Genomic DNA, 108,576 nt, shown 5'->3' on the forward strand with positions numbered 1-108,576 from the left:
CACACACACACCACACACACAGACATACTCACACACACATACACACACACCATACACATACACACTCACACACACACTCTCACACATGTACTCACTCACACACCACACATACACACACTCACACACAAACATTCTCACACATACCACACACATACACACTCACACACACACACCATACATACACACACACCACACAACACACACACACTCTCACACACACCACACACATACACACTCACACACACACCACACATACACACTCACACACACTCTCTCACACACACATACACTCTCATACACACCACACACATACACACTCACACACACATACCACACATACACACACTCACACACACTCTCACACACACCACACACATGCACACACTCACACACACAGACACACTCACACACACATACACTCTCACACACACCACACACATACACACTCACACACCACACATACACACACACTCTCACACATACCACACACATACACACACACACAGACACACTCTCACACACAGGCACACTCTCACATACACACACTCACACATACCACACACATACACACTCACACACCACACATACACACACACTCTCACACATACCACACACATACACACTCACATACACAGACACACTCTCACACACAGGCACACTCTCACATACACACACTCACACACACCACACACATACACACTCACACACCACACATACACACACACTCTCACACATACCACACACATACACACTCACACACCACACATACACACACACTCTCACACATACCACACACATACACACACACACAGACACACTCTCACACACAGGCACACTCTCACATACACACACTCACACACACCACACACATACACACTCACACACCACACATACACACACACTCTCACACATACCACACACATACACACTCACATACACAGACACACTCTCACACACAGGCACACTCTCACATACACACACTCACACACACCACACACATACACACTCACACACCACACATACACACACACTCTCACACATACCACACACATACACACTCACATACACAGACACACTCTCACACACAGGCACACTCTCACATACACACACTCACACACACCACACACATACACACTCACACACCACACATACACACACACTCTCACACATACCACACACATACACACTCACACACCACACATACACACACACTCTCACACATACCACACACATACACACACACACAGACACACTCTCACACACAGGCACACTCTCACATACACACACTCACACACACCACACACATACACACTCACACACCACACATACACACACACTCTCACACATACCACACACATACACACTCACATACACAGACACACTCTCACACACAGGCACACTCTCACATACACACACTCACACACACCACACACATACACACTCACACACCACACATACACACACACTCTCACACATACCACACACATACACACTCACATACACAGACACACTCTCACACACAGGCACACTCTCACATACACACACTCACACACACCACACACATACACACTCACACACCACACATACACACACACTCTCACACATACCACACACATACACACTTACACACACACAGACACACTCACACACACATACACTCTCACATACACCACACACATACACACTCACACAGACACACACACTACACATACATACACTTACACACACACACTCACATACACATACACACCTGTGCACCCCCACACACAAACTCACAAAGATAAATATATACTTTTTAAAATAAACAAAAAATAGCAAATTCCAATACGCATTTAAAGTAATGCCAATTTTTTGACAGGTGGAGTGTGATGTAGTTTGTTTAGTATTAGTTCCAAATAGTCAATCAATAAACACCTTGTTCCTCTGTCGGTAAATGAAATTCTGTAGGTAGAAAAATACCACTGACCCCAGCTCCCGTAGGTGCTGTCCCGTAATGGAATCCCTTTGCTCAGTTTTCTCCTGTCCAATCAGGTGGAATGTTTCGCAGGCACATGGTTTATACAGCTCAAAATAACTTGGGACCTGTGAGCTGACAAATGCTCTGGCCGTGGTGGTGACCGCGGTGGTGACAGTGGCCCAGCTTCTAACAGCCATCCTCACCAAACTACGGTTAACTCCTCGCTCTCTATGGACGGCCACTCTCTCTTTCCAAGGGCGTGAAGAATTTCCCCTTTCTCCAGTGTTTTCTTCAAAAACTTCTCTGTGGATAACTGTCATCGCAGAAGCTTGCCTGGGTTGGACATCCTCATCTGGGTCACCAAAGAAAAGAAAGGTAATATTCGGATTTAAGCCAAAAAGTGTGTTCTGATAGTGGGTTACTGAGAATGGAGGAGGAGGGTATTTCAGGCAGCTGATTACTGTTCCTTACAGTGAAACCTAGGATAACTTTCTAACCATGTATTATGAGACATACGACTAAACAGGAAATAAGGCTTTCTATTCCACAGCGTTTGCAATAGGGATGAGACACACAGAGGCTGTATCCTATTGGAGTTCTAAGGGTAAATGCTTGAACAGCGGATTTCTCTGACAAACGTTTCCGACATTTTCTACAAACTTGTCGATTAGACTAAAGTCGTTTATACTGAGAATATGAGTGCAAGGCCTATTTCCTTCTTAAAGGAAATCAAATCTAAAATAATGATACTCCATGGCTTTCATTTAAAACTTTTTCTTTTCTTTTTTTTTTTTTTTTTTTATCCTGTAAAAGGATCTGCTTGCTATATTTAGTGTTGGGAGATCTGCTCCCTGGATTATTAATGTGCACAACAGCTGCAGAAAGCCTGCTCAAGAGACAGTTTGCTCTCCAGTTTTCTCCCCCACCCCTTCTCTCTCCCCTCTCCCCTCTCCCCTCTCCCCCCTCCCCTCTCCCCTCCTCCCCTCTCCCTTTTCTCCTTTCTTTCCTTCTCTTTCCTCTTCCCCTCCCCTCCCTCCTCCTCCCATCCCTTCCTCTCTCCAGCTCCATTAGAGATACTTGACAGTCACTGGCAACAGTCCGGGCTGGTACGCTGTGCTCTTAGCCCTTAGCTAACTAGATGCATATCTTGAATATTTTTAAAATTATACAAGCTAAGAGGAAAGGTCGATCACTTGCGTCTCCAGTCATGAGGGAATGGTGGGGAGAAGTGGTATCACCTCACCCACGAATTCTCGTTACAGACATATTATAGATACTCCCATCCCTCAGTTTGAGAAAGGTGAAATAGCTATCTAGATTTTTTTTCTCTCTCAAATCATTAAGGTAATTTGAGCATTTTCATGTTAGTAATGATTTAGTGATAAGACAATGAATTTTATAGGCTACGAATTAAAATCTTGTTGTAACTCCACAGTTCCTTCTTAATATTGCTCTCAGATTCATTTAAAATTACAGTATTTTTCTAGGAAGTCAAGAATATACTTCCAGATCTCTCTCTCTCTCTCTCTTTTTCTATTCTATTTGACAACAAGTAAAATAATTAAATCAAGGCCAGTACACAAAATCTGAAATGTATAAAGACAACACTTCCAGAGGCTGAGAGAATAAGCAGACTATCAAACAGAGTTGTAAAACTATCCAAATTCTGGAAGGTTCTCTGTCCCCACTCACACACTATGTGGATGATGACGACCACAATTCTGTGACCACCAACTCTTTCATACATTTATAATTTACAGATGGGCTCCACACAGGTTTCGGTTCCAATGAGCAGCAACAACATGCACTTAGTAGGCCAGCAAGACCGTGCCAAGGGTAAAAGCACATACTGCTAAGTGTCTGACCTGAGGTCCATTCTCATGGCCCATATTGTGTTAAGGAGAGAACAGACTCCCACAGGTTTTCCTCTGACCTCCACACCATGCATAGTATAATACAACAACAGTAATAAATGTTTTAAAAGGTATCCACTTAGGACTACAACTTATGAACATGACAAATTTAGGGACGTTTAAATAGAATATGTATATGTATAAATAAATTATTTTGCAAGCTGGTTTTGGACTTCACTGAGATAGCTTTAACAAATGAGGTTTTGAGAAAAAATGGCCCAGGAAGGGTTGTTGTTGTTGTTGTGGGGGTTTTTTTTTGTTTTTTTGTTTGTTTGTTTTGTTTTGTTTTTTGTTTTTGTATCAGCCTTTCCCTTTGCTAGGGGATGAGAAGTAAAGACGTACTCCACACATGTTTTCATGAGTTCCTACGATTGTCTACAGAGTGTGTATAACATTTTCTAAAGTGTCCCATATTTGCTTCAAGGGAGCAGCCTGCCTGTGTGTATGTGGGCCACATGCATGCCTGGGCCCTCAGAGGTCAGAAGAGAGTACTGGAGCCCCTGGAAGTTGAGCGCCAGGAGTTGAGCTTGGGTCCGCTGCGAGAGCAAGTGTTCTTAACCACTGGGCCAGCTTTCCAGTCCAAGAGCGTATTTTGAATAGACAGATATTTTTGGTGGCAATAAATGTTAGCGTGACTGTACCTGTGGACACTACAGAGTTCCCAGGGCTCACACAGAGTAAGTCACCTTGACACGCTCAGCACAGGCTGCCTGGCTCATAGCCCTCCACTGGTACCTGCACCCCAACCTCAGCAGAGCCTCCTTCACGGCACTTACCCCCCAACCTTGCACACTGTACCAGTTTAATTAGAGAACTTAACCTTTTTTTCAAGGTCTTAATTACCTACCATACAAAGAACGGATATAAATAGAGGTTGAAGAGTGTGAGTGGGCCCTTTTCTCCTTACTTATTTAAAAAAAGAAAAAGAAATATTGTGTTTAGGAGGATTGACAGAAGTTTTACGTTTCTGATGCCCTGTGTCAGTGGTTCCCAACCTGTGGGTTGTGACCCCTCCACAGGGGTCACATAGCAGATATCCTGAGTGTCAGATGTTTTCATTATGATTCATAACAGTAGCAAAATTACAGTTATGAAGTAGCAACAAAATAATTTTATATTTGGCCAGGTCACTACAACATGAGGAACTATATTAAAGGGTTGCTGTGTTAGGAAGATTGAGAACTGCTAATCTATATAATTCAGTGCTTCATACAGTTTTCATCCCTGTCACTGGGACTCCATCAACCTCTCCATACTCTCCTCCCTCCCTCCCCCCTCCCTCTCTCCCTCCTTTCCACTTTCTCTCTGTTACTCTCTGTATGTCTTTCTGTTTCTCTCTGTGTGTCTCTCTCTGTATGTCTTTGTCTCTCTGTCTCTGTCTCTGTCTCTCTCTCTCTCTGTCTCTCTCTCTCTGGCTCTCTGGCTCTCTGTCTCTCTCTCTCTCTCTCTCTCATGCTGGAGTACAAACTCAGGGCTTTGTATGCACTTAATGGTATATCTGCCAATGCCCTTCTAATCCCAGATTCCTTCCATTGGCCTTTCGATGGGCCCTGGGAATTTGTTTGAAATACAACTTTTCTGTATTTCGGACTCAGCGGTAACTGGGCCCAGCATCAGAACTGCTAACGCTAATCTCTTACAGCATCTCTCTCATGTCTTGCTCCTCTGTGTACAAAAACACACGCACTGCATTGTACAGCCAATCGCCCTTCCTTCCACCTGCCTCGACCCTATTTCTTTCAAAATCCTTTCACAGTGTCAGTCTCTGCCCTTCAGGGAGGGGTCCGTTAAGAGGCCCTTACCAATGCTCCTGTGCATGGCCTCATCTTTGCCTCTCTATCAACACCCTCTTTTTTTTTTTTTTAACTTTAAACAAACAAACAAAAACAACTCTTTAAAACCAGGATCTTGCTGTGTAAGTCAGGCTTGTCTCAAATTCACCTTCCCTCCACCCCCCAGCTTTTTTTTTTTATTGGATTTTTTTTAAATTTACATTTCAAATGTTATTCCCTTTCCCAGTTTCCCATCCATAAGCCTCCTATCCATCCCCCCTTCCTTCTTCTATGAGAGTGTGCCCCCTCCCCAACCACCTCCCCCTTCCCACCCTGACATTCCCCTACAGTGGGGGGGGGTGGTCCAGCCTTGGCAGGACAAAGGGCTTCTGCCATTGGTGCCCAACAAGGCCATCCTCTGCTACATATGCAGCTGGCACCACGGCTCTGTGCTCTTTGGGTCCACCTTAGCCTTCTAAATGCTGGGATCATACACAGGCGCCCTGGGCTGGGCCTCAGCCTCAGCGTATACTTTCACCAAGTCAGTTGTCTGGACTTATCTTTACTGCTTTCCTTCCTTCAGGCTGGAAACTCTTTAAGAGAGTGGGCCATATTAGTTCTGGACTTTTGGCACTTCCGTATCTCACCCCCAGGTCTATGTGGATGAATATGAATGCCCAATGCCTTTTGCATTGCAAATAGACTACAAGTGACACAGAAGTGAGGGTGATCGGTGCACTGTGAGGCTCAGGCACTGCAATAGAGGGGGTGGGGGATGGGGCGTGGGGGTAGGGGGGTAGGGGAGTACCGGGTCAGTAAGGTAAAGGTGTCTACTGCCAAACCTAATGATCTGAGTTCAATTCCTGGGACCTACATGGTAGGATAGCACCAACTCCCACAGGTTGCCCTCTGACCTTCACATGTATTAAATGGTACACTTATGCATGCACACATGCTCTCTCTCTCTCACCATACACACACACACACACACACACATGGTATAAATGAACATAGTTTTTTAAAACAACAGCACTCAGGAGGTAGAAGCAAGAGGATCAGGCCTCCAAAGTTATTCTCAGCTACAAGTTGAGTCTGAGAGCAGCATGGGCTACAAGGGAACCTGTCACAAAAATGTAAACAAAGCCCCAAAGAGAACACAGCCTTCTTATTACCCTAATGAAAATTCTAGGCCTAGTAATTACATATCAGTAGAAAATAATTATCTCACATGTGCACAGCGCTCTATTTTTAAGATGCTCTCACAAACTAGGGGGTGAGTGGCTTGTTTTGTGTGTGTGCATTTGAAGGTAAGTGGCTTAAACATGACTAATTCTCCTATGCCCGCATTCTTCATAAAGAACTATTAAGTATGAGGCTGGTTTTTTTTTTTTTTGGTTTTTTTGTTTGTTTGTTTGTTTGTTTTGTGTGCGTGTCAACCTAGAAGCTAAGTTTGGATTTTGTGTGTGTTTTGTTTTATGAACATACTTCCCACACTGTGCTGATTACATAGCAGTGCGGTAAGAGTTGTATGTATAAAATATTGCTGTCTTACAGCCTTACTAAGGCTAATTGACAAGCGTGTTTGTTGATGGAAACAACCGTGTTTTGATCTATGTATGCATTGTACAGTTGATTAAGCCAAGGTACTTAATATACCTCACATACTTAGGTTTTGGCATACATTGCTCCATTAGCTACCATGCTGTACAGAGCATTTCCAGAATGTAGTTCTTTCTAATTGAGATTCTGGACCCTGGCCACCCAACCCAGGACCTCCTGCACAGGAGGCAGTTCCCAAAGTTCCGGTTTAAATAGCCACTTTATTAGCAAAAGATGAATTTATAGTACATGAACTTTCTTAGAGTCTGAGGAAGGATTGTACTGAGTTATAATGAGTCAAGAACTATATATGCCCAATGGGCTGAGGATATAGTTTAATAATGGCACCTACCTAGCATACCTGAGGCCCTGGGTTTAACCCCAAGAACCAGAGAAGGGGCAAAAAAGACCAGAAGAGTGGTGCATGCTTTTACTTGGGAGGCTGAGGCGGATGGGTCTCTATGAATTTGAGTCCATCCTGGTCTAATGTAGTGAATTCCAGGACAGCTACACAGTGAGACACTGAGTCAAAGGAGGGAGAGAGAAAGGAGAGGGGGAGGGGAGAAGGGGGGCAGAGGGAAAGGCTTTAACAAGTTTTGTTTTTACGAAACAAAAAGTTCTCAGGGCAGATTCTCCTCAGGAAAAGTCATAGAGAAAAGAAACCACAACGAAATTTATCCAAATCAGTAAGTTTCTTGTGTGTCTTCAGACTGGGGCCAAGTCTCTCAGGCGACTGATAGGACCGCCTCATTTCCAGCTTGGTCCAGTTCACAAACACCGTACAGTGTCCTCCAGAGCAACTGTTCATCTTCTTTTGAAAGTGGCATAAAGCCTGCAATTCAATTTACAAGGGACAGAAAACGAGACTAGAGTCAAATGTCACAGGACACCCCAGATGAAATGTCCAAGAGACCTCATGGTTTCCACTGCCCAAGTCTGATTCCGCCGCCACCCGGCTGCTCAGGCTGTAAATACTCCGGCCTTTCTCTTATCTCTCATTCTTATCCTACGATCAAATCATTGGCCTCTGAGTTCATAGGCAATTCAGCCATTCCTCACCTTCTCCTGCTGCTCTCATTCACTGGCCCACACCAGCATGTCCTGCCCACCTCCTGTGAGAATCCTTTCTATTTAAAATGTAGGAAAACTCAAAGTCCTTCCCATGGTCTGCAGGTCTAATATGATCTGGTCTTCTTCCTTTCCTTCTTTCTTCCTTTCCTTCTTTTTCTGTTGTTGTTGTTGTTGTTGTTTTGAGACTACTCTATAGTTCAGTTCATCCTAGGACTCACTGTGTAATCCAGACTGTCCTGGAACCCATGACACTGTACCTGCTTTGGCCTTCCAAGTACCAGGATTAAGGACATAAGCCACCATGCTCAGTCTACCATCTTGTACAGTTCTTACCTCCTATGTCACCTCCTATCTCCCATCCTTTTATCCACTCACTGGGTACACAGGGGGCTTTGACTCAACACACCAAACACTCATCCTTTCTTCTTCTTCTTCTTCTTCTTCTTCTTCTTCTTCTTCTTCTTCTTCTTCTTCTTCTTCTTCTTCTTCTTCTTCTTCTTTTTCTTTTTTCTTTTTTTTGGAGCTGGTGACTGAACCCAGGGCCTTGCGCTTGCTAGGCAAGCGCTCTACCACTGAGCTAAATCCCCAACCCTCACTCATCCTTTCTGATTGGACATTGTTTCCTTAGTATAGATTATTCTCCCCAGCTAGGCCAGTTGCTGACCTCTCCGTAAGACATTTGGCCCTTCCCACCTAAGGTGACACACCTCTCTTGAGCTTCACACCCTGCCTGCTTTACACTTGACCACCATGCCATATGCCATACTTTATTCTTAACATTGATATCATTCCCATTAGGAAGTTAGCTCCATAAAGAAACTATGTCTTTTATTGGCCACTCGATTCCTAGAATAGCACCTAGCATATAGAAGATGCTCAATTAAATTTATTAGATGAGATGGCAGGGTAGAACACTTGCCCAACATGAGCAGAGCTATTTCTTTCTTTCTTTCTTTCTTTCTTTATTTATTTATTTATTTTTGCAGTATCACATAATTTTTCTTTTGTTATTTGACCTTCTTTACTTAACCCTGCAGTTAAAAAAAAAAAAGTAATAGAGCTACTGGGAAGTTCTGGTGAATTAAAACCCAGCAGGTGTTAGTTGACTACCTTCTGCTCTCTGACTGTGGAAAGAACACAAAAACAATGCAGGAGAGACAAAAAACAAAAACAAAAAAACAAAACAAAAAACAAAAAAAAAAAACCCAAAAAAACAAAAACTGAAAACAGACAAATTCAGTATACTGTGTTTGGTGATAACATGACTTTTTGGAGCGTATTGGAGAGAGAAGAAGAGACTGCAGAGCAGTTGTGTGTTGGCTACGAGGAGCTGCAAGCTATGCAGAATTTAGTGCTGTAAGAGGATAAGGAGAGGAGGCACAGTGAGCAGGCCAACCGAAGAGAATATATTCAGGGTTTTACAGCGAGGACAGGCCATTTGTGAACCTGGATCTCACATAAGACTGACATACTGGTGAGTAGAAGCCTAGAGGTCAGTGTCTTTTCAATCTTGACTGGGACACAAACCATTTCTCCACAGATAATGGAGCCAGGTGTGGCTGTAGTTGTCACGTGACCACCATTTCTCCTCACACAATGGGGCAGCCGTAGCTGTCCTGTGACGACAGTAACTACCCTTGAATGTTTACTAAATGGCCTTTTAGTCATCACTTCAGCCTAGAGATGGCTACTGTTGCTTCCCCTATTTTCCAGGTGGAAGCTTACAGAAGTTAGACTTTCCCAAGTTAGTACAGCCAGGAAACATCAGAAGCAGGTCTTGAACTCCAAGCGCATGGGTATCTTGGGACATAAAAGTTTAAAGTACTACAGAAACTTCAGTTTTGAATGCTTGGAAATTTTATTATCACCGTGGTTTTAATGACCATAAACATAAAAACAATCACACACAACAATTGGCTTTTTTAGGAACCATAACAAAAAACTGGATTCAGTAAAGCGGTGACGGTTCTTGATTTCCACTTCCAACATAAATATAAACTTTCTGAAATTTCTTCAACATTAGCATCAGTGTCATGGTTTCTTTAAAAAACAAATTAGTGATCGTGTCAGTGGCCTACCCTAGCCACAGGCTTTGCCTTCTTACAGTTGTTAATCTTGACTGACAGGAGAAAGGGACTACACACAATTAAAGAGAAGAAAATCGAAGCTCAGGGAGGTTGTAGAACTGTCTCAGTCACTCACCTGCTATCTCCGTGCTGGCTTCGATCTAAGCCAACACAACACAGCTATAAGATGAAGTCACATGACCACATAGTAAAACACCATCATCCCTCAAACGGAGAGGCCTCCTGGTTCACAAGGCAGAACCACTTCTCACCCTGAAATGCGGAGTATCCAAAGGCCCAAGGTAAAGAAGTACATGAATGGGTAGTTATCATAACTCGTCTGTGCATTGCCGATGATAATCAGTATATTAAATATGTTTTCAAATAGCATTTTGAGCCTTATTCCATACATCTGTTCTCCCATGGAGTTCATGCACACGTGAAAATTCTCAACTGGGACATTAGTTTTGCTTTCATGTGCTATTGTGCATATTACCATTCTACAAAACTGAAAATCATTCTAGGTAACAAGCCTGTCATAATTTGTTTGACTGATTCTTATTGAACGTAGTTCCGATTTTCATACTCCCCTCCATACCATAATGACCACCTATCTAGATTAAGGTGATAGCTTCATCCAACACCTTTGAATTCTAAATTCATCCCTTTCGAAGGCACAGTGAACTTCACTGAATTAACTCCAGTCAGAGCCATCTCAGGCTCTGGCAAGCACGTAGAGAAAACATTCCCTGTGAGTGACCCACGCAGCCATCTCTAACTGCCCTCTCAAGGTGACTGCCTACTTTGCCAGTTGTGAGGTTAGTTTGGGTAGCGCCGTGGAAGTCTGGGAGCCAGAGAAGTTCCTAGGAAGCCTTCAGTGTAATATAAGTGAGCGGCTACCGTGTCAGGCGAAAGAGATAGACCAACTGAAATAGGCTTGAATCTTAGAGAGGGGAGAGATTTAGGGTATTATTTTCTTCCCCATTTTATTGACAAGGCCAATACCTAATAGCAAAAAATGGCACATAGTTGGTCTTCATTCTGTTACCATCCGGGAGGGTGGGTGGAGTTAAGGGTGGGGTGTTCTCAGTCAATGGGAAGATTAAGGCCATCTCTGAGTGTCTGGTATAGAAGAGAATTTAGTTCCCTGGGGGAAGGGGGGGTCAAAGGTAAGCTATCCCTCTAGTAAGGACTGAGGGAATATGTGGATGATATCACCAGCACCAAGCACAGTCTTCTGTTTTCTTCATGTTGTAAAACTGTTTTTTAAAAGTGATATATTCATATATTTGCTATTTAAAAACTAAGACTGTGACACCTGCTAAGTGCTGTGTTCTGTAACCTCTCATCTCTTCTTTTAACCAAAGTTAATTTGAGATACTTTTAGAAACCTAGGCTTAGGGGCAGAAGAGATGGCTCAGCCATTAAGAGAACACACTGCTCTTGCAGAGGATCCGATTGTATTCTTAGTGCACCTCTGGCCTCATTGAGCACTGACACTTACGCGTGTATACCACACACACACAGACCTACAAATAACTATGTGTTTAAATTTAAATTATAAAGAAAAAAGAAGCCCAACAGTTTAGACTCAACATGAAGGGCAGATGAGCCTAGCTTTTGAGAGCAGACTGAGCCCAGCACAACACTGAATTTAAGCAGCATGTCTCCTATCAAACAGCATAAACATGGTCATCTTTCACGAGCTCTATCGAGGCTACATAAGTGAGAATGTGTTGTCAATTTCCTGTTTTTGTTTTTCTAGAATTCTATTATCATTGAGTTAACAAAACCCACAGGATATATAACAAACCTGTTTCTCATATGGAAGCTCATCATAACAAAAAAGACTGTTGCAACCGTTACCAAAATTAGGCTTAGAAGGGCTAGTGAGGTGGTTCGGTGAGTCCAGGGGCTTGCAGCTAAGTCCAGGTATGATCCTTAGACCAACATGGTGGAAGAAATAAGCTTCATGGCACTTAAAAGACACACACACACATACACACAATACATACATACATACATACATACATACATACATACATATTTTAAATATTAGGCTTAGACTTTTTTTTCACATTTTAGGCAAATGTTCTTTCTGCCACTGAGTTCCCTTTCCAGCCCTGATACTGTGTAAAATAACTGGTTATTTCTTAACTTGCACAATTGAATTTAATGCAAAGGTTTTTTTTTTTAACTGAAATAGTAATCCCAAGGTGTCACTTGTTTATTTGTTTGTTTTGGATTTTTGAGACAGGGTCTCTGTACATAGCCCTGGTTATACTGGAACTCACTATGTAGACCAGGCTAGCCCAGAACTCACAGAAATTCATCTGGTCTCTGTCTCCCAAGTGCTCCGATTAAGTAAGCCATAGACCACCATCCTCGGCAAAATTTTTATTTTTAATTTCAGGGAAACTTTACTGAGTTTCGTTCTCCTTTAGAGTTAGGAGTCGTGGTTAAGTCTTTCACTTTTGAGAAAATGTCAACATTAGGTGATGTGAGCTTTTCTTTTTTTCTTTTTTTTCTTTTTTTTTTTTTTTACGTAATTTAAGTCTCTGTGCTGAAGTACGTGCAGGCATGTTTTTCCGTGGCAGTGGTCTGAATCTTTCTGCTATTCTCATCACTTTGTTACAGCATGCAAGACGACAGCATAGAGGCATCTACTTCCATCTCTCAGCTCCTGAGAGAAAGCTATCTGGCTGAAACCAGACATCGCGGGGACAATGAGCGGAGTCGAGCAGAGCCCTCCTCCAACCCTTTCCATTTCAGCAGTCCTGGGGCTGCAGAAGGAGGAGGCCCGGAGGACCTTCCGGATCTTTCTGCCTTCCTGAGCCAAGAGGAGTTAGATGAAAGTGTCAACCTGGCAAGGCTAGCCATCAACCACGACCCCTTGGAGAGGGTGGATGAATCTCAGACGAGGAAGCGTCTGTCTTCTGACCAGAAGCCAAGCTTCGAACCCGCCTTCCTCCAGGACAGCTCCCGAGGTCTTGCCAGCTCCAAAGACAGCCCCCCGGAGACCAAGAGGCCACAGTACAGTTCTGAAACCCAGTCCAAGAAAGTCTTCCTGAACAAGGCTGCCGACTTCATCGAAGAGCTCTCCTCCCTTTTCAAGGCTCACAGCTCCAAGAGGATCAGACCTCGGGCCTGCAAAAACCACAAGAGCAAAACGGAATCCCCAAACAAAGTTGTGCAAGAAAACAGCCCGACTTTCTCAGATCTGACGGAAAGGCGCGAGAGAACATCGGTCCCCATCCCCATCCCTGCAGATAGCAGGGATAACGAACTGAACCATGCCATTGAACAGCGGGAAGCCAAGAGGCGGGAAGCCGAGCTGGCAGCGGTGGAGGCTGCGGCTGGAGATAGCACCCCGGGTTCTTCACCTTCGTCCCTATACTACGAAGAGCCTCTGGGGCAGCCTCCCCGCTTCACACAAAAGTTACGGAGCAGAGAAGTACCGGAAGGAAGCCGAGTCCAGTTGGATTGTATAGTGGTAGGAATTCCACCGCCCCAAGTAAGGTAAAGACGGCCAGTGAGCGGTGTTTAGCAATGTTATCTGTCTGCCATGATCGTTGCTCCAGAAAAAAATTCCATACTTCCTTTGAGCAAAGGAACTAGAGGAAAGGCAGGAACATAGCACTAGCTACATGAGTAACTTAGTTTGTTCTAGGGTGAGGCCGTATCTTGGCACAAATGGTAGAGCGCTTGCCCAGTGTGCATGAGGGCCTGACGTTCAGCCCCTCACCCTGGCACTGCAACAAATAAAATGTCTAGATTCCCTCAGCACCACAGAAAACCAAATGTGGCGGCACAAGCCTGTACTCTCTAGCACTCTGGAGGGAGAGGCAAGAGGATCAGTAGTTCAAGGACGTCTTTGGCTACTTATAGAGTGAAAGGCAGTCTGGGCTACTTAAGACCATGTCTCCATTTTTTTTTTCTTTTCTTCTTTTAAGAGCCATATATTTCTAAGATTTAAAAAAAAATTATGTATGTGCTTATGTGTGTGGATGTTAGTAGAAGCCGGGTTGACCTTGTCTCAAACAATTAAAAACAAATGGGGGTTGGGCAAGTAATGAGATAATGGCTGATAGCTCTTTGTTTGTTTGTTTGTTTGTTTATTTATTTTTACACTCCAGATTTTATTCCCCTCCCCTACCTGACTGATAGCTTTTAGAATAGAATAGCATTGTAGATAAGGCCAATTTAAAAACATCATTCTACATATGTAAAAGTCTTTCCTAATATGTCTGATGAGTGGAGGGGATGTTCGGGGTGTGTGGTGTGTGTGTGCGCGTATACATGTGTGTGTGCGTGCATAGACATGTGTGTGTACGTGCATAGACATGCGTGTATGTGCATGTGCGCATGAGTGTGCATGTGTGTCCTTGCTTTTACCTGGGTTCTGGGGCACTCCAAATCTAGCTTCTCATGCTTTCAAGTCAAGGGCTTTACCTCCTGCACTGTCGCCCAGGCCCAGAGACACTCATCCAAGGCACACAGGCTTCAGGCTTCCCGACTCACACATGCTGTTCCTAACCTTACGTCCTAATTTTATTCTCTACTCTGAACTATTTCCTTCTATGTCTGTGGTCCCACAGAATCTAGGACCAACCTAAGGTAGTTCTTTGCTATCTCTTTCCCTACCACATGGTAACGTGAACCGTGCACATAAAATACACTGCATTCATGGAGAATTACTGGCATTTGGAGCCCTGTAAAGAGTTACTTGCTGGGGTTGGGGATTTAGCTCAGTGGTAGAGCGCTTGCCTAGGAAGCACAAGGCCCTGGGTTCGGTCCCTAGCTCTGAAAAAAAAAAAAAAAAGAGTTACTTACTATCTTTCTCTAATCACCTAATAACTGCTGGGGTATGACATCATCACTATGTGGACTTTATTTTCTGTAAGCCAACAGTATTACACCTTTTCCTCTCATAATGTTCCTACTATGGGGCAATCACAGTAATATGAACAATCGTATTTTATATATGCATACTAATTGAAGGTATTCTGGCCCAAAGGCACATTCATATATCAAATTTTGCTTTCAAGGTGGTAACTCAGGTTTTTAATTCCAGCGCTCAGGAGACAAAGGCAGACAGAGACGTGTGAGTTTGAGGCTAGCCTGGTCTACAGAGCCAGTTTCAGGACAGCTAGGGCTACATAAAGAGAAAGCCTGTCTTGAACCCTCCCACCCCTGGGCCACTGCCGCCACCCCCCGCCCCTTGAAAATTTTTGCTTTCAAGTACATGTAAGCATACCCAATATTATTTTCACAATGAAATTGGCAGCTTACTACTAGGTTTCCCAACTGACCTTTACAGCAGGGTTTTGATGGTTCCGAGTCTTGAGTGCCAAGTTCTGCTTTTGGCCCACAATAGTGAATCAAGGAATCAATAAGGATTGAGGGAAACTATTCACTCAAGGGGCATTCTCACAGTTAATTACTGGAGAAGTCCCTCGGGATTCGAGGACCATTGAGACCCATGAGAAGAAGCTGCAGAGCGAGCAAAGCTGGCTCCTGGTGTTGCTGGTCTGCACTGGTCATGGACAACTGATATTGTTCCAGTCATTTAGAGAGTGGGACAGGGTCATCAGCTAAAAACAAGCAAAACCATGAAAGCAAGAGATTCACCTTACATTTAAATCATGAGTTAGGCAGGTGGCCAAAGACACAGGAAAGAGTAGTAACAGTGATGTGTGACCTTCTCCTTTAAATATAACTGATGACACCGCTGGGAACTATGGTCCGCAAAGCTTGTGAGCAGTCATTCCAGCAGCGTGACACATGCCCCTCCGTGGCCTCAGGTCAGTCTGAGTAAGCTGGCGAGCCCTAGATAACAGCACACACACCTTAGAGAGGTCCAGCCAACTAACTCACTGGTTTCTGGATAGACTGCTTTGGTTTTTGGTTTTTTGTTTTCTTAAGCAAAAGACCAAATCACTCATTCTTTACATTCCTCAGCTACAAGAACTAGTTCAGTATACTACCAAAACAAAACAAAACAAAACAAAAAACAACCACAATTATCAACCCCTTCTCCAAATAGAAGTAATCCAATAGTTGCCCAAATGTGGTTAATCACTCAGGCAAAAATGTACAAATCTATACATTTTCAAACCAGAGGAATGGCTCGATGGGTTAAAGCACAAATATGAGGACCAGAGTTCAGACCTCCACAACCCACATAGATGCAAGACTCCCAGGTATACCGATTAGCTAGACCGGACGCAATGGTGAGCTTCAGGGTCAGAAGAGACCTTACCTCAGTAAATACTGTAGTGAGTAATCGAGGAAGACCTCTGATGTGACCTCTGATCGAATGCATGAGTATGAACTCACACATATACGAACTGCGTACACACATAACAGCCACACACAAAACATGTACACACACACACACACACACACACACACACACACACGTGCACACATTCATGTGGGCATGCATATCCACACACAATGAAAGTCATGCATATGACTTCCTTGCTGCAATACTAATTTTACCTAGGAAGAATTTCTCTGCTGACAGAGTTCATGTCCAGGAAATTCATAGGAATCCATTACATTCATTTCAGAATGAACTGGCACTGAGTTTTCTGACTACAACTGTATAAAGAACACTGTAATTTTCCTGGTCGGCTATCAGTTGGCGCTAGTTTTCTAAGCACAGGGTTTATACAAGTCTACTCAGAAAGCCGTCTTTGTTCAGTTTTTATTTTGCTCAGCAGCATTGTCAATGCAACTATACAAACACTATAAATGCATACTAATGCCTTCCAGGAAGGCGAGAAGGAGGTCACCCTAGTTTCTTCTTTCTTTCTTTCTTTCTTTCTTTCTTTCTTTCTTTCTTTCTTTCCTTCTTCTTCTCCTCCTCTTCCTCTTCTCCTCCTCCTCTCTTTCTCCTCCTCCTCTCTTTCTCCTCCTCCTCTCTTTCTCCTCCTCCTCTCTCTCTTTCTCTGTCTCTCTCCTCCCTCCCTTCTTCTTTCTCCCTCTATCTCTCCCTCTCTCCTCCCTCCCTTCCTTCCTTCTTCTTTCTCCCTCTCTCTATCTCCCCCTCTCTCTCTTCTTCCCTCTCCCTCTCTCTTTCTCTTCTTTTTCTCTACATAGACCAGGCTAACTTGAAACTCACAAAGATCTGCCTGCCTCTGCCTCCCAAGTGCTGGGATTAAAGGCACACATCCCTATGCTTGGCTTCTTAGTTTCTATAGCAATAGACCATATGCTTTCAGGCTGAGAGGTAGAAAGGTAGAGGAAGGCTGTGGAGCTCTCTGGGTATTCTAAGTTGAGCTCTGAAGACTAAACTGGAGCTAGTTAGAAAGGAACTCATTTGTTATTCAACAAACACACATCGAGTCACTAACGCTGCTCAAAGCAAGAGTTCAAAGCAGTGAGCTATTGGAGGCTGGCGACCTTGTTTTAAAAACCACATCTAAACCATTCTGAGAGGGCAACTCATAATCTAGTAGACAAAGCAGACATATAATCAGAATGCTACATCGTTGTGTAATAAGGGGTGTACAAGGGGCTGGAGACGCCTGAGTTTGGTCCCCAGCTGTACATAAAACCAACTGTGGTGACACACGCCTATAATCAGGACTTGAAAGGTGGAGGAGGAGGGTCAGAAGTTCAAAGTCATCCTTAGTTATAGTAGCAAGGTTGAGGCTAGACGAGGCTCCATGAGACCCACTGGGTCAGGGAGTCCTTGTTTACTGGAGAATAGGGCAGAGGGCAGAGGGCAGAGGGCACTGAGGAAGAGGTGAGTGGGAAGGATAACTCCTGTCCAGCCAAGGAGGCCTGCTTACAGAAGGCCATACATGTGGGCATTGCAATGTTTTTGGTGTGACAGGGAGGAAACTGACTGAACCAGAAAGGAGAGCCTGATGAGTTTCAAGAGCCTGGAAAAAAAGCCAGAACAAACTGGTCACATGAGCAAGGTGAAAGGAAGATGATTCTAGAAGGATGGGTTAGATCAGAAAAGGGTGGAGTACCTGAGGCTTCTGAGGAAGCTATGGAAGAGGTCCTGGGCATAGATACTCCAGTGGGGTGGGACAAGTGCCAGGAGAAGGGGAAGAATGGCATATTTAGATGAAGCTGAACTTGGTGTTGGTGACTGACTGGACAGGGCAAATGATTTAAGAAACGACTCCATGCTACAAGGATGGGCATCATCCTGTCGTGCTGGGGAGGTAGCAATTGGATCCTTGGGGTTTGCCTACTCCAGGATGGTGAAAGACCCTGACAGATACAAGGAAGCTTATGCTCCAGTAAATGGCCCTGTGCACATAAAGTCAGCACTAATTGGGTTCAGTGAGATGTGAATAGAGGAAGTGAAATTGGGAGGGGAATGTGGCGGAGAGGATGGTCTGGAAGGAGTTTGATGGGGGAATGGAGGGGTTAGTATGATCAAAACACATTGTATACATGTATGAAATTCTCAAAACATGTTGTACACATGTATGAAATTGGGGGAGAAAAAGAGATAAGACAGTAACTTATGAATGACACCTGATGTCCACCTCTGGTTGGCACAAACATGTGTGTGCAGTGCACACATACACATACACACACATACACACAAACACACAGGCACACACACACACACACACACACACACACACACACACACATGCACACTATTCCACAAGTTTGAAGCTGTGCACCTGGGGGCCAGGCAGTTCGGGGTGAGGGTAGAAAGGCTTCACAGGCCAGGGCTGGCTAAATGGAGGAATCAGTAGGTTTGTGGGAGATGCTGAAGAACTTTGAGTCTGAGGGTCTAAAAAGAGCAGACAGAGCCAGGAGGGTTCTGTACTCCAAAGGTGGAGTCAGGAGGATCAAGAATTCCAAGTTATTCTTAGCTACACACGTGTTGACGCCAGCCTGAGACCCTGTCACAGAGGAATTAGGACATCCAGAAAGTTAGCCTGGACACTGAGAGGAGTCTGCCTCGGTGCACCTGTGCCTTTTATAAAGCTGATTGATCTGGGGCTGGGGATTTAGCTCAGTGGTAGAGCGCTTACCTAGGAAGCGCAAGGCCCTGGGTTCGGTCCCCAGCTCCGGAAAAAAAGAACCAAAAAAAAAAAAAAAAAAAAAAAAAAAAGCTGATTGATCTAAAAGGACAGAGGGAGTGGCCGTGTTTCCCTACTGTTTACAAAGGTTCTCGTCACACAGGTGACAGTGAGGAGCAACTCCTGACTGTCCAGTGCCCCAGCAGGGGAAAAAAATCCCCAAAATATCACCCCCCCCCCCCACACACACACTCGATAAAATCAATATGGTTAGACCTAAAGGACCTAAGGCAGAGACAGCCTGAAGCCTGCTAGCTGCAGACTAAAGCCCTGCAACCTCTCAGAGGACCCAGAGACACAGATTTTGATCCCTTGGATTCTCCTAACAGTATGTCAAAGTTGAGCTGGAGAAGGATCTCAGCTGGTATGGTGCTTGCCCACCATATGAAAGGCTCCAAGTTCAATCCATAGCAAAGAGTAAATCGCGCACCACGGTGTGCACATCTGTGATCCTAGAACTCGGGAGGTGGAGGCAAGAAGGACCTCATCATCCTGGTCAAAACAATGAGTTTCAAGGCAACCTGAGACTTTGTCTCTTAATAATAGTAATAACAACAACAACAACAACAGCCACTTGTTACATAGGAGCATCAAGGTCAGGAAGAAAATGAAGTTTTCCATGACTTTAGTTCAGAAGATGTAAGTGTGCTGGGCGACTGTCTCAGGGCTCCTGTGTGTAATTGATACTTTACCTTTGTTCACCTAACTTCGGTTTAGCTGGACACACATTTGTGCGTATACCTCTTGGTTTCCAAGTTAATTATGTTGAGATCTCTCAGTAGGAGGGAGGTCCTTCCTCACTGAAGTCAGCATTTCCAAAAGCTCTTGGCCAGAGCTTTATTTTGAGTCTTAGAAAATGGCATCTACTGATGCGGTAGCCCCAGATAAAGGGTCCACAGGAATCCACAGCAAATGGCCCTGATCCCTTTCTGTGTCCTGGCTGACTCCAGATTCTCTGCCCAGGAATGTGTAACTGGGCCACTCTCTGTTTGCTTGTACACAAACTTCTAAGGCAACCCAAGTTTACCTTGTTATAGCTATCAGCACTTGTTGGGTTTCCTTATTGCTACTTCTGGATCATTGCTTGAAAGAAGCTTGCCGGGGAGATGAGATGTTTTAGAACAGAAGAAAGGATCTTGTGCACCCATGGTGGCCTATGCATGTAAGCTCATTGTTTGGGAGGTAGAGGCAGAAGGATCAGAAGCTTGAGGTCTTCCTGGGCTACTTAGCAAGTTGGAGGCCAGCCTGGGCTACATGAGACTCTGTCTAAAAATAACATGAAGAAAGGATATATTGAGCTGGGTGGCGGTGGTGCACACCTTTAATCCCAGCACCCAGGAGGCAGAGGCAGGTGATCTCTGAATTCTAGGCCAACTTGGTCTACACAGAGACTTCCAGGACAGTCAGTTCTACATAAAAACATCCTATCTGGGGGTAGGGGGTGGGGAGGAAAAAAGAAAGAAAAGATATCTTAAATAGTACAGAGGCAGTTTATAATCTGTCATTTCAGGGCTTTTTCTTATACCTTTTGAGAAACTCCACATTCTCTCATCCAACAAGAATTTAGCACATTTATGTGTTGTGTGTCTAAGGTTAGAGCATTAAGCAAGACTCAAAAATTCTCTGCCTCCAGAAAACTTAGAGCCACATATCTTGACCTTCCTACTGCTGCGGCTTTTTTTTTTTTTTTTTTTTTTGGTTCTTTTTTTCGGAGCTGGGGACCGAACCCAGGGCCTTGCGCTTCCTAGGCAAGCGCTCTACCACTGAGCTAAATCCCCAGCCCCCTGCTGCGGCTTTTTAATACAGCCCCCTGTGTCGTGGTGATCCCCAACCATAGAATTATTTTCATTGCTACTTCATAACTGTAATTTTGCTACTGTTACAAATCATTATGTAAATATCTGATACACAGCCCCTGTGAAAGGGCCCTTGGAAGTGCAAAGGGATGGGGACCCACAGGTTGAAAACCACTGGCTTAGTGACTAGTAAGGGGGGTCAGATAATTAGAAATTCTACAAATGCTATACAATTTTTAATAGCAGTGGACTTTATAAAGGAGGAAACACATAGTGTTCCAAACCTGATGATTGGCTGGGGAGTTTCCCCCTGAAACATGGTGTTAAAGCTAATGCCTGAGGGATGACTAAAAGTCAGGTGGAAGGTGGGAAGAGTGTGGCAGGGTGAGGGGACGGAAACTGCGAAGCCCTGGCCCACACAGCCAGGCAACTGCTGAGGATACAGAACTGAAGGAACAGATGTAGCCAGAACTGAGGAGCAAGGCAGACATGGAGACCTGATTCTGGAGTAACAGAGAGCAAAACAGCTTCAGATAGTTTCTGAAGTAGGCAAAATGACTTGCTGGGCTAGCAGCGGAGGGCTACCTGGGACCTAAACAGGCAGGCAGCTTCATAGGCTACTCCCAGGAACCCCAGAGTCAGGGTCTTAAGATGAGACCAGATGCTGTCTTTTAACAAGCTGCTGGTCACTTGCTGATAATCAATGGTGCTTAGCAATGTGTATGTCTCTATTTTGTCGATTATTTAAAAGTTAAAAAAAAAAAAGCAAGGGTCAGAGAGATGGCTCGGCAGGTGAAGATGCTTGCCACTGAGCTGACAACCTGAATTTGATCTGCAGAGCCCACATGGTGGAGAGAGAGAGAGCTGACTACAGCAGATTGTCCTCCAGCCGCAATGTACACACCGTGATGCGCACACCCCTGCCACATACGCAATGTTTAATTATTTAAAACATTAAGTGTATTAGTCTGTCATGTAAAAATGTGAGATGAGTGGATTAGAATGTCTGTACTCTTTTGTACGTGACTTGGCTTCCTTAATCCTATGTCTTTGTTCACTCATGTTCATGCTGTGGGATGACAAGGCATATATCAGCTTGTGGACAGACTGTTGCGTTCCCCGTGTACATCTGATCTGTTCAGTGCTTCGTTGGTAATAATATCAGTTCCAATATATCCTGTTGAATGTGCTTTTACTTGTTTTGTTAATGTGGTTAGGGATGGGATTGAAGGTAGCGCCTGTATGAGGCCAACCTCATAAGAGTAGCAAATTGTCTTCCCAAAGAATTGTTCTGACACTGAGATACTGGGAGGGCTCTGGTTACTCTGCATCTTTACCAATATGGGCACCACCACCAGGTTAACCAGTAGAATGGGTATGAAGCTCTGTCTATATCATTTAATTGTTCATATAAAAATATTTATTTATTATTTATTTAGTGTGTATACATGCCATGGTTGTGAATATGGAGCTTGGAGGACAGCTTTCAGGAGTCAGTTTTTTCTCTCTCCCTCCTCCATGGGAGTTCCTGGGATAGAACTAGGACCATCAGGCTTGGCAGCAAAGCACTTTTATCCCAGAGCCATCTTGCTGGCCCTGGATGTTCTTAGTTTTCTATAGACTTGTTTGTTCTTTTCTTTTCTTTTCTTTTCTTTTCTTTTCTTTTTGTAAGACTTTTAAAAATAAGTCTGGACATTAGCTGAGCTTGGTGGAGCAGGCCTGTAATACCAGCAACTTAAGAGGGTGGAGCAGAAGGGTCATGAGTTCAAGGCCTTCCTGAGCTACAGAGTTAGTTTAAGGTCAGTCTGGGGCTGTTTAATTAAACCCTGTTGCAGAAAAAAAGGGTTTGGGGTTATTATCTACAAACATGGTGGGTTTTTCCATCTCCTAAGGTATCCTGTAGCAAATTTTGTTTTGTTTGGGGTTGACTTTAGGTTTTATGAAACAGGGTTTTGTAGCCCCCACTGACGGAGAACTCCTGGGCTGGCCTTCCTCCTCTGACCTCCTGCTCAGTCTCTTGAGTACTAGGATTGCTTGTGCTACTGCGACTGGAAATCTAAGCCCTATGCAAGGTGGTCACTCCACCAACTGTTATTTACCTCAGTAAAGATTTAAAATCATTTCTCCAGATCTCACCAAATCTTTGGTAACCTTAATTCACAGTTATTTCATTTCACATGCAACTATAAATGGTATTTTTCTTCTTTTCTTTTATTAGATATTTTCTTTATTTACATTTCAAATGTTATCCCCTTTCTCGGTTTCCCCTCTGGAAACCCCTCCCCTCACCCCATCCACTCACCCGCTTCCTCCAATCACCTACCCATCTGCCCACTCCCTCCTACCTCCCCACCCTGGCATTCCCCTTACACTGGGGCATCAAGCCTTCACAGGACCAAGGACCTCTCCTCCCATTGATGCCCAACAACGCCCATCCTCTGCTACGTATGCGGCTGAAGCCATGCATGGGTCGCTCCACGTGTACTCTTTGGTTGATGGTTTAGCTCTTGGGAGCTCTGGGGGGGTCTGGTTGGTTGAGATAAATGGTATCTTTTTTAAAATGGCGGGGCGTGTGTAGCATATGTAGAAATATAGTTGACTTTCACAACCTTGCTGAATGCACAAGACATTCTCATTTGGGAGACTTTCCTCATTCAATAACCGCTGACTTGATGGACGTTTGACCTACAGATTTTGTTCTCATGTTCTTCCTTTCTTGCCTCTGCCTTGTATGTTCCTTTCTTACGGTTGATCACAAGTGGTGACCCTTTGTGACCTGGTCTTATTTCTGGCCTGAGCAAGATCGATTTCTACTCTTCAACATTATGTGGGATTTTGTTACAAGTCCTCTTCTTTAGGAAGTATAATATTTTAAAACTCCAGTCAGGTGTCATAGCACATGCCTAAGAGTTTCAGGCCAGCATGAGAGATGGTGTGTGTGTGTGTGTGTGTGTGTGTGTGTGTGTGTGTGTGTGTGTAGGGACATTCATCCAGGAATGCTCATGTAGGGGACAAAGTTGCTCCTTCAGCTGCCTCCACATTATTCTTTGAAACAAGATCTCTCAACAGAAGACCCGGAACTCATTGTTTTGCCCAGAGAGTCTCTGGGAATCTGTCTACCAACTGCCAGTTTCCTGCAGTGCTGGGGTTGCAGGTGGTTCCACTGACCGTGAATTTTATTCTTCTCTCAAGCACACACACACACACACACACACACACACACACACACACACACACACACTTGTGTGGTATGTCTCAGTGTGCACATGGACGTCAGAGGATACACTGCAGGAGTGTGTTCTCTCCTCCCACCATTGCTGGAGATCAAGACTCTGTCTCTCCTGCTTGCATGGAAAGCAATTTTTTTAACTTTAAAATTTAAAACTTTTTTTCTTTTGTGGAGATTATTGACTTCTCCCAGCATCACCCTGTTAATATAGTAAAGAATAGTGGCTTTATAATATTAAGAGAAACTCAGTTTTTGGGGGATAAACATAACTTGGTCATAACCTATTATCTTTTTGATGTTTCTGGACTCAGTTTATTGGCATTTGATTTTTGCAGTTTTTGTTCAAGTACAAAATCAACTTCAGTTTTCCCTCTCTTACTTCTGTCACAAAAGAATTGCCCCAAACCACAAGGGTAATGCTTTAAAAAAAAAAAAAAGATTTATTTCATGTATGTGAGTACACTGTCACTGTCTTCAGACACACCAGAAGAGGGCATCGGATCCCATTACAGATGGTTGTGAGCCACCACATGGTTGCTGGGAATTGAACTCAGGACCTCTGGAAGAGCTGCCAGTGCTCTTAACCACTGAGCCATCTCACCATCTAAGTTTTGCCATATGGCTGGTTACCTTTGCCCAAGTTCAATGTATCTATCCTCCTTCATGTTCTGGGGCCAATCTGGCTCTCTCCCAGAATCCTTTCTCCCTACCGGAGAAACTCCCTATGGGCCATAGGGGTTTTTTAATTGTCAAGTGATGCATTCATACAACACACAAGTTGTCCTCTCTACAGGGCATGCTGGGAAGATGCGTCCCAAATGGTAAGAGAAAAATAGGGACAAACAGAGAAGAGGAGTTGCCCTAAGAAGGAATAGGTCAAATAGGGCAGGGCACTCTGGAATCTAATGCAGGGGGATTTAGAGTTAGAAGCCAGCCTGGGGTACACAGACCCTGTCTTTGAAATTTGATAAGTAAAACTCTTTTGAAAAAGATGGAATATATTGTGGGCAAATTAGAGGCAAATAACATAAAAAGAAAAGTATCATGAGTTAAATATTAATTATTTATTTATATAATAAACTTATAATATTAATACTATACAATAATAGTAGTGTGACCTAGGAGACTTGAAAGGGTAATAGGCACAGCAGATACATTAGAGATATCTTAGGGTTTTACTGCTGTGAACAGACACCATGACTAAGTCAAGTCTTATAAGGACAACATTTCATTGGGGCTGGCTTGCGGGTTCAGAGGTTCAGTCCACTATCATCAAGGTGAGAGCATGGCAGCATCTAGACAGGCATGGTGCAGTAGGAGCTGAGAGTTCTACATCTTCATCTGAAGGCCACTAGAAGACTGGCTTCTAGGCAGCTAGGGTGAGGGTCTTAGAGTCCACATCCATAGTGACACACCTACTCCAACAAGGCCTCAACTCCTAATAGTGCTACTCCCTGGGCCAAGCATATTCAAACCACCACAAGAGGTGTGGCTGGGGTGGGGGGAACATCATACCAAAACGGAAGACTGAGGACATATGTCTGCATTCCCTCCCATCCCCACCCCCCAAAACCCTAATTTACAAACCATGGAGAACATCTGGGATCTGAGACAGGATCTCTTGTCTCAGGATCACCTCAAACTTACTCTGTAGCTAAGGATTAGTCTGTTTCTGCCACCTCCAACTCCAGACTTTTGGGTTACAACTGTGGACCTCCACGTTTGGTTTCTTTGGTGCTGGGGATCCAACCCAGAACCTCACGCATGCTAGACAAGACCTTTACCAATCAAGCTACATCACCAGCCTCAAATCTGAGGCTTCCAGACATTCCCTAAAAGGTAGAGATCCGACATGAACGGCAGATACCAGTTGTGTGAATCTCGATGCAGCTATAAACTAGAGACGTCCTCTTTAAAATAAATAGTCCAACCTCCTGAATATCCAGTAGTGTATACAGAATATACAATAAAGGCCTTGGAAGGGTCCTGTAAAATCTAAAGACTTGCTAACATCTTATAACAATATGAACCCCGATCGACAAGGAAAACCTAAATCCAAGCCACACCTCAGAGAAAATGGGATAGTTACTAGGAACTGTTCAGTGTAGGCTGCAGACTCAAGAGGGGAAAAACCCAATAGCTAGGAGAGGACCCAGGCAGTCATCGTGATTAACCTAGGAACTACATTTAAAGCAGCTGTATGGGTTAGGGTTTCCCACTTTCTTTGCTTGGGCTGAGCACCAAGCACAACCCTGAATACAGGAGCCAACGCAGCCAAGTGAGTTCTGGAGGAACCCGGGCAGTGACCCTGGGCAGTGGCCCAGATAGCTAACAATAGCCAGGAGGGTTAAAGCGATTCTGGTACACAGTGTTCGCCTAGCTGAAATCACAGCTATCTTTCCTCAGCAATCACCAGAAACTATTGTGTCCTGTAATCAGAGCCGAGAGCCCTGAACAGGCGAGGGTTTCAAACAGCTCAGGAAAATCAACACCAATCCAGCTCCCTGGGGAGCAGACAAAAGAGTTCATTCTAGAAAATGTAACTTAGCAGGGTCCAGGAATGGCTCGTTTGGTAAAACGCTTGTTGTGCAGGCCCGAGGGCCTGAGTTTGGCTCCTCTGCATGCATATACTACAATAACCGAGACACTGGAGCATGCTGTGGTGCCTTGAGTAGGGTGGAGCTCCGGTGCGGCTGGCCAGTCAGACCACCCAAATCAAGCCTGTGCCAGTGGGAAACCCTGTCCCATAAACAAATAAACAGGTAGGGAGGTAGAGAGTAACTGAGGAAGATACCCAGTGTTGGCCTCTGGCGTTCACCTCTGCAAGCACATAAGGGCACATACATTCTCAGCAACCTGGCAGACAGATGAAGAACTAGACTATACTTTTAAACAGGTAACACAGGTTTCAACATGTCAAACTGATGAGAGCAAAACCTGAAAATCTGTCTGTCTGCTCCTCCAATAACAATTAAAAGCCCTTGCTACATATAAGGAAATATTTCAGGGACACAGGAGTCCTTTAAGGAAAATGAAGTTCCCTAAAATCTACATTCTGAGGAGAATGGGTAATGAAGGATTAACCTTAATAAATAAGTGGATTGTGTTGTGTTTCAGACATACAGGCAATGGCTTGAAGAAGCAATAAAGTTTTGGGCAATCAGTTTTCACAACCAGTTAGGGAAAGAGAGGTTAACACATAAACCTGCTAATCAGCTCATCACCTGTAGGTTCTAGAAAGGAAAGGGAACATGGCCACCAGCATAACAGAAGGGGACTTTGGAAGGACTGGGGCAAGGCCAAGGGAGGACTCTGAGCGCTTAACGAGCACTGTTACTGGTGAGTCAGAACAACATATTCACATTATACTTAGAAGTTGTTAATGTGCTGAGATGACAAGTCACAATATTATCCAAGGCCCATTTTAGATGCATTGGTAACTAGCAGTAGAATGTAATGATAGAATCTGGGAAACGTATTTCTTGAGTGTCTTCCTTCCATGGCCAAATCAACAGGTTTGGCTGGTGACTCTGGCATGTAAAAAAGGTAGGTTTGGATCTGCCCTGTTTCCCCAACCTGGTGACTCAGTTCTTCTGAGCTGTGACTCACGCTGGGCATCTCCTGCCCTTCTGTGAGTGTCATGGGGATTGGCCTTCTGGAAACCTGGAGTAGGCGAGGCCATCTCTCTGAGAGCACATTCCCTAACATGGGTAGCGCTGTGCTCAGATATCTCTCTCTCTCTCTCTCTCTCTCTCTCTCTCTCTCTCTCTCTCTCTCTCTCTCTCTCCCACCCTCAGACGGCTTCAGGGTGCTGGATAGAGTTAGTAGCCTTTCAGAAGGCAGCCTGGGCATGCTGGCTTCTGATTGGACCTCAGTGTGAAAGCCAGAGATAAAAGGGCTGAGGAACAGCCCTGGCTGAAGCCACTCTGGTGGGCTGAGTAAGCGTTTACAATACTTCTGACTAAGGGCTCAAGCATGTGAACCTACACACACACACACACACACACACACACACACACACCCCACCCCACCTCATCCCACCCCACCCCGTTCCACCCCACCCCACCCACTCGATTAGCTCCTTCTGGGTATCCAATTTACCAAGATGATTGCACTTTCGTCTGGTAAACCTAAGGAACTGAGACAATTCTATAATGTTTACATAAGGAAGGCATTTATTTGTTTAAAAACAACTACTTATATTTGTTTTAGAAGAAAATAAATAAACCACCCTGATGTATTGCTTAAAAATTCAAATGCAGGCACTAGAGAGATAGCTAAGTGGTTTAGAGTGCTGTATACTGTTCTGCAGGACCTGGGCTAAATTCCAACGCCCACCTAGTGGCTCACAACCCTCTGTAACACTAGTTCCAGAGGATGCATCCCCCTCCGTGAGCACCAGGCACACACACAGGACACAGACGTCCCTGCAACCAAAACACCAACAGACACAATCTAAATTAAAAAACTGCTACTGGTCAGGGAGTGGTGACACAGACCTCGTTCCCAGCACCCCAGCGGCAGAGACATGTGGTTTCCTGAGAGTCTGAGGACAGCCCGGTTCTTATAAAGTAAGTTCCATGTTAACCAGGACACTATCTCAAAAAAAAAAACCCAACCAGATATTATAGAGCAGACAGACTACTTTCAATTCTCCTTACAATTTCCTGTTTATTTCCCTCTGGGTCTCTAACAGTGCACAGTGCTCAAAAAAAAATTTTTTTTTTGTTCTTAGTTCCCCTTTACAGTCTTAAAGATCACTGAGGCCCAAAAGAAGGCTTTTCGTTGTCTCCTCCCCCTCCTTTCTCTTCTTCCTCTGCCTCCCCTCCCTTCCTGTGCAGAAACAAGCAGTCCACCACGGAGCTTACTGTCTCTGGCCCAGAAATTTTGTTTACATGAGTTATAATTACATATCACATTAGAAATGAAAAGTACAGAATGTTCCAAATATTCATTTATTTTAAAATGTTGTTGTTGTTGTTGTTGATGTTGATGATGATGATGATGATGATGATGATGATGATGATAAACAGGTCAACTCTAAATAATTTGACGGAGAATATTTTTCCAAATCAAAAAACCTTAGCAAGTAGAGTGGCATTGCTTTATAATATGTATGATATGTATGTGTGTTATATGTTGTATGTATATGTGTGAATTCACTTCTGTGCTCGGTGTATTGTAATGTTCTGTTGGGACTGAAGTCACCTAGTACTGAGGTGTCAGTACTGATAGGGGATTGGATTAGAAACAGAAGTGTTTCTCAGTCTTTCGGCTAACCTTCCTAAAGGTTAGCCGCAGGGGGAAACCTGAACTCTACCAAAGAACTTTTGTCCCCCATGTGCTAAAACCCAGTGGGTCATTTTGAACGCCACATGGACAATATCTTCCATTTGTTGTCTGGGAAATGAAGAATGCAGATCTTCCAAAACATGGCATTGAAAATCATTTGTCAAATCATTGACTTCATTAAAAAAAAAATAACCAAAACTCTAAGATAGTAGAAAAACCTAAACTCACTGTGGGAGACACATAAGTTTTCTGGTTTCTCCTGGGAAAGACATTTTTTTAAATCTATCAGCAACAAATACCATCTGCTGTGCTTACTTGAGATGACAAATTTGCTCCCTTTGATTGGTAACCCAGGTCTGAGTGTCCATATCCAGTCTATCAGATTTCAAATTAAATTTCAAGTTAAAAGATCACGTCGCACATTAAACAGTTTAACCTTCAGTTCAAGCACAGCATCCCACTCCACCACCCAGAATATTAAAAATGTAGACTCAAGGTAAAGATTCAATAAAAAACTGCTGGGTGTGGTGGCACATCCCTTTCATTCCAGCACCTGGGAAGAAGAAGGTAACCTGGGCTACATAGTGAGTTCTAGGCCAGCCCAGGTTGCATAGTGAGACCCTGCCTCCAAAGAGGGTGGGGGGGCAGTTGATAAAAACTAATGATTTTTGCTGCTTTGTTGAGATCCGTTCTTTGTGGGTGTGGTGGGCCCACGACCAGTCGGCTCTGTGACATGCTTCCGTTAATGTGGCTGAAGCACTCCCAGCTCCCTTACTATGGCTTTTGCCGCATCAGGGCAAATTCGAATACAAAGGGCAAATAACCTCGCTTTTGTTCTCACAGAAAGTGAGAGACGTTAGTTCAGCGATATGCTTCTGAAGCCGTTACTGAATGCACGCTGGTGTAAGCTGTTTTCTGTTGATTTCCATCTGTTGGCCATAGCAGCATCCCTGCATTAAACCAGCACCCCCTGCTTTCCTTTTGTGCTGCTTCAATCTATTGTTATATCAAAAATATTGAGTGGTTAGTTGCTTGTTACTGGGAAAGTGTATGTCACTCTACAGCCTTCTGGGGTACGTCCCATTCTTCTTTCTTTACGTAGCACCTCACTGTTATCAGAGGACTGACTTCAAAATCCCCTGTCTACACCAAGGTCTATAATGCTTGAGTCCCCTACATGAAGATATGCATTTTATTTGTTATTTATTGTCCTGTATATTCTCTTTCAGGTCATGATGACTGGGGCTAAGCCCAAGGCCTCTTGTATGGGAGGCAGTTACCTGGTCACTTAGCTGTGACCCCAGACTGTCCCTTTAAACTGTGTCTTGTTAACGTGGGAGGATTGCATCTTTAGGGTTGGAGAGGAAAGAGAGGCTAACAGACGTGAGAGTAGGGTGGGAGAGACCTATGGTGGAAATGAGGGGTGGGGCGGTAGAGGAGGAACATGTCAGAACAAATGCATTGTCCCATGTGTGCAGAGAGGGACTCTGGTTGCTAATTTAAAAGTTCATTTTAAAGGCCCTGCACAGTGGCACGTGACTTTAATCCTAGCCCTTGGGAATCAGAGTCAGGCAGATCTCTGTGACTCTAAAGCCAGCGTTGTGTTGTCTACACTGTGAATTCCAGGCAAGCTAGGAATACACAATGAAACCCTGTGTCAAATAAACAAACAAATAAACAAACAAATTTTTATATATTTAATGTATCAAATATATTTTAATATTTAAATATATAATAGGTAGAATACATGTGTATAAATTATTATATATAATATATCAAGAGAGCTCAGCTACAGTAAGGTGATGATTAGAATTTATCCCTAGGAGCCAAGCAGTGATGGCCCCCACCTTTAATCCCAACCCTTGGAAGGCAGAGGCAGTTGAATCTTTTGAGTTCGAGTCCTCTGACCTCCACGCATGCTATAGGGCACACACACAAATTAATAAATATAAAAAAAGTTGAATACAAAAAGGAAAAGATACCTAAAGTAATAAATGCTATTCTAATAGTTGTTATTGGATATTGGAAAAATAATAACCCAAGAAATTTTATGCAACCCACCCCTGCAGATATGATACCCACCCCTGCTCCATGGAATCCTCGGCTGCATAAACATAACTACAGAAGGACAGATCGTTTCTTCTTTCTGACATAATTTATTATTGACTGGGTTCTTGGTGGTGGTTTCTTTTTGCAGGGGGACAGGCTTGGAGGCAGAGTTTCTCTGTGTATCCCTAGCTGAGTTGGAACTCACTCTGTAGACCAGGCCAGCCTTGAACTCAGAAATCTGCCTACCTTTGCCTCCCGAGTGCTGGGATTAAAGGCGTGAGCCATCAACGCTGGCTATTGGTGATGGCTTCTTTGTCCGTATTTGTTTGAACATGAAACAAATTGGAATCGATTCCACCATCAGTTGGTGAAACTTCAAAAGCAGCCTGGTCCGTGAGGTAAAGCCCTTCAGTTTCCCCCAGAGAAACCCCTCCTGAAGCCCTTCTTTCCCTTGCTCCCCTCTGGGACCTCTGCTTGCTCTGCCTGCAGTCAGCCCTCCTGGGACAATGGCTGGCTGCTCAGCTTGGGGAGAGTGACCTGGAGTGGAGGCTCATCTCCCAATCTTGTAACCTTTCCCCAATTTACGTTTTATGTCCTCTCCACTGCTGACAGCATCTCTCGGTCCATGACCCAGTTCTCTGGGATCTGGCTGCTCAGTGTGTCTTTCACTGACAGCCCCAAGGAAATACTGGATTTGCATCTCGCCTCTGTCCACCTTCCCATAGCGCCTGAAGGCTAATGTCTGCTCTCACTGAGTTCTTTTAGTTTCTGTGGCTTTATGCCTTTAAAAAGTTCTTTTATTCTGCAATCTCAGCATTCAGAATGTGGGGTCAGAAGGATGAGGAAATTCATGGTTGTCCTTGTCCACATTACCAAGTTTTAAAACTTGCCTTGGCTTGGAGAGACTCTGTTCCAACACTCTTGTGCAGGAACAGAAAGAAAGAAAGAAAGAGAGAGAGAGAGAGAGAGAGAGAGAGAGAGAGAGAGAGAGAGGGAAGGAAAGAAAGAAAGAAAGAAAGAAAGAAAGAAAGAAAGAGAGAAAGAGAGAAAGGCAGACATCTTTTTAGACTCATTTTCTGGGTATTTGAAATGGAAAGTAATGATGATAAATACGCTTAATACATGGTGTTTGATCAAAATTCCCGTGTTCCAGGTTAATTCACTCCTCACAGTCTGGGTTAGCTGTGTGCCCCAGCAGCTGTGTGAACCTGTCTTGGCAGTCACAGGTCCAGTGTCTGCTGCTGGGAGATAGGTGGGGAATCTGATGAGGCAAACAAACACCCACAAAACATCAACCATGAACGTTTTCCATCATTTTGTTTGCTCATTCGACAAGTCCATCCACTTTCTTGTTCCGAGCACATATCAGGGCACGACTGTAATGATGAGTTGTTATGGTAACTATGACAGATGAAGTCTTCCTGTGGGCTTCGAAACGTAGGGAAGGAGGTCAGACAGTGACCAAGTAAGTTTATATGATTTCAAATAGTAAGAGATACTGAGAGGATGATGGATGAACGTACCATGCTTTGGATGTAAATGTCCCCATGGGTTTATGTAGTGAATGGTTGGTCGTCTAGTTCCTGTTGCCATGTTGGATTAGGAACTTTAGGAAGTAGGCTCAGTTGGAGGATTGTTGGAAGTGGCTTAGGATGCTTTCCACCATATAGTGAAAGGCCTCTTCCAACTCCTGCTGCCATAATTTATGTTCTGCCCAAGTGCATGGGGTCAAGTAAACAAGAACTAAACCCCTTGAAATTGTAAGCCAAGGTAAATCTTTCCTCCTTTGTGTTGTTAGCCAAGGTGTTTTGGTCACTGCTACTGGAAAGTAACTAATGCCTGGATTAGCATGACAGAATGAATATAAAGAGGTCACCCAGGGAAAAGGATGTGAGAAGCTTCTCCCAGAAAGTGACATTTAAGCTGTGGTCTCATTTAGTGAGACTTAGGTAAAAACTAGTTATTATTCTATCTCGCCTGTATAAAAGACACAAGAACCTGGTATTTTATTTAGAAGCTGTAAGCCTAGATTGGGCAAGTTGTAAGCTATTGTAACTTACATTCCAGCCATAGGTCCCTTGTTACTTGCTGTTTGAGTCCCACCCGGGCCATTCCCAAGGTCCATTTCTCCTGGTCATGTGTTCATGACCCATCTGGGCCTCAAGGCAACCTTATCCCCATCCCTCCCCACTCCTTCCTCCTTCCTCTTCTGGTCTCTACTGAGACAGCTCACTCGATCTTCAAGTCCCGCCTTTCTCTACTGCCCAATCACTATTGCCCACTCTAGCTTTTTTTTTTTTTTTTTTTTTTTTTGGTTCTTTTTTTTCGGAGCTGGGGACCGAACCCAGGGCCTTGCGTTTCCTAGGTAAGCACTCTACCACTGAGCTAAATCCCCAGCCCCCCACTCTAGCATTTTATTAACCGATTAACTTTTAAATTGGGGAGCAAGGTTTACATAACCAAGTCTGGCGCATGTGATAATTCTCTCCTCTGGGGGCAACCAGGTCTTGGAATATAGAATATAACATTTGTATACACAGCACCAGACCAAGCCCCAACAAACATATCTTTGTGAAGATCTGGGGCAGGTGGTTTTAGGGATCACAAAAATTCCACAGTGAAGACAGATGTGGGAATACATACATGTTATAGTACTCAGAAGGTGGAGGCAGGACAAAAATCCAAGGTTGGCCTGTGTAACATGACAGTTTCAAAGCTGGTAAGATCCTATGCCAGGGTCTGGAGGAAGATGACTCAGAGGGTAAAGGCACCTATCACCAGGTCTGATGACCTGAGTTCAATTCCTGGGATCCACACGGTGGAAGGAGAGAACTGACTTCCACAAGCTGTCCTCTGACCTGCACACAAGTGCTGTAGCAGTCATGCTATCCCACGCGTTAGCCTTTTTACAAATGTAATAAGACCCCCTATTAATGAAAATACCGGGGCTGGAGAGATGGCTCAGAGGTTAAGAGCACAGACTGCTCTTCCAGAGGTCCTGAGTTCAAATCCCAGCAACCACATGGTGGCTCACAACCATCTGTAATGGGATCTGCTCTTCTGGTGTGTCTGAAGATAACTACAGTGTACTTACATATAATGAATAAATCTTTAAAAAAAAAAAAAAAGAAAATACCAAATACATAAATATTTGTGGAAGAGCTCAGTGTACTTACAGAATAGAAAGGTCAATGTGGCTGAGACAGGAGAGGGAGGGAGATGAGAGGGAGACTCAGGGCTGAGAAAGCAGATTTGGAGGTGGAGGTATACTTGACACTGAGGGGTAACAGAAGACACCAAAGGAGAAAGTAGACAGAGCCGTGCTGAGCTCTGCAGATGCTTCAGGAGTGCAGAAGGTACTGTCCTTGGAGAGGCAGACTATTCCCTATGAAGATAAAAATCAAAAGTTTACAATCCAGTGAAATTAGCGAGACAAACAGAACTTCAAAACAGCGACTCCAAGAAGATCATATACAACCAGAACTTTCAGGATGTAAGATAAATCTTATTTTTTAAAGGTGGAGTTAGAAAACATACTAATCATTGGTGTATATGTGTGAGTTTGTATGCAGGGTAACAAAACAGCGTCCATGAAGGACAGAAGAGCATCCGGCCCCGCAGAGCTGGGATCCCCAGTGGTTGGGAGCTCCATGCTTGGAACTGGATTCAGGTTTCTCTAACTCGCAGCAGCTCTTAAACTCTGAGCCAGTTCACCAGTATAATTATAATATAGATAAACCAGTAGGAGTCACTTTTCGATTCCTGGAGTAAAATATCATTGTGGTTTGAACTCTTCTTCATTGTGGTGTCAACTCTTCTTGCTGTTAAAATCAAATAATACCAAACCAACGGTTTACTTCACATTCTGACTCAAAGCTTGTCGGTCCTTCTCAGGAACTAGCTGGGCCATCTCTGCTACTGAGCCTTTGATGTTATTCAGTTTTATGTGTTTGTTTTGGTTTGGTGTTTGTTGTAGTTGTTTTGAGGCAGGGTCTCCTGTAGCTCAGGCTGACCTCCACCTTACTAGAGCCTAGGGTGACCTTGAACCTCTGACATTGCCACCTCTATCTCCTGAGTGTTGGGATGACAGGTAAATGCCACCAAGCCTGACGACTCTCTGGTGTCTGTTGTGTCTGACAACGGTATTCCCGTCCTTACAGGTGGTATTGTGAAGGCAAGGAACTTGAAAACTCCCCAGACATCCACATCGTACAGGCAGGAAACCTTCACTCACTCACCATCGCCGAAGCCTTCGAAGAGGACACAGGTCGATATTCATGCTTTGCTTCCAACATTTATGGGACAGATTCAACTTCCGCTGAGATTTACATAGAAGGTAAACCGTGACGTGTTCTAATTATCTGTAATTAAGTAAACATTTGGAGGGGGTGGGTCTGTTCTACCCATCTAGACACTGGAGATAATAGCTATGAACAGACGAAACTCTTCAGATGATGTGCCGATGAACTCACATTATAATGAAAGAAACTCCCAACGAGTGAGATAAACCAAGATAATACGCAGCCCTGCAGAAGAAAGAGGAAGAAGATGAATAGGAATTTTGTGTGAGTCTGCTGTAATTTTAGATTAGGAGACCGATAAAGACCTCACTAACCAGGTGACATTTGAGGGAAAACCTGGTGGCCACAGGAGAGTCAAGGGAAAATCACTTAGGCAGAGAAATCAGCAAGTATTGTAGCTCAGAGGTAAGAGGATGCCAGTCTTGAGGTAGAAATGAGCCAGTGTTGGGCCAACGAGATGCCTCCATGAATAAAAGCCCAGAACCTGAATTGAATACTTGTACCCAGAGAGGAGGCAAGAACCAACTCAGAAACACTGCCCTCTGACCTCTGTGCATGCCTACACAACACACACACATCACACACATGCACGCACACATCACACACACACAGAGACACATACACACACCATACATTCCACACACACCATATACACAGAGGCACACACACATGCCACACACACATGCACACACAACACAACACACACACACAGGCACACACTCAGACACACACACACACACAAACAGGCATACATATATACCACACACTTACACACACACACACACACACACACACACACACACACAAACAGGCACACACCATATGCACACAGGCATACATATATACCACACACACACACACACACACACACACACACACACACACGAACTCTAATAATAATAGTAATAATAACAAAAACAATTTAAACAAAATAGGAAGAGTTGCACTAATGTGGCCAGAGCAGAGCAAGCAAGGAGGAAAGTAATAGCAAATGAAGCCTAAAGTTCAAGGAGAAGTTGAGGTGCAGGGAGGCAGGTGAGCAAGGAAGGCAGGTAAGCACATCCTAAATCCTTATCAGTCACTCCAAGGGCTTTGCTTTTGAGTAACATGGGAAATTCTGGAAGGTTCTGAGGAGAGGCGTAGCATAACATGATGGGTTCCCTAGCTGCTGGCTGAGAATACACACTGTTGGGAGTCAGGCGTAGAAGTCTGGTAACCACTTGAGAGGTTGGGAAGGAAGGCAGTTTCAGCAGGAGTAACTTTAGAGGAGAATTCAACTTGTAGTCCTAGGATGTCTATTAAGCTTGTCTGGGTTTGATCTGGGGCACTATTCTCTAGTCCCCTTTCTTGCCTATTCAATACCTTAAGTATTGTATAAATGCCTTGCACTTATATATTATATGATAATGGAATAAACACTCATTTGCCACGAAGATTGCAAGGCTGAAGTGATCTCATTCCTCCTCATTTCCATCTCTTCACAATTTCCACAGAACTGAGCACATATTGAATATTTAACAGTCATTTAGTGAATAAATACACCGGCAGGAATGCATTCAGCATTTTTAGCCCCAAAGTTTTGGACCACAATAAATACCTCCAGGTTTAGCTCTGCTGTATATTTCCGGAGTTTGCTATCTTGAGAAGGCAATCTATGCTCAGGCATCTGTAGGGGAACTGAGATTGCATTGCTGTTTGTGTGTTTTTCCATTCTGGCACCTGGACCTGGAAGACTCCCGCCCCCAAGATGAAGGATGACTTGTTAATATTAGGACAGGACGGAAGGGCCCCCACCTACACCTACAATGTTTGAAATCCAGAGTAATCCCCTCTTTCACCCACTCTGTTAGGATTTGTGAACACAAGGGAGTGCCTGCAAAGACTGCCCTGTCAATGCCAAAACCTCAGCAGGTGTTGTGCACACTGGGATTCAGAACATGGCCCAGTTAATTTGAACTGTAACATTGTAACACTCACTAGGCACATGGTCTTGAAGGGCTCCTTTGGTTTTTTAGGGCGTACTTTCTTCCTTTGCCAGATTGAATGTTCATGTGAGGAACCACCAGGTCCCATCCTAAGTCCAAGTTTCTTTTTTAGGTCTTTGAATGCCTACGAGTTTGTTTAGTAAATGATCGACTTAAAAATCTCGTCTCTTGTTTTCCTTTCTCTAGGAGTCTCTTCCTCTGACTCAGAAGGGGACCCTAACAAAGAAGAGATGAATCGGTAATTCTAATATCCTAAACACTTGTACTGGGACTCCAAGAGAACCTATATTTAATGTTTTAGAACTTGAAGGAGATAGTTCCATGGTAGAGTCTGACATTTCAAGAAAACACACACACACACACACACACACACACACACACACACACACACAGAGAGAGAGAGAGAGAGAGAGAGAGAGAGAGAGAGAGAGAGAGAGAGAGAAGTACATGCAGACTCAATTTATTTTTGCTTACATCCTGCCCACCAGATTAATTCAAATCTTTCCTGGTTCAAATTCAAATTCATTAAAAAAAAAGTCCCTTATGAAGTATCATCATACTTTTATCTACAGGATTAAAAAGATATACACCTCCCCCAAATTTTTAAGTACATTTTAAAATAGTAATTATAAAGCTGGGTGTGGTGGAGCACACTTGTAATCTCAACATTCAGGAGGCTGAGGCAGGAGGATTGCCATGAGTTTCAGATGATATAAATGTCCTGGCAAGTCATAGCCTTTTTGCTAACAATTGACATTGAATAAAGCTTTATCCATCCAGTTACTGTTTTTTACAACTTCAATTGATCCTCTGCTATGATCCAGGTACTGAAATAGATTCAGTGGACACCTAGAAGAATCACAGGCTTCCTGCCTGTACAAGATTTAAGGTCTAGTAGAGTGACATGTACAGGAAGTAGGGTAAGAAATTCCAAGAATAATAAAGTACAGTGGAACAGGACCATTTGAAAGCTAAACAGGTCTGGGCTCAATAGACTTCTGGTCAAGGGAGGAGAGAGAGATCAAGAAAGGCTTCACAGAGCTAGGGCAAACATTCTGCTCTCCCCACAGAGGAGAAACTCTGGGAGGGAAGAAATCACATTTTATTACTCAAACTCTTTATGCATCTATCCTTGCGATAACTTGTTCATAGCTCTTGAATGCATGTGAACGTTAGTAATGGATTCCTCCTTGACCTTTTACCCCTTGTTACCAAGGTCTTAGTCCCCAGTTCTCTGTCTTGTGTGTGTATGTCATCACCTCTTTAAAGGTCTTCCTCTCTGATCCCACTCTTCTCTCCCTTTTATAGACTTTGAGGTTGTACCAGTTGCTCTCAGATAGATTGTTCTGGTCTTATCATCAATCTGTTAAAAAAAAAACAATTCCCCCCCCCAAATCAAATAGGAAACAAATAAACAAATAATATAATTTTTTTCATGTGGTCACCATACAAAGCCTAGTTCAGGAGAGTGTCAACTTTGATTGACAGCTAAGACAGGAGAGCCTGCCTTAGCCTTTCCTTGTGGCTGGCATCTCATCAAACAACATGGCATTCATTTTTAGCTTTTCCCTCAGACCGTGCCCCTTGTGGAATTTCCCATTAAATTTGCCTTAAATTTACTTGTTACAGCAAACATTTTAGTTTCAGCTGTATATAACAGAGAGCAAACTAACTGTGATTTAAATGACACAGATATTTATTTATTTCTATTTATGTACAAATCAGGATTTGTCTGGTAAATAGGATTCTCAAGTATACTTGGTACCAGCATGGGCCACCATAGGTCTCTGGTGGCCAGATACAGCGTTCTGTTTCACCTCATACTGACATGTGGCCCAGTCTCTTTAGCATGACTGGAAGGAGAGAGGGGTATACCAACCTTCCTCTTGAGTTTCCACCCCAACCCCACCTTGGATTTTTAAGACAAGGTTTCCTTGTGCAGCCTTGGATGTCTTGGAACTCACTCTGTAGACCAGGCTGGCCTGGAACTCAGAGACCTGCCTGCCTCTACCTCCTGAGTGCTGGAATTAAGGTGCACATGCCACTCCCCTCATGGGCCATGTCCAGAAAGTCATTGCTGGCTACAGCAAAGGTTAGGACACAGTCTCTCTACAGTAGCCATGAGGGAAAAAAGAGTTTCCTATTATAGAGCTGAACAAGCGCTGGGAAGATGTGCAGTTTGCTTCTTAGAATACATGCTCCCCGTCTAGGAGAAAAATTCACTGTGTCTGTATGTCCTCCCTGGTTGTATGGAGATCCCATAGGCATCTCTACTGAGTGTGGCAAAAGTGGGAGTTTCCTCCTGTAACCTTCCTAAGAGCCTTTACAAACCAAATGATTATTTACCCACTTTAAAGATGAAGAAGCTGAGAAGCAACATCCAACCAAAGAGAGAGTAGTCCACTGCCAGTGGTCAGTGGTTATCTGTCCTCCCGGGCCATAGGTGACAGCCCAGGTTCAAGATCGTGGGGGGCGGGGGAGACTTTAAGTTTTCCCAGGGTTCTTTTGGAAAACAAGAATCTTTCACCCACAGCCTTCCCCTCTGCCTTAGGCGCTTTCTCTTGTCAGGTCCTCTGGCCAGATCTCTATCTTCCTCACAAAACTAATTTTCTATCAGCATCCTTTTCAAGAGTACTTCCTGGTTCAAATTTCTTTAACTTGTATATATCTGAAGAGCTTGTTGACTTTAGGATATATTTATTTTTGCCAGGACAAATCTCAGAAATAAATATTTACAAAGCCTGGCTCCCCCCCAGCCCCCGTTCTTTTCTTGCTTGAGAAGGGAAGAGATGGAGTTGTTGATGGTTTGCTTGCCCAGTGTGCACAAAGCCCTGGATTTGATTCCCATCACCACATAAAACAGGCATGGGGGTTCATGCCTCTAATTTGAGCATTCAGAAGGTAAATGTAGAAGGATCAGAAGTTCAAGGCCCCCCTTAGCTGCATAGCCAGTTCAAAGTCAGCAGAGAGAGAGAGAGAGAGAGAGAGAGAGAGAGAGAGACAGAGAGAGAGAGACAGAGACAGACAGAGAGACAGAGACAGACAGAGACAGACACAGAGACACAGAGACAGACAGAGAGACAGAGAATGAGCGAGAACGCCCTAAATTTAGTGGTTTAGACCTTTAATCCCAGCACTTGAGAGGCAGAGACAAGTGGATTTCTGTAGCTTCAAGGCCAACCTGGCTTACACAGTGAAACCCCGTCTTTAAAAAAGAGGAAGAAAAAGGAAAATAAATAAATGGAGAGAGGGAGGGAGAAAGAGAAAAATAAGAAAAGAGTAAAAGTGAGAAAGAAATAGAGACGGGGACAGCAAAACAAATCTTTAGCAATTCTCTCTAGCCTGCACTGTCCCATCATGTGAGCCTCAGGTCACTGTTGATATATCTGACTTGCTGGCTGTGCCCCATGCAAGGAACCCAAGGCTAAGAAAGTTGTCTTCATGTGTGTATTGCCTGTAGAGTATATAGCAATGGAATGTGGGTGAGTACTTACTTGTAGAATATTGTCAAAGTCTTACTATGTCCAACTATAAGCAGTGCTGACATCACTGGTTTTGTAGACTTTTCATGAGCTTATAGTTCTGTTTTATAATCTATATTTTAATAATTTCTCAGAATCCAGAAGCCAAATGAGGTGTCCTCACCTCCTACCACCTCTGCAACCATTCCTCCAACAGTACAAGCCCAGCCCAGAGTGTCCACCATTCAGCAGGTAAAAGAATCTAAGTCAAACACAAGTGACCATGACCACCTTGCATGGTCCAGTCATGCTCCTCGTGTATAATCTATCATTAATCACTTTGTCTTCTGCCCATGAGCTCATGGCTTCTGATGGCTTTGGAAACCTAGTCTCTAACTCCTTGGGAAAACAAAGGAAAAGAGACATTTGACATGTTAATCCACAGCATCCCTGTTTTATAAAAAGTGCCAATCATATGTTGACCAATGGATGCACATCTTACCTTCCTTGCATGGAACTTGGCTTCTCCTTACTAGACAAGGAGGAAGTTGGTGGGTTTGTTGTTGTTGTTTTAGAAAACTCATAAAGACATCTTTCAAGTTGGTGATGATGTTTATTAGAAAACACCCACTGTATAGAAACATATTCAGTAAAAGTTTTAAGCAGAGCTGGAGAAATGGCTCAATGGTTAAGATTAAGTATTGCTCTTGCAGAGGACCTGATTTGGTCCCCAGCCTGTACTTTGAGTTCATAACCAACAGTGATTCCAGTTCCTGGGGAATCAGCTGCCTCTTTTGGCTTCCACAGATACTGGCAGGCACGTGCACAAGCAGAGATACAGACCTATACACATAACTAAAACTAAAATAAAATCTACAAGGTTTCCAGGCATCTTCTATCCATATATAAAAATATTTATCTATGCATATACTTTAAAACATGAAATTATACTTTCTAAGTGTGTCTACTGCACGCTTACGAGGATCTAAATAAATATATTTAACATATTGATTTACAACTTAAAAAAATATTCCCAATTACTTACCTAACCCCCTCAGTCATGCAGAAGTCAACTTTGAATCCAAATACATTGGTCTTTCTATCATGATTTACATAGCCCCGGGACTTGATAAGCTACTCACCTAGACCTTCAGGGGGATGGGGGAGTGTATTCTGGAGCTAGCCTGTCCTAGGAAGAAATGCAGTAGATTTGGTCTACAATCGCAAGTCCATGACTCCTGCATTTAGAAAACAAGGTCTTTTGACTTGAGGTTAGTGTTGGGACAAAGCCTGTAGGTTTGTTATCTTTAGGTCTCTCCATTCAGTAACCTGGGTGACAGTGACTGTACTGCTGATTCTCTCTAACAGTGTCAGAGTCCTACCAACTATTTGCAAGGCCTGAACGGGAAACCCATCATTGCAGCACCAGTGTTTACGAAGGTAATCGAAAAAGATTTCTTTCTGTCAGGGCTTTAAACACCACGGAACCCAGACAAAGGACCTTTGACCAGCAGAGTTTATCTCAGGATTTGTTTTTTGGGAGTACAGTGTAGGACTTAAGGTATTTTGTGTTTCAGAAGTCCCCATGGTATTACAGTTAGACCCAGGTTTATTGGTTTTATTTTACTTTTTTTGAGCTAGGATCGAATATATCCCAGACTGGCCTTGAACTTACTTGTAATTTAAGATGACCTTGAACTTCTGATTCTTTTTACCTTAATCTCTTGAACACTGAGGTTAAAGATGTATGTGGCTACACCCAATTTATCCATTGCTAGGAACTGAACTCAGGGCCTTGCATGTGCTAGGCAAAATTCCATCAGCTAAGCTGTATCCCTAGCCCATCTCCAAATCCCAGGTCTTCCCCCACCTCCTCCTCCTTCTCCTCCTTCCCTTCCTCCTCCTCTTCCTCCTTTTCCTCCTCTTCCTTCTTCCTCTTCCTCCTTTTCCTCCTCTTCCTTCTTCCTCTTCCTTTTTTTTTCTCCTCACTTCCTTTTGTTTTTACTAAAACAAGTGACAATTTTATTTTCACCTGTTACACTACAAGTGAAAACTGCACTTTTTAAAAAAAAATTTTTCACTTCTCCCTTCCAAAACTATTCTGTTAGGGGAAAGTTTTCCTTGTTATGCAGCTAGGAAAAAACAAAACAAAACAAAAAAACAAAACAGAAAAAAAAACCCAGAAAACAAAAGACACTCAGGCTCAGCACAGCAATCTCCTGGTGAAACAGAATAAGAAACAAAACCGATAGAGAACCTTCTGCTCTGATCTGTCTGGCTGAGTCATGGCAGGCAGAGTGGCCACCCTCATAGGACAGGCGGAGGAGGCCCGGGAATCCCAGGGATGTAGCCTCCCATGGATGACCGAGTTTCTAGGGCAGGTCCCATCCCAGGAGGAGGAGGGCCCCTCATTGGCATCATGGGAGGGCCTTTCATGTGGGGTGCAGGCATCATGCCAGGGTGTGGAGGACCCTGGAGACTGGGGAGAGGTGGGCTCATGGCCCCTGCAGGAGGAGGAGCAAAGAATGGAGCTGGGGGTACCTTTCCTTGTTGATCTGCCGCTGTCGTTTTGTCAGTCAGGCCTACTCTTCCATCTGTTCATTTCTGGTAATAGTCTTTCACATTGCCTTTGTTTTCCTATCACTGCAGCCTCACAGATGGAGAATCACTGGTAAGATACGTATCACAGAAGTGACCATAAACTTAAGCATGTTGCTCCTCAGGCTGTAGACTATGGAGTTCCACATCATCCCATGTCTCTGATTTCTAATGACACTTTCTGTAATGAGGGAAATGTACTCACTGCTAATCTCACTGACCTTTATGACCATTCTAAAGCCTGTTAAACAGTCACTCCTGGAGATCATGGGACAGGGAGATCACATGACAGGATTCTGGCCACTTGTTATTCTAGAGATGGATCCCGACTTTCAGGAGAATCTGATTCTCCAAAGGATTGCCTTTGGTGCTCAAGGAAACAGAGCTAAGTGATCTTGGGAGATTTAACATAAAGTCTGGCTTAGGACATAGAGCTTGCTCTTCTGTTCTGTGGTATTAGCAACTGTGGAATTATCCAATTCTAAATCACGCAGTCTTTGTATTTTGAACTTGAAAATTCAGTCAGAGGTTTTCGTTTACAAAGGGAAAAGCTAAGGGAGGGTTAGAGAGATTAAACTAAAACTCAGCTGGTGTCGCAGGACTGGTTAATGGTAGGATTAGGGGTCAGAACAAGTTTCCTACTTGTAATACTGAGATTCTTTGAACAACACATGCCATTGCCCAAGACAATGAATTCAAAGGTGAAAACTAAATCATGTCGGATATTTTATATTTTGAAAAGTAAATATGTCTCCATAATATTCTTCTTAGTATGAGTATGTAGGCCCAAGGAGATTTTTATTCTAAAAGGAATATGGTTGGAGCCATAGATATTAATTGTGGGTAATTTTGTTTTCCAAGGGTCATTAGTAATGTCTAGAAACACTTTCTGTTCTCACATGAGTGGGCCATGCTAGCGGCATGCAGAATATTGTTAAGCACCCTAGTACACAGGGTGCCAGCCCTTGTCCTCCAGCAAAGAATTATCTAGCCCCAGATCTCTAGAGTGCCCAAGATGAGGAAGCCCTGTTTTAAGAAAATTGGCACGTGTGGTCTTTCCTCGAGGTACTGATAACCCTTGCTAGATTCACAAATGTCCCAAAAGGGGAGCTCCGCATATTGGATGAGATCATCCAAGATGGCTTCCCAAAACTCATCATGGAGTCTAGCGTGATCCTTGTCTACCCATTTCCATCTCAATTAGACACATATTCTTATGCGAATAAGGTATCTATTTATTTTAAAGATTCATTTAATATTCTGCCTCTGGTGTTTGAGCCTCACTATTGTGAAAGATTGGATGTAGGAAAACACCATGTCATGATTAGTAAACACAAGACTCTGAAGAGGAATTGTGGAGTGGAGTGGAGTTGTGGATGGGCTATGTGTGTGTGTATGTGTGATGTATGTGTATGTATATGTGTATATGTACAGGTGTGTATATGTCTCTGTGTATATGTGTGTGCGTTTGTATATTCATATGAGTGTATATATCTATGTATGTGTGTCAGTTAACCTATTTCTGTCATCTCTTATTGACACTGCTAAGTCAGATAGTCTTACGATAGAGCATATAAGTGACACAGAAAGAAAGCAATGTATCATGCTCATTTGTTACAGGTTAGAGACCATGCTGACTCTTCAAAAGTAGCTAAACCACCAGATACACCACATCTGGTCCCAGCAAAGTCTTCCCATTCTCAGCACCTAAGCTCAGGTGTGCTAGGATTCACATGGCTCAGAACACATGCTGTTTATATTTCCCAGTCATCCTGAAAGCTATGTATGTATGCAGATAGGGACAATGATGCAACCCCTATAACCCTAACAGTCGGGAAGCTGAGGCAGAGAGGCTGCTCAAGGCCAGCCTGGGCACATAGAAAGATCCTTTCTCAAAAGCTAAGTTCCAAAAGCTAGTTTTCTTTCTTTCTCTCTTTCTTTCTTTCTTTCTTTCTTTCTTTCTTTCTTTCTTTCTTTCTTCCTCTCTCTCTCTCTCTCTCTCTCTCTCTCTCTCTCTCTCTCTCTCTTCTTCCCTCCCTCCCTCCCTCCCTTCCTTCCTTCCTTCTTTAAAAAAATCTGGGTTCAGGGTGTAGCTCAGTGGTTAGGTAGTTGCCTACCAAGCACAGAGCCCTGGGTTTATCCCCCAGGATTTGGGGGGAGGGTGGCGACAGCGGCACAGAGACAGAGAGAGACAGAGATACAGAGACAGAGGGAGTCAGATAGGGCCCTTTGTATTAATTCTATTTCATATTAATTTAATTTTCAAGGTCACTCATAGCATCCATTTTAACTGCATTTACTGAGGCGACTCTGGTTGCCTCTTTCTGATTAGATGTTCTGGGTGGCAGATACAAATGCCTTTGACATAAAAATGGGGAAATGAATCGATCATTAAATATGGTGAAGTCTAAAAACGTTAGCTTGCTGGTAGGAAATCAGCTCTCAGATTTGAGCTATGGGAAGGCCTTTTCTGCCAGCTGCATGTAGGCTTTTGCCTCTGTAAATGGGATCAGGATGGCCCGGGGACATGGGGCACCAGGATAGGCTGGGGTTCAAATTCCAGAGAGACTTATCAGCCCCAGTGTGCTTGCGTTAGTTTCCGTCAGTGAGGGCGGGATTGAGGTCACAGTCACTGCCAGTGTCATTAGCGAATATCTGAGTCACAGTTACCGAGGATGGTATTACGCCACTGAGCAGTGCTAGCAGGTGATTTGCATACATCGGCCCAGGTTACTCCGTCTCTGTTTACCTCTTTAGAGACGTCTGGCAGTGCAGTTCCTCTGACTCATTTTCCATACAGCCCAACAAAGCATTTCTTTGCCAATTATGGCAAGACAGCATTTTATTTTTAAAAGCCGTGATTGGAGAGTGGAGTTTTATTTAACTCCTTTCCCCCCTGATGACAGAGAATGCTTGCAGGCTTTCAGGACTAGGCTTCTCTGTGTAGCCCTGGCTGTCCTGGAACTTGCTCTGTAGACCAGGCTGGCCTCGAACTCCACCTGCCTCTGCTTCCCAAGAGCCAGGATTAAAGATGTGACCACCACCCTGTGTGTATATTCCTTTTATAGAAGGTTTAAGTGAAAAGGAGAATTGCCCTACCAAACAATGCCATTGTTAAGAGCACACCATAAGTCCCAGTATGCTTATTCATACAGAGTGCCTGGTGACAGTTGGTTGTCTTGTGACATAAACATGTGCTTATGAATGCTAGGCAAATGCTCTGCCACTGAGCTACAACCCCAGCCCTGCTTCTTGTTGTTGTTGTTGTTGTTGTTGTTGTTGTTGTCGTCGTCGTCGTCGTCGTCGTCCTCGTCGTCGTTGTTGTTGTTTTAGGCAAAGCCTCAGGCTGTCCTCAAACTCTCCGAGTAGCAGTGGATGACTTTGAACTCTGGGTCTTTCTGCTTTCACCTGCTGAGTGCCGTGCTACAATGTATCCGTGAGCACACCTGCTCTTAGCAGTGCTGGGAATCCAACCCAGGGGTTTGTGCCTGCTAGGCAGCCTCTCTTATCAATGGAGTTATATTCTCAGCCCACCTTGTATGCTTTGTTTCTTTTAATGTTTCACGTGTATTCACATATTTGGTGTGGGTGTGGGTACAGATACATGCATAAGATTAGAGACAACTTGCGGGAGTCAGGTCTGTTCCTCTACCCTGTATGTTTTCAGGGATGGGATTTAGGTTCTCAATCTTGACAAGTATCCTTCCCCTTTGAGCCATCTCACCGCGTTTCCTGTGTTTTGAAACACTCTGTGTTTGGAGCTAGACCACCCTTCCTCCTCCTCTTTGCAACATCAAAAACACTTCACTCTGCTTAGGAAGAGAACAGCACTCACACATCTTGAGTGTGGAGGGAGGGAGGTGACCAAATTAGAATCTTGCTCCTGTCACCTCCCACTCCATGGCAGCTGCCCTGGCCGGCTTTCAAGGCTGCAGCAGCCCTGGCTCTGGTAGCTTCAGCAGTAACTTGAAGATCATAAGGGGGCAGGGGAAGCGAGAATTTCAAGAGTGCTACATTATATAACCACAGAGGCAGGAAACCCTGAAATAACTGGGCCAGTGGCCAGATCCAGATTTCTCAAGGCTTCACCGTCCCTCCTCCCAACCCACCAATCCCAGAGACTTCTGCATCCTTAGCCTGGAGCACCTATGATAACCAAACTGACATGGCCCAAGTATGGTAGTCAGAGGACAACTTGTGGGAGTCTGTTTTCTCCTCTCACCATGTAGGTCCTGGAATCAAACTTATCCTCAGGTGGCAAGCACCTTTGCCTGCTGAGCTATCTCACCATCTCCCATTGGTCTATAATCTTTCTTGGCCAACTGTAAGGCACTATACACATTTACATGCTTCATGTCCAAAGAGGCTGAAACATTTGGATTTTTTTTTTCTTTTCTTTTTTTTCGGAGCTGGGGACCGAACCCAGGGCCTTGCACTTGCTAGGCAAGCACTCTACCACTGAGCTAAATCCCCAACTCCTGGATTTAAAAAGATAAATAACAAAATGAACCTTAGAGCTATGCTTAAAAAATATTTTATTTTATGCAGATGAGTGTTTTTAATTTGTCTGCATATATGTATGTGCACCCCATTCATACTTATATCCAAGGCCAGAGGAGTACATTAGACCCCCTTGAACTGCAGCTATAGACAATTGTGAGTCACCATGTGGATGCTGGTACTCAAGCTTTGGTCTTCTTCGAGAACAAGTGCTCCTAACTGATAATGCATTTTAACCAGTAAGGGAGATGCTGTTTCTGTTTTCATTTTGTTTTGTTTTGTTTGTTGGGTTTTTTTGTTTGTTTGTTTGTTTGTTTGTTTGTTTTGGTTTTGGGGGGTTTTTGGTGGTGGTGGTGGGTTTTCTTGTTTTCTAGACAGGGTCTCAATATGTAGCTCTGGTTGTCCTAGAATTTACTACATAGACCAGGCTGACCTCAAACAGAGATTCACCTGCCTCTGCCACCCAAGCACTGGAGCTAAAGGGTGCCACTATGTCTGGCTGAAATGCCGTTTGTGAAGGCATCCTTGTGTTGAGTCTGCCAGCCAAGATTGACTAAGCAGGAACCCCCATTTATGGCACTTGACTCTATAGGGCAGGGGCGAAGCAAGCATGTATTTAAATCTATTCTGTAGTAATACTTCCATCTCTGGAAGCTTCAGAATATCTTCAGGAAGAGAAGGGACAAAGGGCCCAGGGCTACCTGGTCATGAAGAATGTCCTGACTGTGTCGGATGTGTAACGAATGAACTCGAGCACAAACTCTGCAGTGACAAATGAGACAGTTTTGTACTTTGGCCATTGTTTTTACTTCAGGGGAATGTGGACTTTTGACTATAGAGACTTTATTTCAGATCCATAATTTCTAGTAAAGATTAACTCAGGCTTTCTCAGTTGAGGACTGTCTCATTTAGCCTGTTCACCTTGATTGAAATTAGGTAAACGTCATCAAGTTTGAACTCCTTATGTGTGTTTGTGTGGGTTTTGTTACTGTGATGAAATACAAGACCGGATCCTTTATACAGAAGAGAAGTTTATGTACCTTACAGGTTTGGAGTTTCAAGGGTCTAACAGTGGTGTTGCCTCAGCTCTGGTAACACAATGATGGGGAAGAGAAAGAATAGGAAGAGAATCACACAGAGAGACGGGGTTTTAAAGAAGAAAGGAGGGCCTAGAGAGATAGCTTGGAGGTTAAGAGTACTTGCTGCTCTTCCAGAGGTCCTGTATTCTATTTCCAGCTCCCACACGATGGCTCACAACCATCCATAACTCCAGTTCCAGAGGAGGATCCAGCCCCCTCCTCCCCTCTCCTCCCTGAGCACCAGGCATATAGACGTGGCCCCTAGACAGACATGCAGGTGAATGCCACACATAAAAGTTCTTTTGAAAAAAGAAATGAAGAGAAAAGGAGCCAGTAACAACCTCTCAATTCACCTCTTTTAACACTGTGATACTGGGGAATGAGCTTCTAAGGTGTGAATGTTTAGGGAGATGTATTGTGTGATCCCCATCAGCATCACAGCACTGGAGGATGCCTGAGGTCTACTGCTGTGACTACTACAGCGCCATCCACACTGTGTCCTAATGGCTTAACTAATCTGTATGTGTGAGTAGGTACACGGGCCATCTCCTGAAGAGACTTTGTACACAACCTTGGATTTTCCAAGTCTAGTAGTGCACACCTCTGGTTCCAGCACTCAGGAGACGGAGGCAGGAAAATCAAGAGTTCATCCTCAGCTACATAACAAGGCTACTTTAATCTAAAAAATGAAAACAAAACAGCTCCAGGAAGATGGCTCAGTTGTGGGGCTGAAGGAAAACCTTAGCAGTAGAGAGACTACTACTTTTCCAAGGACCAGAGTTCAGAGGACTACACCAGGCAGCTCATGATAGCTTGTAACTCCAGCTGGTGCATTCTTTTGGTCTCACTCCACCCACATACAAGTACATAAGCATACACATATACACATAATTAAAAATAAAAAAATTATGTGGATAAACTTTTAAGAAAAAGAAAAATAAACCTACGGTTTGCAACAATACCGGCTTTGACTTTCAGCAACTATTCCTGAGAGGCTTGTAAGATCACCCTTGGACCCTTCTCTTTTGGGTATTGACCCCTGCTAGCATGAACTTCTACCTCCTACCCTAGACATTAGCAGGCCTACTCTGTACACAGTAGCACTGTGGGTATCTTGGCTGACCTTTCAAATAGAACACAGGTCTCCACTTTCATTGTCAAATGAAAAATTACAACCACCAGACAGGGCTTCTGTCAGCTGTGACACAGCCTCTCAAGAGGTTCCTTCTGCAAAACAGCTTCGCAGACCCTCTGCTGAGAACCAACTTAGCAAACAAATTGAGCCACAAGCCACATTAGAACCTGTAGATTGGCTTCTTTCTGTATAGATCCATTTAATAAACCTGCCATATATCAATTACACAATCCATTCGGCCACTACTGTTTTCAACTGGGGACTGTTGATTTGATTTGTTTACCTCAGAAGTAATGAACATTCCATTGAGAATTAATTCCAGGGGTTGGGGATTTAACTCAGTGGTAGAGCGCTTGCCTAGCAAGCACAAGGCCCTGGGTTCGGTCCCCAGCTCGGGGGGGGGGGGGGGATTTTCTCGGAGGTCAGGGAAGAGCATAGCATGCATCAGATGCATGGATGTTGCCTGCTGTCTAGCGGACGTGCAGAATGACTAGATTTTTCAATCCAATAGCACTTTTATTAATTCGGAACCCACTCTGTTATTTGGGTCATGAATGATTTCAGGAAATAAATTTGGGACTACGGAAAGAACAAAGTACTGACATTGAACTACAGTGCCCCCTGGCTGTCATGATGCCAATTCACAGACACCTCCGAATTAAAAGTCAACAGCTATGTGCACTGAGGTCAGAGTTTTCAACCTTGGGACGATGGGACAAGACCTTGTCATCTACAAAACTCACGATTGAAAACTGTTCCACTAACCAAAACCACCCCACTTTGTAATACTTCTAAGTAGGTTTGTGATTTTTGTGTAAGGCATCACTCCGTAGCTGTTGTAGATGTCGTAGCCCACATCACTAGACAAGGGTTATAAATGTGTCAGAGCAATGCACAAATAGAATGTTTGTTTTTGTAGACAAGAACTGTAAAAAAAAATGACAAATTATAGGAGTGGATGACAAAAGAAATAAAAAACTAACAAATAATAACAGAAGTTAGGAAAAAACCCTCCTTCACTCAAAGTGTCTTACCTAATATTTAATAAACTTGATCAGCACTGAAGTGCAGGTAAAGTAGAACAATGAGGGGGCTGCACCGATGGCTCAGCGGTTAAGAGCCCTGGCTGTTCTTCCAGAGGTCCTGAGTTCAATTCCCAGCAACCACATGGTGATTCACAACCATCTGTAATGGGATCCGATGCCCTCTTCTGGTGTGTCTGAAGACAGCTACAGTGTACTCACTCACATACATTAAATAAATAAATAAATAAATCTGTAAAGGGGGAATAATGAGGAAAGAACCTTGGAAGGTTGGATGGTGCTATCTTTAGAGTAAAGCTGCCAGAGACATAGATGATGTGGGGGAAAAAAATCCAAGGGCGAGCCTCCCTAGGAGTAGGATATGGTCCCCAAATGCATTGGTCATAACAGTACTTCTGTCATCCCAGATGCTGCAGAACTTGTCAGCCTCTGAGGGGCAGCTGGTTGTCTTTGAGTGCAGAGTGAAAGGGGCCCCGTCTCCGAAAGTCGAGTGGTACAGAGAAGGAACCTTAATCGAAGACTCCCCAGACTTCAGGATCTTACAAAAGAGTAAGTTGACACTTTTCTGATAGTTTTGCTTTTTAAAATAAGGGTTCCATATAGGTTTTTAAAAATGTTTATACACATATATTTACATTATATATTAATATATATTAAATATATGTCTTTTAAAAAGCTAACACAAAGGGGTTGGAGAGATGGCTCAACAGTTAAGAGCACTGACTGCTCCTCCAGAGGACATGGTCTTAATTCTCAGCTCCCATTTGGAGACTCTCAGCTGTCTATAGCTCCAGTTCCAGGTCTGCTGCTCTCTTCTGGCCTCTGTGGGTACTGGAAGCATGGTGTACACAGACATAAATACAGACAAAAACACTCATGGGTAAAAGTTCTGTTCAGATGTCTTAAACTAATATAAAATCACTTATCAGAATGTCTTCTAAGGCTGGGCATGGTGGCCTTTGACCCCCAGCAGTCTGGAGGCAGAGGCAGGTGGATCTCAGAGTTCAAGGCCAGCCAGGGCTACACAGAGAAACCCTTTCTCAAAAACAAAACTAAAGAATGTCTCCAGGGCTGGAGAGATGGCTCAGTGGTTAAGAGCATTGACTGCAGCACAAGGCCCTGGGTTCGGTCCTCAGCTCCGGAAAAAAAAAAAAAAAGCATTGACTGCTCTTCCAGAGGTCCTGAGTTCAATTCCCAGCAACCACATGGTGGCTCACAACCATCTATAATTCCAATGCCCTCTTCTGGTGTGTCTGAAGACAGCAACAGTATACGCACATACATGAAATAAATAAACCTTTTTTAAAGAAAGAATGTCTCCTAAGATAAATTGTATTAATATATTGGTATACATTTTCCAAGATTTCTCCATACATACTTTAATTAAAAAAATCTGTCTTTTTTTTTTGTTGTTGTTTTAATTGATTTCACATTTTGAGACAGGGTCTTACTGTATAGCTCTTGCTGACCTGGAATTTATGTAGACCAGGATTGCCTTGAATTCAAGGAGATTCCCCTGCCTTTTCCTTTCAAGTGTTGATACTAAAAGCATGTTCCACCACGCCCAAACATAATTGATTTTTTACACCAGAATTTATAGACATCTTTTCATATTGCTATGTTGTTCTTAGTTTTACGTATTATTTTAAATTTTAGTTACAGGTATTTATTGTGTCTGTATGTGTGGCTACATGTATACAGCACACCTGTTGCGGTTGGAGGACAGCTTGTGGGTTCTCCACTTTCACTGTGTGGTTCCTGCTGATTCAAATCAGGTGATCCGCCTTGGCGACAAGTACCTTTACCCGTCGAGCCATTTTGCCAGCCATTATACTTTCGTTTGTTTCTTGCAGTGCTAGGGATTGAACCCAGGACCCTGTGCATGGCAGACAAGAGCTCTACCACTAAGCTACATCTAAGATTTGTTACCTTTAAAACGAGTATAAGTCATGGGCCAGCTAGATGGCTCGGTGGGCAAGGGCACCTGCCTATATCCCTAGATCCAAAGAGAGCAAAGAGAGCATTGACTCCTGAAGATCTTTCCTCTGGCCTCCACATGCATGGTGGCAGCAACAGCAGCAACCCTAAATACCATCTAACTGAGAAAGGAAAGACACGTTGGTAGTTCTGTGTATCGTGTAGAAGATGGATGGTATATGTACAGTCAATTATGGAATGCCTGCAATTGGATAAATGTGTGTGGAACTCCTCTATTTTGTGGTAGGCACTTTGAGGGAAACCAAACAATTCTAGGATAATGAACTTGCTGCCTTTGCATGGCCCAAGGCTCTTAAGTTTACAAACTTATAGGAGGAAGAAGCTACATTTTATTGGCACTTGGGAGCCTAAAGCTGAGAAATATTTCTCAAACATCACAAGCTTTCTTCTGGGGAAAGTGAGTCATGGGCCCATGAGATGACTCAGCAGGCAGAGGCTCTTGCCTTCGAGCCTTAAGACCCAACTTTCATTCTAGGATCCACATGATGGAAAGAAAGAGCCGAGTCTTGCAGACTGACCTCCACATGAGTGCTGTGGAGTGCACGCAACATATGATAGATACATAGATAGATGGATAGATAGATAGATAAATAGATAGATAGATAGATAGATAGATGATAGATAGATAGATAGATGATATATATGTATATATACACACATACATGGATGATTGGATGGATAGATGGGTGGGTGGATGGATGAATGGATGGATGGATGAATGGTGGTAAATTATAGATGATAGATAGATGGTATATGATAGATGATAGGTAGGGATAGGTAATAGATAGAGACCAGTCCTTCTGAATCTCATCTCTCTCTGGCACTCTTCCTTGCCTGGGGCCCTGAAGCTTATTTTCCACTGTGTCAACCCAGGTGTGCTGTAAGACAAAGCACCACGTAGCTGCTTTCCAACCCCCCTCTGCAGACTTCTTGAGGTCATTGGTAGCTGGGTCATTATATAACCTTGACAGATTGTCCTTATCACTTTGCCCCAAGTAAGCAAGACACTGGGGTTCTACTGAAAGCTTCTGATGGAAATAATAGCTTCCCAGCCAACAAGTGCTCACAACCGTTTGTTCTTTTCTTCCTTCAGAACCCCGATCCATGGCAGAACCAGGTAAAGATCATCTCCTTGAACTTATTCATATGTGATGAGTGGTTTGAGACACACATACATGGGAATGTCCCAATTACTCTAGTATCAAGACAAAGTGAAAATAAACATTTCTAGAAAGATCCAAATGAACTCTCGCTGTAATTGTAGAAGCGGGGAAGAGGGAGTATATCAATTGATCATCAGATATGAATCCAGTTAGGTTTGTTTTACCTTTTCTTGGGGTATTTTTCCTTCTACCCTAACTCTCACCCATTTCATACCCTCCTCAAAACCAGGCTTCAAATTTCTTTGATGCCAAGTCAAGTCCAAGCCCCGCAGTCTTTGTGTCTCAAACTTATTGGATGAGAGGCTGGGAAAATGGATTTTCCATGGATTTGACTGATACTACGGTACCCGTCAAAATAAATAAAGAAATAATTTATGGATGAGATTCAGGAATTTATAGAGTTGTTTTTCTAATTTTGGAGAGTACTGAAATAGAAATGGGAGCCAGGAAACATCTGCCTGTAGACAGTGTGAGTGCTTTACAAACCAGAGCCTTCAGGCTGTAGCCCCCATGAAGAGATTGTTCACAGTTTTACTGCAGCTCTCTTCTCACAACAAAGGCATCCCAGAAGTAAGCTCAAATGGTCATACTGTACACCTACATACACTAGACCACCGGGCACGTAATGAAGACAGTTCTTTCTATAAGAAGTAACCAATATTGTCTGTCATAGCCTCCTGGAAAATTCTAGAACAGTGGTTCTCGACCTTCTTAAAGCCGCAACCCCTTAATACAGTTCCTCATGTTGTAGTGACCCTCCAACCATAAAATTACTTTCCTAGCTATTTCATAACTGCAAGTGTGCTATTGTTATAAATAATAATGTAACTATCTCCTATGCAGGACATCTGATATTCGACCCCGACCCACAGGTTGAGAACGCTATGCTGGTGCGATCTAGTTGACTTAATTTAGTCATCACAAAGTACTGGGATGCCAAGCTTCCCCCAGTACATCTATTTTAACAATTTTGTTTTAATGACCCCGATCTCCTTTAGTTGTCAAAGAATATCTAACTGTATTAATTTTAGGCTCTCGTCATGTCTTAGAATTGCCTGTACTGTCACAAGACTTCATTTTGTGTATCAGGTTAGTCCATAGGAACAACTGGAATTACAAAGGGAGATGCACTCCATCCCCTTCTCACCTGGAGTCTCTGTTCTCTATCAGCTAACTGCTACTATTTAAACAGCATTCATTGACAGTTAATATCTGTCCGATTTTTCGTGCTTCTGGTGATCAAACCCAGACCCTCTCACATATTAGGCATGAATGTTCACGCTGAGATATAGCCCCAGTCCTTCTGCCCAATTTTAAACCATGGCCTCTATTTAAAATGATCTCACAGTGGAATTTCCCCTCAAAGATAATGAGGGATTGGGGTTTAGAAACCTATTACATTACTTTTTCTGTTTCACACACACCCTTCCTTTTTCTTCCTTTGACCCTTGGTTTGTTCTTGTGTCTTTTGACAAAGTTTATTGTTAGTTTATTTTTGTCATCTGGATGCATGACATAGAAACAGAACGTGCATCATGGGTAACCACTGATCTTGGTCCACCCTAGCTGGCAAAGGCTAGAGAGACTATGACAGGAGAGTGAGGAGTTTGAGGCAGGCAGGCCTAAGTTGCACCTTTTGGGATGTAGCTCGATCCTTAAGGGGCTCCCATAGTGTGATATGTAGCACAGCAACTCAAAACACTCTTGTCAATTCTCAGCCTATTGGCACAGGGCTGTTGGTTTTATATCTTTGGACTCCTTCAGCCTCCTAATCGGTCAATTTGACCAAAATAGTTATTTGGTGCTGTCGTTTTAGAAGAACTAATTAAGTCGGCTCCCTATATCAACCTTTGTGGACATGTCGTTTGCAATCAGTAAAGTCTCAGGATTCTGTCTCTGTGAGTAAGCCATTGACCTTTTCTGCCTTGCTGGCACACAGAGGAGATCTGCACATTAGTCATCGCTGAGGTGTTTGCAGAAGACTCAGGATGCTTCACGTGCACGGCAAGCAACAAGTACGGCACGGTGTCTAGCATCGCACAGCTGGCTGTGAGAGGTGAGTGCAGTTGGGCTGCGAATGTGAATTTCAGAGTCATCTTTCCTTCTCGATTTGCTTGTGAGCCATAAAGAATTAAATTAGGGGCTAGAGAAATGACTCCAGGGTTAAGAGCACTGGCCATTCTTCCAGAGGACCCAAGTTCAACATTTCACACTTAACAACCATCTGTAACTCCACTTCCAGGGGAATCTAACACCCTCTTCTGGTCTTCAAGGGCAGTGCCTACATATGATGTGCATACATACAGACAGGCAAAGCACACATAAAATAAAGATAAAATGTCTTTGAAAAATTAATTATTAAGAAAAATGTTCTTGGGGACTGCCGAGAAGATGGCTTAGCAGGGAAAAGTACCTTATACCAAGCCTGACTGACTGAATTTAGTCTCCGAGATCCACACGGTAAAAGAATAACACTGGTTCCAGCAAGTTGACCTCTGACCTCCACTCTCATCCCTTGGCCTGCCTGCATGAGTGTATATACACATGCACAAAATAATAATAATAATAATAATAATAATAATAATAATAATAATAATAATAATGGTTGGACTGGAGAGATAGTTCAATGGTTAAGAGCACTGACTGCTCTTCCAGAGGTCCTGAGTTCAAATCCCAGCAACCACATGGTGGATCACAACCATTTGTAATGGGATCTTATGCCCTCTTCTGGTGTGTCTGAAGACAGCTACAGTGTACTTATAGATAATAAATTAATCTTAAAAAACAGAAAAGAAAGTGGTATTGTAGTACAAATCATAATTGTTGGTAAAGCACTTGCCTAGCATGCATGAAGTCTTGGGTTCCTTCTCCAGCACTGCATAGACCAGGCCTATGTACACACACCCGTAATCCCAGTGCTGGGAACCTGAAGGCCAGGGGATAAGGAGTTCTAAGTCATGGTCACAGAGTGAGCTTAAGGTCAGCCTCTGATACAGGAGACCATATCTCCAAAATACAGTTTTCGAGTTCTTATTACACTGACCGCCACAATCTCCTCGGTGATCCTGTTGCCACTTCATGCATCCCGAAAAGCATCTCCTTGACCTTAAATTCCTCAAATTCTTCAGACAACTCCAAGGAGTTGGGAGATAGTCCAGTAGTGAAGTGCTTGCTTCACAAACTTAAGTTCCTGAGCTTGCATACAAAAGGCAGGCATGGTAGCCTATGGGTATAAGCTTGTGCTTATCCCTGTGTCTCAGCTAGGGTTTCCATTGCTATGAAGAGACACCATGACCAAGGCAACTCTCATAAATGCAAATATTTCATTAGGGCTGGCTTACAGTTTTAGAGGTTCAGTCTATTATCATCATGGTGGGAAGCACTGCAGCGTGCAGGCAGACATGGTGCTGGAGGAGCCAAGAGTTCTACATCTTGATCCTTAGGCAGCCAGGAAGAGACTGGTTTCTGCAGGCACCTTCCACACTGGAAGGAGCTTGAGCATAGGACCTCAAAGCCCACTCCCACAGTGGCACACTTCCCCCAACAAAGCCACACCTCTTCCAATGAGGCCACACCTACTCCAACAAGGCCACACCTCCTAATAGTGCCACTTCCTGTGGACCAAGCATATTCAAACCCCCACAAGATGGTTCTCTGGAATTCACTGGCCATGAATACCTAAAGTTGTGCTTTGGCCTCCACATGTACACACACAGAAGTACACACACATACATGTACACACACACACACACACACACACACACACACACACACACACAGAATGGTTAGATTTCAGAAGTAAGTGTTCAGCGAATCATGCCCACATCCTTGAATAAACTAAGCCTGCATTCCACATTGCTACATGCACAGCTGTGTGTCTGGATGTTCAAATATAGACCCTCCCCCACTCCCCCATTGCACCTCACCCCGCCCCAACATCCTCACCATTCTTCAACGCTCCAGATTTGGCCTGTTTTTAACAAGCATCTTTCCATGCGTACATCTACCTGGTCTGATATTTTCCCCTTGCATGCCTGCTGCCCCTTCCCTCTACTCCCCACTGGAGGTGACAGTCCCATGCTAGTCCCGTTGGTGGCTTGCAGCCCGGGTTCTCTACTTGTCCTTTCAGGAAATGAAGACATCAGTGATAATGAGACTCTTCACTCAGACAACTCAACCACCAACCCAGCTGCAACTGAGCAACAGCCCTCCCCACCCAACCCCCAGCCTCCTCCGGAGGAGCAGCCCCCCAAACCCAAACTTGAGGGGGTCCTGGTGAACCATAATGAGCCTCGGTCTAGCTCCAGGATTGGGCTACGGGTGCACTTCAATCTGCCTGAAGACGACAAAGATACTGAGGCATCCTCTGGGTGTGGCATGGCCAACACCAGCCAGACTAGGCCGGATTCCTTCCCTGAGAGGTTCAATGGGCAGGAAGCCAGAATCTCAGAGCCTTCCTCACCTGTCAAGGAGCCCCCTCCAGTCCTGGCCAAACCAAAACTGTAAGTAAGAACAGAATGTGTAGCTTCGAGGGGCTCTGAGCGTCCTGTGAGTCTGACCTTGACTATTACAGAAATGGGGCTAGTAGGATGACTCCGTTGGGTAAAGGGGCCACACAAGCCTGAAAAACAGGTTCAATCCCTGGGATCCACATGGTAGGAGAAAAGCAACTCTCACAAGCATCACCTGACCACATGCACACCACACACACTCATGCATGCACACGTTAAAAAGTAAATTTAGGGCTGGAGAGATGGCTCAGCGGTTAAAAGCACTGGCTGCTCTTCCACAAGTCCTGAGTTCAATTCCCAGCAACCACATGGTGGCTCATGACCATCTGTAATGGTATCGGATGCCTTCTTCTGATCTGTCTGAAGATAGCTACAGCGTACTCGTCACACACACACACACACACACACACACACACACACACACACACACACACACTAAAATCTGTTTTTAAAAGAAGTAAATTAAAAATTTTGGGGGTTGGGGATTTAGCTCAGTGGTAGAGCGCTTGCCTAGCAAGCGCAAGGCCCTGGGTTCGGTCCCCAGCTCCAAAAAAAAGAACCAAAAAAAATTTTTTTTTTATTAGTAGAGTCGTCAGGCTGGGAGTGTAGCTCAGCTGTGCTTGCCCAGGATGTATGAGGTCCAGGGGTTGATCACAGCCCTGCAGTAGGGGAGATAAGGTGCACCTATGATCCCAACACTTACCAGGTGGAGGCAAGAGGATCTGAAATTCCAGGTCAACTCCAGCTTCACATGGACTTTAAGGCCAGCCTGGGCTACATGACACCTTGCCTCAGACCAAACCAAACCGAACAAGACAAAGTTAAACCTAATTCCAAGTAAGAAAATGTACATCAAGGAGTGGTCATCTCTGCACCACCATGAACACACTCTACTGTCACTCTCAGTATTTACATTCTATCCACACACACCCCAGCGGACACAGCACCTATGTCATTAGAGAAACCTTTCAGTTTATTTAGATAGTTCCTTGCGCATGCGTGAGTACACAGTGTAAAACAGCCCGATTTCCATGTGTACAATGGGATGTAAGAAACATTGGTCTTCCGACTCAGCCCAGGATCTCGACTCCTTGCTCAGAGCCAGGCCCCGTGTTCAGTATTCCTGCAGCCAAGCAAGTACAGAGCATGACCTTAGCATGTTGTGTTACATCCACATCTGTTACAGCTAGCGATATTGTACATTGCAGATAATGATAGAATTCTATTTATAATTATATAAACCCTTAATGTCTGTATACTGTTGGTATGTGTCATTTTGACACAGCTAGAGTCATCAGAGAGGAAGGAGCCTCAGTTGCAAAAATGCCTCCATGAGATCCAGCTATAGGGCATTTTATCAATTAGTGATCAATGGGGGAGGGCCCAGCCCATTGTGGGTGGTGGCATCCCTGGGCTGGTGGTCCTGGGTTCTATAAGAGAGCAAGCTGAGCAAGCCAGGGGAAGCAAGCCAGTAAGTAACATCCCTCCATGGCCTCTGCATCAGCTCCTGCCTCCAGGTTCCTGCCGTGTGAGTTCTTGCCCTGACTTCCTTTGGTAATCAGTGGTAAGGAAGCATGAGCCAGATTAACCCTTTCCCAAACTTGCTTTTTGGTATGGCATTTTTCTGTTGCAGCAATAGAAACCCTAACTAGGATGGTTGGCAAGCAAGCATACAGTATCAGGTCCTGCACTGTGCCCATCGGTGGGGCTGGTGAGAGGCTCACCGGGTGCGGTTCCCATTATTTAGTTCAGTCATCAAGCCAGGCTCATTTGCTCACTGCACAGTGTGAGGCTCACTGAGGAGATACGTTTCCAGAAGAGAAAGAGTTTATTCAGGAGGCAGCCACAAGTGGAGATGGAGGACCAGTTCACAAAGACACATTCCTAGGGCATGGCTTGGGAAGCAGCATAGGCAGCGGGATGGAAAAGGTGAACAGATTAGGCTTCAACCCTTGTCTTTCTTTAGAGATGTCAGTGGTACACCAGAGACCAGCCAGGAGCAGGTGAAATCAGCAACGAAGTGGAGACAGGATGATGTTCCAGTTTTCCTCTTTGTGTGTGTGTGTGTGTGTGTGTGTGTGTGTGTGTGTGTACAGGTGCACATGAACTTGTGTGTGCATGTGGATGCCAGAGGTTGATGTCATCCATGTTTTTTTAAACAAACAAACATGTATTTTTTTCTTTTAAGAGGAGTAGCATGTGCCTGGCACCCATGTAGAGGTCTCACATGGAATTCCAGTTTTCTTTTTTTCTTTTCTTTTCTTTTTTTCTTTTTTTCGGAGCTGGGGACCGAACCCAGGGCCTTGCGCTTGCTAGGCAAGCGCTCTACCACTGAGCTAAATCCCCAACCCTGGAATTCCAGTTTTCAACTCTGTCTCTTGTTTTTTTGGTTAGGGGTGTGATTCTCAGAGAAGGGACTTGGGGGATTGGCGAAACCAAACAACTCCCTTAGGGTCTGCCTTTTCTGTAGGGTGTTTTCTCGTCCAGGGTCTGTGTCAGGGTAGGCTATTTAAGATGTGGAGCCTTGTGTTACCAAAAACCTGAAGTAACAGGTTAAATACACAAGAGTTCATTTATTTTTTTTTTATTCATTTATTATATGTAAGTATGCTGTAGCTGTCTTCAGATACACCAGAAGAGGGCATCGGATTTCTTTACAGATGGTTGTGAGCCACCATGTGGTTGCTGGGAATTGAACCCAGGACTCTGGAAGAGCCGTCAGTGCTCTTAACCGCCGAGCCATCTCTCCAGCCCGAGTTCATTTATTTTAAGAATGAGTCTCTTTCTGTCTACTCTGCCTTCCCTAGCATTTGTTCCCTGCAACCTCTCATGGGAAGGATGTCTGACAGTCTAGCCATTACCTTCTTAGAGATCTCAGCCAAATTCTTCAGACTTCATCTGTTTGACCAGAATTGAGTCAGTTGGTATTGTTGTAAAACCCCATAGTGGCCTTACCTCAGGAGTGTAACCCACAGAGCGCAGATTGACAAAGTGGCCGCTGCAATAGCATGAGGGTGTAAGGTTTTTAATCCACGTACATGGGGTTGCTCATCCATGCAGGGAGAAGCAACCCTGAACCCAAAAAGCGCACAACCTTTATTTGTTACAGAGGGCAGATTTCAGCAACAGGGTTAGCTGGCTGATTCTTATTGGTGGTGCACAGGACAAAGGATCTGGTCAGGTATTGGCTGGCCTGCTCAAGGGGCTGTTCTTGGCTCAGTTGGTCACTTTCCTCATCCAGCCCTGCACCTGGCCTTGGTGAATCACTGGGAAAGGGCTAAGTTGGGGGTGGGGGGTGAACTGGGTGGTCGGGCAGGGTCAGGATGACACCTCGAGGTTGTTCTTGGAATTTATCACAGGGAGGTCTTTCCGAGGACAGGTTTTTTTTTTTTTTTTTTTTTTTTTTTTTTTTTTTTTTTTAGTCATAATTAGCTTAGTCAGAATCTTGGTCACCAAAACGTTATCATATCACTGAGCATCATGACCTCAGATGTATCTCTCAGAAAGGTCACAAGTTTGTCATAGGCATCCTGACCACCAGATGTATTTCTCAAAACCTTGTTTTTATAACTTTGTTTCTCATATCTATGAAACTATGAAACTTTATTTCTTCAGTATGGCAGCTGCAAAGGAGTCTGGGAAGTGTAGTCTTTAGCTATACACACTGTAATCATGAAAAAAACAAATCAAAATCCCCCCAAAAATGTTTTAGGCAGGTACAAAAGCACACACCTGTGATCTTAGCACATGGGAAGTCGAAGCAGGAGGATTAGGGGTTCAAGGTAGTCCTCAAGAAGTGCAGAATAAGCAGTGATGAACAGTGATGTCCGTCATATAAGACTTACAATTAATAAAAATATTTTTTTCTGAAATGAGTGACACCCTCTAAAAGTCCAATCCTTGTCACTATATCTTTTTTAATATTCCTTGCCTCCTTTTTTGACCTTTTTAATCTCCCTTAATTGTATTTATGTGCTTATATTAACATATATATGTTAATAACATACACACACACACACACACACACACACACACATACCCTTTGTGAACTCACATGTCCACCACATTTACTACTAGCTTAAAAAAGGATTGTATTTATTTTAGGTGTATACATATTTCGCCTGCATGCACAAATGCCCACTATGTATGTGCAGTGCCCACAGAGGCCAGAAGCAGGTGTTGACTCCCCTGGAACTGGATGTACCGTTCCAGGAACTGGATGTGAGCCACTGCATGAGTGCTGGGGGTCAAGTTTCAGGAAGAGCAGCCAGCCCTCTTCACTGCTGAGCCAGCCCTCCAGCCCTGAGTGTTTCTTTTCTCTCTCTCTTTTAAATTTGTCACATAATAATCGTACAGTTGTGGGGTGCTGTGTGGCATTTCAGTAAAATACACTACCATAATCGGTCTGATCAGAAAGGCCAGTGCCCCAGTCAATTCTCATACCAGGTAAGCTCTGCTCAGCTTCTGCTGCACAAGCTTCGAGTTAAAAGGAAGGCTCACCCTCCCGTGCAGACGGTTTTGCTTGTTTTCTTACTCTTTCAGTTAGCCATTCATATAGAAAATGATGTTAATTTTTTAAAATGCTACAGATAGAAGGGCTGAGGTGCATTCTTTAACATTTAATTGCTTGTTTACATTTCAATTGCATTTATCCTTTCACTTCTAAAGCAGAGTTGAGGATGAGGGAGGAGGCCACCAAAAGTACTGAGTTATTCATGCCATTCTAGACCACAGCTTTCCACAGCTGGACAAAGGGCTGCTTAGTATGTATCATTGCACAGGAGACACAGAGGCAGGAAGCGACTTTTGCTTAGTAAATTGCTCATCTACATATAACGTATTAGAAATGTCAATGAAAGTGGGAGCCTTAAATTCCAAAAATTTGGAAAAATCAGTCAGACACAGCAGCACTCATCTGTGTTCCCAGCACTCAGGCAGCTGAAGAAGGAAGACTGACAGTCCCTGGCTAGCCTGGGCTACATAGCAAGATTCTGTTTCAAAAGAAAACTAACCAAAGATCTGGGGGTGTGGCTCAGTGTTATAGGACATACTTAACATTTGTGAAACCCTGGGTTTGACCCACAACACCCCAAAAAGATGTAGGATATGAAGAAACTTCCTGTTCAAAATGGCGAGTGTTGGCTTTCTTTTCAACATGTTTTTTTATATTTGTGTGAGTGAGTGTGTATGTGATGCACACATGTGTGCATGTGCCCATGAGTGCTGTAACACCAGTGGGAGTCAGAGGACAACTTGCGGGAATTTACCATGTGGGTTCCAGGGATTGAATTCTGGTCAGCAGGCTTCAGCAGCTAAGCCACCTCACTGCCCCTCCATTCCCTGATGACTCTAAAACATGAAATATTTCATGTTTAATAGATCTCATATTCACCAGCTTACCCTCAATGGCCCAGAAGCACATATTTACAGAGGGTCTGAGATCGATGGTCTTGAAATGTCACTATCTCTGGGTTGGGGATTTAGCTCAGTGGTAGAGCGCTTGCCTAGCAAGCGCAAGGCCTTGGGTTCGGTCCCCAGCTCCGGGACAAAAAAAAAAAAAACAAAAACGAAATGTCACTATCTCCTATGTGTCTCTCCTCCAGGTCGCTCTTTCTGGAGTAAACCCTCCTAAACACCCCGGTTTGTTAGTCTCAACGCCTTCATGCACACATGATCCTAAAACACTTTCCTTCTATCTTACATATTAATAATAATTTGCTTGTGAAGAGAAACAAGCTGTGAGAAGGCAAGTCCCGTGTGCCTCTGTGGCCTGACTCCTGCAGAGATCTCTCTCCAACTCCCCCATCTTCCTTCTCCTTTCTTTTCTCTCCCTTTTTTTTTTTTTTTTTTTTTTTTTTTTTGGGAGCTGGGGACTGAACCCAGGGCCTTGCGCTTGCTAGGCAAGCGCTCTACCACTGAACTAAATCCCCAACCCCTTCTCTTCCTTTTTAAATGCCTTTATTTTATGTATGTGTGTACCTGAGTATTATACACAACCCATGTGTACAAGTGCACTTGGAGGCCAAAGAGGGCATCGGATCCCATGGAACTGGAGTTACAGGCAGGCGTGAGCCTCTGTGTGGGCACTGGGAACTGAGCCTGGGTCTTCTGCAAGAGCAACCATACCTCCAAGCTTCTTTCTCTCTCATGCTGTGTGCACATATGGTGTGTGTTGTGTGGTATCTGCGTGTGTACTGTATGCACATGTAGGAGTGGGATTCCTATGTTTATTCCCTTGAGATACCGTCTCACTCAATTTGAATCTAGACAGGCAGCCAGAAAGTCCCACTGATCCTGCTGCCTGGGGGACAGTGCCAGATTATAGATATGGCTGCCAGGCCATCTTTCTCACAGTGGTGCTAAGAATTTGAACTCATGTCTTCAAACTTGCACTGCAAGTAATCTTACCCACTGAACCATCTGCCCAGTCTCCTTTCTCTTTTAAAGAACCAGGAAAGTCAAAGTCAAAGGTGACGTTTATAAGCAAGATAAGTGTGAAGTTTATCAGGATATATTATATAATATATATCCTGCTACACACACACACACACACACACACACACACACACATATCTATGTACATATATATTTTTTAAACAATGTCTTTTATGGCCTGGACTAACATAAAACTTGACACAGCAGAGGCTATCCTTGATCTCCTGAGGCTCTTTCCTTCAACACTAAAGCACAGGGATTGAGGCTTGCCCCACCATTACAGTAGGGACCCTTTGGAGAGCAAAAATTAACATCTGTAATAATTATAATGCTAAAGGTTTAAAGCAAAACTGCTTTGAATGGATAAAGACAAAAGGTCATCTTATCCCCAAACCTTGCCTAGAGAGAGCAGAGAACATTCGAACACACTGGGCTCCTTCCATAAGGTGGTTTTGGAGGCAGCCTGAGAGTTAGCATGCACCAAGCACTAAGCTCCATCCCCACCATAGCGTGGGAGATATTCTTTTGGAGAATTCAATGCTTACACTTGTGTGCAGTGAGATGCCTTCTGTCCAAGATCATCTAGTTAAGGCCATCAGAACAGTAAGTAGTATCACAAGAGTAACACTGCCTCCATTTCTTTTACTTCCCAAATTGTATAAACACCCACCATTGTACAACTGAAGTGTCATAGCACAAAGAATATTCTGATGGTGGTTTTCTTGGGAAGAGGGAAAGAAAAAATAATGGCTCACTAGCAATTGTTAAGTGACTTCTTGCCACTTTGGCCCTATCTCTATCTCTCTGTCTCTGTCTCTGTCTCTGTCTCTGTCTCTCTCTCTCTGTCTCTCTCTCTCTCTCTCTCTCTCTCTCTGTCATTCCTCTGTGCCCCTGCCCCCAGTATAAAATAGCCATCTGTAGCCCAGGCTGACCAGCTACTGTGTAGCAGAAGATGCCTTTAAACTTCTCATCCTATGCCTCCAACCCCTGCGTGCTAGGGTTTACAGGTGTGTGCCATGTTAATTCAGTGCTGGGGGACTGAACCCAGAGTTCCATGCATTCTAGGTAAGCACTCTCCCAACTGAGAGCTCCAGCACCAGGTTAGTCTGTAGGTTTTTCTGAAGGGTAAGGGTGATAGTAACATGTCTCTTGTCTCTCCCTGCTCTGTTTTTCTGCAGTGACTCCACTCAGTTACAACAGCTTCATAACCAAGTGTTGCTGGAACAGCTACAACTGCATAACACATCTCCTTCATCACCCAAGGAATCTCCTTTCAACACGAGTATCTTGAACTCCGCTCCCCCAACAGTAACCATTTCCAGCAAGCAAGTGAAGAGTCCTGCACCACAGACATTTAACTTAGCCCGGCCGAAGCATTTCTTCCCTGCCTCAAGCACTTCCACAGCAACTGTGTCCCCATCCAGCTCCCCAGTGTTCACGTTGAGCAATACTCCTCAAACAATTCAGAGGACAGTCAGCAAAGAAAGCCTCTTAATGACTCACCCCTCCACACAAGGCAGATCTCCAGGCGGGCTCTCCATCCAAAATGAGCCAGCTCCTCCAAGCCCAGCAGAGCCAGCAGTGCCAACAGTCTCCTATTCCATCACCAGTGGAAACCAGTTTCAGCCTCACTGTGTATCCCCAACTCCTGTCTCTCCTACCGGTCGGATTCAGAACCCAGTGGCTTTCCTTAGCTCTGTTCTGCCTTCTCTCCCTTCCATTCCACCCACCAATGCCATGGGGCTGCCTAAAAGTGCACCATCTGTGTAAGTGTCTTAAAAGTTCAGAGATGCCACTTAAGAGCGGCATACGCACAGAATAGCTTGGTCTGGCTATTAGAGACTCTTAGTGGGTTGATTCTGAGGTAATCTTATCAAATAGATACAAAGTGGACATTGAGTGGCTCACTTTGGGGTGGTGTTGCTGATTTGGTTCTTGAGACAGGGTTTCTCTGTATAGCCCTGGCTGTCCTGGAGACCAGGCTGGACTTGAATTCAGAGTTCTGTCTGCTTCTGGAATGCTGGGATTAAAGGCATGTGCTACCGTGCCTGGAAATTTGAACTCTGCAGTGGAGCAAATGCCTAGCATGAATGAAGCCCTAAGTTCTGTGTACAGCCTCTTATAAACTGGGTGTGGTTTGCACACCTGTAATTCTAACACTAAGAGCCAAAGACAGTTTAAAATCATCCTTGACTACATAGCTAGCTCAAGGCCAGCCTGGGCTACATGAAATTTTGCCTCAAGCTAATAAAAAGTAAGTTATAAAATAAAATGCCTTTATATACAGTGTTTCATCCCCTGATGGCTGAAGTCAGGTTGTCGTTTTACCCATGACGACCAGTAGACCCTCATAGGATGACTAATCATTTCATAAGTGTGGGGATTTATTTTGCAGACCACCCCAGGGTCTGATGAAGAAAACCACAAAGACCCCTCAAGCAGTGAGTGACGATTACATCCGAGAGACAAAGAACTCGGTGATTCTAGACTTGGGGAAGAAAGTGAATTTCAGTGATGTCAGATCACACCAGCAGGTAAGGCCATTGAAAGTCCGATGGTTGGATGGAATTTTGTTGTAAGGATACAATTCTGTTTAATACAGTCTTTGGGTACTGAGGTTGTCTGGCCTAATAAAGTCGGTCACAGCTTGAATTGTAAAACAAGCTAGGAATCTTGTTGACAGAAAATTGTGGCCCTGAAACATCTAATCAGGTAACTCAGGTTACTTGTTTATAGGTGTTTGCCTAGGGTGGTTCCCTGTTACCCATGAAGACAGGACCCAAGACTCTCGATACATGCCTAAGATGGCATCTCTACACAGATACATGTCTATATTAAAGCTTAATGTAGACAGAAAACATGATAAGGCTTGAGGCCGTAGCTGCAGACCCAGAGTTCAACTCCCAGCACAAGGAAGGAAGGAAGGAAGGAAGGAAGGGGAAGGGTGATGGGAAAGACAGGAAGGGGAAGGGAGTGTCCAATGGGACATAGATCACCTGCCTAACATGTATGAAAGTTTGTTTTGACTCCTTGGGATGTGGGTGACCAGCAGGATGGGATGTATGGGCGGTGCAGCAGGGCGAGATGATTTGTGGGGGCAGCAGGATGGGATTTGTGGGGGACCAACCGGTAAAAGCACTTGCTGTGCAAGCCCAGCAACCCGACTTTGACACTGGAAGCCCATGTAAAGATGAAAAGAAACAAATAGGGAATTCCACAAAGTCGATTTCTGACCTCAGTGCATGCTCCTACATACACCATACACTAAAAATAGTGTAAGTCTAAAAATATAAATGTAAGTTCAAGAAATATATGTAGTTATATATTAACAACTATAATGATAGAATTGTTACAATAATACACTCTTTACAAAAACTAAAATTCACATATTCTTTATTTCTGAAATGTCTCTGTTTAATGTCTTCAGACCTGTGATGGCCACTGGTAATGCAAAGTGCAGAGGGAGACATCAAGGTGTGTGTGCTGGCTGGTTTTATGTCGATTTGACATAGCTAAAGTCATCAGAGAGGAGGGAACCTCAATTGAGAAAATGACTCCACAAGATGGGACTGTAGGCAAGCCTGTCCGGCATTTTCTCAATTAGTGATCAATGCGGGAGGGCCCAGCCCATTGTGGGTGATGCTATCCCTGGGTTGGTGGTCTTGGGTTCTATAAGAAAGCGGGCTGAGCAAGCCATGGGGAGCAAGTCAGTAAGCAGCACCCCGCCATGGCCTCTGCATCAGTTCCTGCTTCCAAGTTCCTGTCCTGCTTGAGTTCCTGTCCTGACTTCCTTTGATGGTGACCAGTGATGTGGAGGAATAAGCTGAACAAACCCTTTCCTCCCTGGGTTGCTTTGGTCATGGTGTTTCACCACAGCACTAGTGACCCTGACTAAGGCACCAGAACAGCAAATATGTTAAAGAACAGAGAGTCTGTCCTCTGCAGCAGTCCTCAGCCAGCTCTAAGCTGGAACCATCTGATCTCTGAGACAGTTCCACCTCTCTGTCCTTAGTCACTTTTCAATTGCTGTGACAAAACACTATGGACCATGACAACTGATAAAAGAAAACATTTAATTTGAGGCTCACAGTTCCAGAGGGTTACTCCATGACTTTCATGTTGGGAAGCATGGCACTAGGCAGGCATGGAACTGCAGAAGGAGCTGAGAGCTTACATTTTGGTCCATAAACACATGACAAAGAGAAAGACAGATAGAGAGAGATAAAGATAGAGATAGAGAGAGAGAGAAACACAGAAAGAGACACAGACACAGAGAGACATACAGAAAGATACAGAGACAGAGAGAGACAGACAGAGACGGAGAGACATTGAGAATGACATGGGCTTTTGAAACCTCAAAGCCCACTCCCAGTGACATACCTCCTCCAACAAGGCTACACCTCCTAATCCTTCCCAAACAGTTCCACTGACTGGGAAACAAGCATTCACATATACAAGCCTATAAGGGCCATTCTTTTCAAAGCACCACAGGAACTCTTGGTTTCTAAACTCTACTAATATGATATCCTATAGCCTCAGGCCCCTGAAAGTCTGGCCACCCAGTTGCTCTCAATCTTTCTCCTCAGTGCTCCCATCCCTCTAACACACACACACACACACACACACACACACACACACACACACACACACACACTTCATTTTAGATAGGGTTGTGATTTGTAAGAGGGCTGGGATTATAAATAAGTTCCAATGCACTTAGCACTTCTCACCTCCCCTCTTCCCTGGCTTTTTGATGCAGAATCCTGCTATGTAACCCAGGCTAGCCTGATATGTATACGTGTGTATAAACTATGATAGCAAGAAACCTTCAGCAAACCTCTTCGGCTCACAGTGCTGGGATTTCAAGTGGGCACCGGCATGCCCAGCTTCTCGATCTTTATATTACATGAGGTTTGTGGCATGGCCACCAGACAACATCCTGCTCCTTACTCTGTATGGCTCCTTGCTCCCCATTAAGTGTTCATGCCAAAGGGGAAGAATCATATGTGAGCATGGTGCAAACTAACCGAAAGACAGGGCTGGAGACCCAATGGAGCCATCAGCAGGAGATGGAACCCAGGATTCTGTGGGTTCTACCTCCAGCAGCAAAATAAAGTGGGCAAGTGGGCATGGTGGTGCACACCTGTAATCCCAACACTTGTCAGGCACAGGCAGGAGGATCAGGAGTCCAAGGCCATCTTTTGTGACATAGCACGTCAAGGCTAGCCTGGACTGCATAGGAATACATGCAAAGCTCTCAGCTACTGCTCCGACACTATGCTTGTCTGCCTCCCAACTTGATCATGATTGAACCTCTAAAACTGTAAAGCAGGCCCCAGTTAAATGCTTTTCCTTTATGAGGCATGGTGTTTCTTCACGGCAATAGAACAGTGATTAAGTCAGGTGATAATTTGATAACCTGAAACACTGGATTTCCGGGATACCTTTGCAGAAAGTTTCTTCAGACAGGCAGAGTGGAGAGTGCCTTTTTCCTATTGAGGACTACGGTATTAGGACAGGTCCTAGTCAGACAGCCAGCATTACAGTTGGCACCTGATACTGCCTGAGCTCACTGCTGGGTTCCTCAGCTCTGGGTTCCCAATCCGCCTTCCGGGATTGATAATGAAACAGATCAAGCCTTAGAAAGTCTTGTCAAAGTGTTCCCAGTGGATTCTGGGTATGCAGTTCACTGAGATCCTAATTATTATGAGATAGTGTCTCACATATTCCAGGCTGCCCTCAAACTTACTAGGTAACTTATGACCTGGAGCGGGAAGGAATAGTAGGAAGAAAAGAAAGCTGACCACTATATAAAAGAACAACCAATATTGTACACGACTGTTTAAAGAGATAGAGCATCAAGGAAAACAGCATCTAAACTTTCTTTCTGGGGTACCTATGAAACAAATTCTGCAAAAACAGTTTGGCCAGTTCCCGTTTTTGAGAAATAAACTATGTTAGAATATTAAATGCAAACCTGCCTTTAAAAAAATCCTTTGATTATCAAAAGTGCAAACAACCATCTCAAATTAGCAAATGGTCTATATTACACACACACACACACACACACACACACACACACACACACACACACACACCAGAGAGTTGCCAAGGCACACAAACAAACAGCAGTAGCCAGTGGGAATGAACAATTTAGAGTAAACTCACTCCTATCTGCTAGACAAAGGCATGGAAGCACAATCCAAGAACAGCTCCATGTGTTTGAAGAAACGGAGGTCATGACTTGTTTTCTGGGAGTTTTCTCACAAGCACTCAAAATTCTCTCCACGAAACAATAATTCTAAACTCTGTGTGTGTGTGTGTGTGTGTGTGTGTGTGTGTGTGTGTGTGTGTGTGTGTGTATTCTCCTTTGATTACAGGTATCACTGAAGGCAGCTGATATAGGAACTTGCATTTTTATTCTGAAAGTAGATAAGGTAGAAGTGAGAAGTGGCTTAAACCCAGTTTGGGAAATCAGAAACAGGCACCTGTCCATTGATGGTGGACCAATCGAGACCTTTTCACTAGTAAACAGAGCAGAAAGGACCTATGGGTTTATTGTAGACACACTACCTGCATTTGCACAGTCCATTAGGAATTGTAATGTAGGTTGTAACTTTATGGTTGGATCTGTATGTGTGACAGATGTATCTGACCTTGAGATCAAGCACACTGCTGCTCAAACTGCCCATCAGCTTAGGGATTTAGTAACAGGCCATGTAGAATGCTCTGTCACCATATCCTTGTCCCTAAGGCTCCACCTGCCAAATATTTGATCTGTCACAGAAGCAGCGTCTTTAGCACTGGTCTTTAGTTAATACATCAGATTACATGGTTAGTGCATTGATCAAGGTATATCTGTTCATATTTTTTTTAATTTTATAAACGTTATCATCAAAAACGCTTGCAAATAAACTTAACTGTCACACACCAAAGTGAACCAGACCCAAACTATCCATGTCAATGAAGTTATCTATCGCTTGAACAGCCTTTTTCTGAAGCTGGACTTCACGTTTCACTGTGGGATATGTTTTTATGTACTTCTCCTCCGTAAGCCCGGCAGCTGGAGTTCATCCCCCAAACCCATAACAAGTTAGAAGCAGAGTTGTAGCTGGTTGGTTTTTCTCAGCTTGACACAGATCCAGACATATCGGGGAGGAGAGGGATTCTTAATTGAGTAAATGCCTCCATTGGATTGGCCTACAGGCAAGTCTGTGTGGTATCCTATTGGTTAGTGACTGATGTGATTGATGTGGGAGGGCCCAGCCAATTGTGGGTGGAGCCACCTCTGGGCATGCGTCCTGGTCTGTATAAGAGAGCAAACTGAACAGTCATGGGGAGCGAAGACAGAAAGCGGAGTTACTCCATCGCTTGTGCTTCAGTTCCTGCCTTAAGTTCCTGCCCTGACTTCTCTGGGTGATGTAACCTCCAAGACAAAATAAACCCTTTCCTCCCAGAGTTGCTTTTGGTCATGGTCTTCATCGCAGCTCAGTGGTTAAGAGAACTGTAAGTCCTTTCAGAAGACGACCAGGGTTCAATGCTAAGCACCTACATGATAGCTCATAGGCATGTGCATGCCATACAGACCTGTGCAGGCAAAACATCCAGACATGTAAAGTAAAGATAAATCTTTTTTTAAAAAAGGCTAAGACAAGATCTGACTCCAGAGAGCTATCTCTGACATTGGCACGGGTACGTACCCCCAGCTCCTTATACAATTATAATAACAATAATGATAAAGCTTATTTTACATAGACATGTCAACAGACCCTTCTTCTTTGACAGGAATATAAAATTTCCAGCTTTGAGCAGAGGCTGATGAACGAGATAGAGTTCCGCCTGGAGCGTACCCCTGTTGACGAATCTGATGACGAGATACAGCATGACGAAATCCCCACGGGCAAGTGCATCGCTCCCATCTTTGACAAAAGACTCAAGCACTTCCGGGTTACTGAAGGCTCTCCAGTGACCTTCACCTGCAAAATTGTTGGGATACCTGTTCCAAAGGTAAGGAAGATGACCTTCCAGTTGATCGTCAATAGCATGGAGCTATACTATATACAGTGTGTCAGAAAGTCTCACGGGGCTGGGCTATAGCTTGGTGTCCCAAGTGGACAGGCTCTAGCATGGAACAAAAAAAATCTCAGAGGGCTAGAGAGATGGCTTCACAGCCAAGAACTCTTGCTGCTTTAACAGGATGGGAATTCAGTTCCCAGCACCCACTTACCCTGTGACTCCAGCTCCAGGACATCTGATGCCCATTACTGGCCTCTTCCTGCACCACCTGCCCAACAGAGACAACATTAAAAAGAAAAGTCTCTGACTTGGGATGTAGCTCACTATGTAGCAAGCATGAAACCCTGGGTTCAATCCCTAAAAACTTATAAAACCTGGACATGGTGATGCATGTCTAGAATCCCAACACTTATGAAGTAAATCAGAACTTCAAAATCATTGTTGGCTACACAGTGTATTTGAGGCCAGCCTAAGCTATCCTAATTAAGGAAAAAACAAAACAAAACAAATGGAATCCATATACACACATGCACACACACAAACACACATGTACACACATATACATATACACACATGCACATACACATGCACATATACACATGCACACACAAACTTATCATACTATAGTGAAATATCTACAGAATAAAGATGAAAAACAATACTTAAAAATTAACAAAGCCCCCAGGATTTAGCTAAAAATGTATCAGGAACAAGATCACTAGGCCAAAAAGAAACCAGACTTGTTAGGGGTTTTTGTTTGTTTTATTTATTTATTTTTTTAGGCAGGGCCTCATGTCATCCCAACTGGCCTGGGATTCTCTATGTAGACCAGGCTGACCTCAAAGTCACAAAGACCCACCTGCCTCTGTCTCCAGAGGGCTGGGATTAAAGGCAAGTGCTGTCATGCCAAACTTTGTTTGAATCTTAATAAAAGTTTAAAACAAATATCTTAGTCATGGTGTGTTATTTTGGATTATTGGCTCTCTTAGCCATTGAACTCATCCAGTTACTATTTCTCATTGTGTCGTTTCTATTTAACACCCACAGCGTGCCTTTTGTTGTACAAAGAGAGCTATATCAGTGTCCTTACTGTTAGTGTAGCAAACGCCAAGAATGCCCCATGCTTGTCACTGGCTCGAAGCCATCACATTCCTTGGCAGTCAGAGAAGGCTTTACACCCGGTGTGGCCCACAGGGGATCTGCTTTCACAAGCAGGAGTGTGGTGGTGCCACACAGGCTTAGGTAACGGGCAAAGGCAGATGAACACCTACCACGGCCATGCTATCTGCCCTGCCTTGAAGACCTTATTCTCCCTTGTACAGGGCCAGCCACAGAAATATGCACAGCAGATCTGTCTATTTCAGTCTTAGAGTTTGGATTTTGGCCAGAGGGTAAATCTAGCAACTTGATCCTAGCCATATTCTTTTCCGCCCAATAAACCACGCTAGCCTTTCAAGCAAGGTGAGCCATCCAGGTGCTCAAACATGCATCTGCTTTATGACTGGGACTTACGTTGGGTAATGGGGGGATGACCCAGGTTCCTTGTTCATCATCTTGCCTGGGAAGACATATCGGATCCTTAAGCTAATTATGAGGTACAATAAAGATAGTTAAAAACTTTACCACAGTGCTAAACCACATTGTATTTTTTACTTAGGTATTGTATAGTACAGGTGGAACTGCACAGTATACTGTCACTTTGAACACGTTTTATGATCTTTCTCGGTGTCTGCAAAAGGCGAGTGTCTTGCAACAGAGATGGTGTTTGGCCTTTGTCTCTGAAAATCTCTACCCTTGCTTCCCTCTCATGCCAGGTTTATTGGTTCAAAGACGGGAAGCAGATTTCTAAGAGAAATGAGCACTGTAAAATGAGGAGAGACGGGGACGGGACCTGCTCTCTGCACATTGAGTCCACCCACGGCGATGACGACGGCAACTACACCATCATGGCCGCCAACCCCCAGGTGGGTTGCAGGGTTCCTGGACACCGGCGGGAGTGGTTGATACCACTTGTGAACAAGACCTTAGGAGAGTGAGAGAGAAGCATTGTGACTGTGCCTAACTAAAACACAGGGTCAAATTTAGACTAGTCTGCTACAGGCTGCCCTTGTCAGAAAACATTGTGGGGCTGAAGGATACAGTTCAGTATTTAGAGTGCTTGTCTAGCATGCTTGAGGCCCTGCGTCTGATCCTCAACACCACGGAGAAACAAGTAAGCAAAGGCAAGCAGGATCAGTTCAAAGTTGAAATTTATCAAGTTTGAAGGCAGAAAACAAACCAAACCAAAACCAAGGGCCTCAGTAGTTAAAGGTTATTCGCTGCTCTTCCAGAAGACACATGCTCAGTTCCCAGCACACATATGAGAAGGCTCACAACTACTTGTAACTTCGGCTCAGTGGGTTCTGATGCCCTCTTCCAGCCTAGCAAAAACACATACACATACAAATAAATACAAATTAATTAAGTAAAAGACGGCTAGAAGCATGGATCAGCACGTTAAGAGCACTTGATACTCTTGCCCAGGACCTGTGTTCAGTTCCCAGCACCCACATGGCAGTGGACAATCATTTGTAACTGGGGTTCTAGGAGTTCTGGCCTCTTCTGACTTCCAAGGGAATCAGACATAAATGGGACACAGATGCCTATTTGAGCAAAATACTCATACTTTAAACAAATCTTTTAAAAATTAAAATAAGCCTAGAGAAAAAATATCTCTTAAATTTATATCAGATTTGTTTTTTCTTTATGGATAAAAGTTGGAGAGCTGTAATCTTTCTGCTTTTCTTTTCTGAATGAGACTTTTGTAAGATTCCCCTAAAAGATAGGACAGAGTATTTTCAATTGCCGTTTGAAATGTAAACACATAGAGCCGTCATTGCTATGTTCACGCCTTACCATTGAAATGTCAGTGCCCATGAGGGAAGCGTAAAAATATCTGGCCAGGATCTCTGTACTGTTGCTGCAAGTAAGGTTAAATTCAGAAAAAAATGTATGCACATGCCCTCAGAGGGTGTCAGATCCCCTAGAAGTATGGGTATGTAGATGCGGGGAACAGCTCAGGTCATCTGAGCAAGCTCTCTTAACCATCTACCCAGCCCCAGAAGCCAGATTTGTAAAAGCACTGGACAAGTGTGAGGACCAGAGCGCCAGTGAATGCTGGGTAGGTACGGTGGCCCACCTGGTATTCAAGCCCCGGAAGGCAGAGACAGGGGAGTCCCATTGCAAGCTGGTAGCCCTGTTAGTCATATCTGCAAGCACTGGGTTCAACTGAGAGATCCTTCCTCAATGATTAAGGTGGAGAGCCATCCAGTAAGACTCAGGCCTCAACACACATATGTAAATGCACCTGAATGCATATGCATGTGTTCGAAAACACACACACGCAGACACACACACATACAGACACACACAAACACACACACATACAGACACACACACACACACACACACACACACACACACACACACACACACACACACATTAAAAGTTGCATTGTTTTTAGCCAAGCAGTGGTGGCACAGGCCTTTAACCCCAGCACTTGGGGAAGCAGAAGCAGATGAATCTCTGAGTTCAGCCAGTGTTACAGAGAGAAGAAACCCTGTTTGGAAAAACAAAACAAAACTAAAGTTACATTGTTTTCTTTCCTTTTAAACACAGAAAGGCTCTTTGTTGTTTTAAAAAAAAGTGTAATGTTTTGGTGAAGAAAACATCAATACAAGTGGGAAAATACGGATTTCCTCCTTATTTTAATCTTGTTTGTTTTCTGCTTCTCAGGGGAGAATCAGCTGTTCTGGCCACTTGATGGTACAGGGTTTTCCCATTCGAAACCGACTCAGCCCTGCCGGTCAGTCTCACAGGTAACGACAGGAGATCCCCTTCTCTGGAGCCCTCCTGTGTCCCTACCCACCACAGTGATCAGCAGTTCTAAGGTCTACAGATCATTGCTTACATGTTCCACACACATTGCAGCGCCACCACCAGGGAGCACCTTGGAATACAGACATCAAGTCGGATCCAAAGCATCCGAGTCAGAAGCCACACTTGAACAAAAACCCTCAGGAGATGATGCACAGGCACATTTATGTTTGAGAAGCTCCGAGCTTGGGCACTTACTATTATTAACTTTTAATGTTACGTGCATTGGTGTCCTGAACATACACATGATGGTGCCAGATCTCCTAGAATTGGAATTACAGACAGCGCTGCCATTGTGAAGACACCTCTCCAGCCCCTCCTTTATCTTTTTTGTTTTGTTTTTGAGAACAGCTGTCACCATTGATTACTCTTACTAGTTCAAATTTGTGGTCATCTTTAATTCCAGCCGTAGTTTATTACCAGACTGAATTTTCTTGCGGTCATAGCCATCCTGTTCTGAGTGACTTACAGGCCTGTTCTTTGGGCTCTCAGATTTGATTCTGGATTTATTTCTTTATTTTGATGACTTTTCAACAAGTGCCAAATGCCACAGAGAGGGGAGCTAAGCTGATTAACACTAGTGAGTTCAGAGAGGAAGAGCAAAGATCTGCTTATTTCGTTTTTTATTGTTTTTAACTATGTCTATGGGCGGGTCATGCGCACGTGAGCGCAGGTGCATTGGCCCCTCTGAAGCTGAACTTAAGTGTGGGTGTGAGCCCCCAGCATGGGTGCTGGGACTGAACTTGTGTCGTCTGGAAGCACCCACCCCGGAGCCTATTTTCTTGATTTTAGAGTTCAGAAATAATACTATAGTATATGACCTACTTGCCACCAAAAGCTTTGGGTTAGGTTTGGTTTGGCTTATATATGTGAGCATTTGCATCAGTTCTAAACTGTGATTGATGATTGATTGATTGATTGATTGATCGATCTATTGATGGCCTAGCAATTCCTCTCTACTCTAGGTGTGGCTCGTTTGGTAGAGTCCTTACCTAACATGCACCACATCCTAGGTAGGTTTCCCCCAGTACTACATAAACTGGGCAGAATGCTACACGTCTATAATGCCAGCACTCAGGAGGTAGAGACAGGAGGATCAGAGGTTAGTTCAAGATCATCCTTGATTACAAATGAGCTCAAGGCTAGCCTGGGCTATATATATATATATAGGGGACTCTCGACTCATAACTGTTAGCCTAAATACATACAGTTATTGTTAATGTTTGCAAATGTTTCTTGTAGAGGAAGGTCCAGAATGCAAGAAAGAGACAAAGAGCCTCTGCAGGAGCGCTTTTTCCGACCACATTTCCTGCAGGCCCCTGGGGATATGGTGGCTCATGAGGGTCGCCTCTGTAGACTGGACTGCAAGGTATGTCCAAGCACCAGGCCTGTCCACATTCTGCCTCTGATCATTTCTCTACACTCATTTTTGTTTGCTTTGTTTGATGGGATTTTCTCTCAAATGGAGGGGTCTTGGGGAAGGGAGGGAAATTGTTCTCTTCATAGACTCTCTCAGAGAGCTTAATTCTTTTGATACCATATACAAATGTGCTGTTAACATCTTAAATCACCGTATCTTCATAAAAAGTATGGAAGCATAAAATTGTTAAAGCAAACTCATTTTAATGTGGGCATCATATCAAGTTGATTCTTCATTTTAAGAAAATAATCAAAGGATAACCTGTGGACTTTTCTATGTGGTCCCTGGAACCCCTTCATCACAATGAAGCCAGAAGCTTGAATCTTGCTTGCATCTTTGGTTACAGGGAAGGGAGAAACTTCCTTTTTTCTCATACTAAGCCACCTCCGTCACCTTTTGTCATTCTGCATTCTAATTTCCCGATCTGAAATGAGGCTTCATATAGGCAAGGTCTCTCAGGGTAACGGGACACTGACGTCATCAATTCTGTGCAGGCAACCATGCAGGGTGTAATGGGAAATGTAGGTGCAGGTCAGTGCAGGCTGGGGAGCAAGCGTGTGCAGAGAGCCCCTTCTGTGTGTGGCTCTCACCCCCAAGTTGCTGCCTAAATAATATTCAGGTTCAGGTTGTATGCTCTCCTGCCTCTCTAAGCTTTAAAAATACCCAGGCCTGGCTCCTCTCCCTAGAGAGTCTGTTTTAATATTATAATTAGTTCTCAAGGTTTTTTATTTTTTATTTTATTTTTTTAGATAGTCCATGGATAAAGTTTGAAAACCTTGATTTAATACCTGACTTTTCGGGACTGGGGATTTAGCTCAGTGGTAGAGCGCTTACTTAGGAAGCGCAAGGCCCTGGGTTCGGTCCCCAGCTCCAGAAAAAAAGAACCAAAAAAAAAAAAAAATACCTGACTTTTCTAGCTCTGGTACCTAAGCTGAAGCCATGTCTCTTACTGATGCCGCAGCCTGTGTTTTTCTACTGTCTCTGCCATCAGTCTGGGATATAATCACATGGCTCAGTCATGACTGAAATGGGGCTGAGATTCCGCACAGTTCAAAGTCACAGCACCACTCATTCAGACCCCTCTTCCAAGGCCGTGGCAGAGTCCCCACCCTCCCATGTCTTCCTTTACCATACATACGGTGCCAATAAGGAGAAAGCATTCAGTCACCGAGTGACTCTGCCTGCCGACGCCACCCGTGTCAGCTGTTCTGTCATCTGTTAGGTGAGTGGCTTACCACCCCCGGAGCTGACATGGCTGCTCAATGGACAACCTGTGCTACCAGATGCCTCCCACAAGATGCTGGTCAGAGAGACTGGAGTCCACTCTCTGCTCATCGACCCTCTCACCCAACGAGATGCAGGGACCTATACATGTGTGGCAACAAACAAAACCGGGCAGAATTCCTTCAGTTTGGAGCTCACTGTGGTAGGTAAGGATTGCTATGGGACTCCTGGGCAGAAATCCCGTCAAAGTGACTGTTCAAATACTCAGAAGAGTCCCTTGCCCCAGCAATCTCTTCCCCCGTCATGGTAGCCGACCACATCTTCTACACTGCTTTCTGAGGTACGTAGTAATCTAGACATGTAATATGGCTGCTTCTTCATTTTAATCATATAATCAACGGGAACAGTTGCAATAATTGACCAAGCAGTCTATGCACTATTTAACCGGCTGCACTGAAATCTAAGCTTCTGATTCTTGGACCACATTAGGCTCCTCTGTCACCTAAGTTACATACATCATATCAGTGGTCGCCCATCTGAAGTGTTCCTTACCCAGCACCCTTTTGTAAAGCCTAACTTCAGGACGAGGGGTTTATCAGTTCAGTTGGTAGAGTGCCTAGGAGCACATGTAGCCTACTTAAACCAGCTATGGCTACATAAATCTGACACCCTAGGGCTACAGAGGTAGAACAGGAAGTCTTCCTACACAGTGAGGTTGAGATCTGCCCAGTTACCCTAGGCTTCCCCTCAAGAATAAAAACAGAAATGAATAAAATTTGAAAGCCTAAGTCTAGTGTCACTACCTGGGCATGGTGGTTTTGCCAGGCAACCCTTTGCAACTGTCTCTGTCGCCAAGGCACAAGAACAGGCAGGATTCCCAGAGTGCTCGTGGACTACTGTGTGATAGCTCACCGCTTTGCCTCCCTGCAGACCCTGAGCTTCTGAGGCCAGAGGCTCTGGTTTGCTGTGTTGTGCTTTTAGTTACAGAGAAGGGGGTATGCCATGGCCTGCATGTGGCTGTCAGAGTGCAGCTTGAAGGAATAGGCTGGCTCCTTCCACCAGGCCAGCCTGAATGATCGAAACCCGGTCTTCAGGCTTAACAGTAAGCACCTTTGCCCACAGAGCCATTTCCTGAGGCCCTGGTTTGATGTGTTTCTCTGATGTTCGCCTCACTGGAAGGTGCTCATCAAATGTCGAGTCGATAAACAAATGAGACTTTACCCTCATAAGATGATGTGACCCCATCACAGCAAGGTCTAAGAAAGTGGGATCAGGTATTGTCCGTCAGATGCAGAGCAGTGGTCCAGCCAGAATTTAATTTTGGTACTTAAGAATTCTAATGCTAGGCTTCCTCCAGCTGTGGGTGACCCATTAAGAAAACCAACCTGGTAGAGCGCTTACCTAGGAAGCGCAAGGCCCTGGATTCGGTCCCCAGCTCCAAAAAAAAAGAACCAAAAAAAAAAAAAAAAGAAGAAAGAAAACCAACCTGAACCACACAGTGGTGATGCACGCCTTTAGTCCTAGCATTCAGGAGGCAGCGGCAGGTGGGTCTCTGAGTTCGAGGTCAGCCTGGTCTATAGAGGGAGTTCCAGGAGAACCAGGACCACAGAGAAATGTCTCAAAAAGAAAAGAAAAAGGAAGGAAGAAGAGAAAAGAAAAGCAATTCAAATCAGGACAGTTGCTCCTCCCTGTAGGCCAGTGGCCCTGTGAACCCTTAATTTAGTCTTGTCAACATAATAGGAAACACTCATTTTGCACAGGCTGCAGGCTTTTACATTTTCCCTATATTTCTAAAGCCATGACTTTGATATATGAGGTTACTTCTTGGAATGTATAATTTTATAAAAGTTTTTTTTTGTTTTTGGTTGGTTTGTTATTGTTTTTGGATTTTGGGGGGTTTTGTTTTGTATTTTGAGACAGGGTTTCTTTATGTAGCCCTGGCTGTCCTGGAATTTGCTCTATAGACCAGGTTGGCCTCCTGAGTGTTGGGACTAAAGGACTTTTGTAAAGATTTTTTTCCAAATACATTATGAGAAAGAAAAATGACAATGTGACCAAACCTAGCAGGTTGGTTGGAGGCTGGAGAGGTTGCTAAGTGGCTAGAGCACTGACTTCTCCTGCAGAAGACATGGGTTTGGTTCCCAGCACCCACATGGCAGCTTACAACAGCCTTTAACTCCTGTTCCAGTGGCTATGAAGTCTTCTCCTAGCCTTTTCCTGAGCATGCATAAATTCATTCTGTCTCACATACGTGCACATAAATCAGAAATAAGCAAAAAAAAAATAAAGTTAGTGAAAATTTAGTTCCTATGAAGTAAATTCCTCAAAAAAAAAATCAGTTTTAGTTCATGAAAAATTCTCAAAACTATCTCAGTGGGTAAAGTTGCCTGTACTAAGCCTGCAGACCTGAGTTCAATCCTTGGTCCCATATGAAGGAATAGAATTGACTCCTGAGAAAAAGGTGCGCGCGCGCGCACACACACACACACACACACACACACACACACACACACACTAACCAGTTTAATGTAAGTTTGAAGAACGTCTTTTAAAAAGTCACTATTTCAGGCTTGGTATTGAGCTGCATGCCTTTAATGCCAGCACTTGGGAGGCAGAGGCAGACTTGAAGGCCAGCCTGGTCTACAAAGCACATTCCAGGATAGCCAAGGCTTCACCATGGGACCTTGTCTCAAAAACTAAAGTAAAATAAAAAGACGGTGATAAGTTTGCAGCATAAAGCTCCAGGCACTTGCTACCACTCAAATAGAAAAGCCATTTCTCTTCTCCAGCCAAAGAGGTAAAGAAGGCGCCCGTGATCCTAGAGAAACTCCAGAACAGCGGCGTTCCCGAGGGCCACCCCGTGCGACTGGAGGGCAGAGTCATAGGCATGCCCCCGCCTGTGTTCTACTGGAAGAAAGACAACGAGACTATCCCGTTCACTAGAGAGAGGATCAGGTACAGCAGCTACCACCTCCAGGGACACCACCATGTTCAGAGGGGCCCATGGGACCATGCAAATGAGCCTGGCAGCCTCTTGCAGGTGGCTGCTTTCATTAAGTTTAATGCTCCTGAGTTTCAGCCACATTGTGGATGTTCTGGGGCAGCCTGGGCTACACAGTGAGTTCTGAATCAACCTAGACTAGAGTGAGACTCAGTCTCAAAATGGGGGGGGGGTCAGTATTCTTCCCTTTGAGCCCCTCTTCCTCTCAATAGTTTTGTCTTGTCTTGTTGCTTTTACTTTGGCTTGATAAAAATATGTTTACAGTGGCTGGAGAGATGGCTCAGTGGTTAAGAGCACTGACTGCTCTTCCAGAGGTCCTGAGTTCAAATCCCAACAACCACATGGTGGCTCACAACCATCTGTAATGGGATCTGATGCCCTCTTCTGGTGTGTCTGAAGACAGCGACAGTGTACTCATATAAATGAATATATTAAATAAATTAATATATATAAACATATATATAAATATATAATATACCAGGGAGAGAGACAGACAGACAGACAGACAGACAGACAGACAGATACTGAGGGAAAATGCCCAGGATGTCCATGCCTGCATTCCATACTTAGGAATGCAGAGGTAGGATCGGGAATTCACAGTTATCAACTTGGCTACATAGCAAGTTGGAGGCCGTCCTGGGCTATAGGAGACTCTGCCTCCAAAATGAAAAGAAAATGAAATGAAAAGAAGTTTTTAAAAGCATACAGGAAGGAACTAGAAAAATGGCTCAGCAGAGGACCCAAGTTCAATTCCCAGCATGCACTCTTCTAAGGGATCCAACAACCCTTTAAAGCGTCCACAGGCCCCTGCATCTTCATGGAGAATGTAAACTTAAAGAGGCACACACACTCACTTAAATGAAAATAAAAGTTATACAAGGAACATATAAGGCCTTGCATATTTCTGTCATATTCTCTAGCATATTAGGACCTGGGAACGGTTTTTTTTTTTTTTAAGAAGTATAAGGCTGTGTTAGGGTTGGATGCGATGTCATAGCCCAGCATTTGAGAGATAGAGGCAGGAGGACCAAAAGTTGAAGTTCTTAGCTTCATAGTGAGTTCGAGGTCTCTCTGGGTGACATGAGACGCTGTCTTACGAAGGCGTGGTGGAGAGCTGGCTCAGTAGTCACTTGCTGTTCTTGCTGAGGACACATGCTTAGTTCCCAACACCTGCATGGTGGCTCACAACCATCTGCAAATCTAGTCCCAGAGAATTTGATGTCCTCTTATGGGTATCAGTATGCATGTAGTGTGCATATATACATACAATGTATATACATACACATACATACATGCATACATACATACTCAAACCAATCTTTAGGAGGGGGAGCAGGAGAAGTTTGGATGTACTATCAAGAAGAATCAAAAGGATCTTGGAATTGAGGCTAGCTTGGTCTCCTAGTGAGTTCCATTCCATCCAGGAAACTCTCTCAAAGAGAGGGAGGGGTCTGGGGAGGGAAAGGAAGATTGAAAGAGAACAAGATGAGGGCTTTTCTAGGCTGTGGTTAAAATGTGAAACTTCCCCTGTCCCTTCTCAAAGAGTTTCTCCAAGCCTAAAATTAACCGAGACGCTTCTGCTCCTGAGTTAAAGGTGAATGCACCCTTTCTCTTCTCCAGCATGCACCAGGATACAACAGGCTATGTCTGCCTCCTCATTCAGCCAGCCAAGAAATCCGATGCGGGGTGGTACACGCTGTCAGCCAAGAATGAAGCCGGCATCGTGTCATGCACAGCTAGGTTGGATATATATGGTAAGCATGACCTCACTCAAGGGACGTCTGTGCTGGACAGCAGTTTTTAAATAATTTTAAAGATTACTTAGCATGTCCCATGCATACATTGGATAGATTGCATTATACTTCATGCTGGGAAGACGGTTTCTTCCTGCCATTTGTTTTCTGGTTTTGAGAATCAAATGGTCAGACCACTGGCCTTTACTATTCCTCCTCTATTTAGAAATTCTGACAGAAACTCCATGTACAAGAAAAGGATACGTTTTGAATTCCTTGTTCAACCTCAGTGACTCACAGGTTTACCTTATCATCAGATTGTAATTCTACTGACGCCATCTCCAGAGCCCTTCTAGAACCTCACGTATCGAGAGGGAAAGACATGACTAGAGATTTTTATTTTTCAGGTTTACTTTATGTGTATCTGTGTGAGTCCTTGCTAAATGCGTGCAGGGACCTGGGAAGGCCAGAAGAGGGAGCCAGATCCCTGGAGCTGAAACTAGTAATTTCCGGTTGGGAAGGAAGAAAACACAGCAAGCTGTGGGTTTTTCCTTCCTTCCTTCCTTCCTTCCTTCCTTCCTTCCTTCCTTCCTTCCTTCCTTCCTTCCTTCCTTTCTGTGCTGGATTTTGTTGTTTGTTTGTTCTGAGACAAGGTCTCACTATACAACCCTAGTTGGCCTGGAACTCTTTATGTAGACCAGACTGGCCTTGAACCCACAGAGATTCACCTGCTTCTGCTTCGACTGCTGGGATTAAAGACATGGTTTACCATGCGTGGCCTTATACAGGAGTTTTTGCTTCTCAGCTGGTGAGAGGCTTTGTCCCTGGATGAAGGCTTCTTTCTCTTCTAAAGTCTCCATAACTTTCCCTGTCCCTCTGTACTTCCTCATTTTTACACAGAGCCTCATGAAGCCTGGACTGACTCAAACTTGCTATGTGGCCAAGGCTGGATTTGAACTCCTAATCTTCCTGCATCTGCGTCCCATGTGCTGGGATTACAGGAGTGTACTTGCCGTCAGGAAGGTTTAAATGTTTCTTTTTACAAATGGGGTCTCTCAGACTCAGCTATGCTTAAATGCTTTTTACCAAGGATCCACAGGAAATATTGACACAGGGCTCAAAAGTGTTCAGCAATGTTCCTCCTCCCATTGATTCCTTTGATCATAACACTTTATTTGGTCCATTTTCCAGCTCAGTGGCACCAGCAAATCCCAACACCTATATCCATCCGGCCCAGCGGCAGCCGCTACGGGTCTCTCACCAGCAAAGGACTTGACATCTTCTCTGCCTTCTCCTCTATGGAAAGCACAATGATGTACTCCTGCACTTCTCGGAGTGTGGTGGAGAGCGATGAACTTTAAGGATGTCCGGGTGCCTGCTGTGAGAGAGTGGACTGTGGGGGAGGGGAAGGAAGACTGACGACATGCAGTGGTTTCCAAACAACTGGATTTGAATGAGTTTCCATCCTGCTGGACCCAGGGCAAGAAGTGTTTTAAGTGAGTTGGCTGAGGGAAAGATGTCAGGCTGTGTATCTTAAAGATACCAGTAGACAACATACCCAAACCAAAGATAACCACACCACTGCTACCACAGCTTTTGGTGGGGGGTAGGGAGCTAGCATGCTCCCCCACCTGGTATGCTAGGGACCCTAGGCCCAAGTAGGAGCAATCAGGAGCCACAGCCAGGGCTGAAAGAAGTTAGCAACTTTAGGATAGAGGCAAAGGCGGGGAGCTCATTGCCACCTTTCATGGGTTACATCCATATCAGCCATCCTGGTAAATCCATTAAATGAACTCCCTCTTAATCTTAGAGGATCTTGCTATAGGCACCCCCCATCCCCGAAGCGACAAAACACTTTGCATTATCTATCATACCTGTGGAGTCACGTGATAAGCCAAAATGTGCCTGAGATTTAAAGAAACCAAAAAACAAAAGCAAGAGTTTATTAGACAGTCAGATTTCCCACTCTGCTTGTTTTGTGGTCAAAACAAGGCTCCCACCAGCCTATCAGTGCCATTTTAGGCAGAAAGCCACACCCACCTCCATCCCTAGTGCCTAGATGGGTACTGAGCACAATGGAGACCTTCGAAACACATCTGCTGGGTAATGACTCCTAGATCATTCAGTTTCTACCGTTCTTAGCTAGTCCAAACATGGCCCCGGGAATGGTTGTCACAGCAGTCTGCTGCAGGCAAGCCAGGGCTGTGAACTGGAAATGTCTGTTGTCATTTCCCTTCACTCAAATCTCGGGTGTCCTCTCTGTGCCAGGTGCCCCTCAGCTGGCATCCTTCTCAAGTGGCTTTAGTAATTTCTTAGAAAGGCTTGAAACTTCCTTTGTTTCAAGGCAAGGATTTCCAGTATAGAAATAAATTCATTTACTCAAAACAAAACAAATGTGTGTCTACTCTGTCTAAGATCCTGTGTTAGGTACTGTGGGAGACTTGAAAATAAAAATAAAGGGCAAGAGAGCTGGTTTAACAGCTAAAAGGTGCTTGCTGCCAAGACTGGGAGCCTGAGTTTGAGTCCTAGAACCCACAGAAACCCATTCTCTTGGTGAAAGATGAACTTCTGCAAGTTGTCCTCTAGTCTGCATACATACTCTTTGGTGCCCATGCACCAGAAATAAGCAAGACATAGGCTCTGCCCTCCAGAGCTCACAACCTGATTAACAGGAAGATAATATGTATTTAAGGCATTGAATATTGCTTCTTTTTTTTTAAGATTTATTTTATATATGACTGCATTGTAGCGGTCTTCAGAAACACTAGAAAAGGGCATCGGATCCCATTATAGATGGTTGTGAGCCACCATGTGGTTGCTGGGATTTGAACTCAGGACCTCTGGAAGAGCAGTCGGTGTGCTTAACCACTGAGCCATCTCTCCAGCCCCTGTAATATTGCTTCTTGAGTCAAAGATCTGGCCTTTGGAAAATGAAAGTCTCCAGTGTTCTTCATCCAATTTTTTTTATAACAAAATCTTGTCAAGCCAGGCATTGTGGTCTATGCTCATAACTCTAGCACTTGGGAAGCTGAGACAGGAGGATTAAGAGTGCAAAATCAGCTTCTACTTCTCAGGGAGTTTGGAACCAGCCTGGGCTACATGAGACTCCATTTCTTCTTCTTCTTTTTTTTTTCTTCTTTTTTATTTTTTTTTAAAGATTTATTTATTCATGTATTATATATAAGTACACTGTAGCTGTCTTCAGATACACCAGAAGAGGGCACCAGACCTGATTATAGATGGTTGTGAGCCACCATGTGGTTGCTGGGAATTGAACTCAGGACCTCTGGAAGAGCAGTGGGGCGCTCTTAACCGCTGAGCCATCTCTCCAGCCCTTTTTTTTTTTTAAAGATTTTCTTCTTTTTTAAAGATAGATTTATTTATTTATTTGTTTATTTATTTATTTGTTTGTTTATTTATTTATTTATTTATTTATATAAGTACACTGTAGCTGTCTTCAGACACACCAGAAGAGGGCATCAGATCCCATTACAGATGTTTGTGAGCCACCATGCGGTTGCTGGGAATTGAACTCAGGACCTCAAGAACAGCCAGTGCTCTTAACTTCTGAGCCATCTCTCCAGCCCAAGGCCTCGTTTCAAAAAATCAAAACCGGGGTTGGGGATTTAGCTCAGTGGTAGAGCGCTTGCCTAGCAAGCGCAAGGCCCTGGGTTCGGTCCCCAGCTCCGAAAAAAAAAAATCAAAACCAACCAGGTACAATGATCCATATCTATAATCTCAGCACTCAGGTGGCAGAGGCAGTCGGATCTCTGTGAGTTCTAGGACAGCCTGGTCTACACAGGAAATTCCGTGTCAGCCAGGAATACTCAGGACCACGGTGCTTTTAAAAAGGGGTCTTACAGAAAATAAAAAAGACTGGAGATATGGCTCAGTTGGTAAAGCACTTGCCGTGTAAGCATGAAGACTGAGTGTCATACTCCAGGATCCACAAAAAAGCAGAGTGAGGTATCATGGACGTATAATGCACAGAAAGACAGGAGAGGCCCTGACGCCTGCCAGCCAGATAGTCTAGCTCAGTGGTGATAGTCCGGGTTCAGTGAGAGACCTTGTCTCAAGAAAAAAAGGCAGTGAGCAATTGAAGCTGTCACTAGTGTTGATCTCTAGCTTTCCCACACAGATGCACTCGAGTGCGTACACACACACACACACACACACACACACACACACACACACACCCCTCTTTTAAGCACATTCAAAAATGTTGTTCTTTTCAGTTTCGAGTAAAAGTTTACATCCTTAGGAAATACAGATCCCAGTTAGTGAGCCTTGCTTTCCATTTCACATATGCAGTGACTGTCAACTTTATTTGTACATGGGGCAAGACATGCCCAGCAGCCCAGTAGAATTCAGATGACAACCTGAAGGAGTCTGTTCTCTCCTTCAACCACAAAAATCCCAGGGACCAAACCCAGGTCGTCAGGCTTGGCAGCAAGTCCTGCTACCCACTGAGCCATCTTGTCAGCCCTAGGGGACACTTCAATCTCACACAGAATGTACTAATAAGTTGTTTCCATAGTGGTATTTGGAATGAAATCCCTACAACCAAAATCCACTTTCTAAATTCTGAAAACGCCTCTGGAATATGTATATGAAATATGACCGCCACTATGCCTGGCTCTTGTCCTATGTATTCTAACTCCTATTTTAAACTTGGGATATATATTCAAGTATGTGATATATATATTATCACCACCACCATTTTATCCACTCCTGTTAAGCATGGCCCACAAATACCCTTCATCTCAGATGCCAGTTCACTGAGTGTTTTTTAAATCTTGTCATTTGATCAAGAACTAAGATAGATATTATATTTGGCACTAGGTGGCGCTGTGTCACTCAAAATGCGACAAGCCTCAATTCCAGCTTGTGCTATTGGGTTGTTTTATATCATCAAGGTTTCACCAAGTCTCACCACTACTGGGTAATCATTCATTGTAGGGGGCTGTCCTGTGTACTGTATGATACTTTACCTCCTGCCCCCAGAACTGTCACTACCCCAACCTGTGGTGACCCCAATCTCGTGCATAACTGGCTGTTCCCTGACAGGGCTCTGGATAACCTCCCATGGAGAATTGTTCCCATAGGAGTCAAACTGGCTTCTGTTGGGCCAGGTTCGGTGAAGACTCCTCAAATGATTCATGTTTGCCCTGCAAATGTGTAGTGGGTTGGCCTGATGGTGCTTGTATTTAATGCTAATACGGGTTCTTCAAGAAGCGGTTCCACACACTCAAAAACTGGCAGGTCATTAGTACTCGAGTAATACAATGTGAACCTTCTCCCTAATTTAAATCGTCAATAAAAGGCAAGAGCCTGTGATTTGGTTGTGGAGGGGAGCAGTGGGACTGGAGGCTCTCAAGTGGAAGTTGCAGGTATGGAGGGAAAGAGAGAAGAAAGTGGAAGAGAGGAGAAAGATGTCGTGGGTTAGGAGCCAAGAAAGCATGGCCCTGAGGGCTGGCCTTTTGGAGTTAAGAGCAGCCCAGAAGAAGCATAGTAAGTAGTGAGGAGTGGTGTTATCTATAGGAAATAGATTTTAATAGCATAGAGGGTAGATATCTGCCCAGCCTTAGTGCTAATAAAAGCTTTTATACATATAAAGGTCGTGTGGAACTGAATGATTAAAGGCAGGGAAGGAGCCCCTGGTTGAGATTAATGCTTACTTATGAACATTATGGTTATTTATTTTTAACCCCAGAAGCGGGAGAAGGCTACAGCTCAGTGAGAGAGCCCTGAAACCCATGAGATTCACTAGCCCCCTCCTTTGTCCCAGGACTAAACAGTACAGGCTACTGAGAGTAGATCTCGGGCACGCCAAGCTTCGAAGAGCAGACCAGCCTGGGAAGAGTTTAGACCAACTGAGGCACTTAGAAAGGGCACTCTCCAACCTAACGATCTGCCTGCAGGCTGTGCAGTTGCTCCTGGTTCCCAGCTATTGTGAGCTGTCCCCTGTGCTAGGGTGGGCCTTGGCGACGCAGCTGCCTCTGAGTCACTTCTGCTTCTGTTCCCCATGTTCCAGTAATGTTATGAATTGGCTATAAACTCAGAGCTGCTAGAGGAACCAAAAGCATGGGCAAATTCACTCAGAACCAACCTTACAAAGTCCTTCCAGAGCCCTTGGCTTACCCTGGGGTGAAATATTTGGAGTAGTGACTGACTGAGTTGAAAGTCAGTGTACCTCACCAGTGGGGTACCTAGCCGATTTTGTGCGAGCACTTCCCACGACACGTCGTCTTTTCTTGTTTGAAGTGGATCAGTGTTTCCGAGAGTTAATGACCGAAGAATCATCCTGCAAACTTGACAACTCAGGGCTTATCAGTATGCTTAAAAAGTTGCTCATATCATGTGGTTTTGTTTTAAAAATCTGTACAGTGCAAAAAAATTTGCATATTAGTTAAAAACATGTTCGCCTCTGATTTCTGCCTAATTACGTTAGTTAGCATTCGAGACGTTAGGGAACCGCGGACACATTGCCTTTTGTTAATATGGAGGTAATAGCCGCTTCGGACTCCCAAGAGCAATAGCCTCGAAGTTGCAAGGAATAGACAATGAACACGCACTCCGAATCTCTGGGGACTGTACAGGAAGTGCTGAGGCGTGAAGAAACGCCTTTAATGCCCAGCCTGCTCAAAGAATTTAACTCATGAGTGAATAGAGAAATTAAAATTGCCGAATGTCATCTAACAATAAGTAATTTAAGGCTGAGATACTGCATGTGCATTTCCTTTTATTTTGGAGACAACCTCATTCTGTAGCCCAGGCTGATTCATTTCTTACTAATTAGAACAGGCTGGCCACAAATTCTGACTCCTCACACCTCAGCCTCGCCTTCCAAGTCCTGGGATTGCACGCTACCATGCCTGGCTGCGTGCATGCGTATGTGTGTGTCCGTGTGTGTATGCATGTGTGTTGTTTTTGGGAGAAGGTTTCATGTAGCCTAGGCTATTCACTGACCAGTTTGCTATGTAGCAGAGGATGACCTTGAACTAACTCTCTGCCTCCACCTCCTAGTGGTAGGATTACAAGAATGTGCCAACAGGTCCAGCTTCTGTGATTGGTTTATTATTATTATTATTATTATTATTATTATTATTATTATTACTACTACTACTACTACTATTATCATTATCCTCTGTGTGTGTGTGTGTGTGTGTGTGTTAGAGAGAGAGAGAGAGAGAGAGATGGGGAGTAGGGTATAAAATGTCTTAGCACTCTTCAGGAAGGATTTCTCTCCTTCTACCTTATGTGGCTCTAACTTGGGTCACCAGCAAGCACTTCACCCCCAAGTCATTTTGCAGGCCCTGTAATTATATTTTTTGTATAGCATTGATAAATTAAAGGTTTGTCCCTTATTCCCATTCCTGTTTCTAAATGAAAAATTCTATTTCATTTAGTTTTTATAAATTTTAACATTAAATTTCCATGGGGTCAGAGAGATGGGTCAGCAGTTAAGAGCACTGTCTGCTCTTCCAAAGGTCCTGAGTTCAATTCCCAGAACCCACATGGTGGCTGTCTTAGTTAGGGTTTTACTGCTGTGAACAGACACCATGACCAAGGCAACTCTTATAAGGACAACATTTAATTGGGGCTGGCTTACAGGTTCAGAGGTTCAGTCCATTATCATCAAGGTGGGGTCATGGCAGCATCCAGGCAGTCATGGTGCAGGCAGAGCTGAGAGTTCTACATCTTCATCTGAAGGCTGCTAGTGGAAGACTCACTTCCAGGCAGCTAAGGGTGAGGGTCTTTTTTTTTTTTTCTTTTTTTTCGGAGCTGGGGACCGAACCCAGGTTCGGTCCCCAGCTCCTTGCGCTTGCTAGGCAAGCACTCTACCACTGAGCTAAATCCCCAACCCCCAAGGGTGAGGGTCTTAAAGCCCACACCCACAGTGACACACCTATTCTAACAAGGCCACACCTCCACATAGTGCCCACATATTCAAACCATGGCAGTGGCTCCTAACTCTAATTCAAGCTTCAGTGGTGCCAACTCCCTCACACAGACATACACGGAGGTCAAAACACCAAATGCACATAAAAAAATAAATTTCCTGGCCTACTTTAGCCCTTCATTTCCAATATAAAGATCTACATTAAAAGAAACATTCATATGACTATGAAGTATTAAGAGAATTTTAATAATTTGTATAAATTTCACATATATTGTTTTTCTATAACTATGGGATTTTTTTTAAACTGTAAAATAAGCAAAATACTTCAGCTTTCCTGGGACAGGGACAAAGCAAGTGTTATTCATGGGGGGTTGCTTAGATACTCCCCACCCCCACCCCCAGCTGTTGTTTTAATTGCCCAGGGCCCCTGGGGAGTTCTTTCACTATCCTGCACTACTGAAGGCTTCCATGATCTCGACATGCACAGCCCTCCCAGCTGCACAGGCTAGGGAAAGGATGGAGTTTCTGAAGTCTGCCTAGAAACAGGTACCTGTTAATATCCATGCTTTGCTGAGATAGAGCAGCCCATTTGCTGTGCTGTCATTGAAGTCAACAGATCTTCAAAAAGGAAAGAATTCAAATGTGAACACTGGAAAAATGCTGTAACTGATCGGCAAGTCTTCCAAACAATGGAGTAAAGATAATGCCAAAGATGGACAATATCTGAATACTGACTTCACAAAGGCGTGTGTGTGTGTGTGTGTGGTGTGTGTGTGTGTGTGTGCTTGTGTATGATATAATGTGTGTATATGTGTGGTGTGTAGTATGGCGTGTGTGTGTGGTGTTTTTGTGCTGTGTTGGTGTATGTGCTTGTGATATATATTGTGTGCATGTTTGCGTGGTGTATGGTGTGTGTGTGTGTATATACAGTCCTGCCACCACCTTGATTTTTGTTTAATTTTTTAAAAATTTATTTTATTTATTTGTCTATGAGTACACTGTAGCTGTCTTCAGACACACCAGAAGAGGACATTGAATCCCATTACAGATCCCATCCCATGGTACCTAGTGAGCTACCATGTGGTTGCTGGGAATTGAACTCAGGACCTCTGGAAGTGCAGTCAGTGCTCTTAACTGGTGAGCCATCTCTCCAGCCCTTGATTATTTTTTAAAGACAGCATCTCATGTAATCCAGGTTGATCTCAAACTCACCATGTGATACCTGGGAACTTCTGACCCTCCTGCCCCCACTCCTGAGTGCTGGGATTGTAGGCACTCCATACTAAACAGCGAGTGGAACCCAGGGCCAGGCTAGGCAAGCGCTACCACCTAAGCTACATCCCCAGCACTCAGTAAGCTAAGGCAATCGTTTTGATGGATGTTCTATAGATTTATTTAACCTGTAGGCTGCGTTGGTAGCTGGGGGTTAGAATCTATAATCAGAAGGTTTGGGCACTGTTGCTGTTGTTGACTTGTGACAGATTCCAAATGCACAGAAAACTTCAGTGTCCTGTTTCCCTAACCGTGAACACCACCCCCCTCCCTTCACGAAGTACTGTTGAACACAGCCACTTTAGATGAAGGCTTTGGTCTATCCATGGCTCAGCAAACTTGTTAAAGGAATCTGAATCCACTTCACAAGGCTCTTTCGACCAGCCATGACAGCAATGAAGCCTTCACTGTTCAAATTGTAGATTATAAGGAAAGCACTTGCACTAGCAACCTCGATTTTCTTACGGCTATAGAAACAGAAATGCCCTTCTGGGTGGCTATGCATTAAATGTGTGTGGATGTGTACAGTCGTGAGCAGACACGTGTCGGAATGCCTGTATCTGGGTACTTGTAAGGAAATTTACTAACTGGCTCAGTAAGGACACTAAAATATTGAATATTAAATATCTCCAATCTGAAAACTATGTGTTATTTTAATTTAGCTTAACTTAGGTGATTCTCCTGCCTCAGCTTTCCAGAGAGCTGAGATTGTATGGTGAGCCACCACGCTGGCTTGGTGGGATAAAACACTCCCAGTCTATACCTGGCAAGCACTCAGCATTACCCCTCCCAATGCTCTTTAGTGTCTCCAGGAATCTAGTAGAATATGTAAGTTCAAAACACACTCACAATAGTTGTATTTTACAAAATCTATATTTTAATGTGTACATAGTTAAAAAAATACAGAGCGCTCATGCCCAAGTACTTACTCTACCAGCCCTCCCATCCCTGACCTGAAAAAAAAAAAGTTTTACTCTACCTGATACATGCACACATGATATATGGGGCATAAATGCATTATACCACAAGGTAGCTGCTCAGAACGTAAATGAGTCACATAATATAACTTCTATATATAGGGACAAACTTGCAAAATTTAAGAAGGTAACTGTCTGATGGTACCAGTCTTAGCCAATTTTTTTTTCCTGACACAGGGTCTCTTTTTATATATATATTCCTCCATCTCCTGAATGATGCTAGGATTACATCGCCGTGGTCTGCCTACCCGGCAGCTGGGGCTCGACGCCACGCCACGGCTTTTATACATGCAAGGCAAGTCCTCTACTAACTCAGCTAGACCCCAGCCCCGTGTCTTAGGCTAAAAGGGATAAAGCATTATTTTCACGGCAGTCCAAAGTCATTACAATGTCCACTACAAAACACAAAGTGGAGGGAGGGGGGCAATGAAATAATTTCATCCACCTGTCTGAAAGGGGAAGGAAATTAAAAGGTGACCGAGTTTTCTCCCCTAAGACCCAAATGGCCCTGCGGCTTAGCTGGCCATGGGGAAGGACTCTGGCTGGAAACCGAAGAACTTCTGCCCGTAGGGCTCAGGGTCTACCTGGAGCCTAGCACCGGGGAATGGGAGGTAGGGGTGATCGCGGCCCCGCTGCTCGCAGCGCAGCCCCACCCAGTCCCGCTCGGCTTCGGCTAGGATGCGGGTGAGCGCCACGATGTAGCTGAGCGCCATCTGCAGTGTCTCGTACTTGGACAGCTTCTTGTCCTGGCCCCATTGCGGCACCACCCTGCGCAGCCGGTCGAACGCGGTGTTCAGCCCTTGCATGCGGCGCCGCTCGCGCGCGTTGGCCGCCAGGCGCCTGCGCGCTGCGCTTTCCAGCCGCCCGGGCCCCGCGCAGGAGACCGCGCGCTCGGCTGCGCCCGCGCACGGGGGCGCGCCGCGTGCTCCCGCCGGAGGACCGTGGGGTTTGCAGGCGGACTTCATCCACGCTTCCTCTCTGCGGGGCTCCCGGGAATGAATAAGACACAGACGGAGCGACCTGCGTTCAATCAGTCAGTGGACGGAGGACACTGTGTGGAACCCTGGCTTGTGTCCTGCTGGGTAGCCAGGCTGTTGTCCTTTCCCTTGCCCAGATACAGTGGAAGTGATGCTCAGGAAAAAGTCATTCCTCCCACCCCACCCCACCCCAAACACGTGAAGTTGGACGAAGAAGAAACTTTCTTGGAGTTTACCGCGGATCGTTCTTGGGGTACGGGGAAGAAAGCCCTTCCAGTTCTCTGGGAAAGCCTGAGACTGGTTTTCGGGGTGATGAAATCTTCGCAGAAGCTCAGCTAGGTCACGAGCGCTTGGACAGCTTGCAGTAGATGTGGAAGAGCGCTGGACAGAGCAGTGAGGGAGGAGAATTTATAGCCCAGGGCTCAAGGAGGGAACAGGTGGTGCCAGGTGGGCGGGCGTCCCTCTGCTCCCATCTCAGCACCTTCCTACCCTGGGAACAGCAGGGGGGAGGAGGGCGACGCACAGCAAAATTCTGACATCACTGCCTTCGTCTTTTGAAGTTTCTCTAAAGCTATGTCCAAAGCTAACTAACACACCATCTGGAGTGGCCTGGACTGGCTGTCCCCAATAGAATAACAAGGTGGGGCGTGGAGGGAGAGCCTGGTCCATCGTTTCCCATACCAGCGGGCTGCTTACATATCAAAAACAAAGGCCGGGTTTTAAATGATTAAGTAGAAAATCATTTTTCGGGAAGCTGTTGATTCTGACATGGCTAGGAGTATCTGAAGGCTAGCAAGATTGCTTTGTTAAGAAGTGGCAATTTTACATTCTAAAGTATTAACGTTTTCATTTAATTCACTAAATAAATTCATGCAAATTAGGAAATCCAAATATTGTTGCAAATAATCTCTGTGGAACGACTTACAATAAAGCCAAAGATCTGAATGTGTCTATCTTCAACTTGGCACTATGTTCTGTGGTTGAGTTATGCAAGTTCCAAGGCCTTGGCAGACTAATTCAGCATCTCTACTTCATTGTCTTGTTCATTAATATTTGTGATAACTAATAACTTCATTATTTACCATTTAAACTTAAACCTCTTCTTTCACGTGCATGTGCAAAATTGGAAACGTCTAAATAATTCGGGAAGCTTAAAAACTATTTTTTTTTTTCCGGAGCTGGGGACCGAACCCAGGGCCTTGCGCTTCCTAGGCAAGCGCTCTACCACTGAGCTAAATCCCCAGCCTTAAAAACTATTTTTTAATGGATTTTCTTTTTTGCCTATCTTTTACCACTAAAATTATTTCATGCAACTCAGTGATCTAGTATGTCCTCTGTCCTCAAGAACAGTAACAAAACGTGATTTCTGCCATTGATAATTATTAGATTTACACTGAGAACTCTTTAATTCCCTTCTCTTGTCTCAGCTTGTTTCTTGTTTTTCAGGTGAATCCAGAAGCAAAGAAACAGGCCCCAATAGTTTCAGTTTGATATTTCTGGGAGGGCCGAGGATGCTCTCTCTCGAACTATGAGTGTAGCCTCAGATATTTTTGTTTAATCAAATCATCTACAAGCTCATACAAATCAAGAATCCTTGTAACTTGGACTTGTTTCCCCCGCCTCTGACTACAACCCCAACACCATCACCCTGACTCCAAGCCCTTTCTTTCCATAAATAGTTTATTAATCCCCAGCTAAAGCACTGACGGGGAAATGATGTTGAATAACTTGAAGACAATGGGAAGCAATTGAACATTAATAATCTTCAGAACGACAGATGTTGGACAGAGACTTGCACAGAGCCACTCAGCTCCATCGCTCCTCTGTCCTAACAGTCATGTTGGGGGCAGCAGTTCTGCGCTGGGAACGACTGTGTTCTTCAGTCATCAGGATGTCAAACCTAGCTTCGATTTGTAAGGTTTTCATAGAAGTCTGCTTTCTTAGTGCTATTGTTCCTCATGTTAATTTAGCTCACCCTCCTCCCCTGAAGAGTCCCCTCTGTGAGGCACCGTGAATTATCTCCCTGCACAACAGCCATGTGTTTCTTCTGATCATTAATGTCCAAAGTATTAATAAGACATATGGTTTTGCAAATTGCGTATCCAGGACAGATTGATTTGTCCCACCTACCAGAGAATCAAAAGCATTACCATAGGGAGCAAAAAGAAACACTGGGACATAAACTACATGTGATATGACATTAATCCAAAGTGAGGGGACCTTAACTAAAAGGGTGTCAGGCTGAGGGGACAGTCTCTAGTCACTAATTTTGCGTCACTTCCTAAAGGCATCTTGGAGGAGATTAAGAGTACTGCTATCCCACACCTGGACAGTCCTGTGTCACTTGTGATGGAAAATCAGCATAGGAAAGTTTCTGAGGGGCTGGTGAGATGACTCAGAGGTTAAGAGCACTGACTGCTCTTCCAGAGGTCCTGAGCCAACCACATGGTGGCTCACAACCATCTATCTGTAATGAGACCTGATGTCCTCTTCTGATGTGTCTGAAGACAGCTACAGTGTACTCATATATAATAAATAAATAAATACATCTTTTAAAAAATTTTAAAAAAAGAAAGTTTCTGAGATCACTGAAAGAGGAAATCTATTGACATCAGGATTGAGTAGACTTAATTGAACCCAGGATTCTCTTCTATGTAGTTATGAACATTCTTTGTATACCTTTGCAAAGGTGCATCTGCTCTAGTGCTTCCCCTGGGATTTGTTTATTTATGGATAAGATCTTTTGCACCACAGGCTGGCCATGAACTTGCTACATAGCTAAGGGTGACCTCCCCCTCTAAAGTTCTGGGATTACCGGTGTGGGCCACCACACGTGGTGTGTGCCATGCTGGGCTTCTGACATTCTAGGCAAACACTGCACTAGCTCAGCTTTATCCCTTGCCAGACCTTCCGTTCATTTAATAGAGAAGATGTCAGTCCAGGGACCCAGCACTATGCTTGAAAACTGGAGACATATATAGCTGGATTAAGAGAAGTTGTCTAGGGTTGGAGAGATGGCTCAGCAGTTTAAAAACACTGTTCTTCCAGAGGTTGGGAGTTCAAGTCCCAGCAACCACATGGTGGCTCACAACCATCTGTAACGGGATTCGATGCCCTCTTCTGGTGTGTCTGAAAACAGTGACAGTGTACTCACTTACATAAAATAAATAAACAAATCTTTTTTTAAATGGAGAGAAAGGATGTCTAGTCTCTAGAATCCTTTTATCTTGAAGGCTTTAAAATTATGAGATTTCAGTCAGGCAGTGGTGGTACACATCTTTAATCCCAGCAGAGGCAGAGGCAGAGGCAGAGGCAGAGGCAGAGGAGGCAGAGGCAGAGGAGGCAGAGGCAGAGGAGGCAGAGGCAGAGGCAGAGGAGGCAGAGGAGGCAGAGGCAGAGGAGGCAGAGGCAGAGGAGGCAGAGGCAGAGGCAGAGGCGGCAGAGGCAGAGGCAGAGAGGCAGAGGCAGAGGCAGAGGCAGAGGCAGAGGCAGAGGCAGAGGCAGAGGCAGAGGCAGAGAGGCAGAGGCAGAGGCAGAGGCAGAGGCAGAGGCAGAGGCAGAGGCAGAGGCAGAGGCAGAGGCAGAGAGGCAGAGGCAGAGGCAGAGGCAGAGGCAGAGGCAGAGGCAGAGGCAGAGGCAGAGGCAGAGGCAGAGGCAGAGGCAGAGGCAGAGGCAGAGGCAGAGGCAGAGGCAGAGGCAGAGGCAGAGGCAGAGGCAGAGGCAGAGGCAGAGGCAGAGAGAGGCAGTTCTCTGAGTTTGAGGCCGGTCTGGTCTACAGAGTACACAGAGAAACCCTTTCTTGGAAAACAGAAACAAAAAGAGATTACCTAATTATGCCCCTTACTTGATAGTGAGGCTAAAACAGATCTACCAGTGAGTTCCAGAAGCAAGACAAAGCGCTCACAATGGTTTCAGGAATGTGATTAGCATTGCCAGTCTTAAAGGTCAGTAAGCTTTAGATTGCAGAGATCCTCCTACCTCTGCCTCCTGAGTGCTGGGATTAAAGGCATGCACCTCTGCCGGGCTACTCCAGGTTTTAAAGGGAAGTTTCTTTTCTCATGCTTTCTCTCCTCTGGGCCTATCATGGTTCCCATCTTTCCTACTACAGCTTATTTCCTGAAGGGAAATTTTGTGTCACCTCCTTTTCCAAACCAACCTGCAAATAGAAAAGTGTTTCTGCCACCTTATGGCTCCCCGGAGAAGTGTGCTTGTCATTCCTCTGTCCCTGCCAATGCTTGCCTCCAGCCTGGGCTTATGACCATCACACTAGCTGTCCCTGCAGCTTCAAATGCAATTTCCCAAGCTCCCCAGCTTCCTCCCTGTGCTGTTCAGTTTGGTCTGATGTTGTTTCCTTGCTTCTGTGTTTGGAAACTCCTGAAAATCAGGGACTTCTGAACGGCTCCTAACTATATCCTCAGCACCTAACCTTATGGCTAGGACAAAGTAGATGCACAAGAAATCTTGTTGGGGGTTGGGGATTTGGCTCAGTGGTAGAGCGCTTGCCTAGCAAGCGCAAGGCCCTGGGTTCGATCCCCAGCTCCGAAAAAAAAAAAAAAGAATATAAAAAAAAAAAAAAGAAATCTTGTTGGAAGCTGGACATGGGGTACTGCCCTGCAGCCACAAAACTAGGGTGGCTGAAACAGCGGTATCTTTAGCTTGAGGATATCCTGGGCTACTTAGTTGACTGGTGTTTCCGAACAAAACAAAGACTACAGTAAATAAGGCCAGCGGGAAAGCTCTACAGGTACTTGCCATGACAAGCTGAAGCCACATGTTGGAAGGGGATAACCAACTTCCACAGGCTGTTCTCTGACTGCCATGCAGGCCCACAAATAAATAAATAAGGTATAAATAATAAAAATAATAACAAATATTAGATGGAAAACGGGAGTAAATAGAAGCTAGAACATGAGAGACCCAGAGAGTAGTCCCAGTTCCCATAGCAACCCGACTCTTTTTCTTTTTTCTTCTGTTAACAGCCACTCTGGGGGGGGGGGGGGGACTGTGTCCTCCAAAAGCTTGCTGCCTTTGTTCCTGCTCTGAAAAATGTGACATCCGCTGTTTTTCAGTGAGCAGGTGGCTCCCTTCCCCAAAGGGTACTCTCATTACCAACCAGATTTTAGGCAGCTCCTGAGTCAGCTAAGGGCCCAGGTTTCAGTGGCCCAGTACAGCCACGGATGTCCACTCCCAACCTGTGGGAGGAGGGTGTCTATGGGGGGTTATTTTTGGCGGGTGTCTGTTCACCTTTTAGTGTTGCGATTCTGTTGCATCAGCAGTTTAAGCTCTTTGGATGAAGTTATTTTAAATGTCTAGACACTTTTTGGTTTCTGGACCCTGAAGTTGGGCTTTTAGAAGTTCGTCCTGGCCATCCTGCATAACTCTTTCCCAGCTACACCTCAGTTCCCTCCAGCAAGGACAAATTAGAACAACATGACACTGTATTAGGAGACCAACTGCAACCCTAAAATATAAGACGCCTGAGTGGCTCTACACTTTTACTCATTGGCAACAATGTATCAACCTGTTTAACTCTCTCACCGGGATTTATCCACTGGCTAGGTGCAAGGGACTATTGTAGGCACTAGAACCAGAACTGAGTAATTTTAAACTGATGTCATCTGTTCCTCCACTTATATTGTAAGTTCTCTGGGTCAAGGGACAGAGTTTACACATAATGGTCTTGCTAGAGTGTTCAGTGTTAGTTGTTTGGTTGGCAGCAGTTCTTACCCAAAGCTGATGTTGAGCTAAAGAGACCAACCTTAGCCCCATAAACACCTTCATGGTGTGTATTCCACATTTCACATGGCCCATAGCCACTGCCGTAGCTCTAACCAGTTCATAGAGCCAGCCATTGGCAAGAAGCACTTTTAAAACATTAGCCAATTCATGTCAGGGCAAATCAAAATGTACCAAGACAGTTAGGGCTTCATCTCACTGATTAAAAAAATAAAAGAGCCTCTTCCGGTCCCAGGCGCTGTGGGAGCCCTGGCTTACCGTGCAGACACGGCCAGGTCCAAGAACCACACCACACACAACCAGTCCCGCAAATGGCACAGAAATGGCATCAAGAAACCATAGTCACAAGGATACGAATCTCTTATGGGGGTCGACTCCAAGTTTCTGAGGAACATGCACTTTGCCAAGAAGCACAACAAGAAAGGCCTGAAGAAGATGCAGGCCAACAATGCCAAGGCAGTAAGTGCACGAGCAGAGGCCATCAAGGCCCTCGTGAAGCCTCAGGCCGTCAAGCCCGAGATGCCAAAGGGCTCCAGCCGCAAACTCAGCTGTCTGGCTTTCATTGCTCGGCCCAAGCTGGGGAAGAAGATTCGAAGCTACATGGCCAAGGGTCGTAGGCTCTGCCAACCAAAGCCCAAGGTTCAAACCAAGGCAGAGGCCAAAGTTCCAGCTAAGGCCCAGGCCAAAGCTCCAGCCCAGGCTTCCAAGGGTGCCCAGGCCCCTGTGAAGGCCCCATAGAAAAGGCTCCTGCCAGTGTGAAGACAGTTGGACTGCTGTGACACACCCACCTACACACTATTTGCAGATGACCAGTGTTCTATACTGATTTTATAAATAAACTTGAGACAAGAAAAAATAAATAAAAGAGCAAGAAACATAAGTGAAGAAGTTAAAGGATAGTCCCAGATTCTCATTTGTTTTAAACTATTTTTAAAAAGATTGTATTTTATCTTATATGTGCATCATATGTGTAGCTGATGCCTGAGCTGGCCCGACAAGGACAGTGGACCCTGTGGAAGTAGAGTTAGGGGGTGGGGGATTGTTAGCCACCATGTGGGTGCTTGGTATTCTGTAAGAACTATTAACTGTTGAGCCATCTCCTCCAGTCCCTAAAAACAACTTTTATTTTATTTTATTATTTTTTTATGTATATGAGTAGACTGTAGCTGTCTTCAGACACACCAGAAGAGGGCATCGAATGCCCTTAAAGATGGTTATAAGCCACCATGTGGTTGCTGGGAATTGAACTCAGGACCTCTGGAAAAGCAGTCAGTGCTCTTAACCGCTGACCCATCTCTGCAGCCCTTTATTTTATTTTCCAGTCAGAGTTTCTCTGTGTAGTCATGGCTGACCTGGAACTTGCTCTCTCTAAAGACAAACTCAGAAGATCCGCCTGCTTTTGCCTTTGCTGGGATTAAAGATGCCACTATCACCCAGCTTCAAGTTCAACTTTTAAAAATTACATGATGTATTTGTACGTATCTGGGTGTGCATGTCCTGGTGCACGAGTCGAGGTCAGAGAACAACTTCAGGGGTTGTTTCTTCCCTCTTATCATGTAGAACCAGGGCATAGAACTTGGGTTGTCAGGCTTAGTGTCAAGTGCCTTAACTCACTGAGCCGGCCTGAAGATCCCCCCAAATGCTAAAATTTAATATTTAAAAAGCTAGTGCTTTCCATTCAAGTCTTCTGACCCTGCAGATTTAAACTTGCCTCTCCTGCTTATATAATAACTGGAGGAAAAGTTTTTCTTAAGACTGGGCAGGGGGCCTCATGTATCCGAGGATGCCCTCAAGTTCCCATGTAGCCAAGGATGACCTTGAACTCCTTGCTTTCAACTCTAACACTCTCTCTCTCCCTCTCTCTCTCCTTTTCTCTCTCTCTCCCTCTCTCTCCTTTTCTTTCTCTCTCTCCTTTTCTCTCCTCTCTCTCTCTCCCTCTCTCTCCTTTTCTCTCTCTCTCCCTCTCTCTCCTCTTCTCTCCCTCTCTCTCCCTCTCTCTCCTCTTCTCCTCTCTCTCTCTCTCTCTCTCTCTCTCTCTCTCTCTCTCTCCTCCTCTTCCTCCTCCTCCAGCCATGTAGCCATGTCTACTGGATATTGTTAGCACCTGATTTGGTGGTATTTTGCTATCCACTGTCTGTCTGTCTGCTACCTGTGTTTTTGTTTGTTTTTTTTTGTTTGTTTTTTTTGTTTGTTTGTTTTTGTTTTTTAACATTTGGTTGTACATAAACCCTCTATTTTGTTTTTTGGTTCTTTTTTTCGGAGCTGGGGACCGAACCCAGGGCCTTGCGCTTCCTAGGTAAGCGCTCTACCACTGAGCTAAATCCCCAGCCCCAAACCCTCTATTTTGAAACCAAATGTACAGCAATCACAGATCATTTTCCAGATCATACAGAACACTGGGCAAGCACTCTACTAACAAAGCCATCTCCCTAGCCCTTGCTGGGTCTGTTTGTTTGTTTTTTGGTTTTTTAAAATAGGGTTTTTCTGTGTACTCTGGCCATCCTGGAACTTTCGCTACAGACCGGGTTGGTTTCTGACTCAGAGTCCACCTGCCTCTGCCTCTCTGGTGCTGAGAGTAAAAGCATACACCACTACCACTTGGCTTTGTTGTAATTTCTAATACTTAAGATTTATTAAAAGTTCGTGATGGAGCAGGGTAGGTGGGTGGGGAGCACACTCATGAAGGCAAAGGGGAGAGGGCAAATGGGATGGGAGATTGTGAAGGGTTAACAGGGAAAGGAGATATCATTTGATATGTAAATGAATGGAATGATTAATAATATAATTATTAATATTTATTATTATTATTAAAAGTTACTGTGAATGATCCAACACTGTGTTAAACCATTTCAGTAAATTCCTGCATCCACTGAGCAGCTCAGAGCGGTGGGCTCCATCACCGTTGCTGTGTTATTTTGTTTTGTTTTAGTGTGTGTGTGTGTGTGTGCGCGAGAGTATATGTGTGGTATACGCACATGTATGTGTACAGGTATGTGGGCCTATATGCACCCTGAGCAGGCCAGAGGAAGACACTTGAGTGTCCTGCTCTGTCACTTTCTGCCCTATTCCTCTCAGACAGGGTTTCTCGCTGAACCTGGAACTGTCTAGTGGCCAGCAAACCCACCCATTCTCAGCGCCATGATTAGATTCCACCTAACGTCTAACAGACTCAACTTCAGCTAGTCGGTGGACTGACTACCAAGACATTACAGTCCACCAGAACAATACGAGGATGCTCTTTCTTCCTCTGAGCTCCTCCCTGCCCATTAGGAGAAGTAAGTCTGTGCAAATAACCATAAAATTAAACCCACCCAGGGAGGGCCATTGATTTACAATTGGCATAGCTTGCCAGATGCTACCTAGTCTAAGAACTGCCTTGGCTTCTCCTGGCCATGCTGTCTGCCCTTGGCTTTGCAGGGTGTGTTCCCAGCAGGGAAGACTCCTCCACTAATGCTTGCTGCTAGAACTCCAATTGAAGGCCTGGCAGGTTTCCCATATGTTACAGGAGAAAGGCCAGCCATGCCCCTCACCCGGTGCTGGAGTCACCCTCTTATCTAGTTCTGGAGCCTGAAGCCACCCCCAGGAGATTAGAGCCGCTCCCACCATCTAATTAACAAGGTGGCCTCCCGCTGCAAAAAGGAATGAGGGCGGAAGGAGAGAATGCCTGATTAAACTGGGACCCCTGAAAGCAGGCTCGGCGGAGATCAGCGATGCATGCTTAAGACATCGCTAATGGGTCAGGGCGGTTCTATGCCTGAGACCCAGAGTTCCGGATTCTTCTCAGCGCCTTCCTACTTCGTCTTATCGCCATAGACACTCTCCACACAATTTTAAAACTGCGCATTGATGAACATATCTGAACAATTACTCCTACAGATCCATGTGCTCGGATAGCAAAATCGCAGCAACTGTTTGAAGATGCTCCCCTTTTTTTTTTTTCCTAGTGGGACAACCTGAAAAGGATTAGACACTACCGACCCCTCCTCTGCACCCGAAGAGCAAGTTTCTGGATTTGGAGCACGGTGTTTGCTTCTAGCCTCAGTTGCGAATCTAAATATTTGTGCTTCTGTCGGTTTACATAGAAACAAAGTCACAGTTTGAAGGCAAGAGGTTCCCGAAAAGCTCAGCCTCTGGCTCAGTTACCGGTGGCCAGGGTTTGGTCTTTGGGAAGCAGGGTCTGAGTTAGAAGACAGTTGTAATGACTGGAGATTGAAGGAAATTAAAATGATCGGCAGTCAGAGCACAACACCTCAGTGCCACCAACTTTTGACATCCTAATTAGGACACATGCTTATGCAAATCAGGGTTGTCACTTTTTCCAACTCAGCCTAGCGCCTACAATTGTTCCCAAGATCGAGGCTGGTTGGTGGCATGATTAAAACTCTCCCAGAATTTGAGGGCGAATTGGAAGGTAGTCTCCAGAGCTGCCCTAGTTTGTGTGCAGCCCGGCACAGCTGGGCTTTTGTCCTGTTAGCCGCCAGGACGCCTCGAATTCCTCCCATCAAGCGAAATAGAATGTGACACTGAAGTGTTCTCAAGCTTTGGTCCTCAGGAGTGGAGAGGGAGCCACCCGGGAGCCCACCCTGTGCGTCTGGAAGTGGGTTTGTGACTTTAACCCATGCAAGGAGTACAGAACGTTTCACTTCGAGAATATAGGAGACAAAGTTGGTCATAGGTTGGTAACTAAAGACACTGTAATAGACATATGGCTGGGAGGGGGCATGTTTGAAATACAATTAAAAATGAATAGGCTGGAGAGATGGCTCAGCGGTTAGGAACATGTACTGTTCTTACAGAGGACCGGAGTTCCACTCCCAGCATCCACCACAAACCACTTAAAACCAGCATCCAAGGGAGGCCCCTAACTTTGGGCATATGCACATATACAGACATACACAGATGTACATGTAAATAAAGAATAAGAATTTTTTAAATGAAGCATACATTACCGAGAGAACATCTGACATGGTTCCAAAAAAACCAACTTAAACTTTTTTTGGGATTTATGTATTTATTATGGGCACTGGTGTTTTGCCTGTATGTCTGTCTGTATGAGGGTGCTGAATCTCCTGGAGCTGGAGTACCAGACAGTTGTGAGTTGCCATGCGGTGCTGGGAATTGAAACCCAGTCTTCTGGAAAGCACAGGCAGTGCTCCTAACCACTGAACCATCTCCCCAGCCCCCAAAAGTTGTTTGTTTTTTTAAAGACAACAACATGCAAAAAAGCACAGCTCTCACCTCAACAGTTATAAGGGATATCATGGCCCAGGAAAATAGGTTCACGTTATCTCAAATTCCAATCTGGTTAATGTTGGTGGTGGTAACATCAGGTGGTTACAGCAGATCAAGGCAACCTGTGCTGTAGCCCTGATGCCTGCTGATTTTCTTATCTTTTGAGTTGGTGGAAGCTATGGCTCTGTTTACATGTTCTTAAAAGATTACCTCCTGGGGCTGGAGAGGTGTTCAGTGGTTTAGAGCACTGACTGCTCTTCCAGAGGTCCTGAGTTCAATTCCCAGCAACCACATGGTGGCTCACAACCATCTGTAATGGGATCTGATGCCCTCTTCTGGTGTGTCTGAAGACAGTGACAGTATACGTATATATAAAAATAATAAATACGTCTTTAAAAAAAGATTACCACCTGCTCATTGGGATATTAATGTTGCTAGTCTCCTCCTAGCAACAATTACATCATCACCTGCTGCCATTGCTTCCTTCTCCACCAGCACCATCTGCCGCCATCTGGTATGAGTGACATGGCAGCTATAAGAGGACTGTTCACGAGTGCCCTTTACCCCCACCACCACTGCATTGTATTCCACAACAATTAGGCCATACATAGATGTAGGCAACTTGGCTCAGGATCTTTAACTTTTCAAGTGCCCTTAACACAGGGTCTTGTTTTACCTGTTTGCCGTTTATTTCTTTTCTGGGAACTTGGGTTCATAAGGTTTGTTGGTGGGTTGGTTCTGCTGTTGGTTGTTGTATTGGTTTATCGAGGCCAGGATGGACTGAAACTTGAACTGTGCCTGCATCTGCCTCCTGCGTACTGAGGCCACAGGTATACACCATCCTGCCAAACTCCTTTGCGTCTCTTGTTCCCACCCCAACCCTCTTCTGGTACTGGGAATTGTTTCATACATGCCAGGCCCTGTGGTTGTTAGGTTGGGCACACAAGCCTGCAATCCTCTGGCCTTGGCCTCCAGAGTTGCTGGCATTAAACAGCCCTGCACCACCAGGCCTGGCTGTTTATTCTCTTAGAAAAAAATCATAAAGAATCTGGTCTTTAACAAGCGACCTAAACATGGGGGTGCCTTGCTATTTTGGAGATTTGACTTCAGCCTGAGCAACAGAACAAGATTCTTTCTTGTCTTAAAATAAA

General features: G+C 44.4%; 2 protein-coding genes and 1 pseudogene across 2 annotated transcripts; 2 read left to right on the forward strand and 1 right to left on the reverse strand.

The window, feature by feature from the left end:
* Positions 1–2,082: 2,082 nt before the first annotated feature.
* On the forward strand, positions 2,083–87,718 carry Mypn (myopalladin). Its single transcript, NM_001368817.1, is given in 20 exon segments — positions 2,083–2,332; positions 13,016–13,897; positions 35,970–36,145; positions 38,282–38,333; positions 41,712–41,808; positions 42,925–42,996; positions 52,319–52,460; positions 55,003–55,026; positions 57,012–57,128; positions 59,202–59,574; positions 67,197–67,784; positions 68,414–68,552; positions 73,804–74,025; positions 75,849–75,998; positions 77,810–77,892; positions 79,193–79,319; positions 80,593–80,800; positions 83,384–83,549; positions 85,216–85,349; positions 86,520–87,718. Coding segments are annotated over 19 exon segments (3,921 nt in total). The 5' UTR covers positions 2,083–2,332; position 13,016; the 3' UTR covers positions 86,690–87,718.
* An 8,277-nt stretch (positions 87,719–95,995) lies between these two features.
* Atoh7 (atonal bHLH transcription factor 7) lies at positions 95,996–96,445 on the reverse strand. Its single transcript, NM_001170482.1, is given in 1 exon segment — positions 95,996–96,445. A coding segment is annotated over 1 exon segment (450 nt).
* A 6,024-nt stretch (positions 96,446–102,469) lies between these two features.
* On the forward strand, positions 102,470–102,952 carry Rpl29-ps22 (ribosomal protein L29, pseudogene 22; annotated as a pseudogene).
* The last annotated feature ends 5,624 nt before the right edge of the window (positions 102,953–108,576 follow it).

The sequence above is a fragment of the Rattus norvegicus genome, chromosome 20 (assembly GCF_021556685.1).
Source record: "Rattus norvegicus strain SHRSP/BbbUtx chromosome 20, alternate assembly SHRSP_T2T, whole genome shotgun sequence".
In the NCBI taxonomy this organism is placed as follows: Eukaryota; Metazoa; Chordata; class Mammalia; order Rodentia; family Muridae; genus Rattus; species Rattus norvegicus.